Genomic DNA, 144,179 nt, shown 5'->3' with positions numbered 1-144,179 from the left:
ATGCATCACTTTAATTTATGAAATTCTATCTTCAAATAATATTCCACTTCTCAAATAGTACATAAAAACTTATATACTTTATTTCCCTTCTCTTAGCCTTTGTGAGACTGTTATCATGCATTTTATTTTCCCATGTGTTATAATTCCACAGTGTATTATAACTAAATTAATAATCAAAACACCATGTTAATGACTGATACTAATTTTGTGGAAAAGAGATAGTAAGAGGAAATTTTGCAAAGATCACCGTTACTTAATTATTAAGGTTCAAAAGAGAAAATGTCTGATGTTTTGACAGCCAGGAAAGATCTAATTTCTCCCAAAGGAAAATCTAATTCTTTTTGAAAAGGAAATCTTCAAGAATGAAGTTTTACAAGAAAATCTTTCTTAACTGGTAAAACATGAAGGACCATTCAATTGTTAGGAGCATAATATAATTTATCAATGGATCAATAATCTCATATTTAAAAAGAAAAGAATAAAAAATGAAACTATGTATCACCGAAGGAAATGAAATGCACTTTGCCTATTCATACAATAGGAATAGTCTTGAGGGATGGTAAGCAAAGAAGACAGGGCTCATTGTAAGATTAGCCCATTTCTCCTCATGTGTCTTTATGACTTGGCTCATTTTCTTTCTTTCTTTCTTTTGTTTTGTTTTATTTTGAGACGGACTCTCGCTCTGTCGCCCAGGCTGGAGTGCAGTGGTGCCATCTCAGCTCACTGCAACCTTGGCCTCCCAGGTTCAAGCAACTCTCCTGCCTCAACTATAGGCACGGGCCACCATGCCTGGCTAATTTTGGTATTTTTAGTAGAGACAGGTTTTACTATGTTGGCCAGGCTCGTCTCCAACTCCTGACCTCAAGTTAACCACCCACCTTGGCCTCCCAAAGTGCTGGGATTACAGGCGTGAGTCACTGGGCCCGGCTGCTTTTCTTTCTGAAAAAATGAACTAAATTATTCTCTATGGTTAAAGAAAGTATAGTGCAAGATTCCATGTTATTATGTCATAAACAGAAAATGCTAGGATAATACTTTCAGCAACGTAAAACAAATTATATCATAGTGGAGGTTAAGACAAAGCATCCAATATGTGTATTGATTTGATTACCAGGCTATTGTTCAATTGTTAGCAAAATGATGTTATAATTGCAGCTTTAAGTAAATTCATTTGCAACAGAGTTACTTTGCCTCTTCTTGCATCAATAGTTTTAATTAAACTTGTTGTTATTAAGGGTAATTAAAGCCAATATATTTTCACTTTAACTTACAAATACAAGTTTAAAATGAAGGTAAATGAGGGAAGATACAGAGAAACAGAATGTATGTTTTCTTTATGAAATACTACAGCTAATTTAGTATCCTAAATTTCTCCAGCAGGCAATAAAATCCCACACTTAGCTTTGCCCCAAAGCAAAAATTGCATCATTAATCAGAAATTATTGCATCACTTACGGTTCTCAGGTATGTAACACCAATACTATTGTTTGCATTTCTGAAGTTGTTTCAAAATAAAATAATCCTTTTTCTCTGTCAAGTAAGACCTCATTAAAAAAGAATGAAATTATTTTTATTGAGGAGAAACGTGTATTTAGACCATGCTTCAGAAACAGTGGTAATGCATTTAGGATGAGGAGAAAACATACTATTACAGTAATGATCTTCTAGATCACTTAATTAGTTATTTTATAATTATTTATTTCACGAGAATTCATTTTGGTATATTGAGTGAGGCAGGGTCATAATTTTATTTTTCAATTTTATTTAATCAATTTTCCAAGAACCATTTTGTTGAATAAATATCTCCCTATGCATATGGAATGCTTAATTTATTATACCATAAGTGTTTGCATTTATCTTAGTGTGATCCTGTGTTTTATATTCTATTGACTTATTTTTTTCAGTATCAAACTGTTCAATTGAGTTTTGAGTTCTATAATTTAGTTTCATTCAGTGTTTTTGTTACAACCACTTTTTAAAATTTTCATATTCATATTTATTTTCAACTTGTATTTGAGCTTTTAGTCTGTTGAATTAATTAAAAGAGGTGATTTACTTTTAAAATCTATATTTATCTTACTACTAAAAAGTTGTATGTTTTCTCATATTTTATCGTGCACTTAGAATTTAATGATTGTGAATAGCCTATATTCATGCTGTAATATTTTTTCTGTTGGTCTTTCCTTATGTCCTTTTTTTTCTTTCTTTGTCTTTTTATGGGTAGTTAATTTAATTGAGGTATAACTTACTGTATTAGGGTTCTCCAGGTGGACAGAACCAGTATGATACATTTATATATGGAAGGGAGTTTATTAGGGAGAATTGACAAACAAGATTACAAGGCAAAGTACCAGGATAGGCCTCCCGCAAGCTGGGGAAGAGAGAAGCTGGTAGAAGTCCAAGTCCAAAAGCCTCAAAACCAGGGAAGCTGAGAGAGTGCAGCCTTCAGTCTGTGGTTGAAGGCCCAAGAGCCCCCAGCAAGCCACTGGTACAAGTCCCAGAGTCCAAAGGCCAAAGATGTCCAAGGGCAGGAGCTGGGAAAAAGAAGAAGACCCAGCAAGCAAGGTTATCCTGCTGCCTTCTTCCTGCTTTGTTCTAGTCAGCTGGCAGCCGGTTGCATGGTGCTCACCGACATGGAGGATGGGTCTTCCTCTACCAGTCCACTGACTCAAATGTCGATCTCCTCTGGCAACACCCTCACAGACACACCCAGAAATAATACTTTACCAGCCATCTAACATCCTTCAATCCAATCAAGTTAATACCTAATATTAATCATCACGCTTATCTTCACTAAAAGTTGGCCTTTTTGTGAACAGTACTATTTGTTTTGACAAATGCATGCAATCTTGTAACTACTACATAAACCAAGATATAGAACCATTGTGTCACCCTCCAAATTTCCTTTTGTACCCACTTTATAGTTTAATTTCTCCCCACCCCCATCTCAACTGCTGTCAATCACTGATCTGTTCTCTATATTTTTGTCTTTTTGAGATGAAATGTTACAGTGGTCTTTTGAATATGGCTTCCTTATCTCAGCATAATGCATTTGAAATTTATTCATGTTGTTATATGTATCTCTAAATCTTCAGCAGTACTTGTTATCATCTGTCTTTAGGTTACAGCAACCCAGGTAGGATAACATCTGGTCTTGATTTGCATTTCCCTAATGTAATAATGTTGAGTATCTTTTCATCAGCTTGTTGGCCATTTGTATATCTTTCCTTAGAGAAATGTCTATTTAAAGCCTTTGCCTATTTTTAAAATTGTTTTTATTGGCCCAGCTTAGCATCATAAATATTTATTTGTTTCTTCTAAGAGTTTTTCTAGATTTTGCTCTTTAATTTAGGTGGATGATCCATATTGAGTTAATTTCTGTGTGAGGTGTGTGTTTTGAGTCCAAATTCATCATTTTGCATATAGATAGCCAATTCTTCCAGCACCAGTTTTTTGAAAAGACTGCCCTTTTTCCGTTTAATTGCTTTGGCACCTTTGCATTACCATATGAATTTTAGAATCAACTTTGTTATAAATTTCAGCAAAAAAAAAATGCAGTTGAAATTTTTAATAGAGATATCATTAAATATGTAGATCAATTTGGGGAGTATTATAGTAACAATATTAAGCCATTTTTCTTCAGTGGGAAACATTTACTGTTTAGCACTTCTTATAGGTCAGCTTTGATGGAATAAATTTTCTTTATTTTTTGTTCAAATGTATTTATTGTCCTTTTTTTCTTGAAGGATATTTTTGAGCTGTCTTCTTTCAGCAGTTTAAAGATGTTTTTCACTCTCATGTGGCCTCCAGGGTTTCTGATTCGAAGTGAACTATTAACTGGATCACTTGTTCTCCTCTAAGTAATGTGTCATTTTTCTCTTGCTGCTTTCAGAATTTTCACCTTTTCTTTGAATTTTAACAGTTTCAACATGATGTGACTCAGTATGGTTTTCTTGAGAATTTATTTTGCTTGGTGTGCATTGAATATCTTGTAGTAAATAATTTTCTGCCTTTCATCATTATCTTTTGGAAGTTTTTAGCCACTATTTCTTCATTTTTTTTCTGATTCATTCTGTTTCTCCTCTCTTCCAGGGATTCCAATTACAAGTATGTTAGGTTGTTTTATATTATCCAACAGATCCTTCATAATCTGTTCTATTTGTGTGTGTGTGTGTGTGTGTTTCTCTGTATACCCTGTACATTGGGTAATTTCTATATATTTATTTCCAAGTTCTCTTATTATTTTTTCATATCCACTTTACTGTTAAATTCATCTAGTGACTTTTATATTTAAAATATGATATTTTCCAGTTCAAGAATTTGCATTTTTTATTGTTTCCATTTATCTCCTGAGATTTTTATAATTTCATTTATTTGAATAGACTTTGATTTACTTCATTTAGGTTCGTTAAAATGACCACTTTTAAAATATTATGAGCTATTTCTAAAATCTGTTTCATCTCAGGGTCAGACTTGATTGATTTTCCTTCTTTTGAGGTTTTCCACTGGTTCCACTGGTTATTTTAGAAGAATCATGGATATTATAAATACTAATTTGTGAATATTCTGAATTCTGTTATTAACCTAATGAGTTTCTCTATTTGTTTTTATGCTGGTAATTATCTTGACTGAACTTGCACTATAAACTTTGTTTATTGGACATCTCTGTCTCAGTTCAGATCGTTATCTTTTGATTTTGTCTTTGTTTCTGTTCTGCACATGTGTGTTTCAGAGGTCACACAGAGATGTTGGTATACATAATTTTGAGATATTTTCCTTTTGGTATTCTGTGTTGTTGTTGTATTTTTTTCAGCAGCCATGATTTCCTTAGATTCAGTTCTGTATTTTTGTTGGCCAAAAAGATTCTGTTCCTCTAGTGATGAATTTAGCCATATACACAGAGAAGAAAGATTTCTTTTTTTTTTTTCCAACTTCTGGAATTATCTGTCACTTAACATTTGACAGAATTTCTCTCTAGCTCCACCTGAATCCTTTTCACATTCCTCCATGCTTATTGACTTGTTCAGGTGTCTCATTGTTGAAGTAATTTTGGCAATATTGTCTTTATATATAATTGTCTATGTTCCCAAGATTTTCAATTTCAGTTTTTATAAAATTTTACACAAATACATCCTGATGAACAAACACCTATTTTATATATGTGCCTATTTCTTCCTCCATTCCAATTTTGTGTATCTATGTACCCTATAATGTTCTTGAACAGACTGGCTAGAGTCTATTCAAGTCTATTATAGTGGTTATAAATCAATGGTGTGAGAAACAAAAATACTATTTAATTTATAATTTCAATGATTCACTTTCAAAACACATATCTGTATGAGCAAGTTGTTAGTACTTAATACAAATTGACCATTTATAACTTCCTGGTGCAGGGTGTTTTAATATCTAGATAATTATGGGTTAGACATCCAATAAACATAAAATTCTTAGTGCCTGAAAAATAGCAAATATCCATTAGATAATATTAGATCTGTGACCACAACAATGCTACCTCAGTTAAAATTTCCAACAGCCCTAAGGTAAATTTTAACCCTATTTTATAGAAGTAAGTTTCAAAGCTCAGAAATATTAGGGAATGTTATGGAATTATTTAGTAGGCTGCAGTCCTGGATTTTGAAACTAGGTTGTTTTAGCCATTACTCTGTCCTGTTGGTGTGGTACAGTTGGTTTTATTATGCCTCATTATTATGACACTCCTTTGCCTTGTTATATGTGCTAGGTTCTCTCATGGGAAACCAAGAAGGAGACAAATTGTCAGGCTTTGGATCTTATAGGCCACAGAGGAGGTAAACACATTCACAAATTTCTAAAACACAAGTGAGAATACAGTAAGACCTGTGAGAGTCCCAGAAAAAGTGGTATGGATTTCAGAGAAGCAACAAAGTACTCCTGGTAGCCAGAATCAAGGAAGGCCTCATATAGGAGGAGTATTTCAGTCAGGGCCTAAAGGTTACTTTGAATTTAGACATTGAAAGAAGGGATACAGTTATAATTTCATGCAAATAAACAACATGAACAATGGCAGAAAAGGAGCTTCTGTCAAGAACAGTGAGTTTTGTTCCTCTATTTTGTCAGATGCACAAGCTGAAATAAGAACGGAGAAGGCTTGGAAGAGATATATAAATAAAATGCTAAAATACCTTATGTAACAGATGAATGAGTTTTGGTTTTATTTAGTAGCAAATGTGGAGACAGTTGTAGGTTTTGATCAGAAAAGTGACATGATGTGATTTATCTTTTTTATATTGTATTGGTGTAATGTATTGATTTATAAGAGCTGCTTGATTGCAAATGTGTTAATATTATTTGTATTGCAAATATTTCCACAAATATTCCTATGTCCATTTGACCTTATTTGCTTTTTAGCTTTCAATCATTTTTAAAAATAATAATTCTTAGATGATTTCTACTTTAATATTGTGTTACATAAAAACCAATACTGGCATACCTCAGGAATGTTGAGGATTTGGTTCCAGATCACTGCAGTAGGAGTGAATATCACAATAAAGAAAAATTTCTGTGATTCCCAGTGCATATAAAAGTCATGTTCACACTATACTGTAGTCTAATAAGTGTGCAAATGGATAATGTGTAAGAAAAGTGCATACCTTAATTTAAAAATACTCTATTGCTAAAAAAATATGCTAATGATCATTTGAGCCCTCAACAAGTTATAGTATTTTTGCTGGTGGAAGGTCTTTCCTCAGTGTTGATGGCGGCTGACTAATCAGGGTGGTGGTTGCTGAAGATCGGGGTGGCTGTGGAAATTTCTTAAACTATGACAACAATGAAGATTGCCACATCAATTGACCCTTTTTTAAACAAAAGATTTCTGTTGATGTTGATACTTTGACCTCCTCCCATGTATCATGAATGTTCCTGATGTCATCTAAAATAGTGAATTTTTATGAAAAGGGTTTTAATTGTTTTTGCTAAGATCCATCAAAGGAATCACTGTCTATGGCAGCTATAGCCTTCCAAAATATATTTCTTAAATAAGACAAATTGAAAGTTGAAATTACTCTTTGATCTATGGGCTGCAGAATGAATGTTGAGTTAGGAGGCATAAAAGCAGCATTCATCTCTATCAGAGTTCTTGGGTTTATTGTCAGTGGGCAGTAGTATTTTAAAATAAATCCCTTTTTAATTCTGAAATTGAAAAAAATATATAAAAATCAATAAAACAAAGAAAAATGGTGTTTGAAAATACCAACAAAATTGACCAAACTTTAGCCAGACTAAGAATAAAGAGAGAAGACCAAAATAAATAAAATCAAAGATGAAAAAGGAGACATTAGAACTGACATTATAGAAAGTCAAAAAATCATTAGAGATTACTATGAGCAACTATATGCCAATGCATTGAAAACCTAGAAGAAATTGATAAATTCCTAGACACATAAAACCTGCTAAGACTGAACCAAGAAGAAATTCAAAACCTGAATACACCAATAACAAGTAGTGAGATTGAAGCTGTAATAAAAATGTCTTTGAGCAAAGAAAAGCCTGCGACCTAATGATTTCACTGCTGAATTCTACCAAACATTTAAAGAAAATACCAATCCTACTCAAACTATTGTGAAAAATGGAGGAGGGAATACTTCCAAACTCATTCTATGAAGCTAGTAATATTCAGATACCAAACCAGACAAAGACACATTAAAAAAAAAACTACAGGCCAATATCCCTGATAAATATTTATGCAAAAATTCTCAACAAAACGCTAGCAAACCAGATTCAACAATACATTAAAAACATCATTCATCATGATCAAGTGGGATTTATCCCAGTAGTGCAAAGAGAGTCAACACACACAAAACAATCAATGTGATACATCTTAACAGAATAAAGTACAAAAGTCAAATGATCATTTCAATTGATGCTGAAAAAATGATTTGATAAAGTTTAACATCTCTTTGTGATAAAACATCCTCAAAAAAAAATAAGGTGTAGAATGAACGTACCTCAAAATAGTAAAAGCTATATATGACAGACCCACAGCTAGTATCATACTGAATTTAGAAAAACTGAAAGCCTTTCCTCTAAGATATGGAACTTAACAAGAATGCCTACTTTAACCACTGTTATTTAACATTGTATTGGAAGTCCTAGCTAGAGCAATCAGAAAAGGGAAAGAATTAATGACATCCACATTGGAAAGGAAAAAGCCAAACTATTGTTGTTTGCACATAATACGATCTTATATTAGGAAAAACCTAAAGACTCCACCAAAAAACTATTAGAAGTGCTAAACAAATTCAGTAAAGTTGCAGGATATAAATTCAACATGCTAAGATGGCTAGCATTTCTATATGCCAACAGCAAACATTCTGAAAAATCAATTAAGTAATGACATTTACAAAAGCTATAAATAAAGATAGGAATAAACTTAACCAAAAAAGTAAAAAGCGTCTACAATGAAAACTATAAAACATTGACATGTACAAAATTGAAGAGAGGACACAACTAAATAGAATGTTAATTCTATGCTTGAATTGGAAGATTCAATATTGTTAAAAATGTCCATACTACCTAAAGCAGTCTACAAATTCAATACAATTTCTGTCAATCAAAATAACAATGATATTTCTCACAGCAATAGAAAAAATAATCCTAAAATTTATATGGAACCACAAAAGACCCAAAATAGACAAAGCCACCCTAAGCAAAAAGAAAAAAACTAGGCTCATGCCTATAATCCCAGCAATATGGGAGGCCGAGGCCGGCTGGATCACCTGAGGTCGGGTGTTCGAGACCAGCCTGGCCAACATGGTGAAACCCCATCTCTGCTAAAAATACAAAAATTAGCTGGGCATGGTGGCACATGCCTGTAATCCCAGCTACTTGGGAGGCTGAGGCAAGAGAATGGCTTGAACCTGGAAGGCGGAGGTTGCAGTGAGCCAAGATTCCACCACTGCACTCCAGCCTGGGCAACAGAGTGAGACTCTGTCTCAAAAAATAAACAGAATGAAACTGGAGGAATCACATTATCTGACTTCATATTACACTGCAGAGCTACAATAACCAAACAGCATGGTACTGGCATAAAAACAGACCCATAGCCCAGTGGAACAGAAAAGAGAACCTAGAACCATATTCACACATCTACAGTAAACTCATTCTCAACAAAGATGCCAAGAACCTACATTGGGGAAAAGATACTCTCTTCAATAAATGGTGCTGGGAAAACTGGATATCCATATTCAGTAGAATGAAGCTATACCTATTTGGGGTAAGTCCATAGAGTAAAATGAAAGCAAGTTTACTTGAGAAGTAAAGAAGCAAAAGAATGGCTACTCTGTAGACAGAGCAGCAGCACGGGCTTCTTGACTGAGTATACTTATAGATATTTCTTGGTCATACGTTAAAGGGTGGATTATTCATGAGTTTTCTGGGAAAGGGGCAGGCAATTCCCAGAACTAAGGGTTCCTCCCCTTTTTAGACCATACAGAATAACTTCCTGATGTTGCTGTGGCATAGTGTGTTTTAGCATGCTAATGCATTATAGTTAGCATATAATGTGCAGTGAGGACGACCAGAGGTCACTTTCATTACTATCTTGGATTTGATGGGTTTTGGCTGGCTTCTTTACTACATCCTGTTTTATCAGCTGGGTCTTTATGACCTGTATCTTGTAATATAGTCCTGTGGACCTCCTATCTCATCCTGTGACTACGAATGCCTAACCTCCTGGGAATGTGGTCCAGAAGGTCTTAGTCTTAATTTACCCAGCCCCTTTCAAGATGTAGTCACTATGCTTCGAATGTCTCTGACACTGTGGGTGTCAAAAGAAAATCTTTAGACAAATTAAACAGAATTGAACTGCACAAAGAATGATTAGTGAGTCAGGCAGCCCTTAGACCAGAGCAGATTCAGAGAGACTCCAGAGCTGCCATGTGGCCAGAGAGGATTTAAGGAGAGAAAAAGAAAAGTACAGAAAATGGAAGCTAAGTGCAGAAACAGCTGGATTGGTTACAGTGTGGTGTTTGCCTTATTTGAACATGGTTTGAACAGTTGCCCACCTTTGATTGGCTGAAACTCAGTGATTAGCACAACAGTAGGTTACAGTCTATTTATATACCCAGTTAGGTTACAGTTTAGTATGTACAGAGAAACCTTTAGGCTGAACTTAAAACGTCGAAAAAGGCGGCTCTATGCTAAACTTAATTAGACGATGATCACATCTCAGAGCTGTTCTACTAGAGCAGGGGAGCAGGGGTACTTATATTTCTATACCATGCTGTCATTAGCCTAGGGATATATGTGAGGAATGTAAATTTCCAGGTACCTCTTGATCTTCTTGGATGTGGTCGGGGATCCCAGCCGCCTGAGGGGATTCCTCCAACAAAGAGTGCACCAACAGTAGTGCTGGCTTTTGGAAGTTAAAACACACCAGGAGCCTGTGTGCATGAGAATGGCAAAGGGATCCAAAGGAATGTGGACAGAAGACTGACAGAGTCTAGTGTAGGACTCCAAATTCCAAGTTTATTTCCTGAATTAATTTTTAGCTTGAGATGAGATAGTAGGTGAAGTTGTTACTGGTGGAACATATCCTGGTTACTGGTGGCAAATCCATACGAGTCTGCAGCAACCTCAATTCTTCCTCAATTGTTGCCTCCTTATACCCCTCAGGTGAGGGGCATAAGGCAGAAAAAGAGACTGAAGCAAGTTGCAGAGCAGAAGAAGTTTATTTAAAAAGGTTTTAGAACAGGAAAGAATGCTTAGAAGAGACCGAAGTAGGCAGGTGAAGGTCAAGTGTGGTGTTTAACCTTGATCCTAGGACTTCATGGGCTGGCCCCTCTCCCATGATTCTTTCCTTAGGATGGGCTGGCTGCATGTGTAGTGCCCCTGTTACCCTTGGGAAGGGAGCACATGCAATGTGTTTAGGAAGTTGTATGCATGCCCATTGAAATCTTTCTTCCCTTTTCCGGTAGTGTGTCCCTGGAAGGTCATATGTGGCCATTTTGTCTCTCAATCCACATGCCCAGGAATTTGCATCTCCCTGGCATCTGCATTCAGTTAAGACTTTAGTGCAACAGGTGTGGACCATCAGGAAATGGCCTCTCCCTCACACTGGCTGATAATTTATCACTTTCAGGGAGGCAATGTGATAATTGTGGAACCATCATCACACAACATTCCTTGTGAGTGGGGGAAGAGCCCTCTCTTGCAGTGCTCATGGCTGTGTAACTACCTGTAACAGAGTCATTATCTGTGAATCAAAATATTTTAAGACCTTAACAAATATTTATTGAATACCTTCCATGTCGAGCATAGCTATTCATGCAAGGGATAAAACACCACCAAGACAAAAATCTCTGCTCTGATAAGATACAGTCACATGATAACAACTCTAAATAAAAGAAGCACTTAGGATGAATGCCAATGATTAGCTTGCACTACTACCCAATATATTTGGTCTTCAAACCTTTCCATTTTTTTTGGTTTGTTTTATTTGTTTGTATGTTTTGGAAATGGTAGCACTTTCCTTGGTGAGAGGTGTTGAGGTTATTCCCGGCTGACCTCCTTTTCTCAAGAGTGATTAACCCTAGGTAATAGAAAAGTGTGCAGCAGTCTCCCCAGCTTCTACCCTAGCTTGTGGTAGCTCCCAGCTGTGAGTCAGCCTTAACTCCCATCACTGTTCTTGGTAGTGGAGCTCATGAGCACCAGTGCACCGCTGTCCTTTTCTCTCAGCTGTAATTCTCACCTACTTAAGGATGTCACTCCTGCTGTTATATCCTTTTTCTTCTCATGCATCAATGTAACAATTTGTACTGGATCATTTCCATCATGCCCACATGAGGGCTTTTGAATTTATTATTCCTTCTGCTTGTTATACTCTTCCCCTGTTTTTATATATATATATATATACACACACATATATATGTATATATATATGTGTGTGTGTATGTGTATGTATATATGTGTCTATATATGTGTATGTATATATGTGTATATATGTGTATGTGTATATGTGTATATATATGTGTATATATGTGTGTATATATATAATTTCTATAGCTTTTGGGTACAGGTGGTTTTGGTTACATGGATGAGTTCTTTAGTGGTAAATTGTGAGATTTGAGTGCACCCATCACCCAAGCAGTGTACACTGTACCCAACATGTCATCTTTTGTCTCTCACCCCTCTCCTAAACTTCCCCACTGAGTCTCCAAAGTCCATCATATTACTCTCTAGGTCTTTCTGTCCTCATAGCCTAGCTCCCACTTATGAGATCATACAGTATTTGGCTTTCCATTCCGAGATACTTCTTTTAGCATAATGGCCTCCAGTGTTCTCCTGTTTTTTGCACTATAGCATAGCGGTGTTACTAGAAAGGGGTCCCGATACAGACCCCAGGAGAGGGTTCTTAGATCTCACGCAAGAAAGAATTTGAGGTGAATCTATAGAGTAAAGTGAAAGCAAGTTTATTAAGAAAGTAAAGGAGTGAAAGAATGTCTACTTCATTGGCAGCAGCATGGGCTGCTCAGCTGCTTATACTTATTGTTACTTCTTGATTATATGCTAAACAAGGGGTGGATTATTCATGAGTTTTTTGGGAAAGGGGTGGGCAATTCCCAGAACTGAGAGTTCCTCCCCTTTGTAGACCATATAGAATAACTTCCTGATGTTGCCATGGCATTTGTAAACTGTCATGGCACTGGCGGGAGTGTCTTTTAGCATGCTAATGCATTATAATTAGCACATAATGAGCAGTGAGGACAAGCAGAGGTCACTCTCATTGCTGTCTTGGTTTTGGTGGGTTTTGGCTGGCAACGTGTTTGTGACCTGTATCTTGTGCAGACCTCCTATCTCATTCGGTGACTAAGAATGTCTTACCTTCCTGGGAATGCAGCCCAGTAGGTCTCAGCCTTATTTTACCCAGCCCCTATTCAAAATGAAGTCATTCTGGTTCAAATGCCTCTGACAGTGGTGGAGAACACCAGGTTTTGAAATAAAAATACCTGCATTTGAATCCTGTCTCTGCCTCCTAACTTTGTCAGGTTACTTAATTTCTTGGTGCCTCAATTTCCTCATATGTAATATGTGGATAATGATAACACTTTGTAGGGATGTTATAAGGTTAAATAAGTTAATGCATGTGAAGTGCTTAAAAATATGCCTAACACTAGTAGGTACTCAAAAGTTAGGTATAATTAACTCAGATATCATCTCCATAACCCTGGTACTTTCCTTAAATAACCATCCAATCATTGTAAATCACATTATCCTGCATATTTCAATCAAAGTATTACGTATCATAATCTGTAATTGACTTGCTTGTTGATCTCTTCACCATCACATACCCTCCAAAAACATATACAAAAAAATCACCTTCAAGAGCTCAAATACTTTGTCTAGTTTAACCAGTGCTGTATCCCTCAGATCTAGAATAGCACCTGGCACATAGCAGGTGTTAAATAAACATTTGCTTAGCCAGTAAATGTTAAATAAATCACTGATTTTTTTTTAAAGATAGCTGGGGCCAGACGTGGTGGCTCATGCCTGTAATCCCAACACTTTGGGAGGCCGAGTTGGGTGGATCACCCGAGGTCAGGAGTTCGAGACCAGCCTGACCAATATGGTGACTCCCCATCTCCACTAAAAAATACAGAAATTAACTGGGGCGTGGTGGTGTGTACCTGTAACCCGAGCTACTCGGAAGGCTGAGACAGGAGAATTGCTTGAACTCAGGAGGCGGGGAGGTTGCAGTGAGCCAAGACCATGCCACTGCACTCTAGGCTGGGCGACAGAGCGAGACTCCATCTCAAAAAAAAAAAAAAAAAAAAAAAAAGCTGAGTCCTCTAGCGGTGGCAACAATGATGCACAGCCCTTTCTTTAAACAAATTTTATTGCATATATTTAAGGTATGTATACAACATGATAATACAAGATATATATATATCTTGTATTCCCACAATGATAGCAGCTAAATTCAAGGTGTAAACATCTTAAATACAATACACTGTTATTAACTATAATCCTCATGTTGTATATTAGATCTTTGGACTTGCTCATACATATTTGCTACTTTGTACCCTTTGACCTACATCTCCCTATTTCTTCTCCTTACTCCTGACTCTGATAATCACTGTTTTATTTTTTATCTCTATATTTGACCTTTTTAATTTTGCATATAAGTGAGATAATTTTCTTTCTCTGTCTGGCTTATTCTACTTAGCATAATGTCTTTTAGGTCTATCCATGTTGTGACAAATGGCAGGATTTCCTCCTTTTTTAAGGCTGAATAATATTCCATTGTGTGTATGTGTGTATATATGTGTGTGTGTGTATATACATATATCTATGTCTATAGAGACAACACCGTTTCTTTATTCATCCATTGATGGACACCTACATTGTTTTCTATATTTTGGCTATTGTGGATAATGCTGCAATGAACATAGAAGGATGCATAGCCCTTCTGAAATATAGCTTCTTCAATAAACTTGTCAGTTAATTTATCTGGGTTGTTTGCATTTACCTACTTTCCAAAAGAATTTAGCCTTACAGAGAAAAACTCAGATAAATTTAAAACAAGGGAAAAATAAAGAATCAAAACGAACACAAATCACATATAACTGAAGATTACATTTAGCTGTTAATGCACAAAAGTGGTGGTGACAGGAAAGGGCACCATATAGGTGTTTTGTAAACGTTATACCATGTTATTGCTACAATAAACTTCTTAAATAGATTATTATCCCTGCTTTACAGTGAGGATATTGACAGCTAGACAAAAAGAAGTGTTTTTATAACCACAAGTGATTAAAATGAACCATCCCAACTGGTTATAAAAGGTGGATTTTCTTTGGTTTCTGTAAGAGACATTGGAGAGATGAATACTTATATAGAAGGCAGTGAACAGCACATTACATACTGGTCATTGATGAAAAAAAATTAGGGCAAAACAGTTATAAATAATGAAAATGTTTCTAAAAGGAAGTAAAATACAATAATCAAGATACAGAGCTCTTGATTACATGATTTCGCATAAGAATAGAGATTGCTGAATCTCAACTCATGGAAGATTAGCTTATTTCTTAGATTGATTTCCTCAAATATCAATCATCTCAGCTTTTTTCTCTTATACAAAAGTAATACAACTTACTGTAAAGCATTTGGATATATAGAGAATTTTTTAAAGAAAAAACACATCACGCATATTCCTGTTTCCTATAAATTATGACTCTTAACATTTTGTTTCTTGCCAGACTTTTAAAAATTGCATTTCTCTTTATGTGTGTTTGCATGTTTATACACATTAAAAGATAGCAATCAGGATCTCTATTTATGGCAGAGTGGGAAACTAGATACCCTGAGCTATCCTCTTGTGTAAAACAACTAAAAATGCTTGATAAACTATTTAAAAAAAACATTTTAAATTACATCACTGAACTCACTAGAAAATTAAGGGGCATGTTTAGAAGAGGGAAAGGGAGTGAAACTGGGAATACGGAAAGATAAATGAACACTAAAACTGATTTTTGCCTGAGGGCATGTTTCAAACTCTGATTTTGAGCTTCTCTTTGATAGCTACTTGAGACATGGGTGGGATGACCAATACATCCCAGTTTGCCTGGGGTAACCCTCCTTTATTCCTATTGTTACTGCATAATTATTAATAGTACTCTTTTCCATTCAAAAGTATCCTCATTAGGCCAGTCATTTATATCATCACCCTAGGCGTGAACAGCTTGATTTCACTGAGACAAAAGCCTAAAGAACTACCTCAGTGCAAGTCAAAGTAGAAAAGGGCAAAAAAGGTATCCTCAAAGTGTATTTATGAACACTGGGGAAACAGACGGACATCTCTAAACACACAGCATTCAGAGGCCATTTTAGATAAGACTGAACAGCTGTACACTGCTCGATAATCTCTCAGTGCATCATCTCACAGAGTAGATGTTTATGGTATTGAAACTAATTAGGTTTTTTAAAAAAACTGAATTAGGTGTAGTATTAGCACTTTAAGAGTACAACGATGAGTGTATACCTATGTAACAAACCTGCATGTTCTGTGCATGTATCCCAGAACTTAAAGTACAATAAAAAAGAGCACAATGATGTGCAATAAAATAAGACTGTCCTTAAAATTGATTTGATGTTGAAAACGTTAATGCTGCATGGAATATATATATATGTTATATATGTTATATATAGGTATCTATGTTATATATAATCTATGTAGTTATATATATAATTAGGTATATAAAACACCTAAATCTTCAATATTGCTAGCTAGCTATTTAACCTTTACTATGCAATATAAATAAACATAATATATTCCACAAGTGCCATCTATTCTGATGTTCAGAACTCCACGCGAAGGTCAGCTCTCTGCTCTTCTGTTTTCTTGGTTTTCCCCAGGAAAGGCTTTGTAGGTTAGTGGAAATCATAAAATACATATCTCTGACAGTAACAAATGAAAAGTAGAGTGCCTGCTCATGCTGTTTTTTTCTTGTTTCTTTTTATTCTGCCATGTGTGAAAAAGTCTAATAGAATCATAGAAATGTAGATTTAGAAGGAACTTTCCTTTATACAATTTTCTTGAGGTTTTTTTTTAAAGAGGCATAATACTTGATACAGCTTTGATACAGTGTTGTTTTTTTTTTTTTTAATTTCAGAGAGTGAAAGAGGAACTGGGAAGATTTCAAGCCAACTATAGAGCTACCAACAATTTCTGTAGAAGCAATAATTTCATTTCCATAATTAGTTAAAATTAACACCAGTAACTCTAAAGAACCAGATTATCATGATTAGAAGTCTAACACTTATGTCCAGATCACAGTAACAAAATATTTAATAAGTAAATATAATTAGGAAAAAAAGATTATTTAAAATTACAGCATCTACTTTTTGAGAATGCCAATTATTTTAAGCCATTTTAAAACATTATTAAAACATTGCATTGTAATTTAACAATTATAATTTAGGTGTGTGCTACTAGGTAGTAAACTTGCATGTAAATTTACTTTCCTAAGAATAAATAAAAAATAGATATTTTATCCTAATTTTCTTGTATCCTGATTTTTAAAGTTTCACATATTTTAAAGATTTTACCATTTCGTTGTCCTTCAAAATTATTATTTCTAATGGCTATATTATATCCCACATTTAACTTGTCTCCTACTTTTAGAGTACTTAATTTTTCAGATTTCTAATTTAAGATTTTGTGATTAACATTGAAGTGAATAACCCTATATATAAATCTTCAAATATACCTGATGATTTCTTTAAGCTGTCTTAGGGATGCAATGTAGCATTTGGGGCTGTATTTGACAGGATTTGTAAAGGAAAAATGTAGATGAGAGGGAGTGAGGAAAGATTACAAAATGGCCAGCTACCTAGTCACAGGAATCCAAAGAATGAAAGAGTGAGAGAGTGAGACACATCCAGAAAGAGAGAACGAACCAACCAAAAAATATGGAAATATGGGGGTAGCCTTATATAACAGTTTTCCTGCCTGAAGGTAAATTTAGCCTGATATTTCCTGCTCTTGTGGGGAAGAGGGAGAAAGGAATAGTAATAGAACAGAGATTTCCCTACTATAGCACCGAGAAACTCAAAAGGACTATCTTGCTACCTGTTTCCAGATTGCTCTTCAAAGAGATGCTACTAATTTATAGAACCATACGGTAGTACATTAGAGTACCTAACTCACTCCAGCACAACTAGTTTCAAGTATTTTAATTTTAAAAAGTGGCAATTAGATAAAAATGTGTGCTGTTTTTTAATTTGCAGTTTTCATTACCACTGAAGGTGAAATTTATTTTCATATATTTATGGTCATCTATTTTTAAGCTTTCTATTTTGAATTATAGATTCACAGGAAGTTGCAAAGAAACGTACAAGGAGGTCCTGTGCTCCCTTCTTCACCCAGCTTTTCCCAATGTTGACACGGTACATAATTATAGTACAGTATCAACACTAGGAAATCGACATTGGTACAATTCACAGACCTAATTCAGATTTCATCAGTTTTACGCGTATTCATGTACATTTATGTATGTCTATGTGTGTGTAGTTTTATCTATTTCATCACTTGTTTAGCTTCATGTAACTTTCAGCACAATCAAGGTACAGGACTTGCTCTACACATTGAGAGCCATTTGCATTAATCTCCCCCCATCTCTCACCTCTAGCAACCACTAATCTGATCACCATTTTTATATTTTTGTCAATCTTAGAAACTTATATATATGGAATAATATAGTTTTTAATCTTTTAACATTGCCTTTTTTCAGTTAGCATAAACCCTTTTAAATTCATCTAAGTTTTTGAATGCATCAATAATTTTGGCTATTGGAAATAAAGCTGCTATGAATATTCCTATATATCTTTTCATATGGGCATGACTTGATTTTTCTGGGGTAAATGCCTAAGAGTGTAATTGCTGGGTCATATGGTTAGCTCATGTTTAGTTTTGCAAGAAGGTGTCAAACTGTTTCCAGAGTGACAATAACATTTTGCATATCATCAGTGTTCCAGTATCTCTGCATCCTCACCAGCATTTGGTGTTGCCCCTATTTTAATTTACTTTAGGCATTCTAAGTGTGTTTGGGGTTATTTATTTTGAATGTGTGAATTCCCTCCATTTTGTTCCTGTTTTTCTATTAGGTCGTGGATATATTTTGTTTTAAGTTATTAGGAGCATTTTCTTTATTAAATATATCGACATCATTGCCATTTGGGGAAGATTTTTTGGTTGTTGTTTGTTTTGTTTTGTTTTTACCAGTCTGTTATTTCCTTAAAGCTTTTTTTGGCATATAAAAGTATTATATGTTTAGGTAATCAAATCTTTCTTTTCCTTTGCAAATTCTTTTTCTACTTTTATATTTTAAAAGTTGCTCTTTGCAAAGAGATTAATTATTCATCTGTATATTCATTTCTATGTTTGGGTTTTTTGTTTGTTTATCTTGAATGTATTTGGGTATATAATTTGAATGTCTATCTTGAGTCTTTTGCCATGTAGACAATTATCTCAAAGTTATTTGAGGCCAGGCGCGGTGGCCCATGCCTGTAATCCCAGCACTTTCGGAGGCCGAAGCGGGCAGATCACGAGGTCAGGAGATCAAGAACATCCTGGCTAACATGGTGAAACCACGTCTGTATTAAAAATACAAAAACTAGCCGGGCGTGGTGGTGGATGCCTGTAGTCCCAGCTATTTGGGAGGCTGAGGCAGGAGAATGGCATGAACCCAGGAGGCGGAGCTTGCACTGAGCCGAGATCGCACCATTGCACTCCACCCTAGGCAACAGAGCGAGACTCCATCTCAAAAAAAAAAAAAAATTACTTGAATAGTTCCTCCATTTTTTTCTCATTACATTATGCGCCTATCTTTATCACCCACTCAGTTTTTATTGATATTTAATTATGTGTCTGTGAAATGTATGCAGTTCTATCAATGTCTGTCAATTCTTGTGCCAGTACCACTTAGCTGGGATTCTGGCAAGAACTAGACAGCAGTCAAATCAAGACTGGGTTCCTGGAGTTTAGATATTTCATGTAAATCAGTGAAAGCTGGGATCCTATGTTTTAGTCATCAAATGTCAGCCTGAAAAAGGTATTTTTTCTTAAGAAAAGGCAGAGACCTGATTTATGTATTGTTATATAGGAGGCTCTGATTACACTTCTAAAGAGGGTCTGCTCTCATGGGATTGTATACCTTAAATTAGGTATCCAGGATGCTTGACAGTAATCCCCATTTCTTCTTCAGACTAACTCCAAATAGCCCATGGTCATACATGCCTCTTAGAACAGGATTGTGTTCAGTAATTCTTCTCAGTAGATCTCTATCTTTATTACTGATCCAAATTTATACTTCCACAGTGTTGTAACATTTGTATAGGAGTCTTTTAAGGAAGCTAGTGATGTGAATGGAGTACATTAAGGTCCAAAGAACATTCAGGTCCATTTCCACAAGAAATGGAATCCGTATTAGGCTTCTGAAATTGCACTCTGTGAAGCAGTTATGATCTATCACTAACCAACAGTTGAAGGAATAACTCACCCAAGGGGAGAAGAAAGGACTTCAGTTTGTTCTGGTGGTATAATAAGATTACAGAGACTGTCCTATGGATTTGCAAGTACTTATGAAAAATCTTTATTTATTTCTTTTATAGAAGACACTATAGTATTCCATGGTGTATATGTGCCACATTTTCTTAATCCAGTCTACACCATGGAATACTATGCAGCCATAAAAAATGATGAGTTCACGTCCTTTGTAGGGACATGGATGAAACTGGAAATCATCATTCTCAGTAAACTATCGCAAGAACAAAAAACCAAACACCGCATATTCTCACTCATAGGTGGGAATTGAACAATGAGAACACATGGACACAGGAAGGGGAACATCACATTTCGGGGACTGTTGTGGGGTGGGGGAGGGGGGAGGGATAGCATTGGGAGATATACCTAATGCTAGATGACAAGTTGGTGGGTGCAGCGCACCAGCATGGCACATGTATACATATGTAACTTACCTGCACATTGCGCACATGTACCATAAAACCTAAAGTATAATAATGATAATAATAATAATAATAATAAAAGAAAAAAAAAAAAGACACTATAGATGTGTCCCTCAGAAAAGACATCTTCACCTCTCTAAGTACCAGTTTGAATTTTATTTCACAATTACCAGTGTATAAATGAGGATGTTTTTGGTTGCATATGACTTCCAACCTGACTCAAAATTGTTAAATTATAAAGGTAATTTATAGACTTACACAACTGAATAATCCAGAGATACTGTGAATTTTACATGGTCTGATTCACTGACCAAATAGGATCACCAAGGACCTAGTTTATTTTTGTCTTTCCTCTCTGTCTTTAATGGTGTTGACATCATCCTAGTGCCAGTTACTCCTTAGGTCACAGATGGCTGTGAACAACTTATGAATACGTCTCCTTGTTCAGGAGACAAGTGGATATGTCTTACCATTTGCAGTAATAATAATATGTTTAGGTTTTTGGAAAATGCCAATTGGCTTAAGCCACTCAGAGTTCACCTCCAGAGGTTGGTAGTAAGGTTAATCCTTTGCAAATCATCTAATAGAGAAAGTTCAGGATTCTGTTGCCATGAAGGAGAAAAAAATGGATGCTGGGCAGCAAACCAGAGGTGTCTGCTATACCCATTATTCAGCACTTTAGAGACAGTTTAGAGACAATTTCTAAAAGAGCCTCTGAAGGACGGTTTGTATTAATACAGCTGGCTGTTTTAGTTGAGCCCTGTAGAGAGTCTAAATATTCCTGAATCTCAATCAACAACTACATATTTATTGACTCTCTACTGTCATTGAACATATCCTAGGAAGAATGAAAGGGGGGGTGTTTCTCATCAGAGAATACTGAGTTCATTGGGGGTAAAATTTGCAAAACTTGTGAAAAATCTACTCCGTATATGTAAAGTCTTTGTTGGAGAGCTTGGCATTTGACCGGTGCAAAGGCAGCTGGGCTGTTTTTTTTTTTCTTTTATTATTATTATTATACTTTAGGTTTTATGGTACATGTGCACAATGTGCAGGTAAGTTACATATGTATACATGTGCCATGCTGGTGCGCTGCACCCACCAACTCGTCATCTAGCATTAGGTATATCTCCCAATACTATCCCTCCCCCCTCCCCCCACCCCACAACAGTCCCCGCAGTGTGATGTTCCCCTTCCTGTGTCCATGTGTTCTCATTGTTCAATTCCCACCTATGAGTGAGAATATGCGGTGTTTGGTTTTTTGTTCTTGCGATAGTTTACTGAGAATGATGATTTCCAATTTCATCCATGTCCCTACAAAGGACATGAACTCATCATTTTTTATGGCTGCATAGTATTCCATGGTGTATATGTGCCACATTTTCTTAATCCAGTCTATCATTGTTGGACATTTGGGTTGGTTCCAAGTCTTTGCTATTGTGAATAATGCCGCAATAAACATACGTGTGCATGTGTCTTTAGAGCAGCATGATTTATAGTCCTTTGGGTATATACCCAGTAATGGGATGGCTGGGTCGAATGGAATTTCTAGTTCTAGATCCCTGAGGAATCGCCATACTGACTTCCACAAGGGTTGAACTAGTTTACAGTCCCACCAACAGTGTAAAAGTGTTCCTATTTCTCCACATCCTCTCCTGAACCTGTTGTTTCCTGACTTTTTAATGATTGCCATTCTAACTGGTGTGAGATGGTATCTCATTGTGGTTTTGATTTGCATTTCTCTGATGGCCAGTGATGGTGAGCATTTTTTCATGTGTCTTTTGGCTGCATAAATGTCTTCTTTTGAGAAGTGTCTGTTCATGTCCTTCGCCCACTTTTTGATGGGGTTGTTTGTTTTTTTCTTGTAAATTTGTTGGAGTTCATTGTAGATTCTGGATATTAGCCCTTTGTCAGATGAGTAGGTTGCGAAAATTTTCTCCCATTTTGTAGGTTGCCTGTTCACTCTGATGGTAGTTTCTTTTGCTGTGCAGAAGCTCTTGAGTTTAATTAGATCCCATTTGTCAATTTTGGCTTTTGTTGCCATTGCTTTTGGTGTTTTAGACATGAAGTCCTTGCTGGGCTGTTTTAACTGCTCTTTCCTCTTGAGCCACAGTTGCTTTCTGAATGTAGCTGCTTCAGTGCTCCTGTCCACAGTCTCAATCTGTACCATGTTCAGAAGCACAGTGGTCATGGTTGAGATTTTGTATAAATAGGCAGTGTATCTAGAGGTAGAGTCACTTCATTTCAGCATATGTGTAGTTGGCATAAGTTTTAGATGTGTGGGAACAGCTGATATCAGTGGCCATAATGCATAAGCATGGGCTTATGCTTCATATGGCCCCCACTTTGGCACACTAAGCCTATATACATATAAGGAGGAGAACATTGCTTTTAAACAAAGGAGACAGTTTCCTTGTGTTTTGTGTGATGATGGCAAGTCAAATGAATACCATCCTCACCTCTCTTGCTGGGGTTTCTGGTAGAATGAGGTAACACTGAGAACCTAGTAGCAATTTCCTTTTAGGTTTTGAATTAGTGCATATAGTGGAAACAGAGAAATCTAGAGGAATCTAGAAGATTTTCAGATTTTTGTTGATTATTTTGTGATTTATGTCTATGGCTGAGTGCAAGAATTTACTACGTAACTGAGCATTTATTGCATGTCCAGGGATGTAATATGTGTTATATATGCTAGCAACTAACACATAAATAGCGTGTTACAGTTTGCAAAGTAACTTTGCAGTGCATTTTTATTTGATTTCATCTTCACCAGAATCTTGAGTGAAGTAGGAATATGTAGCAATTCCATGTTACATTTGCAGAGCTTCAGTTTCAGAGAGATATGTTAGTTAAGGTCATAAAATAAACAAATGGTAAATTTGGGATTGGAACCCTGATCACCTCTTTACAAATCACATAATCATTCCACTATAGAGACCTTCCTTACATTTTAATTTTATTTATTTTTACTTTTATTTTAGGTTCAGGGGATACATGTGCAGGTTTGTTACATGGGTAAGTTGTGTGTTGCTGGCGTTCGATGTTCAAATGGTCCCATCCTTCTTGTAGTGATCATAGTACCCAATAGGTAGTTCTTCCACCCACAACCCCTGACCCTCCCACTTGAAGTAGTTTCCAGTGCCAATTGTTCCCAACTTTGTGTAAATGCATACTCAATGTTTAGCTCCCACTTATAAGTGAGAACATGCAGTATTTGGTTTTCTGTTCCTGTATTTATTCTCTCAGGATAATGGCCTTCAGCTGCATCCATGTTGCTGCAAAGGACATGATTTCATTCTTTGTTATGGCTGCATAGTATTCCATTGTGGATATGGACCACATTTCCTTTATTCAGTCCACCATTGATGGGCATCTAGGTTCCTTCTATGTCTTTGCTTTTGTGAATAGCACTGTGATTGAGCATACAAGTATATGTGTCTTTTTAGTAGAACAATTTATTTTCCTTTGGGTATATATTTAGTAAATGGGTCAAATGGTAGTTCGGTTTTAAACTCTTTGAGAAATCTCCGCACTATTTTCCACAGTTGCTGAGCTAATTTACATTCATATCAGCAGTCTTTAAGTATTTTCTTGGGAGCCTCACCAATATTTGTTTTTTTTATTTTGTATTTTTTAACAATAGCCATTCTGACTGGTTTGAGATGGTATTGCATTGTGGTTTTGATTTGCATTTCTCTAATGATTAGTGGTGTTGAGCATTTTTTCATATTTTTGTTGGCCACATGTATATTTTATTTTGAGACGTGTCCGTTCACGTCCTTTGACCATTTTTTTAAAATGGAGTTGTTTGTCTTTGGCTTGTTTAATTAAGTTCCTTATAAATTCTGGATATTAGACCTTTATTGGATATATAGTTCGTATTTTCTCCCACTCTGTAGGTTGTCTATTTACTCTGTTAATCGTTCCTTTCACTGCACAGAAGCTCTTTAGTTCAATTAGATGTCACTTGTCAATTTTTGTTTTTGTTGAAATTGCTTTTGGGGATTTAGTCATAAATTCTTTGCCAAGGCTGATGTCCACAATCATATTTCCCAGGTTTTCATCGAGGGATTTTGTAGTTTTAGGTGTTACATTTAGGTATTTAATCCATCTTTTTAAAAATTTTTTTTATTTTTTTATTTTTATTATTGTTTTACTTTAAGTTTTAGGGTACATGTGCACAATGTGCAGGTTATTTACATATGTATACATGTGCCATGCTGGTGTGCTGCACCCATTAACTCGCCATTTAGCATTAGGTATATCTCCTAATGCTATCCCTCCCCCATCCCCCCACCCCACAACAGTCCCCAGAGTGTGATGTTCCCCTTCCTGTGTCCATGTGTTCTCATTGTTCAATTCCCACCTATGAGTGAGAATATGCGGTGTTTGGTTTTTTGTTCTTGCGATAGTTTACTGAGAATGATGATTCCCAATTTCATCCATGTCCCTACAAAGGACATGAACTCATCATTTTTTATGGCTTCATAGTATTCCATGGTGTATATGTGCCACATTTTCTTAATCCAGTCTATCATTGTTGGACATTTGGGTTGGGTCCAAGTCTTTGCTATTGTGAATAGTGCCGCAAAAAACATACGTGTGCATGTGTCTTTATAGCAGCATGATTTATAGTCCTTTGGGTATATACCCAGTAATGGGATGGCTGGGTCAAATGGTATTTCTAGTTCTAGATCCCTGAGGAATCACCACACTGACTTTCACAAGGGTTGAACTAGTTTACAGTCCCACCAACAGTGTAAAAGTGTTCCTATTTCTCCACATCCTCTCCAGCACCTGTTGTTTCCTGACTTTTTAATGATTGCCATTCTAACTGGTGTGAGATGGTATCTCATTGTGGTTTTGATTTGCATCTCTCTGATGGCCAGTGACGGTGAGCATTTTTTCATGTGTCTTTTGGCTGCATAAATGTCTTCTTTTGAGAAGTGTCTGTTCATATCCTTTGCCCATTTTTTGATGGGGTTGTTTGTTTTTTTCTTGTAAATTTGTTGGAGTTCATTGTAGATTCTGGATATTAGCCCTTTGTCAGATGAGTAGGTTGCGAAAATTTTCTCCCATTTTGTAGGTTGCCTGTTCACTCTGATGGTGGTTTCTTTTGCTGTGCAGAAGCTCTTGAGTTTAATTAGATCCCATTTGTCGATTTTGGCTTTTGTTGCCATTGCTTTTGGTGTTTTAGACATGAAGTCCTTGCCCATGCCTATGTCCTGAATGGTAATGCCTAGGTGTTCTTCTAGGGTTTTTATGGTTTTAGGTCTAACATTTAAGTCTTTAATCCATCTTGAATGAATTTTTGTATAAGGTGTAAGGAAGGGATCCAGTTTCAGCTTTCTACATATGGCTAGCCAGATTTCCCAGCACCATTTATTAAATAGGGAATCCTTTCCCCATTGCTTGTTTTTCTCAGGTTTGTCAAAGATCAGATAGTTGTAGATATGTGGCATTATTTCTGAGGGCTCTGTTCTGTTCCATTGATCTATATCTCTGTTTTGGTACCAGTACCATGCTGTTTTGGTTACTGTAGCCTTGTAGTATAGTTTGAAGTCAGGTAGCATGATGCCTCCAGCTTTGTTCTTTTGGCTTAGGATTGACTTGGCAATGCGGGCTCTTTTCTGTTTCCATATGAACTTTAAAGTAGTTTTTTCCAATTCTGTGAAGAAAGTCATTGGTAGCTTGATGGGGATGGCATTGAATCTATAAATTACCTTGGTCAGTATGGCCATTTTCACGATATTGATTCTTCCTATCCATGAGCATGGAATGTTCTTCCATTAGTTTGTATTCTCTTTTATTTCCTTGAGCAGTGGTTTGTAGTTCTCCTTGAAGAGGTCCTTCGCGTCCCTTGTAAGTTGGATTCCTAGGTATTTTATTCTCTTTGAAGCAATTGTGAATGGGAGTTCACTCATGATTTGGCTCTCTGTTTGTCTGTTATTGATGTATAAGAATGCTTGTGATTTTTGTACATTGATTTTGTATCCTGAGACTTTGCTGAAGTTGCTTATCAGCTTAAGGAGATTTTGGGCTGAGACAATGGGGTTTTCTAATTATACAATCATGTCATCTGCAAACAGGGACAATTTGACTTCCTCTTTTCCTAATTGAATACCCTTGATTTCCTTCTCCTGCCTAATTGCCCTGGCCAGAACTTCCAATACTATGTTGAATAGGAGTGGTGAGAGAGGGCATCCCTGTCTTGTGCCAGTTTTCAAAGGGAATGCTTCCAGTTTTTGCCCATTCAGTATGATATTGGCTGTGGGTTTGTCATAGATAGCTCTTATTATTTTGAGATACGTCCCATCAATACCTAATTTATTGAGAGTTTTTAGCATGAAGGGTTGTTGAGTTTTGTCAAAGGCCTTTTCTGCATCTATTGAGATAATCATGTGGTTTTTGTCTTTGGTTCTGTTTATATGCTGGATTACATTTATTGATTTGCGTATATTGAACCAGCCTTGCATCCCAGGGATGAAGCCCACTTGATCATGGTGGATAAGCTTTTTGATGTGCTGCTGGATTCAGTTTGCCAGTATTTTATTGAGGATTTTTGCATCAATGTTCATCAAGGATATTGGTCTAAAATTCTCTTTTTTTGTTGTGTCTCTGCCCGGCTTTGGTATCAGGATGATGCTGGCCTCATAAAATAAGTTAGGGAGGATTCCCTCTTTTTCTATTGATTGGAGTAGTTTCAGAAGGAATGGTTCCAGCTCCTCCTTGTACCTCTGGTAGAATTCGGCTGTGAATCCATCTGGTCCTGGACTCCTTTTGGTTGGTAAGCTATTGATTATTGCCACAATTTCAGCTCCTGTTATTGGTCTATTCAGAGATTCAACTTCTTCCTGGTTTAGTCTTGGGAGGGTGTATGTGTCGAGGAATTTATCCATTTCTTCTAGATTTTCTAGTTTATTTGTGTAGAGGTGTTTGTAGTATTCTCTGATGGTAGTTTGTATTTCTGTGGGATCGGTGGTGATATCCCCTTTATCATTTTTCATTGCATCTATTTGATTCTTCTCTCTTTTTTTCTTTATTAATCTTGCTAGCGGTCTATCAATTTTGTTGATCCTTTCAAAAAAACAGCTCCTGGATTCACTAATTCTTTGAAGGGTTTTTTGTGTCTCTATTTCCTTCAGTTCTGCTCTGATTTTAGTTATTTCTTGCCTTCTGCTAGCTTTTGAATGTGTTTGCTCTTGCTTTTCTAGTTCTTTTAATTGTGATGTTAGGGTGTCAATTTTGGATCTTTCCTGCTTTCTCTTGTGGGCATTTAGTGCTATAAATTTCCCTCTACACACTGCTTTGAATGCGTCCCAGAGATTCTGGTATGTTGTGTCTTTGTTCTCATTGGTTTCAAAGAATATCTTTATTTCTGCCTTCATTTTGTTATGTACCCAGTATTCATTCAGGAGCAGGTTGTTCAGTTTCCATGTAGTTGAGTGGTTTTGAGTGAGTTTCTTAATCCTGAGTTCTAGTTTGATTGCACTGTGGTCTGAGAGACAGTTTTGTTATAATTTCTGTTCTTTTCCATTTGCTGAGGAGAGCTCTACTTCCAACTATGTGGTCAATTTTGGAAGAGGTGTGGTGCGGTGCTGAAAAAAATGTATATTCTGTTGATTTGGGGTGGAGAGTTCTGTAGATGTCTATTAGGTCCGCTTGGTGCAGAGCTGAGTTCAATTCCTGGGTATCCTTGTTAACTTTCTGTCTCATTGATCTGTCTAATGTTGACAGTGGGGTGTTTCCAAGACACATAATTGTCAGATTCACCAAAGTCGAAGTGAAGGAAAAAATGTTAAGGGCAGCCAGAGAGAAAGGTCGGGTTACCCACAAAGGGAAGCCCATCAGAGTAACAGCGGTTCTCTCGGCAGAAACTCTACAAGCCAGAAGAGAATGGGGGCCAATATTCAACATTCTTAAAGAAAAGAATTTTCAACCCAGAATTTCATATCCTGCCAAACTAAGCTTCATAAGTGAAGGAGAAATAAAATACTTTACAGACAAGCAAATGCTGAGAGATTTTGTCACCACCAGGCCTGCCCTAAAAGAACTCCTGAAGGAAGCACTAAACATGGAAAGGAACAACTGGTACCAGCCACTGCAAAATCATGCCAAATTGTAAAGACCATTGAGGCTAGGAAGAAACTGCATCAACTAACGAGCAAAATAACCAATTAACATCATAATGACAGGATCAAATTCACACATAACAATATTAACTTTGAATGTAAATGGACTAAATGCTCCAATTAAAAGACACAGACTGGCAAATTGAATAAAGAGTCAAGACCCATCAGTGTGCTGTATTCAGGAAACCCATCTCATGTGCAGAGACACACATAGGCTCAAAATAAAAGGATGGAGGAAGATCTACCAAGCAAATGGAAAACAAAAAAAGGCAGGGGTTGCAATCCTAGTCTCTGATAAAACAGACTTTAAACCAACAAAGATCAAAAGAGACAAAGAAGGTCATTACATAATGGTAAAGGGATCAATTCAACAAGAAGAGCTAACTATCCTAAATATATATGCACCCAATACAGGAGCACCCAGATTCATAAAGCAGGTCCTGAGTGACCTACAAAGAGACTTAGACTCCCACACAATATTAAATCCATCTTGAGTTGATGTTATTCCTTATGTTTTTAAAAGGAGACATGGAATGAGAAGATCAAGATTAACAGTGGGCTACTGTCCTGAGTATTTCCCAAATCTGTCTTTGGAAGATTCTCTAAAGGAGGTGGGGATAGGGGCTGAATATCTCATGCTATTAGGTATGCTTCCAAAAAAAAAAATGTGAGATTACAATACATGCTTTTACAGGGCTGTTTTCAAAGGAGATATAACAATATTCCACATAATATTATAGAGTTGTTAAGTTGTCATTCCTTTCAGGGTAGGGAAAAGTGTCTTTACTGTGTGTGTTTCCTAGTCTCAGTGGTGACTTTGTTATATCCAGTCATTATCATATCTCAGTGGCTCTTCTCTACTGGTCTACTTCCAGGTTTTTATCTGTCAAAGCATCCTTACATTGCACCCAGAGTGATCTTCCTGAAATGAAAATTGGGTAATGTTCACTTCTTAAAATACTACATCATTCTGCATTATCTATGCATGAAGCACAGCTCCTCAGCATGAATAATAAGGCCCATTGCAATCTTCCTCACCTACTTTTCTAGCCTTAAGGCATCTCACTTTCTCATGGGCATCCTGTACTCCAGGCATGCTGAATGACACCTGTCCTCCCTGTTTCATACATTGTGATTTCACATGTGCTGCAATTTACATGATGTTGTCTCTGTCAATAATATACTTTCCTTCTTCCTTATTGACCTTGTTTCTTGGCAAGCTTCTTGCTAATCATCCTCAGTATTTAAGCGTTATTTCCTCAGGGAAACTGTCTCTGATTTATTCCCTTGGCAGACAGATTTAGTTCCTGCTTCATCAGATTGTAACTCCTAGAGAAGCTTCCATGTGTTTGTATTATAACACTCATCTCATCTGTTTGCTATTAATTATTTTCCTGATTGTCACCTCAGCTAATCTGTAAGCTCTTCAAGGTCAGATGTATTGACTGATTAGTTTTCACTTTGAAGTTCCAAACACAACACCTTGCATATAATAGGTGCTCAATATATTTGCTGAGTGAATGAATGCATAAATGAATACATGTTTACTATTAGGTTGGTGCAAAAGGAATTGCAATTACAACCTAACAGGTTGCCTAGGTGCATGTGTGATGAGTATTTTAAGTATGTATGAGGTCTTTGTAGGTACTACAGGAATGCTTGGTTAGACACAGGCATTGTATCATGTCTGAAGTGTTGTGTATACTGTTGATATTCAATATAATGAAATTTAATACTCCTAATGGAAATATAGGAGTGTAGTATGCAGAAAAGAGGTAGAGTCTGTTAACAAGTTTTTCAAAAGTTTTCTGGGTGAACTTGGGCAAATTCATTTCTCTCTCTGGGTTTCAACATTACCATCTTTAATAAGCATTAAAACAATATTTTTTCTGGAGCTCTCTTCAAGTAATCTGTGGGAACTCCAAACACCTCAAATTTATCGTATAATGTTTTATCCTAATGGAAGAAGGGGGCTTGTGTATACCTATTGATTACTTCATTCAAATTCTGTGTGGCATTTGTCCCTTTCTTCCTCTGCTCTGATGCTGAAGATGCAATTGTGTTGGGCATGTATTCTTTGTCTCAGAACACTGTGTGCCATGTTCCAAAGGGCTCCTGATATGGTTTGGATTTGTGTCCCCACCCAAGCATCCTGTCGAATTGTGATACTCAGTGTTAGAGGAGGGTCCTGGTGGGAGGTAATTGGATCATGGGAGTGGATTTCCCCTTTGCTGTTCTCATGATAGTGGATGAGTTCTCAAGAGATCTGGTTGTTTAAAAGTGTGTAGCACCCCCACCCCTTCACTGTCTTCCTCCTGCTCCAGCCATGTAGGATGTACCTGCTTCCTCTTTGCTTTCGTCATGATTGTAAGTTTCCTTAGGCCTCCCCAGCCATGCTTCCTGTACAGCCTGTGGAACTGTAAGTCAATTAAACCTCATTTCTTTATAAATTACCCAGTCTCAGATAGTTTTTTGTAGCAATGCAAGAACGGACTAATACAGCTCTTTACCACTTGCACTATCTCTGTTACCTAAGCTAATAATAATAAAAGGAACATCTACCATTTATTGAGTTTATGCTAATGTAGCAGTCTATACTAAGCTCTTTAAATGGATTATCTCATTTATTCATGACTATCTTATGATAAAGACACTACTCATAGCTTTATAGATAGATGAGGAAAATGAGGCATAGAGAGATTATATATATATAACTTGCCCGAATTCACACGGCTTGGAAGTGACAGAGCCAGAATATGAATCCATATATGTCTCTCTCCAGAGCTCAAAATCAACCCATAATAGGTACCATTATAAAATAGTACTAACTTATGTTCCCACTGTGATATGATATAGGACCTGAGGGACATAGTGCTCAGACTTGTTCCTTCAGTGATTGGACCATTGACTTTCAGCTAGATGTATGTCTCTTGCCCCTGTCCTCCCCTATAGTGTGTTCTTTTCTAAGATGTGTCCCTTTCCTCCATTTGAAAAAGGCTCATTGTCCAGACAAGTTTGATCCTAAGCTGGTTTCTGTGTATTTTTAAATTTTGTGGTTTTGTCAGAATTTTATAAGCTATTTCATTTTACCAGGTAATCTCTTTAGTATATCCTTTTTGCTAATGGTACATTTTACTTAACTGGCTTGTCATTTAACTTTCTAGGTTCTATTGCTTTTTTTCTGTATTGTAGTGTTTATAGAATGTTTTATCATTTTTATTCAAGTATTTAATTATCTTAGTTAATTTCTCTTCTTTAATTTTTTGTGTTTTTTTTTTCTTCTTTAAGTTAATATATTGGTAGACCCTATAAGAATAAGGTAAGTTTAAAACTATCATTTCCACTTAGTGTATCATGTCTGAGTATTGGTTTTAGATAATTTTACTACTTTTAGATTTTATCTTATTTCCTTTGTTGTTTTATTTTATAGAAGCCTATTTTGTCTCATTTATAGTACAACCTCTCTATCTTTTATGCTTCAGGGGATGGGGGAGAGAACAGAGATTGATGGGGGGTGAGAGTAAGTACGATGGAGATCTATGTGTGTGTTTGTGCCCAACCCAGTCTATCCCCCAAGAAGGAGAGATAGAACCTCTTAGTGAATCTACTTTGTATGCTGGCTTTGTCAGAGTTCTCCCTTTGGAAAAGGACTTTTGGGCTCAAGATTAGTACTGGTGGTCCAGTAGTAGTATTAATAGTAATAGTAGCAGCAACTACCATTTGATAGATCAAGCATGGAACTAGGTGTTTATAGCATATTTTATTGTATCTTCTCAGTATCCTACAAGTAGGCATTGGTAGTTTCATTTTATTGACAAGGTTTATAAGGAGGCTGGAACTCTGAGAGATTAAATCATTTGTTAAGCCTGGATTTGAATCCATGTCTGTCTCAATTGTAAAACTCTTGTGTTTTTATATTTTTTATATTTTTTTATGCAGAGGACTCCTGAACACACATACCCATGGAAAAACATTATTCCCTTAAGAGAAAGAGAGAGGACAGATTTTCCAAGGGTTTTCTCCTTCCACCTGAATTCATCTAGTTCTTATTGCAAAGGGAACCCTCCCCACTCCAACCAGGCATCTAGATCCATTGACTTTGCAAAACCAAAGTTTTTTCTCAGCTTAGCTGACACCGAGATCCAGTGTTCATGGGGATGTAACAGCCTCAGCATGAAATTCTGTCACCGTGCCTCACTTTCCTACTTCCAATTTGGCTCAAATAAGCTGCTTTTGGTATTTAAAAACCCCTGTAAGCAGGCTTGCATCCCAGCTGTTTTATCAACGCAATGTATCACTTTTGCCTCTCTGTTAATGAGCAGTGGAAGTAGCTTTCCTCAGCAAATTCTGTTTCTTTTTGTAGACAGTCCTGCTGATGTACTGAATATTTTCCTCTTTCCTTCTATTTTTTTTTCCTCCTGGTTATTTAAACAGTTAAAAACCCACACAAGAATAACATGACGGCAAGCATCTGACAACAACACCTATTTACCAACTAAGATATAGTTTACTTATGCAACCATAGTAACTACTGCTACCTGCTATGTAACTTACTCTTGAAGTTCATTGCATATTGAAAATAATTTACATGAAACCACTTAAGGTTACCTCTTAAGTGGCTAGTAACCCTAATCTGCCACGAAGTCTCTCTTTACAGAAACTTTATTTTTTTCCTTCTGAAGTTTATTTATGTATTTACTTACATATTTATTTGTTTTGAGACAGTCTGACTCTGTCACCCAGACGAGCGCAGTGGTGCAATCTCGGCTCACTGCAATCTCTGTCTCCCGGGTTCAAGTGATTCTCCTGCCTCAGCCTCCGGAATAGCTGGGATTACAGGCGCCCACCACCATGCCTGACTAATTTTTGTATTTTTAGTAGAGACAGGGTTTCGCCATGTTGGCCAGGCTGGTCTCGAACTTCTGAGCTCAGGTGATCCACCTGCCTCGGCCTCCCAAAGTGGGGGGAATACAGGCATGAGCCACCATGCCCAGTCCCTTCTGAAGTTTAAAAGCATGTTTGGATGTAACATAATGATAGCTTTTCCTTGCAGCTATTGGAAAGTTCCCAAAAAGATGTATGAGTGTTTTGCACCACCTTGTTTGTAAAAGTTCAATTTATTGTCCTAAGAAGGTGACTGAAAGAACTACTAAATATTAATAAAGAGCATAAACCTAGTATGTGCTAGTTTTATAATATTGACTTACTAGGGGATCTCTGGAAAGACCACAGTGCTGAGGATCAGAAAGGGTGCTGTACTAACAATCAACATGAGATATTGGACATGTCACTTTACCTAAATCTCAGTTTTCCATATATTTAAATGTGTGTGGGAGGGGAAAAGAGTGAGATCAGATGGTCCTTTCATCTCTAATAGAATCTTTTGTATATATGTCATCTGGCAGGGGACAACCCCATCTCCAGCTCTCAAATGAGAAAGAACAGTATAGAATTATGGATTTGGAGCTGAGAGAAAGTAGCTTTATGTAATAATTATGAATTCATTTTCTCTTGTCTCTGACTCCACATTTTGCCCTCCTTTTTTACTGAATCGGGACTGTGAGATGTTTCTCCTTTGCCAGCTGGCTTGTTGTTAGGTTTTACCAATAGAAGATGCTGGGGGGGACATTGCAAGGCAAGGCAAGGAAGAAGTTTGCCTTATTTCTGTGTTTTGTCTTACACTGGGATCAGTGTCCCAAGTTAAAGTCGCTTTAAGCTTAGTAGCTTTCTCTGATCAGCAGTACTCCACATCTTCTGGCATGATTTTTGCCACCACAGCAGTCGTCTTTATAGTTCAGCTGTGGCCTGTGCTCTCCAGCAAGTTTCCCGGCCCCCCGGTGATGGATTGCTTCTGAGATTCAGCGGTAGCTTTAAACTTCTGACAAGTCTCTTCCCCACTTGCGTGCTGTGTGTTTCTCTGGTAGTCGTATCACCTCACTCAGGACTGAATCTCAGCCTTGGGGAGGGCTTCTTCGAAGTTTCCATGTACCTTGCAGCTCCCTCAGCCCTAGAATCCTTCTTTACCCCTTTTAGTAGTTAACTAGTATTAGTTAACGATGTGACAATTATTAAATTATACTTTTTATTTTTCAAAGTACAAATGTGGTTTCTGTATGTCTCCTGAATAGCTCCAGACTGATAAATTTTTAATAATTGTATATATATATATGTGTATGTGTGTGTGTATTTGTGCGTGTATATATACATATGTGTGTGTGTATTTTTTAATGGCATATAGTAGAGGTCTAATTGAACTAATCACAAGCAAGATTTTTGAAGGTGAGGTTAGAAAAGAACACTTAAATGTCTGAAAAATACATGAGCAATGTTTATCCTCATATATAGAATCTGTCCCATTTATATTTGGGCCAGCTTTGTTAGCAAAGGGGGCCTGAATGTGGAGGAAAGCTTAGGGAAATGAAAATAATAAAAACACTTTTATTGAGTTCCAAAACACTGACTTCAGAACAATGAAATTAATAAAGTAGTTTCACTATTTTTTTGAACCGAATGAAAGTCTTTAAAAATTAAATTGTTTTTAACTCATGATTTGTTAACTCAATAAATGTGGTTTCAATTTAACTGCTTTTGAAGTTACTGTTTTTGAATGTAATAAAAGTTTTTAATTTTTTTCCTTTTATTACCTTACTTGTTTTAAAGGCTCTCAATCAAGCTTTTCCCTCTACTTATATCAGCCCCAAGGACCAATATACAGAGTATCAGTGCCCTGCAGGGAAGCAGGTAGACACTGCCTATGAGTTAGCTGACACTGTGGTGAAATAGAAGTGAGGACAGTAAATTCCATATGTAGACAAGTATTTCAAGCTTCCAGGTACTCTGTTTACCCCTCAAGTCTCACCTATACATTCCCCTGCCCCTCACTCTTGGCTGATGCCTTTGTTTCAAACTGAAATAATCAGAGGCATTGCTCATTTCCCTACCACCAAGCCTACAAAAATATAATCTGTAGTCATATCCTTTTTTTCTCCTCCATCTAATTACAACAGAAAGAAATGAGTTTCTCTTATCAAAAGCCAACTCCTCTACTTGCACTCTGGATCCCACCCTCTCTTGCTTTCACAAGGCTAATTAAGTCTATTATCAACACTTCCTCTTAAAATTTATTATTTTTGTTATCATAAAAATGAGTATAATACTTTCTTTTTCTTTGTCTCTCACTTTTTTTTCTTTTTCTTTTTTCTTTTACTTTAACTTCTGGGATACGTGTGCAGAACACGCAAGTTTGTTGCATACGTATACATGTGTCATGGTGGTTTGCTGCACCCGTCAACCCGTCATCTAGGTTTTAAGTCCCACATGCATTAGGTATTTGTCCTAATGCTCTCCCTCCCGTTGCCCTCCACCCACCCCAACAGGCCCCGGTGTGCGATATTCCCCTCCCTGTGTTCATGTGTTCTCAAGTTCAGCTCCTACTTATGAGCAAGAACATACGGTGTTTGGTTTTCTGTTCTTGTGTTAGTTTGCTGAGGATGATGGCTTCCAACTTCATCCATGTCCTTGCAAAGGACATGAACTCCTTCTTTTTTATGGCTGCATAGTATTCCATGGTGTATATGTGCCACATTTTCTATATCCAGTCTATCATTGATGGGCATTTGGGTTGGTTCCATGTCTTTGCTATTATAAATAGTACTGCAATAAACATGCGTGTGCCTGTGTCAGGATATGAACAGACACTTCTCAAAAGAAGACATTTATGTGGCCAAAAAACATATGAAAAAAAGTTCACCATCACTGCTCATTAGAGAAATGCAAATCAAAACCACACTGAGATACCATCTCATGCCAATTAGAATGGTGATTGTTAAAAACTCAGGAAACAACATTTACTGGCGAGGCTTTGGAGAAATAGGAACGCTTTTACACCGTTGGTGGGAGTGTAAATCAGTTCAGCCATTGTGGAAGACAGTGTGGTGATTCCTCAAGGATCTAGAACCAGAAATGCCATTTGACTGAGCTATAATATTTTCAAACCTCTTGTCTCCATTTTCATCTCACATTTTCTATTGAATCCAATGCAGCCGTCCTCTTGCTCATACCACTCCACTGAAGCAGGTTTAGCCAAAATCACAAACTCCTTCCTTGTAACCAAACTTAAAACACGTGTCCCAATCCTCATTTTACTCAATCTTTGTGCGAGTGTTGACCACTCCCTACTTGAAACAGTTCCCTCTCTTGGCTTCTATAACACTATAGTCCCCTGATTGTCTTATTTGATATTTAATTTGAGTTGCTTTGATGGCACTGTTTCTTCTAAATATTGCAGTTCTTCATGATTTCGTTCATCTCTTTTTTTTCTTTACATTCTTTCCTGAAAGGATTTTCTCGATTCCAGTGGATGTAATGACCATTGGTATGGGCTGAATTGTGACCTCAATAACAAGGGTGGTACCAGTCTGAAGTTAGGCAGTTGCTGAGCAGATGTCCTCACAGAAGTGTTTGTGTCTGTGCGTAAGGTTGTAATGGCCTGATTCAGTTCTTTCTGTCGGACATTTGCATTATCTGTATTTACTTACAAAATCATTCCCCATCTAATTTATACTTTTTGTTACATGATCTACTTAGAGGTTAGCATGAGAGTTGACAGGGTCAAAAGAATACTTGTTTTACCTTTTTGCCAATTTGCCATCTTAGAAATATTTACTAGTTCATTAATGATAAAGTATTTCCAATATAAATAACTAAGAGTATCTAATTTGTCCATTACGTAAATGTTTCTTGAATACCAATCATACATCAGATAATGGGGATATAACAGTGAACACTGAGAAGAACAACACTATTCCTGCCCTCAGATAATCTAGAAACCTGAGAGACACAGGTAGGTACAACCACATATTGAGTAAATTACAAAAAATAAAAATAAAAATAACACTCACAAGTTTCTGTAATAGTCTTATAATAAATCAAGTATACAGGACTTACTGGCAGTTTGGAAGTTGTTACAATTTTCCCAGTTTGTAATATGGAATTCAAAGAGAATAGATAATTATAGATATACTTTGACCCAGGAATCCCGTTTTTGGAAACAGATCAACAAAGTGACTAAAAAGGAAAAGAAAATCCTCTTTTGTGCAATGATATTTATATCTGCACAATCTATAATAACAATTTGGAAACAAAAATTCGTATGTTTGAGGAATTGTTAAAATGATGATAGTATAGTATCTTAGGTTCAGTTTTCATAGGGAGTAGATCCAGAGGCTAGGATTCAAGTAAAATTAGTTTATTTGGGAGGGAAATGATCATCAGTAGGAAAGTATGGACGTGAAACAGGGAAGGCAAAAGATGCATTATCAAGCAGCTACTACTGAGGGTGACTAAAGCTGTTCCATGGAAAACTATGACAATATGTCATGATTCACCTCAGAATGATGCTGTCTGTGTGATGATATATGAAGAGTCTAATTGCTAGGAGTCATAGGTTGAGATCTGTTCCATGAGGTTGCTACTTCTTCAGCATTTCGTACTAGCCATGGGCATAGCCAAAACGGCTTTTAGCGGTTGGGGATAGGATGGAGACTATCTCTTATTTACAGATACCAAAACTGACAGTTTTACATAGTCTGGAGCATATCAAAAGGTCAGCTAATGTAACAGTACAATGATACATTTCCATTAAATGTAAAAAATTTGTAAACCCTGTAGATATTTGTAAACAAGTAGAAGAAAAAATTTGTCAAAGAGCACAATACTATTCATACAGTGTGTATAAGCGTAGAAATAGTAGTTATGTCATTAGAAAACATAGAATCTTACAAAGTATTGAACAGATGCTTTTTTAATGTTATAAAGGTATATAATTAATGAAAATGTTCCAGCAATGTTGACTGAAAGACTCTTCAATTAGACATCAATAAACTGATACCTTTTAAATGCTAATAGTGCTGATATTACAGAGGTAGAGTCAATGGAAGTTAGTGAAATCTTGGGTTTGGTAGGGGAAGGAATAAAAGTCATCAGGATGCACTGAATATTTGTGACTAATCAAATGGATGGATGGCAGCCTTTTCAACAGTGCTAGAGAATTCAGGAAGATGATCTTGTGTTAATGCAGCAGATTACTAGGTAAAGATGAAGGACTGTGATGTTGTTAGGAGTGTTTCTAAATGTGATATTAAGGCCTTGAGATAGTTACTGAGGATACCAATCTCTGAAATGTAGAGAAATGATATGGGAGAAAGTTTACAAATAATGATGAAAATAATGTCACACATGTAGGTTAACACCCCAAAGCACCGAAAAGGTACATAAGGAGGATAAATGATCCCTCTTAAAGGGAATGGTTTTCTTCTTAATCATTCTAATAATTTTTCTTAACTTTCCTTTTCCCAGTAGAGATTAGGAAGACAATCTTTGCTAATTAATTTCTACAATGCAAGTTTTAATGAAAGGAGGTAAAACACTTGAGGAGGCAAAATAATTGTAGATACTGTTAGTTTATACATTTTATTCTTATCAGAACATGGACATTTGTTGCTTAGCGCCTTGGCTGACATTAATCTCATCTTGTTTCACTGGACTGTTGCCATGGCTTGGTTTCAACAGAGTCAAGATATCTGCTTGTTTTATTCCCAGATTGTCTCTGATAAAAGGATGAAAGCAGTTAAAATTATACAAGAAACTACTTTGTCGCTACTTTCACGATTTGACTTAAGATGCTCTAGACATTGACGTAAGTAGGCCACAGTGTTTTATTAACCTCAATTAACAAGAAAGCAACATTTATTTGTGCCATTAATATGGGCAAGGAATAAAGAAAGTGCAATAAATTTCTAATTTAAATTTGGAACCCAGTAAAGGGAGAAAGTTTGAGTTGTGCATGTTTGCAGTTCTGAGTCATGGCCAACTTTTTTTTTTAACATAAGCCATCTGCCAGTATAATACTTTTAATGATACATTTGCTTGAAATTCTTTTCACATGTTCCCCTGAGTTCCTGTACTCAAACAGATCAGAAAGAATATTTGGCTTAGGCATTTGAGGCTTCTGTGATCTACCGTCTCCGTTGATTTTAGTTGACAATAACCTTCATCATTCAATGTGTCTCCTCAGGGGCTAATATTCCATTTATCTAATCTTTTTATTCCTAAAGATCTTTGATATGGTTTAACAGCAGTACACAAGCTTTGTAAGATGATGTGTTTGAATTTTGCTGAAAAGTTGGTGTTTCATAGGAACTAGTAAGTGGCCAGCTGATGTTTTAAATCTTATCAACATTACTTTGGGGGGTAGTCTAAATAGAGTCAAAACTTGATTTTCACAGAAGGATTTTCAGAGCTTCACCGACTAGGCTATTTAAAGGAGTAACCTAGTGATTTCCTTTTGTTCTTACTTTTGTTTATCTGTCTTTCTGAATTTATTATTGATTACTTTTAGAATCAGAACATCTACAGTATGTTTCACTTCTTAGTTATATTTTTACTAGTTCTTTATTTATAAATCTCACGTTGTCTCCAATATTTGCAGAAATATTTTTATACCAATTTCATTTTTTTTAAAATTTTCAGTGTATTCAATACTTAACATCAGACCTACTCATTACTTATTTCCCAAATCCTTTCAAAGTTTCAGAAGACTATTTCAATACAGGTGTATTTATTTGTTGAACACATAGTTACTAAGGACTTACTCTTTACTAGGTTCAACACTAGGCACTGGAGATATGGAGATGACTGAGGCACACCTTGTCCTCATGAGAGCAGCATAATATACTGGTAAAGGGTAGAGATTTCTGAGTCAAACCTGGATTTGAGTCCCAAGTGTGATGGAGAACTTTATGTGTCAACTTGGCTAGGCTACGGTGCCTAGTTGTTTGGTCAAACGCCAACCTAGATTTTGCTGTGAAGTTTTTTTTTAGATGCAATTAACCTTTAAATCAGTTGACTTTAGACCCTAAGAGCAAAGACTGAAATTTCCCAAAGAAGAAGAAATTCAGCCTCAATAATACAACATAGAAGCCCTGCCTGCATTTTCAGCCTGATTCCCTGTGGAATTCAGACTAAAACTGCAACATAAACTCTTACTTGAATTTCCAGCCTCTGGCTTGCCATATGGAATTTTAACTTGCCAACATCTATCTGTCTATCTATCTATCTCTCTCTCTCTCTCTCTCCCTCCCTCTCTCCCCCATCTCTCTCTCATATATATACATATATATGTAATTAGATAGATATAGATATGAAGCTATAGAATATAATTACATATATCTATATATTACATATATCTATATATTATATAGATATAGCTACACATCTACATGCATATATGTGTGTGTACACATAGAGATATCTAAATATATATGTATGTGTATATATGTATATATGTGTGTGTATATACATAGAGATATCTATAAAAACATCTATACCTATATCTACATTATAGACTATTGATTATATTTCTCTAAAGAACACTGACTAACACACCAGCTCTTTTACACACCGGTTAGACTGGTTAATTTGCCTCTCTGAGCCTCAATTTCTTCTTGGCAAATGAATCTTACTGAGGATCAAATGAGCCAATGTATGTGAAAGAAGAAACACTATACCTGACACACATATTAAGTACTCAACAAATAGTAACTCTAGCTTCATTAAGTTGTTCAGTAACTAAAGGGTTAGATGTGATATAGGCAGTGTTAGAGATAAAAATTTCTAGAAGGGAACAGAAGAGAGGAATTATCTAAGTCTTGGGGCAGGGTGGTCAGGAAAGGCTTTCTGGAGAAATGGATACTAAAACCGAGACTTAAAGGTTGAGTAGAAAGATTCATTCATATAACTGAATTTGTTCACAAAAGGTATTGTGCACTTATTCTATGCTGGAACAGCTGATGTGCATTGGGACAATAAAAGTAAGATATAGACAATTTATTAGATCTAGAATGGCAAAAAAGAAGAAGCTCAGAGAAAATGGATATTCAGGTACCCAAGTAGAACCATGGCTTGTAGAGACTAATTCAGATGTTGAAGCTGACTCTGGAGAGGACATATGGCTTTTCAGCTGCCATGTTTTAGTAGCATCCCTGTCTTAGTTGTGCCTGAGTCGTAGGACCAGACTTTAAAGGAATGATTTAATTCTAATTCCAGAAAAAGGTAGAGGTAACAGAGTGTTGAATTCCGTTTCTGCCCACACTCCTGCCCCACTATTAAGGCAATTCTAACTGAAGCAGAGTAGTTGAGAGAAATAAAAACTGGATTGAGAGGTTTTCACTCAGATATAATAGGTCTTCTAGAATAAAGTAAAAGAAAGAATAATGGTTAAAAATATTTAAAGATATAGCTAAAAAAAGCCACAACTAAAGAAAGATTTGAGTCTATTACTGAACCACAAAAATATTGCGCAAAATATATTAATGTGTATACATATAATTATGTGTGTATATATATACACACACACACACACACACACACACACACCATTGCATTGAACAGGATCTACTTACGGTATGAAATAACGAAACAACTTGACTTTTTTTTGCCTTTTACTGATTTTTTAAATTTAATGGGTGTGTTATTTCTCTTCAACTAGAAAAGAACTGTAGATAGTCCCACTACTTTTCTGATTATCCTTAGGTAAATAAAAACTGATTATCACTTTTGTCATCAAGCACTATATAAATTCAGAAATTATGTTAATTTTCATAGAATAATTGGCATATCAATGTTCAAATTTAGAACTTTCCCATCTCCTTTTTCTAGGACTTTGTAGTGGGAAGCCTACAGTCATGGATAGAGAGTGGGTATAGGAAGCTTCATTTCTCATTCTTTTTCATATCCTTCCTCAAGGTTGGAATACACTGAGGAGAGCTTTAAGAGGAGAAAACATGTTCTTACTTGACAGGCTGCATAGATAATTGGCCTGGAAATGTTTTTAGAGCTAACTCTTTTTTCCATGGCACACTTTTCTGAGTTCTTCAGACCTTGTTCCACCTCACCCCCATCATTAAGGGTGTATCATCTGACATTCTCTTGGTACAACTAAATGAATTTCTATTTCTATTGGCCACTTACTACTAAACCTCCTAGGAATCCGCAGGTCTATCTCCAACTTTTTCCTGCTGAGGTTAATGTCAATTATAGTAAAATATAATTTATCATATACTGTATTTTCAAATATTTTTAGTTTTGAAAAATTTTTACCTAGGAAAAATATATGGGCATGTGAATGCTTTGGATTATTGTTTAATGATATATTTCCATGTGTTAATATTGATTGTATATAAATGGCTTTTGAGTCAAATAAGTTTGGGCAAAATAGAGCAGGCTTATTTTCTGTACAGCTTCCCAGAGCTTTTAACGCACTTTGCTGAGCATTAGCTATGTGACTTTAGGTAAATCACTTAATCTCTCTGTGCTGTTTCATTATTTGAAATAGGGATAATACTTCCCTGATAGCATTGCTGCATAAATTAGATTACGTGATGCATATGAAGTACTCAGCATAATGCCTGGCCGATAGTAAGCCCTTAAAATTGGTAGTTATTGATACTTGTTATCATGATCATGCCTCCTGCTGCTGCGGCTAAAGTATTCCAGAAACTTGATCATAGAAAACTTCCCCCAGAGAATGTCCCTGGACTCATGTTCTGCAGAACATACTTTGGGAAATACTGCACTCTCTCTCTTTCCTTTTTTTCAACTCTGCTTTCTGTGCTTTGCATCTTCAAAAACTGAAATAGCACACAGAAAACTTCTTCTTTAACTTGGAAATTGAGCATTTTCAGTTATTTCCATTTGGCTTTTATTTGATGAAATATATGATTATGGAAAATTACCTTTATCTGTTTACGATGTCATATTGAGCCCCTCCATAATCTTCACACAGCAACTGGCTATGCCCATTGTGAATTCTGCAGTAGTCTATGAAAAAATTTACTTGCTGATGGCCACTTTGGAGCTTCTAAGGCAGTTCCACAACATGCAATTGGTTTGCAAAGCATAGCGGCTTGTGTATATTTCACTCCCCCTGGAAATTACAAGAGATTTTCCATAAATTGTCTCTTCAGATCTGGGAATGTCTAAGGATTAACAATCCTTCTCAGGCAAAGGATAAACAATTTTTGTATCCCTCAACAGTCACCCCCTTTCCTAGATTCTTTTCTCCAGCTAAAGTTATAACTGGTGTAAGAGGAGAATTGCTTTCCCAGTGTTTGATTTTGAAGCCTACTTGGAGAAAATCACTGAAAAATTAAGAAACAAATTCATGAGTTTTAAAAGAAAGGAGCAACATTAGAAGCTGCTGTGCAACTGAAAGCATCCTGCACCTAACTCTTCTCTTGGTGCCCTGTGCCTCTGCAGATGATGGTGTCTGTGGGTATGCTGAGGAGGAGAAAGAAAGAAAGAAAAGAAAGAAAGAAAGAAAGAAAGAAAAAGAAAAGAGGCTGCGCTCTTAGTATCTTTTCACTAGTTAAAAACTCTGGCTTCTAGGAAGCCAAAATGTGATGTAACAGAAGTGCAGGGGTCAGGAGATCTGGGTTTGATGCCTGGTTCAATCCTGTCATTGAACGTCTTGTGACTTCCTCTACGTTTATAAAGGAAGATTATTAGGACTTGAATTTCATATATTTTAGCCACTGAATCAACAAAGTGAATTGCTTTTGAGATGTAAGCAATATTTTAAAGTTAGCTTTCTTCTATAAAATGTATGCACTAAAATTTTTGCAGGGGAGAAAAAAAGGCAAATTAAACCAAACAATAAAAATATATATTTGGTGTCCTTTAAGTCATAAGTTTGATAGTGACACACTAGCCATAATTTACCCTGAAAATTCTGTAATTATTGGAGGAAATTGGCCGTTTGTACATGACGTATATGCCGGCGCTTTTCTCTTCTGCCCACCGGTTTCCTTACCTAGAAAATGTTAAAGAGATATACTAAGAAATTTTCCAGCTCTAATATTCTTTAAATCTTGACTTTTTCAGTCCATTGTGTGAATACTATGTCCAGGTTTTTTTTTTTTTTTTCTGACCAATGAAAAACTGTATAAACAAAAAAATTAAGTGATTATCTCGAACACACCTCCAATTTAACTACCTCTGTATTCCTTACCTCAATTAATAGCATTTCCTTCTCCCACATAAGCCAGCGGCATATAGTCATTCACTCTTCCTTCTCTCTCTTACCCTAAATTCCAGTAGCTATCAAGTTCAGTAAAATCAACCACAGTAATGTTTGTCTGCACTCTCATGACCCTGATATTTTATATATTTAATAACTTTTTGAAAATATCTATTTGATCATGCCTTTCCTTTGCTTAAAACTCATTACTAAGTCCTCCTTGTTTGAGGGATAAATCTTAAATCCAGTAACACCTCCTACAAGGCCCCTAGAAATCTGCCTCTCCATGCCTATCTCCATATCTTGCGTCAGGTCCCTACCCTAAAGTTATATAGTAGGCTGAGTAGTTCCCTGCAGAGCCATTCATGCCCCCATCCCTGAAATCTGTGAATATGTTCCCTAATATGGCAAAAATGATTTTGCAGATGTGATGAGGAAGTTTTAGATGAGGAGATTATCCTGGATTTTCTGGGTTGTTCTATTATAATCCCAAGGGTTCTCATAAGAGGAAAGGAGGAGGGTCAGCTAGAAACAGAGTTGTGATGACAGAAGCTGAAATTGGAGTGATGCAGGGCACGTAGCCAAGGAATGCCGACAACCTTTAGAAGTTGGGAAAGGCAAGAAATAAATTCTTCCCTAGAGCTTCCAGAAAAAAATGCAGCCTTTCTGGGACTTTGATTTTTATCTCTTTGAGACTCATTTTGGATTTCTGGCCTACAGAGCTGTAAGACAGGAAACTCACATTGTTCAAACGAAAGCTGTTATCCTTGTGGTAATTTGTTACAGAAGCAGTAAGAAACTAATACAAGATACCTGAAGTAGTTCACTTTGTATAGCATTTTTCCTGAATTTTACCGATAGCATTAAGAATAATTACATTAATAGTTTATCTTTGAAACTAAAGTTCAAAAACTCTTAAATGTGCGTTGGACTATGCCTAAGAAGAAACATTTTTATATTAGTATTCCATGGCAGAAACCGGATTGGATTGGAAGAAAGAGAAAACAAAACTGAGTATTATTAAACTGTTATCACAGAAATCCTCTGTAAGCATAAACAAATCTCTTAAAATTATTTCAGACTCTTCTGAATCTAATATATTTATAGTCTATACCTGCATAGTACTTAGATAAGTCATTTTAAAAGTCCTAGCTGTGAGAATTAATCACTATATTTATCCTTGACTTTGACATTTTTAGTTTCTCTCTCTCTCTCTATCTCTCTGTCTCTCTATATGTATATATATCTCTCTTTCTCTGTCTCTCTTTGCTTTAAAGCATATAAATGAAATTGAAATACAGATTTAGGAATTGAATAGAGGAAAGGCATTTGGAATAAGGAAAGACAGAAATCTACTTCTCCCACTTTATTTCTCTAGTTTGCACAGGCAAAATAAATTTGCCAAGTCACCAGTTCTGAAAAGTAGATGGGCTATCACATTAATCTCAGAAGGAATATATGCCACAGACCTAGTTACTCAAACTTTATATACAGGAATAAATTAGCAATGTGATCTCTAATGAAGCCTGTAGAATAGATAATTTCAGTAGCATAGTTTTGTTCTTAAATCCTAGAGCTAGTCATGGAATTAAAAGTGTTTATCTGAAGTTACCTTGAGCCACATAAATACACACAATTATCTATTTAAAAAAAAAATCCATACCTATGGCAAGTTGGATAACATTAAAGGAGCTTTCATCTTTTATCATCTTGATTTTATCCTGAAGTATTAAATCATCTGGCATTCATTTGGATTTTAAAGGGCTTGAAATATTGTGACCAGCAGAATCTACTGCAATTTATATTTTAATTCTGGATATGTGCTATTATATTTGAAAAGAATCAATAAAAGTGTACTTTTTAAAACTGAAATTGTCACTACAGGGTATATACATAAGATATATGCATTTTAGTAGGACCTCTCTCTAAAATTCTAATCAATCAACATGTAAATCGTGACCTCCTGGAAAGCACATTTTAGACATCTTTGCACCTTCAGCAAAGTGTGGGAATTCAGTAAATGTATGCTGTGTTACACTGAATCTTTTCCATAGGTACAGCATTATGCTGTCTGCTCTCTAAACTACCTAGTTGCAACACCCAATGATAACTATTTTTAAGAACCACACAATATAGTTGTGGATAAAATAGGTTTTAGGCTTTACTTTATCAAATGCTTAATATGTCCTAGTCATACTCTCGCGATGATAAGCATGTGTGAAATATGGGGTGGATAATAGGACAAGAATAGACCAGAACGTATCCACAGATGGATGAATTAACAAAAAGTAGACACGAATTTGTGTCACATAAAATTACTTTATATCATAATGTTTATATAGCACATTGATAGTTGGCCTTATAAGCATTAAGCATCTTTTATTTAACTATTATATTCAACTTAATTTTAATGTCAAGTATATATCGATGTTTGGAATATGCCATTTTAATGCTTGAAAAAAGTCACACATGATATATATAGAATTTCGTATTTGGAATATCCGAAATACTAAATATTCCAAATATTCAAATAGTCAATTTCATGTAGACGCAGTCATAAATTTTTCAAAATATATTTTATTTATTTTTATTTATTCAAGAAATATTTATTGAAATCCTTTCCATAAATTTTATTTTGTTTTAGTATACTAACTGTCAGCAACAGCTATTTTATTTTATTTTATTTTATTTCATTTTAAGTTCCAGGATACACATACAGAACATGCAGGTTTGTTACATAGGAATACATGTGCCATGGTGGTTTATTGCACCTATCAACCTGTCATCTAGGTTTTAAGCCCCACATTCATTAGGTATTTGTCCTAATGCTCACCCTCCCTTTGCCCTCCACCCCGACGGGCCCCAGTGTGTGCTGTTCCCCTTCCTGTGTCCAAGTGTTCTCACTGTTCAACATCCACTTATGAGTGAGAACATCTGGTGTTTGGTTTTCTTCCTGTGTTAGTTTGCTGAGGATGATGGCTTCCAGCTTTATCCATGTCTCTGCAAAGGACATGATCTCATTCTTTTTATGGCTGCATAGTATTCCATGGTGTATATGTCCCACATTTTCTTTATCCAGCCTATCATTGATGGGAATTTGGGTTGGTTCCATGTCTTTGCTATTGTAAATAGTGCTGCAATAAACATACATGTGCATGTGTCTTTATAGTAGAATGATTTATAATCCTTTGGGTGTTTACCCGGTAATGGGATTGCTGGGTCAAATGGTATTTCTAGTTCTAGATCCTCGAGGAATCGCCACACTGTCTTCCACAATGGTTGAACTAATTTACATTCCCACCAACAGTGTAAAAACATTCCTATTTCTCCACAGCCTCGCCAGCATCTATTGTTTCTTGACTTTTTAATAACCGTCATTCTGACTGGTGTGAGATGGTGTCTTATTGTGGTTTTGATTTGCATTTCTCTAATGACCAGTGATGATGAGCTTTTTTTCATGTGTTTGTTGGCCATATAAATGTCTTCTTTTGAGAAGTGTCTGTTCATATCCTTTGCTCACTTTTTGATGGGCTTGTGTTGTTTTTTTTTTTTTTTTTTTTGTAAATTTGTTTAAGTTCCTTGTAGATTCTGGATATAAGACCTTTGTCAGATGAGTAGATTGCAAAAATTTTCTCCCATTCTGTAGGTTGCCTGTTCACTCTGATGCTAGTTTCTTTTGCTATGCAGAAGCTCTTTACTTTAATTAGATCCCACTTGTCAATTTTGGCTTTTGTTGCAATTGCTTTTGGTTTTTTCATTACGAGGTCTTTGTCCATGCCTATGTCCTGAATTGTATTGCCTAGGTTTTCTTGCAAGGTTTTTATGGTTTGGGGTTTTACATTTAAGTCTTTAATCCATCTTGAGTTAACTTTTGTATAAAGTATGAGGAAGGGGTCCAGTTTCAGTTTTCTGCATATGGCTAGCCAGTTTTCCCAGCACTATTTATTAGAGAAGTCTTTCCCCATTGCTTGTTTTTCTCAGGTTTGTCAAAGATCAGATGGTTGTAGATGTGTGGCATTATTTCTGAGGTCTCTGTTCTGTTTCATTGGTCTATATGTCTGTTTTGGCACCAGTACCGTGCTGTTTGGGTTATTGTAGCCTTGTAGTATAGTTTGAAGTCAGACAGTGTGATGCCTCCAGCTTTGTTCTTTATGCTTAGGATTGTCTTGACTATACAGGCTTTTTTGAAAGAAAAAAATTCATGAAATATAAAGTAGTTTTTTCTAATTCTGTGAAGAATGTCAGTGATAGTTTGATGGGAATAGCATTGAGTCTATAAACTACTTTGGGCAGTATGGCCATTTTCACAATATTGATTCTTCTTGTCTATGAGGATGGAATGTTCTTCCATTTGTTCATGTCTTCTCTTATTTCCTTGAGCAATTGTCTGTAGTTCTCCTTGAAGAGGTCCTTCACATCTGTTGTAAGCCATATTCCTAGGTATTTTATTCTCTTTGTAGCAACTGTAAATGGGAGTTCATTTATGATTTGGCTCTCTGCTTGTCTATTGTTAGTGTATAAGAATGCTTGTGCTGTTTGCACATTTATTTTGTATCCTGAGACTTTGCTGAAGTTGCTTATCAGCTTAAGGAGTTTGGGGGCTGAGACTATAGGGTTTTCTAAATATAGAATCATGTCACCTGCAAACAGAGACAATTTGACTTCCTCTTTTCCTATTTGAATATCCTTTATTTCTTTCCCTTGCCTGATTGCCCTGGCCAGAACTTCCAATACTATGTTGAATAGGAGTGGTGAGAGAGGGCATCCTTGTCTTGTGCCGGTTTTCAAAAGGTATACTTTCAGCTTTTGCCCATTCAGTATGATATTGGCTATGGGTTTGTCATAAATACTATTTTGAGATATGTTCCATCAATATCTGGTTAATTGAGGGTTTTTAACATGAAGGGATCTTGAATTTTATTCAATGCCTTTTCTGCATCTACTGAGATAATCATGTGGTTTTTGTCATTGGTTCTGTTTATATGATGGATTACATTTATTGATTTGCATTTGTTGAACTAGCCTTGCATCCCAGGGATGAAGCCGACATGATTGTGGTGGATAAGCTTTTGGATGTGCTGCTGGATTTGGTTTGCCAATATTTTATTGAAGATTTTCACATCAATGTTCATCAGGGATATTGGCCTGAAGTTTTATTTTTTTGTTGTTTCTCTGACAGGTTTTGGTATCAGGATGATGCTGGCCTCATAAAATGAGTTAGGGAGGAGTCTCTCCTTTTCAATTCTTTGGAATCATTTTAGAAGGAATGGTACCACCTCCTCTCTGTAACTCTGGTAGAATTCGGCTGTGACTCCATCTGCTCCTGGGCTTTTTTTGGTTTGTAGGCTATGAATTATTGCCTCAATTTCAGAACTTGTTATTGGTCTATTCAGAGATTCAACTTCTTCCTGGTTTAGTCTTGGAAGTGTGTATGTGTCTAGGAATTTATCCACTTCTTAGATTTTCTAGTTTACTTGCACAGAGGTGTTTATAGTATTCTCTGATGGTAGTTTGTATTTCAGCGGGGTCAGTGGTGATATCCCCTTTGTAACCTTTGTTGTGTCTACTTGATTCTTCTCTCTTTTCTTCTTTATTAGTCTAGCTAGTGGTCTATCTAATTTGTTAATTTTTTCAAAAGACCAGATTCTCGATTTATGATGTTTGGAGGGTTTTTGTGTGTCTGTCTCCTTCAATTCTGCTCTGATCTTAGTTATTTCTTGTCCTCTGCTAGCTTTTGGTTAGAATATGCTCCTTTAGCTCAGCAGAATTTGTTGTTACCCACTTTCTGAAGCCTACTTCTGTCAATTCATCCATCTCATTCTCCGTCCAGTTTTGTGCCCTTGCTGGAGACGTGTTGTGATCATTTGAAGGAGAAGAGACATTCTGGCTTTTGGAATCTTCAGCGTTTTTGTGCGGGTTTTTCCTCATCTTCACAGATTTATCTGCCTTTCACCTTTGAGGCTGATGACCTTTGGATGAGGTTTTTGTCGGGGGGTGTTTTTTGTTGATGTTGTTGTTGCTTTCTGTCTGTTAGTTTTTCTTCTAACGGTCAGGCTCCTCTTGTGCAGGTCTGCTGCAGTTTGCTGGAGGTCCACTCCAGACCCTGTTTTCCTGGGTATCACCAGTGGAGGCTGCAGAACAGCAAAGATTGCTGCCTGCTTCTTCCTCTGGAAGCTTCATCCCAGAGAGGCACTGGCCTGATGCCAGCCAGAGCTCTCCTGTATGAGGTGTCTGTCGACCCCTGTTGGGAGGTCTCTCCCAGTCAGGAGGCATGGGGGTCAGGGACTCCTTGAGGACATAGTCTGTCCCTTAGCAGAGCTGGTGCACTGTGCTGGGAGCATCCCCCTTGTAAGGATCAGCTACTCTCTTCAGAGCCGGCAGACAGGAAAGATTAAGTCTGCTCAACATGCAACCCTACAGCCGCCCCTAACCCCAGGTGCTATGTCCCAGGGAGATGAGACTTTTGTCTGTAAGCCCCTGACTGGAACTTCTGGATTTCCTGCAGAGGTGCCCTGCACAGTGAAGAGGAATCTGGAGAAGCAGTCTGGCCACAGCTACTTTCCTGTGCTGTGGTGAATTCTGCCCAGTCCAAACCTCCCAGCCGTATTATTATTATTATTATTATTATTATTATTATTATTATTATACTTTAAGTTTTAGGGTACATGTTCACAATGTGCAGGTTAGTTACATATGTATACATGTGCCATGCTGGTGTGCTGCACCCATTAACTCGCCATTTAGCATTAGTTATATCTCCTAATGCTATCCCTCCCCCATTCCCCCACCCCACAACAGTCCCCAGAGTGTGATGTTCCCCTTCCTGTGTCCATGTGTTCTCATTGTTCAATTCCCATCTATGAGTGAGAACATGCAGTGTTTGGTTTTTTGTCCTTGTGATAGTTTACTGAGAATGATGATTTCCAATTTCATCCATGTCCCTACAAAGGACATGAACTCATCATTTTTTATGGCTGCATAGTATTCCATGGTGTATATGTGCCACATTTTCTTAATCCAGTCTATCATTGTTGGACGTTTGGGTTGGGTCCAAGTCTTTGCTATTGTGAATAGTGCCACAATAAACATACGTGTGCATGTGTCTTTATAGCAGCATGATTTATAGTCCTTTGGGTATATACCCAGTAATGGGATGGCTGGGTCAAATGGTATTTCTAGTTCTAGGTCCTTGAGGAATCGCCACACTGACTTCCACAAGGGTTGAACTAGTTTACAGTCCCACCAACAGTGTAAAAGTGCTCCTATTTCTCCACATCCTCTCCAGCACCTCTTGTTTCCTGACTTTTTAATGATTGCCATTCTAACTGGCTTGAGATGGTATCTCATTGTGGTTTTGATTTGCATTTCTCTGATGGCCAGTGATGATGAGCATTTCTTCATGTATCTTTTGGCTGCATAAATGTCTTCTTTTGAGAAGTGTCTGTTCATATCCTTTGCCCACTTTTTGATGGGGTTGTTTGTTTTTTTCTTGTAAATTTGTTGGAGTTCATTTGCTGGGACAACTGGCTAGCCATATGTAGAAAGCTGAAACTGGATCCCTTCCTTACACCTTATACAAAAATCAATTCAAGATGGATTAAAGACTTAAATGTTAGACCTAAAACCATAAAAACCTTAGAAGAAAACCTAGGCAATACCATTCAGGACATAGGCATGGGCAAGGACTTCATGTCTAAAACACCAAAAGCAATGGCAACAAAAGCGAAAATTGACAAATGGGATCTAATTAAACTAAAGAGCTTCAGCACAGCAAACGAAACTACCATCAGAGTGAACAGGCAACCTACAAAATGGGAGAAAATTTTCGCAACCTACTCATCTGACAAAGGGCTAATATCCAGAATCTACAATGAACTCCAACAAATTTACAAGAAAAAAACAAACAACCCCATCAAATAGTGGGCAAAGGACATGAACAGACACTTCTCAAAAGAAGACATTTATGCAGCCAAAAAACACATGAAAAAATGCTCACCATCACTGGCCATCAGAGAGATCCAAATCAAAACCACAATGAGATACCATCTCACACCAGTTAGAATGGCGATCATTAAAAAGTCAGGAAACAACAGGTGCTGGAGAGGATGTGGAGAAATAGGAACGCTTTTACACTGTTGGTGGGACTGTAAACTAGTTCAACCCTTGTGGAAGTCAGTGTGGCGATTCCTCAGGGATCTAGAACTAGAAATTCCATTTGACCCAGCCATCCCATTACTGGGTATATACCCAAAGGACTATAAATCATGCTGCTATAAAGACACATGCACACGTATGTTTATTGTGGCATTATTCATGATAGCAAAGACTTGGAACCAACCCAAATGTCCAACAATGATAGACTGGATTAAGAAAATGTGGCACATATACACCGTGGAATACTATGCAGCCATGAAAAATGATGAGTCTTAGTGCTAAGATATTGCTATGACTGCTACTTCTGCTGTAAGTACGAAATGGCGTTTGTCTCTGATCCAGTGGTCTAGTGTCAAATATATAGGCAACTTATTAGTTTTGCAGGTAAAATCTTAGAGCCTTTAGTTTCTAACTTAACAGGCAGATGGAGCTGAATTGTTGCCATAATATTCAAATTAGCTTCTACTAGTAATGAAATACACTATAAATACCCAGGAGAATGCAGGTGTCTCTAAGTTGCAGAACTGTTAGTTTTTTCCCCATCAATCACTTACAGAAATATTTTCAATTACATCACATAGTTGTCTGTATCTAATTGTACAGCTCAGATGATCAAAGTGTTCCTTGGGGATAAATGAAACGAAGTGGTATTCTTTGAAGTTATGCCCCCGACATTAAATAACTGCAATCATTTATACCAGTGGCAAAATTGCTTTCTATAAAAACCTTAGAGATCACTAGCCAAACCTATTTTGAAATTTGTAGTTGGTGAAGGTCTACATTTTCCAACTTTTATAAGGACCAAATGGTTGGAATGAAAGTGATTTAGAGTAAGGCTGATGTACAAACACATTAAAAATGTTTAAAGTACTTCTAGAGACACTGTTGTAGTTTGAGTTAGTACTTACCCACAATTGCATCAGCATGACACTGCCAAAGTCCTTGTAAAAGATAATCTATACATGTGCAGATGTATCAGAGTATAGAATCTCCAACAAGGAAGGTGATCTTCCTGCCCTTTTTTTTTTTTTTTTTTTTCTTTGCTGGCAAAATTACATCTGGAGTTTTTAGCTCAGTTCTAGCATGACATCTTAAAAACGACACTGATACAGGAAGTGTGCCTACAGCATGGGTAGCAAACAGTCAGCCAGGATGAACCACTATCAACTCTCAAAACCACCCTGTGGTGTAAATGGCATTATTACCATATGAGAATGAGAATATCAGGGCTTAGAGTGCTTACCAAGAACGCAAAAGTTAGTGAATGAAAAAGTTGGACTGAAGCACAAATATTCTGAGTCTAAGTCATCTTAGGTTGCTTTCATTATTTTTGGTCTGAACACTATCGTAAATATATAAATAAAAAATTAACCTGTATAGGCATTATGATATAATGGAAATAATTATTATTTGCAGTCTGAATACTTGTTTTTGAGTGTTGGTTATTCTGCACATACATATATATTTTTAATCTGTGGAAGTTATTTGAAAAACGTGGCATTTAAAGCGTTTGCTGCACTGGTGGTAAGCGATAGCAATGAAAACAGAATCCAGGTCCTGACTCTTAGTCCATGTTTCTTGCTATTACACCATGCTGATTCTGTTTAAATTATTTCAGTCACAGTATATTCTGTTTTACATCTTCAAGCTCCATGTGCTTATATTTTCATGAATACACAAGGTAGAAGAAAAATTCCAACCCAAGAATGAAATTCTCCTAATAGGGTTGATAAAACACCTAAAATTTTAGTCAAAAAAGGCCTGAAGTTTATTATTTGCAGATACAAGTGATTTTTGATTTTTTTTTCTCTTTTGAGACAGAGTCTTGCTCTGTTGCCCAGGCTTGAGTGCAATGGCATGATCTTGGCTCACTGCAACCTCCGCCTCCCAGGTTCAAGTGATTCTCCTGCCTCAGCATTCCCAGTGGCTGTGATTACAGGCGCCTGTCACCACGCCCGGCTAATTTTTGTATATTTAGTAGAGACGGGGTTTCACCATGCTGGCCAGGCTGGTCTCGAACTCCCGACCTCAGGCGATTTGCTTGCCTCGGGCTCCCAAAGTGCTAGGATTACAAGCGTGAGCCACCATGCCCGGCCGTGATTTGTGATTTTTGATTTTTGTTTTTTGATTTTTAAGAATGATCTATGCATGTGGGAACTTATCATTTGGCTTGGGGAGTACTGGCTAAATTATATTACTTAGCTATAATTGGCTAATTTTTCAAATTCATTCATGATTGTTTTTTATACCGTTTGTAGATAATTTAATTTACAGATAATTTCTTTCCTGAGATATTTTCCAATAGCATAATTTAAATATAATTGCTTTTCATTAAGGACAAATGCACTTTGATCTCAGGAGAAAATGATATTGTTTTCATATAATTTGTTCCATTTGAGTTTGAAATGCAGCCATTGCTAAAATAATAAATATTCAGATATGAGTTGAAAAACACTCCTTATTTAAAACTCCACATATAACAAAATGTAGTCACGCATAGTATGTTTAGTTCCTTTCCATGGAGATTTGCATTGCAAATAATAATAGATTTTATATACATAAGATACAGTTCTGGGTAGGTACAAATAGGTGGTTTAGGAACGAAGGGAATTTAGATTAAATTGGAAATAACATCCATTTGTTGTCCTCACAGATAAGACAGATAGTCAGGGAGACAGGCCTGTAAACAATTTAAATGCAAATGTTAAAGTATAAAGAGCCCTGAATAGCAAGCCAAAGAGCAATTTTAAAATATAAAGAGCCTTGAATGGCAAACCAACGAGCAATCCAAGATTTGCAAACAGCAGAATAATGTGAACACAGTTTATTTTTGAAAAAAAAATTATCTGGTGGCTGATTATGAGGTAGACATCAGAAAATTGCATTAGCATGACACTGTCAAAGTCCAGGTAAGAGATAATCTATACATGTGCAGATGTACCAGAGCGTAGACTCTCCAACAAGGAAGGTGATCTTCCTGCCTTTTTTTTTTTCTTTTTTGCCTGGCCAAATTACATCTGGAGTTTTTAGCTCAGTTCTGGCATGACATCTTAAAAACGACGCTGATACAGGAAGTGTGTCTACAGCATGGGTAGCCAACTCATATGCTTTCAGGAGCCAAGCAAGTAACAGATGAGAGGAGCATTTCAGATATAAAAGCACATGTGCACACTCGGGGAGTTGGGAATTGATGGACTGGGGTCACAGGGATACAGGCTCAATTGTCTACCTTTTTATAGAAAGATGACAAATTCAGTTTGCGTATGTGATCTACTGATTTTTAAATGCTGGGTCACTTTATTTTTTTATTTTTTTTAACACGGTACAGGTAAAACAAATTTTTCTGTAGGCCCCACTTTGCGACATCTGCTTTAAAGATTCTGGAACCTGTCATGAAGAATGTTTAGAAGAATTAAAACTTCTACAGTATGGAAAAGAAACCTGATTTGGGACAGTGCTAAAAGGGTGGCAGAATTTGAGATCTACCTTCAAACAGCCAAGGGCTATCATGGGTGAAGGAGTGAGCAGTTCTGTGTGGCTTCTTAAGGCACACAGGTGGCTATTTCATGAAGACAGATTTCAATTACAAAGAGAAAATGCTTTTGAATGTCCAGAGTTCTGTAAAATTGAAAACAGTCTGCCTTGGAAAGTAGTATGCTCACTCTTACTGGAGGTGCTTAAGCAGAGAAAAGATGGCCGTTTGATGAGTATGCCGTTGTGAGAGTTTATTCTATAAGAATTTATTTCTGTTTCTATGGTAACTTTCAACTCAGAATGTTTATGATTTGTTGGTAAATTTCTAGCTCAACATGAAGAAGCAGCTCAAAAAGACCATCAAAAATATTAGAGGAAATATGGACTCCATTAATAGAGATCAGTAACCAAAATAATGTGAGCAAGGCAGCGTGGTGTTATTCAGCATAACCATAATGTAGGAAATAGGAGACCTGGGTATGAGCCACGGTTCTGCTACTTGCTTATTGTGTAACCTTAGGTAAGTCACTGAAATTTTCTATATCTTAAGTTTTTTATTAGTAGAATGGACAATTTAAACTAAGCAGTTCTCATATTTTAGTGTGCCTAAGAATCACCTGAGGTGTTTGTTGAAAATGCAGATTCACCGACCCCAATCCCAGAGATTTTCATTTAGTGAAGTTACGGCAGATTGTCAAAGCTCTATGGATTTATGAACTTCATTGCATTTGGATGGCTGAGTTTTATTTAGTTACTTTGATTCTTCAAACAGTAGATGTTTTAACTTCCAACAGTATCACTCTTTGTCTCTATACACTGTTTTAAATGATCTGTTTCTAGCTTCTCATCTTTGCTCTTTTGTTCTTTTACTTCATCTTGGAAATGATGGAATGAGAAGACTTTTCGAGTAAAAATAAAAGGAAAAATGCAATTGTCTTATAGGCTCTGACTACATTGCTCTACCTTCCCCCAATGTAGAATTTTAGAAAATTAAACTGCGAGAAGAACTTTCTTATCCAAATTACTCAGCTGGATTGGTCTACTCTCCATAAACTCAATTATTGACATAGATCTTATCACCCAAATAAAGAAAAGCCAATCAGCTTGCTCATCAATACCAAGGGCAAAGCAATGAGGATCAGAGCAACAGAAAATTTTGGGGTCTTCCAGGAACTGCCTATGAACTTGTTTATTTAGTAGCAAGAAATCATCTGTTTGTTCAAGTACGAAGTATTGGTCAGCGGTAATCCAATTCAAGTTAAGGGACAAATATGTTTTGGTGTAGATAATTACGTCGATTTAGCCACGATTGTATTAACACTAGTATTGGCAGCTTTATTTTCTACACACCTTTATGATGTGATAAAAGCACATGAAAACAAAGTATTTAGATAATTCCATCAACAATTATTGCTATATAATATATAAAATATTTCTGGCTCCTCATGCATCATTTTATTGAGCTAAAACACTATTTCTTTCTATTATCAAGCACTGTCCATTAGAAATATAATCTGAACAACATGCAAACTGCACATCGAATCTTAAATTTTCTGGTAGCCACATTAAACAAGTAAAAAGAAATGGCCAAAATTCTTTTAAAAAATAACACTGTATTTACCATGGTGTACTTAAAACATTTTAAGTGCTCAGTAGCCACATATGGTGGGCAGCTGCAGTATTGGACAGCGCAATTTGAATCAGTTACCCATCAGCTTTTAATAATTTTCCCCTGTTCATTGAAAGCTTGTCGCCAGCTAAGAGTCCCTAGTTTAATCCTAGCCCTAGATTACTTCATTGTTCATATGCCCCTTGGTCTATCTCTTCATCCTCACTAATCTGTGGTCCTTCCCCTCCATCTTAATCCCCCACGCCTATTGCCTCACTCTGATTTTTTTTCACCCATAACTTGTCAACCTCTGATATAAATTCTGTCATTTCATTCTCTGACTAAAACATCTTATTCTTCCATTCTCTCACTCAACTGCTCTTACTATACTTGCCCTTTGTCTTGATTTGAGCATGTAATAAAATTTTACCTGGTTTCAGCCCGCTGGGTGATCTGTATTCAACTCAAATTCTATGGAAAGTCTATGGATTCTCAGTTCAACTACTTTCTCACCAGGATCTTCATATCCTCTCCACAGCTTCGTCTATTTCTTCAATTATTTTAAAATTCTGTTTGTATCAAACTTTGTTTAGTTCCTTAAATGCACCAGGTCCTCTGGCCTTGCAGCCTTTGCACACATATTTTCCTACACCTAGACTGTTTCTCTAACTCTTCTCCAACTGGTTATGGTTAAATATCATTGTGAGAAGATTTCCTGCCTGATCTCCAACCTTTCTACAGCTTAGGGAAGTTTCTGCTGTCCTCTGCCGAGAGCATTTTATCCATCTCCTATCATAGCACTTATGACAAGGTATTAAAACTGCTTTTTAAATTTATGTATTCTCACTAGACCATTGTCTCTATGAAGGAAAAAACTGTCTATAATATTATCTATTATATCCATGCAATTTTACTTTATGTTAATACTTTCCACTATTATTATAAATTTTTCAGAGTTTACTCATTTGGGGTCTAGTTGTTTAGTTCTTCTAGCAGATTTTAAGTTCTTGCAGGCAGGAACATGGTCTATTTATTTACTGCTGCATTCACAATGCACAGGATACCACCTGGTACATAATGGATGCCTTGTGAATATCTTTTAAAGGGATCGATAAATGGATGGATGGATGGATGGATGGAAGGATGGATGAATAGATGGATGGACAGATGGATGGATGGATGCATGGATGGACAATATACATAACCCAATAGGGTGACTATAGTCAATAAAAACTTAATTGTTCATTTTGAAATAACTTAGAGTGTAATTGGATTATTTGTAACTCAAAGGATAAATGCTTGAGGGGATGGATATCCCATTCTCCATGATGTGCTTATTTCACATTTCATGCCTTTATCAAAACATTTTATGTACTCCCAAAATATATACACCTACTATGTATGCAGAAAAATAAATAAAAACAAAAAATAAAGTAAAATGTAGATTAAGAAAAGAGAAACCTGTCTGCTTTCGTTCATTTGCAGATGTACTACCATGTCCTTGAAATACTTTTTTTGCCAGTTAATATAGGGAATTTAGACTAAGGGTCTGAATGCTTTATGTGGAATTTTCAACATATGAAGACTAAAAAGATTAACTGTAGCATTTCTTTTTTGAGTATTCATTATATGTCTAACATTACTAGGCTATTTTTATTTTTTATTTTTTGAGATGGAGTCTCGCTCTTGCCCAAGCTGGAGTGCAGTGGTGTGATCTTGGCTCACTGCAACCTCTGCCTCCTGGGTTCAAGCATGTCGGCCAGGCTGTTCTCGAACTCCTAACCTCAAGTGGTCCACCTGCCTCGGCCTCTCAAAGTGCTGGGATTACAGGCGTGAACCACTGCACCCAGCTACTAGGCTCTTTTTATACATTATTTCAATCCTTCCAACAAACTCAGAAATAAATTTTATATACTGCTTTGTGTAGATGGGGACACAGTCTTAGAGAACTACAGATGTTCATACTTTCCCCACTTTATAGCTCAGAGATGTTAAGCACCCTAAGAAGGTCACCTGGTTTAGTAAGGGCTAGAGCTGGGACTGGAAATTGAGTCAGGTTACCTCTAAAGCCTGGATGTTCACAATGCAGTCCTCAGTGCCAACCCTCAGTGAGGTCTGCAGTGGTCCTTATAGCTATGGCTTATTTGACTATGTATTAACCTCTCTGACTAAGATAGAAGAAACAGTACTTCACGGTATTAAAGTTTCTTGGAGCTTCTTTCTGGACTAAAGTTCAATTTCAAGGACCTCCCCTTTCTTATAACATGGAGCCATGTAGTAATTCTTGATTCTTGTGTCACCATTACTTATTATCTTAGACTTAAAAGTATGGATTATTAAATCAAATGGACTATGTAACATTTCTTATCCTCTGAAATACTCAGTTTTTTTATATGTTAAATGGGTAAAATTAATAGTAATAATTTTAGGGATTTTGCTGAATTTTAAGTAGAGTAATGTATTTTTAATCCACCTGGCAAAGTCCTGACAACAAATAGGAGAATTCACTGCATGTTCTCACTTATAAGTGGGAGATAAATAACTTGTACACATGGTCATAGAGGATGCAATAATAGAACTTGGAGACTCAGAAGGGTGAGAGAATGAGACGGTATGAAGTTTGGAGTGGGTCATGGGATAAAAAATTAGTTAATGGGTACAATGTAAACAATTCAGGTGATAGTTACACTAAAAGCACAGACTTCACCACTACACACTATATGCATGTGTATTAGTCCGTTCTCACACTGCTAAGAAAGACATACTAGAGACTGAATAATTTATAAAGGAAAGAGGTTTAATTGAGTCACAGTTCAGCATGGCTGGCCAGGCCTCAGGAAACTTACAATCTTGGCAGAAGGGGAAGTAAACATGTCCTCCTTCACATGGCAGCAGCAAGAAGCGCCAAGCAAATGGGGGAAAAGCCCCTTATAAAACCATCAGATCTTGAGAGGACTCACTCACTATCACAAGAAAAGCAGCATAGGGGTAATTGCTCTCATGATTCAATTACCTCCCACTGGTTCCCTCCCATGACATGTGGGGATTATGAGAACTACAATTCAACGTGAGATTTGGGCGAGGACACAGTCAAACCATATAATTTCCCCCCCGGCCCCTCCCAAATCTCATGTCCTCACATTTTAAAACACAATCATGACTTCCCAACAGTCCCCTAAAGTTTTAACTCATTCCAGCCATAACCCAAAAGTCTAAGTCCAAAGTCTCATCTGAGACAAGGCAAGTCGCTTCCACCTAGGAGCCTATACAATCAATAGCAAGTTAGTTGCTCCCTAGATACAATGAGGTAGAGGCATTGGGTAAATACCCTCGTTCCAATTGGGGTAAATTGGCCAAAACAAAGGGGCTACAGATCTCATGCAAGTCTGAAATCTAATAGGGCAATCATTAAACCTTGAAGTTCCAAAATGATCTCCTTTCACTCCATGTCTCACATCCAGGTCATGCTGATGCAAGAGGTGGGTTTCCACAGCCTTGGGAAGTTCCACCACTGTGTGTTTGCAGGGTGTATCATCCCTACAGGCTGCCTTCACAATTGGTGTTGAGTGTCTGCAGATTTTCTAGGTGCACAGTGCAAGCTGTTAGTGGATCTGCCATTCTGGGATCTGGATGGTGGTGGCCCTCTTCTCACAGCTCCAATAGACAGTACCTCAGGGAGGACTCTGTGTGGAGGCTCTGACCCCACATTTCCCTTCTACACTGCCCTAGCAGAGGTTCTCCATGAGGGCTCTACCCTGGAGCAGACTTCTGCCTGAAAATCCAGGCATATCCATACATTCTCTGAAATCTAGGTGGAGGTTCCCAAACCTCAAGTCTTGACTTCTGTGCACCTGCAGACCCAATATTACATGTAAGCTGCCAAGACTTGTGGCTTGCACCTTCCAAAGCAATGGCCTGAGGTATACTTTGGCCCCTTTTAGCCATGGCTGGGATGCACAGCACCAAGTCCTAAGACTATACAAAGCAGCAAGGCCCTGGGCCCAGGCCAGGAAACCATTTTTTTCTCCTAGACCTTCAGGCCTATGATGGGAGGGGCTGATGGAGATCTGTGACATGCCCTGGAGACATTTTCCCCATTGTCTTGGCAATTAACATTGGCCTTCTTGTTACTTATGCAAATTTCTGCAGCCTGCTTGAATTGTCCTTAGAAAATGGGTTTTTCTTTTCTATTGCATCATCAGCCTGCAAATTTTCCAAACTTTTATGCCCTGCTTCCCTTTTAAACATAAGTTCCAATTCCAAACCATCTCTCTCAAGTTCAAAGTCCTTCAGATCTCTAGGGCAGGGACAAAATGCTGCCAGTCTCTTTGCTAAAGCATAGCAAAAGTGACCTTTGCTCCAGTTCTCAAGAAGCTCCTCATCTCCATCTGAGACCACCTCAGCCTGGACCTTATTGTTCATATCACTATTAGCTTTTTTGTCAAAGCCATTCAACAAGTCTCTAGGAAGTTCCAAACTTTCCCACATTTTCCTGTCTTCTTCTGAGTCCTTCAAACTGTTCAAACCCCTGCCTGTTACTCAATTCAAAAGTCCCTTCCACATTTTTGGGTACCTTTTCAGCAATGCTCCACTCTACCAGTACCAATTTACTGCATTCGTCTATTTTCACACTGCTGATAAAGACATACCCGAGACTGGGAAGAAAAAGAGATTTAATGGACTTACAGTGCCACACAGTCATGGCAGGAGGCAAGGAGGAGCAAGTCACATCTTACATGGATAGCAGCAGGCAGAGAGAGAACTTGTGCAGGGCAACTCCAGCTTTTAAAATCATCAATCCTTGTGAGACTCATTCCCTATCATGAGAACAGCACGGGAAGACCTGACCCCATAATTCAGTCACTTCCCACTGGGTTCCTTCCACAACACGTGGGAATTGTGGGAGTTACAATTCAAGATAAGATTTGGGTTGGGATACAGCCAAACCATATCAGGTAGGATGGACATTTTAACAATATTGTGTCTCCCTATTTATGAACATGGAATTTTTCCCCATTTCTTTGTGTCATCTCTGATTTCTTCAAACAATGTTTTGTAATTCTCGTTGTACAGATCTTTCACCTCCCTGGTTAGCTGTATTCCTAGGTATTTTATTCTTTTTGTGGCTACTATGAATGGGATTGTATTCCTGATTTGACTTTCAGCTTGAATTTTGTTGGTGTATAGGAAAGCTACTGATTTTTGGTACATTTATTTTGTATCCTGAAACATTGTTGAAGTTGTTTATTATATCACAAAGCTTTTGGGCAGAGACCACCAGGTTTTCTAGGTATAGAAACATATCACCTGCAAACATGAATAGTTTTATTTACCGTCTTCCTGTTTGGATGCTTTTTCTTTCTTTCTCTTGCCTTATTGCTCTAAGAGTTCCATTACTAGGTTGAATAGCAATGATGAGAAAGGTCATTCATGTCTTACGCCAGTTTTCAAGGGGAATGCTTCCAGCATATTAAATTTGCCGATTCAATATTATGTTGGCTGTGTGTTTGTCATAGATGGCTCTTATTATTTTGAAATATGTTCCTTCAATGTCTATTTTGTTGAGAAATTTTAACATGAAGGAATGCTGAATTTTATTGAAAGCCATTTCTCCATCCATTGAGATAATCATATGGTTTTAAATTTTTATTTTTGTTTATGTGATGAACCATATTTATTGATTTCCATATGTTGAACCAACCTCACATCCCAGGAACAAAGCCTACTTGATCATGGTAGATTAGGCTTTTTAGGTGCTACTGGATTCAGTTTGCTGGTATTTTGTAGATGATTTTTACATCAATGTTCATCATGGATATTGGCCTGAAGACTTCTTTTTCTATTGTGTGTCTACCAGGTTTTGGTATCAGGATGATGCTGGACTCATAAAATGAGTTAGGGAGGAGTACCTTCTCAATTTTTTGGAATAGTTTTAGTAGGAAGAGTGCCAACTCTTCCTAATACATCTCATAGCCTTTGGCTGTGAGACCAGGCATGGTGGCTCAGACCTGTAATCCCAGCACTGTGGGAGGCAGAGGCAGGTGGATCACTTGAGCATAGGAGTTCGATACCAGCCTGACCAACATAGCGAAACTCTGCCTCTACTGAAAATACAAAAACTTAACTGGGCTTGGTAGCACGTGCTTGTAATCCCAGCTACTCAGGAGGCTGAATCATGAGAATTGCTTAAACCCTGGAGGTAGAAGTTGCAGTGAGCCGAGATCACACCACTGCTCTCCAGCCTGTTTGACAGAATGCGACTCTGTTTCAAAAAAGAATTTGATTGTGAATCCATCTGGTCTTGGGCTTTTTCTGGTTGGAAAGCTTTTCATTACTGATTCAGTTTCAAAATGAATTTTGGGTCTGTTAAGCAATTCAATTTTTTCCTGGTTCAATCTTGGGAGGTGGTATATCTCCAGAAATTTATCCATTTTGTCTAGATTTTCTAGCTTGTGTGCACAGGGGTGTTCATGGTAGCCTCTGATGTTTATTTGCATTTCTGTGGGGTCAGTGATAACGTGTTCTTTGTCATTTCTCATTGTGTTTATTTGGCTCTTCTGTCTCTTTCTTGATTTAGCTAGCAGTCTATCTTATTATTATTTTTTTTTTTCAGAAAATCAACTTCTAAATTTTTCTCATTTTTTATGGTTTTGTCCATCTCAATTCCTTTCAGTTCACATTTGATTTTGGTTATATCTTGTCTTCTGCTAGCTTTGGGTATGGCTTGCTTTTGTTTCTCTAGTTCTTCTAGTTATGATGTTAATTTGCTACTTTGAGATCTTTCTAACTTTTTGACTTGGGCATTTAGTGCTATACATTTCCCTCTTAACACTGCTTTAACTGTGTCCCAGAGATTCTGGTATGTTGTATCTTTGTTCTCATTAGTTTCAAATAATTTCTTGATTTTTGCTGTAATTTCATTATTTATCCAGAAGATCATTCAGGAACATTTATTTCCATGTAATGCTATGATTTTGAGTTATTTTCCTAGTATTTATTTCTATTTTTATTATGCTGTGGTCCAAGAGCGTGGTTGGTATTATTATTTTTTTCACATTTGCTGAGGATTGCTTTATGTCCAATTGTGTTGTCGATTTTAGAGTATGTGCCATGTGGTGATGAGGAGAATGTACATTCTGTTGTTTTAGGGTGGAGTGTTCTCTACATGTCTATCAGGTCCATTTGGTTAAGTTTCCAGTTCAGATCCTGAATATCTTTGTTAGTTTTCTGTTTTGATAGTCTGTCTAATACTGTCAGTGTGATGTTGAAGTCTCCCACTGTTACTGTGTGGTTATCTAAGTTATTTCACAGGTGTCTAAGAACTTACTTTATGCATATGGGTGTCCCTGTGTTGGGTGTGTATATATTTAGGATACATATGTCTTCTTGTTGAATTGATCCCTTTACCATTATGTGACACTCTTTGTCTTTTTTTACCTTTTTTGGTTTACAGTCTGTTTTGTTAGAAACTAGGATTGCAACCCCTGCTTTTTTCTGTTTTCAATTTGCTTGGTAGATTTTTCTCCATTCCTTTGCTTTGAGCCAGTGTGTGTCACTGCATGTGAGATAGGTCTCCTGAAGTGGCAAAAATTGGGTCTTGCTCCTTTATCCAACTTGCCACTCTGTACCTTCTAATTGGTGCATATGGGCCATTTACATTCAAGGTTAAGTTTGATATGGCAGATTTGTTCATGTCATCGTGTTGTTAGCTGGTTATCAGGTAGACTTGTTTCTGTGGTTGCTTTATAGTGTTGCTGGTCTATGTACTTATTTGGGTTTTTGTAGTGGCCAGTAATGGTCTTTTCTTTCCATGTTCAGCATTCCCTTCAGGACCTCTTATAAGGCGGGTCTGGTAATGAGTTCCCTCAGTGTTTGCATTTCTGAAAACAATCTTATTTCTCTTTTGCTTATGAAGGTTAGTTTGGCTAGATATGAAATTCTTGACTGGAAATTCTTTACTTTAAAAATGCTAAATATTGACCCCCATTCTTTTCTTGCTTGTAGGGTTTCTGTTGAAAAGTCTACTGTTATCCTGATAAGGTTCCCTTTGTAGGTGAGCTACCACTTTTCTCTAGTTGCCTTTAACATTTTTTCTTTCATTTTTACCTTGACGTATTTGATGATTATGTGTCTTGGGTATGGTATTCTTGTGTAGTGTTTTGCGGGATTTTGCTGAATTTCTTGAATATGAATGTTGTCCTCTCTAGTGAGGTTTGGAAAATTTTCATGGATGAAGTCCTGAAATATATTTTCCAAGTTGCTCTTCCAATCTTTCAGGGACACCAATGAGTCAGATATTTTGTGTTTTTACATAATACTATATTTCCCAGATGTTTTGTTCATTCTTTTCTGTTTGTTTTTCTTCATTTTTGTCTGAGTTATTTTGGAAAGCTGGTCTTCGAGCTCTGAGATTCTTTCCTCGGCTTGGTTGATTCTGGTATGAATACTTATAAATGTATTCTGAAATTATTGAAGTGAGCTTTTCAGCTCTATTAGCTCAGTTTGGTTCTTTTTAAAAATGGCCATTTTGCATTTCATCTCCTTTATCATTTTATTGTATTCCTTAGAATCTATGGATTGGCTTTCAACTTTTTCCTGAATGTTGATTATCTTTGTTCCTATCCATATTTTGAATTCTGTCATTTCAACCATTTCAGCCTCATTAAGAAACATTGGTGGGGAACTTGTGTGGTGGTTTGGAGGACAGAAGACACTCTGGGTTTTTGAGTTGCCAGAGTTGTGGCACTGTTTTTTTTCTCATCTGTGTGGGCTGATGTTCCTTCAGTCATTGAAGTTGCTTTTTCTTTTGTTTGTTGTTGTTGTTGTTTGTTTGTTTGCTTTGCTTTTAATCTCTTGTTTGATGTCCTTGGGAGTTTGACTGTGGTATAAGATGGGGTCAGTTGATTGGCTTCATTTCCATTAGATTTCCGGGGGTACCAAGGCTCAGCTCAACACTCCTGGGCTCTGTGCTCTAACACTATGGGGCTGATATTGGCCCTGGCTTTGTTCTCTGGCCTCTTGAGGTCGGGAACCTGTTGTGCTGGAAGGGACAATGTGTTCTAGACTACTGGCCACAACACTCTGAAGAGTGGTGCCAAAGTGCTTCATTGGGCAGTGGCAGCAGGATCCGTGCCCATTCACATGTGGCAGCAGAAGCAGCAGCACAGCAGGGTGCACACTCGTTAGCTGGGGCAAGGTGCTGGCAAGCTTGGGGCTATTGGCCTCCATTTGGGCATTGGAAACAGTAGACTCAGTGCCGGGCTGGAAGGGTATTGGGGCACAAGTCCACTTGTATTCATGTGTCCTTTCACACCCACAGCAATGTTGGGGGGGTGTGTCCTTTCATACCCACAGCAGTGTTGGGGCACAAGTTCACTTGTATTCATGTGTCCTTTCACACCCACAGCAGTGTTGGGATGGGGGCAAAGTGCTGGCAGGCACAGGGCTGGTGACTTCTGTGTGTGTGTTCATGCTGGCAGTGGTGGTGGCATGGGATGGGTGGCAGGATTACTGGGTCCCTGTTTGGATTCACACTGGCAGCAGTGGTGGTGTCGTGAAGGGGATGGGGCTGCTGGTGTCCCCAAGCATGTTTCTGCCCTCAATGGTAGCACAGCCATAGGGCATCAGGTGGGGCAGTTGATGCATTCATGCTAGTAACAATGGCATGGTGGGATGCACGTATAGCCATTCACCAGTAGAGAAGGGGAGTCGAGGTCTGTCTGAACACATGCATGCTGGCAAAGTAATGGGGGGATGGCCATGGGTGAGTGCATGCCAGCCAGGTGGCACGGGGAAGGCTGTGTTAGGGGGAGTTTTCGGGTGGGCTGATGCATGTCAGTGGGAACTGCTCTCATGGAGTTCTTCGATGACAGTCAGGTGCAGTCTGACAGTGCAGAAGCTATGATTTGAGCCCCCAGGAGGCACCCAGGTTGTGCATCCAAGACTGTACTGCAAGCAGGCAAAGCGAAGCTAGGACCCCAGAAGAGGCCAGCAGACAAGAGTGCACTCAGATCAGACTGGACCTATCTCATGGGCAAGACTGGCCCCGCTTTGTTCAGTTCTGACAGTTGCCCTAAGGCTGGCATCTCCTCAGGCAGCATGGTGAACCTTAGGGAATGGGCATCTCTGGCCATGCTCCCCTGTAGACATTCCTGTACCAAACCCTCTGGGCTCCACACCAGCTGGAATCCTGTCCCTACCACCTCTCTGAGCAGCTCTCCCTGACAGTTAAAGTGTCCGTGGGAGTTGTGGTGTATCCTGCTGCCAGAATGATTGAAATACATGGCAAGAGTGAGTTGTTCCTCGCCTGCTCAACTCACCCCTTCACCGGGAGTCATGGGGCCTGGAATGATTCCCCAATTTTATCTTTATCTTTTTTTTTTTTTTAATCAGGCTGACTTTCATCCGTAAGATTGCAAACCACTTGACATTGGTCTCCATAACGGTCTGTATTTTACCTATATTTTTTCCCTAGATCCATTTTTTCTTCTATGGCTACTTCTTGTTCCAAATTGTATTTGAGGATAGGTATTATTCTTGTATGTTTTCTTTCTATTGTAGAGTGCCCAGCTTGCTTTGTTTCATCCATAGTCAGTGCCCATTAAGGTAGGAACATGTGCGAAGCATACAGTATCCATCGTAGAGTTTCTGTCTCCATGCAACTTATATATGGGGAGGGGGCACTCTGTGTGTGTCTTTTCTGTACTTACTACTCCCTGAACACCATATTAATGTATATTTGTCCTTTAATTTGAGCTATATTGCTAGCTTTCTTCTCAACACTAGCAGTTGACACAGTGTCAGCCATTTTTCTATATATACTAAATATATTTATGTGTATATATATATACTATATACTAAATATATTTATGAGGGAAAGTATTAAGATGAAATATACTGCCTTAAAGGCCAGGCTATTCAGTTAATAAAATGAAGTTCTATCTTCCAATGTTATGTTGGCTTTGAAAATCATAGGTACTCAATTTTTTAAATTAAATCTATATTTAATTATAGGTTTTAGTTTTTTAAAAAAGAAGAAAAGTCACAGATTTTACAAGTGTTACCTGTTACTGGAACTTTTTAGTGTCTCTGTCAAATTTGCTTTCATAGGTAATATTCAGTGCTGTCCTAATGTATAATGGTCTTGCTTTGGAGAAAATGAGCTCTTCATCTTTGCGATATTTAAACTTATATTTGATTGACCACCTGGTAAAGATTTTGCAGAAAATCCAAGGGTGATGCCCGAGACTCAGGGTCAGTAAACTGTGATCCATGGGCCAAATCTGACCCACCACTTGCTTTTGTAAATAAAATTGTATTAAAATACAACCATGCTCATTTGTTTAGGAATTATTTATGGCTACTTTCATGCTACAATGGTAAGTAGTAGCAGCAAAGACTAAAATATATACTATTTAGCCCTTTATAGAAAGAGTTTTCTGACCTTTGGTCTGGCATGTGATATCTAGATGTCCTTTAAAACCCCTCAGAACCCAGACATTTTATAATTGTTGGTAATGTCATTTTTCTCATGTTGTCTATATAAAGTAAGTGATTGATGTAAGACAATGTCCTAAGAAGGTAAGTCCCTTAACATAAACCTTCACTGATCATAGCAAATGTCTGTTTTATAAAGTGCTTTGGTATATGGTCTAAAGCAGTAGTTCTTAATTGAAGGTATAGTTGGCCTTCAGTATCTATCGATTCCACTTCTGCTGATTCAACCAACTGCAGTTAGAAAATATTCTTAAAACAATACAAAATAATACAAATAAAATATAGTATAAACTATTTATATGATATTTACACTGTATTAAGTATTATAAGTAATGTATAAATGATTTAAAGTATACCAGAGAATGTGCATAGGTTGTATGCAAATATTCTGCCATTTTATATCAGGGACTTGGGCATCCACAGATTTTGGTATCTATGAGCCAGTCCCTCATGGAACCAAAGTATGATTGTAGGCTAATCTCTTAAAATTGTATTGATAATTATTTTGTTTGTATATGTATATATGCATTTGGGGGAAGAGGTTCTACAGTTATCAAATTTTGCGTGCAATCTGTGTGTGACTAAAAAAATGCTGCTCTGTATGTTTCTTTTGACAATGGCAAAAACAAAAACTCTTAGTACAATTTCAATAAAATCAATGTTGATTTTTTTTTTCATTTGGTACCTCTGACTTTGGCCTTGTTTATCCTAAATGCTTGATTCTACCTGGTTATCTAACAGCCAAGTGAAAATCTACACACAGCATGGCATTGTCAGTTTCTAAAGGGAGGAATTAATATTGTTAAAATGTCCATATTATCTAAACCATCTACAGAGTCCAGACAATCCTTATCAAAATTCCAATGGGATTTTCTACAGAAATAAAAAAAAAACTATCTTAAAATTCATATGGAGCAACAAAAGACTCCAAATAGCCAGAGAAATCTTGAGAAAGAAGAACAAAGCTAGAAGCACCACACTTTCCAATTTAAAAATGTATCATACAACTACAGTAATTAAAATAGTGTACAGTATTGGTATACAAACAGTAATATAGACCAAGTGGGACAAACTAAAGAGCCCAGAACTAAACCTACATATATACAGTCAAATGATTTTCAACAAGGATGCAGATGATACATGGGGAAAGGACAATCTCTTCAATAAATGGTGCTGGTAAAAGTGAATATTCATATACAAAAGAATGAAATTGAACTCTTACACCATACACAAACAAGTCAAAATGCATTAAAGATTTACATGTAAGACCTGAAACTGTAAAACTCTTAAAACATAAAAGAAAAGCTTATTGACATTGAGCATGGCAATGATTTCTTAGATATGACACCAAAAGCACAGTCAATAAAAGCAAAATTAGACAAGTGGGGCTACATCAAACTAATAAGCTTCTGTGCAGCAAAGGAAACAACAGAGTGAAAAGGCAATCTACAGAATGGGATAAAATATTTGTAAACCATGTATCTGATAAGGGGTTAATGTCCTTAATATATCCAAAATATATAAGGAACTCCTATAACTCAATATTTAAAAACCCAAATCTGATTAAATATTTTTCAGAGTTTACATAGATATTTCTCCAAAGAAGACATATGAATTAACAGTTATATGAAAAGATGTTAAATATCACTAATAATCATGGAAATACAAATAAAAACCACAATGAGATTTCACTTCACACCTATTCAGATGAATATTGTCAACAAGACAAGAAAAAAGCGTTAGAGATGATGGAGATTAATTAGAACCGTTGTACATTATTGATAAGAATGTAAAAGATTATACCCGCTGTAAAAAACAGTGTGAAGGTTTCTCAAAAAGTTAAACCTAGAACTACCATCTGATCCAGCAAACCCATCTCTTGATAGATACCCAAAAGAATTGAAATTGCTATCTTGAAGTGATAACTATACTGTCATATTCATTGAAGCATAATTCACCAGAACCAAGAGGTAGAAACCACCCATATAGCCATTGACAGATGAATTAATAAAGAAAATGTGATATTTGCATATGATGGAATATTGTTCAGACTTAGAAGGAACTCCTGCCATTTGTGACAACATGGATGAACCTGGAGGATATTATGCTAAGTGAAACAAGTCAGGCACAGAAGAACATATAAGTGATTCTACTTATATATGAGGTATGCATATAATAGTCAAAATCACAGAAGCAGAGAATAGAATGGTAGTTACCAAGTGCTGGAGGGAGCAGAAAATGGGGAGTTATTGTTCAATTGACATAAAGTTTGGGTTATACAAGATAAGTTATAACTGGAGATTGACTGTACCACATAGCACCCATAGTTAGTACTGCATTGTGTACTTAAAAATTTGTTAATAGAATAGACTTCATGTTAAGTCTTGTTACCACACACAAAAAAGGACACAAAGAAATTTGGAGGTGATGGATGTGTCTATTACCTTGATTGTGGTGATGATCTCATGGATGTACACATTTGTTCAAACTCATCAAATTTCATACATCAAATATGTGCAATTTTTTATATCAATTATACCTTAAAGCTGTTAAAAACAATGAAATGTATCACTTGAAAGTATAAATGAGTTAAAATTAGGGTGGCTATATCTGCTCACCATTTAGTGCTTAAATTTTCTATTAAGTGAATGTATTACTTTTGTAACAAAACAATAATATATGATGCTGGCAAGAATAGAAATAGGCACTTTTATACATAATTCTTTTTTTGAGATTATTAAATATTGGTATGTTTCTATAATAAAAAAGTGAATTTTTTTTTTTTTTACTTTTTTTTTTATTATTCTACTTTAGGTTTTATGGTACATGTGCACAATGTGCAGGTTAGTTACATATGTATACATGTGCCATGCTGGTGCACTGCACCCACCAACTCCTCATCCAGCATTAGGCATATCTCCCAATGCTATCCCTCCCCCCTCCCCCCACCCCACAACAGTCCCCGAAGTGTGATGTTCCCCTTCCTGTGTTCATGTGTTCCCATTGTTCAATTCCCACCTATGAGTGAGAATATGTGGTGTTTGGTTTTTTGTCCTTGCGATAGTTTACTGAGAATGATGATTTCCAATTTCATCCATGTCCCTACAAAGGACATGAACTCATCATTTTTTATGGCTGCATAGTATTCCATGGTGTATATGTGCCATATTTTCTTAATCCAGTCTACCATTGTTGGACATTTGGGTTGGTTCCAAGTCTTTGCTATTGTGAATAATGCTGCAATAAACATACGTGTGCATGTGTCTTTATAGCAGCATGATTTATAGTCCTTTGGGTATATACCCAGTAATGGGATGGCTGGGTCAAATGGAATTTCTAGTTCTAGATCCCTGAGGAATCGCCACACTGACTTCCACAAGGGTTGAACTAGTTTACAGTCCCACCAACAGTGTAAAAGTGTTCCTATTTCTCCACATCCTCTCCAGCACCTGTTGTTTCCTGACTTTTGAATGATTGCCATTCTAACTGGTGTGAGATGGTATCTCATTGTGGTTTTGATTTGCATTTCTCTGATGGCCAGTGATGGTGAGCATTTTTTCATGTGTTTTTTGGCTGCATAAATGTCTTCTTTTGAGAAGTGTCTGTTCATGTCCTTCGCCCACTTTTTGATGGGGTTGTTTGTTTTTTTCTTGTAAATTTGTTGGAGTTCATTGTAGATTCTGGATATTAGCCCTTTGTCAGATGAGTAGGTTGCCATCAAGCTACCAATGACTTTCTTCACAGAATTGGAAAAAACTACTTTAAAGTTCATATGGAACCAAAAAAGAGCCCGCATCGCCAAGTCAATCCTAAGCCAAAAGAACAAAGCTGGAGGCATCACACTACCTGATTTCAAACTATACTACAAGGCTACAGTAACCAAAACAGCATGGTACTGGTACCAAAACAGAGATATAGATCAATGGAACAGAACAGAGCCATCAGAAATAACGCCACATATCTACAACTATCTGATCTTTGACAAACCTGAGAAAAACAAGAAATGGGGAAAGGATTCCCTATTTAATAAATGGTGCTGGGAAAACTGGCTAGCCATATGGAGAAAGCTGAAACTTACACCTTATACAAAAATCAATTCAAGATGGATTAAAGACTTAAACGTTAGACCTAAAACCATCAAAACCCTAGAAGAAAACCTAGGCATTACCATTCAGGACATAGGCATGGGCAAGGACTTCATGTCTAAAACACCAAAAGCAACGGCAACAAAAGCCAAAATTGACAAATTGGATCTAATTAAACTAAAGAGCTTCTGCACAGCAAAAGAAACTACCATCAGAGTGAACAGGCAACCTACAAAATGGGAGAAAATTTAAAAAAGTGAATTTTATGTTGTTAGAATACCCAAAAGAGTTGAGTAAAAATTTTACTTTAGTGTCTGATAATCTGCCCCCAAAGCAAAGCAACTACTAGATTAGTAAGGGAAAATAATATGTGTTTATCAAACTCTGTTTCCTTTTCCTTATGGGCACACAGCTAGACTATATTTCCCATCATCCCCACAATCAGTAGGAGGCATTTGGTTGAATTGTGGAAAATGAATTGTGGAGTCAAGTGATGCATCTAACCTTCAGGCCTGGCACCGAAAACATCTCGTGTGATTTTCTACATACTTTTCTATTTTGAAACTGATAAAGTGGGTTTATTTTAGGACTTAATGCACAGTTGAGTCATTCAGTAGAAGTCCCGATTCTTTATTGACTGCATAAAGCATACCATAATATGTTATTAAGTTGCTCTTATTTTAAAATTGCTCATTACAACAGCCAAACTATACCGACTACTTCAGGGATGGACCAATATACCAATCAAACTGTGCTTCATTATGTAATCGCAATAGAAAAAAAAAAAAACAAAGATTAAGGGGCCTTGAAGGGCCTAGTAAGGCACTCACCTGTTAAAAGTACTGAGTCACTTTTTTCTATTCAGTTGATGATGGAATTGCCAGAATTTAAAATGGTCTTTACAAGTACAGTTATTAGCATATATTTTTTTCTAAGCCAGAGTTCATCTTTTCTTTAGGATACGTTAAGCTTGTCCTATTTACTCTGGCTAACCTCGTGGTCATGTAAAGATATAAATTTTGTTTGTAAACAGGTGAGGGTAAATCCACACCCATGAAAACACACACCTATGAGCCTTTGTAGGCCAATTTGAATAACAAAATATAAATAAATTTAAATTTAAAACTAAAAATAGAAAATGCTACACCTCAGCTCATAGTCCCATAGACACACCGGAGTTCATTTTCTCCAAGGAAGAATTCTTGTTGACCATGCTTAACTACGTGAGAGCAGATGTAAACATTTTCCCTGTTATAGAATCATAGCAGTTCCTTCACTAGGCTGAAAGAGAAGTATGCAAGGCCAGATTAGAGATCTCTTATGCACGTGGCAATCTTTTCACTTTTCTTTAGAGGAGGAAATAAACTAGAAATGTTGGGGTCAGTTTCAGTGTGCCCTTCTTTTCCGAAGAACATGTGTGTGCATGCCCACTCACACCTGTGAGCATGCATGTGTATTTTGTGTCTAAATGTGTAAAATAAAGACTTGTATTTTGTGTTTAAATCATGAACAGAAAAAGAAAATTCTGAAGAGTTTGGAGCTAACGATTGCAAGACTTTAACTTGCTATCCTGAATGGATGGATTATTATATAAACTATAAACATAACAAGCATTCTTTCAGCCTGCAAAATAGTAACTTACTTTGAAAGCCATAGAGCTTTTTCTTATCTCTCCCTGTAAGTGCTCTCTTCTGTGCAGTACAGGCTGCTGCTGCTGATTCTCTGTTCATATAAGTAGTAAATGCTGAGGTGTCACCTTGGTGTTGGCAGTGTGATCAATCACACTGCCTCACCTTGGAAGAGGGTCTTTCCCTGCTTGGTGAAAGGACACATACTGTTGAATGCATATTACTTTGAAAACCTTAGAGGATGACCTCTAGAATACCATAAACATGATAATGGTGATCCTTACATTTTGCTCTATTTATTTCACTTCTGCTCCCCCAAAGAAAACACATGGAGTTGACAAAGCAAAAGCAGCCTTAATGCTCAGTTTTGAAGGCAGGAAAAAATCATTACTGACTTTCTAGTCAAGTTACAGACAGCACACTTTCTTTATCTCAAGAAATGTTCATTGCATTGTGTACCTTTCCCAAATTTCTAGGCTTACCTTCAAATATTAAGCTTTTGGTGATTAAATCTCAATTATTTTGGATTCCTTGAACAAAAGAAATATTTTTACATTTAGTGTATGCTCTGCCTAAAGTGTACCCACCCTGCCACCATTCCTTCAGTATTCTGTTATCCTCTAGTTGTTGAACACATATTCTTTCTTCAAGTCAATGTTCACATGTCACTCACCTATGTGAGGTCTTTCTCCAGCCGCCAAGCACAGTTAGTTGTTTTCATGTTGTTATTTCCACAGTATATACCCTTTTCCTATTATGGTTATCTCACTTTATAGTCATTAGTTAATATATTAGTCTCTTGCATAGGATCTTGAACTCCTCAAGGGCACAGAACAAATACTATCAGTTTCTGTAACACTCAGTCCAGTGCCTGGTATGTAATAGCAGTCACCAAATAGACATTGAACAAATTTGGATACACCCCATTTCTTCAATTAGTCAATCTGGCATAGTAGTTTAGAGAATGGGCTCAAATTTTGACTGTCCTAGATTCAAGTCCTAGCCCTTCCAATTATCAGCCTTGTAATCTCGGGCAAGTTATCTCTGTATTCCTGCTTACTCACTGGAAAACATGAATAACAATAATACCTGCCTACTGGAATTGTTAAGAGGATCTAATGGGAAAATAGATGTAAGCTGTACCATAAAGTGCCTGAGATACACTAAATGTTCATCAAATGGCCCTTTTCTTTTCTCTACCCACCCTTGACCAGCTCTCTTTTAACAGACCGGAACTGCTAGGTAAATGATATTCGTAGGGAAGGACGTTTTTCGTTAAGCTAAAAGCCCCAGTGTAAAATTGGAAACAAATTTACATTGAGTGAGTATTCACTGGTACATATATTCTTCTTGATCAATGAAAAGACATAGTATTGAAAATATGTTCAAGTATAAATAAAACTGAAATTCATCAGATTTGCCCTTTCTCTATAATTACAGAGCAAAGGGAGGTGTGAGTTACATTTTAAAATTTCACATAACATCTTTAACTCTATTTCTTGGTCAATTTCAAGATAAATTGCTGTACATTATGCATGGGAGTGTTTCATTCTCAATAATTATTTTGCTGTATTTTTCTTTAGATATGCATATACCCATAGACAATTGCAGGTTAATAGCTTGTATTGGAGAGCATTATGAATCAAAAAGCCAAGTAAAATCCTGTTGTTACCTTGAAAAATTATTTGAAAACGAACTTGCCTTGCTGATAAAATTATAATTACATTTTACATTCTTCACAATATTACTCAGTGAATTGTATTTTTTTTTGTACAAACTCTTTGTCCTTGAAAATAGGTTATTACAGCAAAGCAGCTTTCCAAGACAGATAACTTTCCTGAGATAAACCTTTAGATCTTCACAAGCTGTCTTTGTTCTGTTCTTGTCTATACTTTTCAAAGAGTTAGAAATATCTGCAGTGTATTTGACACAGCTACAGCTGCCTTTAAAAAATGTTGCCTATCTGGTTGATGTAAAACAATATTACAAAACCTTGGATGAGCTGTGGGTAGGGATCAGACTGTATACTTAACATTTAAGAATCCCCAGAATATTTATCTGTTAATGTAGTCTAATATATACTTCATTCTTCCCATCATAATGCAAACTATAATTTCAATCAATAGAAGTTCAAATTAAAGTTCGTATGTATATATATTTTTTAAAGTTCAACTTAACCAAGGATATAATACAATTTGAATGAACTTAAATAGGGCTTCTGCAAATAAATATTATAATTTTATTTTTATTTATGTATATACTTATTTATTTTATTTTAATCATTTTGTTGTAAAAGATTTTATAACATTTTGGGATGAATTTTGGTTTTCATCTATCAATCTTACTAATAACTCAGTTAAGATTCATGCACATACATAAACCTCTTACAAGCAAGCCAAACCAAAGAAATAATTTGAAGACATTTGCTTTCTCCAGAAAGCAGAAATAAAATAATGTGGTAAATCATGAACTCTAATATGATTTGTACGATAGCTGGGACCTTTTTCACTTTTTCCCAGTTATATATTTAAAGTCTCGGACAGTGCTTGCTACATAGTAGGTGTCCAATGAATACTTGTTGAACGAATGAACAGTTATTTAATTTGAGGAGCCTTACAGGGTCATTGCATAAAATTTGGAAAATGTAGAAATTGTATTGAAGACGATAAAAATCACCCATAATTCAGCAACTCAAAAGTGCTAACGTATTTCTTTAATTTCCTTTGCTTTAGTTACATTTTTTGGCTTCAAGAAAAATAAACTCATCTAGCACATATAAAGTAAAAGTTTTGAAAGAATTTTCCCCTGATATCTCTGGGTGGGGCTTTGGAGTCTTTTGTTTATTCCTTTTTTTCATTCTCTTGATTCTTTCTATAGACTCATTTTCTGTGTTTCTTCATCATCATATTTATTGCCAAAATACTCCCCACCCCTAATTCAGATACTTTAAGCTGCCACCATCATTTGACACTGGGAGACTTGTCAGAGAGTAACTTTGTTACTTGGCCAATTACCTCTGTTTGAGTCAGGGAAACATACGTTCTTTCCAACTTATATCAACTGGAGGATTATGGGTGTTTTGTGGTGTTGTGGGAAACCTAGTCTTACCTACTCAGAACAGGTTATAGGGATGTTTTAATGGGACACCTCCCATAAATGCAGTAAGATCTGTGCCATTAAGGACCATGTCTTTTACCATTTCTGATACATCGTAGTTACTCAATAAATGAGTGATTAATGAACAAGCCAAATAAAGGGCATATAGATGGGAATCTTTGAAAACCACTTTTTGCAGTACGAACAAGTTTGATGCTTCTATATATGTATGTGTTGGGGAGGTGAGGGAGTGTGGTACAGAAATACGTGTCTAAGTATTTGTGTGTATATATGAAAATGTTACATTTGTTGGGCTGCTTTTTCTACACCAAGGGTGATAGATCACTACCTAGTGCAGCTGATGGTGCATGCAGCCTGGCACTTATGGAGTACTGGCATGAATTTGGTGCTCTCTCTTAAAGCTACAGTAACCATACTTCAAAGAACTGCAGGTGGCATCCACACAGACTGCTAGATTTTTTAAGTGAGAAAGGATGAGTCAGGAATTTGTTTATTTGAATTTAATAACTTTGTTTTCAATTAAAATAAAGGACTTACAGAGAACTCGAGGAGCACAGAATTGACCTTCAATACAATTGTTCTACTTTTGTCACTATTAAATATTTTGTGACGTTCTATTTTCTATTGCTTTATGAAATTTGAATAAAAATGGACTTAATGATCTGTAGGGCCTTGTCTAATTATGGTACTTGGTGACTATTAGATAATTAAATCTATAATTATTAGTATAATCATTAGCATTATCAATATTATAAATAGCAACCCCATTCAGACACATATACACACAAAATTAATGGATTTGAATTACCCAGATTACACTCTTACCTCATCCTGGAAATGTGGAGATAGTTTTTGTATTTCAAATGGGTAAACAAGATCCTAGATATTATATTTTGAGTGACTATAATGGACAGTAGAGAGTAGGAATTAAGACTGAAAATGACATTTACTACATAGTGAAAATTATTGGTACACAATATTTCAATCATTTTATGTCAGCATTTTCAAATCAATTTTCTCTGTAATAATCTAGATAGCATTTTAAAAAGAAATCCTTCTCTGTGACTTTGCAGTAGATAATTCTCTTTTATTTTCTCCATAAACAGTGTCAGTTCAAGAAAAGGCCACTCTTCACTTAGGCTTTATAATAATAATCCAGGTTGAAATATTAGTTAACTGCTCCTCTATCTTTTCTAATTCTGTATAGTTTTCCATGTGTGTGTGAATGATTAAAATTCTCCATTCAGTATCCACTGTTTGTCTTTCTTAAATCCTATTTTGCGTAATCCTTTCTATAGGCAAAACTACTTTATTCCTTGGGTAAAGTTTACCATTTAAAATTTTCATTGACATGACATTTTCCCCAGTTTAGATTTTGCTCGTCTATTACACAGAGGAAACTCTTTCTAATTTCAAAATAATCTACTCTTGTGATTCTTCTTCTTTAGTACAAAGCTTTAATAACTGCTAGTACTTTTTTGCATTTTCAGACTAGTGAATCTTTCAAATCGTGTAAAAAGTTTGAGCTGCATTTATATTTAAACTTTGGCGGGAGGCATGGGCAATCAAGTATATGTCATAGAGGCTTTACAACTAGACTTTGCATGTAGAAAACAGAAAAGGAAAAAGTCCATATAGTTTTCAAATAAGTTATAGAACTTTAAGAGTTAACTATGTACAAATACCTTTATAATGCAAAAGGCATGCTCACACACGAGTGCAAATATTAGAATAAACATTTTCATCTGTTTGAAGACATATCCTTTCTACAAATGATCATGTGACAGTAAAAGTTAAGTGATAATATCTGGGGAATAATCGGCAAGGCAAATGTTATTTTTTCTCTAAAGTGTTAGACATTGGATTAGGTAGAGAACTATGCGGATGACTAATGACGTTTTTTAAAAGTTGTATGCACATGTTTTGATCATGTAGGCATTATTTCAGCAAATGCTCTACTTTTAAAGAAGGCAACATTTCTACTTTAAAATCGATAACAAACTTAGTCTATTCAAATAAAAGGCTGAGGTATCAGTATATGAACTGAAGTCAATTTTCCACACTCAGCAGGAGACGATGATATAAAAATGAAATAAACAAGAACTAAAAAAAAATTGTCATGCCCTTTATTGTTCACTGTCAACTTAAGATCATTTTTAAACTTCCAGTTAAGAAACTTGCTTGGAATATATTGAATCACTAGGAAGAGTAACATGGAAAATACCAACCTCAGATGTTTTCTTGGGTTGATTTTAGGCCTCTTCCATTAACATGGAGATATACTAAATTGCTGAAATTCACTTTAACTGGATGCTTATTGATCGACTAACACAACTACAATTTTAAAAGGATCTGTTTAGGTTCCTACAAAACATTGATAATATTGTTTTAATTTGTTAAGTATTTGTTAAGTTTGGTGTAGTCACATACTGCCCAGTAAGGGAAACTCAGACCAGAAAGGCAAAAGATAAGTTTATTACTCACAAACTCCAGAGAGAAGAGGGCAGCATGCTTTGCAGGGCCAATGGGAATGAGTAGGGGGCATTCAGGACGTGTACTCAGCCAGCAGGCAGAGAGTAAGAGTGAGAGGGAGGGACCTGTGGGCCCATGCCTTTTTTGAGGTCTGGGTCCTTATCTATGTAGATTTTTCTGTGACAGGTTGTATTGATTAATTTGAAAGGAGCAAGGGGCTAAGCATGGGAATTTGGGCTTAAATTGTCAATTTCACCAGTCTTGCTTACAAGCAGAAATAAGATGGTCAAGCACTTCAGTGTATGGAGCCTTATCTACCTGGAACACAAAAACAGGAACTGAGAGGACTGTCTCAAAATATGTAGGTCAAGGGTGACAAGCTAGGGACAAGACAATAAGATGGATGCCAAGGCAGCATTCATATTAATGAGATTTTTGACAATCACTATTTGTCATCAAACGTGTAGTATCACACTAATGAATTGGTTCATTTTGTTTTTATTTTCTATTTTAATTTTTTAAATATTATAATGTCTTGGTTTTTGGTTTTGATTGATAACATATATTTGAATTAAATATTCTGTTGTTTCCTAGCTTCTCTACTTTTTGTCTGAAGAGAATTTTATGGTCAGGAAAAAATGCTTAACTTAAAAATCCTTGCTAATGATTTTAATGTCTTTACCTTTTGCTGAAAGAGAACTTGATGTTTAACAAAATGTTTAATTTTTAGAAACTCACATATGAGACAGATTCAAGATGACTGACTAGAAGCAGCTAGTGTGTACCACTCTCTCAGAGGAGACAGAGTGGTGAATACACACTAGCTCTTAAAGTGGATTGCCCAGGAGACCACACTGGGATTCATTAAGGAAACAATGACAACCCATGGAGAGCAGAGAAGAGCAAGGCACCTACCCAGGATTGGCATGGAGCCAGGAGAGGCTTCCTGTCCCTATAAAATGGTGAGTGAGTGACAGTCCCTGGGGACCTACACTGCTGCCATGGACCTTTGCAAGCTGAGCATGGGAGAGCCCACCTGACCACTGTGGGCGTCCAGAGTGACACAGAAAGCTGCCTGGAGTCTGAGCAGAGCCAGCACTCAAGCCCACATTGAGTCCCATGGGCCTTGGATCCCTGAGCACCTTGGCACCAGCTTCTGTAGCCCTGACAACAAGGGAAGTCTGACCCTTTCACATGCCCCTAGGATAGGGGCTGCGTCCACAGTGCTAAGGAGTGGACAGACTTTAGGCCCCACATCTGCTGTACATTGCCAGGCAAGGGCCACTGGCCTGGACCCCAGCACAGCCACCCTACCACAGCTGAGGACTCCAGATGGTCACAACTCTCCGTTTCTCTGAGCCAGAACTCCCACTGTGATTGCCACTGTCAAGGCCCCTGCCTCTGCTTATCTCAGGCTGAGGAGGGAGCAAACAGCCTGAAAACTGTCACAAGGCCTCCAGTACACTGCAGCTGCTGTATTGAAGGGAAGCCAAACTGTTTTCCATGTGCGTCCTTGCCCCTGCTGTTCCTCACTGGGCAAGGCCTCCCAGCCTGGGACCCCAGCACAGCTACCCTACCTCCACCTAATCACTTTAATCAGCATCCCTGCTTTCTCTGGGGTGGAGCTCCCAAAGACAACAGAAAGGCCTTAGCAGGTACCTGCACTTGCTGCCCTGCAGCTAAGGAGGAAACAAGTAGGCTCATTTCTTTGCTCACACCTCTAGCATGCCACAGCTGCACTGTGGAAACGAGGACAGACTGTCTTCTCTGTGTGACCGCACCCCTGCTCTTCTTCCAATAGGGTCCCCCGGCTTGGGCCTGCAGCACAGCCACCCTACTCCTGTCTGATCATTCTAATTGTCAGTGGCTCTGTGTTTCTCCTGGAACATCTAACAAAAGAAATAATGCAGGCATAGTGCCAGCGATCAGAGGGTGCTTCCCCAAAACCCAGGAGTGGACCTGATGAGGGAGTGACCTCTTTGCCCATCACATCACAGAGCATGGCTGCAGACGTAAGGAAATACAAAGGAGCCACACAGCTGAGTAAGAGCCTACCTACTGGTCATTACTCTTAAGCACAATCTACTGTATCGCGGCCCAAACTACAAAACCAAAAATGCTTTGAAAGTATATACCCCTCTGAAAGCAAGGGCAATAATTCAGCCACAAATAAAGACCCTGCACAGAGCTTTGGACCTCTGAAAACATCCAGAAATGAAGTGAACTGACTATAATCAACTTACACCACAATTAAAGGAACACCAACACTCCCAGATAAGAAAGAATCAACACAAGAACTCTGGCAATTAAAAAACCCAGAGTGTCCCCATACCTCCAGATGAGTCCATTAGCTCCCCGACAATGGTTCTTATCCAATCAGAAATGACTGAAATGACAGGCAGAATTCAGAATCTGAATGGCAAGGAAGATCATTGAGATTTAGGAGAAAGTTGAATCTTAGTCCAAGGAATCCAGTAAAATGATCCAAAAGCTGAAAGACAAAATAGCCGTTTTAATGAAGAACCAAAATAAACTTCTAGAGCTAAAAAATTAACTACAATAATTTCATAATAAAAATAGAAGTACTAACAGCAGAATAGACCAAGCTGAGGAAAGAATCTCTGAGCTCAAAGATGTGTTATTTGAATCAATTACATCAGATAAAAACAAAGATAAGATTTTTTTTAAATGAACAAAACTCTGAGAAATACAGGATTATTTACAGAGAGCAAATCTATGACCCATTGGCATTCTGAGAGAGAAAGAGGGAGAATAAACAACTTGGAAGAGGTATTTGAGGACATAGTCCATGATAGTTTTCATAAACTTGCTATAGAGGTTGGCATGCAGAACCAAGAAATACAGAGAACCCTGACTATATACTATACAATACAACTATCCCCAATGCACACAGTTGTCAGAGTCACCAAGGTCAATGCAAAAAAAAAATAATAATAAATAAACTTAATGGCAGCTAGAGAGAAGGGACAGGTCACATACTGAATGATCCCCATCAGGCTAGCACCAGACCTTCCGGCAGAAACCTTACAAGCCAGAAGAAATTGAAGGCCTATTTTCAGCATTTGTAAAGAAAAAACATTTTATATTTTTAGGATTTTGTATCCTGCCAAACTAAACTTCATAAGTGAAAGAGAAAAAAATCTTTCTCAAAAAAGCAAATGCTGGCCAGGCACATTGGCTCACGCCTGTAACCCCAGCACTTTGGGAGGCCGAGGTGGGCGGATCATCTGAGGTCAAGAGTTTGAGACCAGCCTGACCAACATGGTGAAACCCCGTCTCTACTAAAAATACAAAATTAGCCAGGCATGGTGGTGCACGCCTGTAATCCCAGCTACCCGGGAGGCTGAGGCAGGAGAATTGCTTGAACCCAGGAGGCAGAGGTTGCAGTGAGCCAAGATTGCACCATTGCACTCCAACCTGGGTGACAGAACGAAACTCCATCTCAAAACAAAACAAACAAAAAACAAAAAATGCTGAGGGAATTAATTTCAGCTAGACCAACCTTACAAGAGGTCCTTAGTGCTAGACACAGAATCGAAAGAATGGCACTGCTCTCACAAAAACACACTTAAGCACATAGCCCCCAGGCACTATAAAGACTATCAAACAATCAAGTCTACATAACAACCAGCTAGCAACATGATGACAGGATCAAAATCTCACATAACACTAGCCCTGAATGTAAATGAGCTAAACTTCCACTTAAAAGGCATAAAGTGGCAAGCTGGATAAAAAGCCAAGACTCAACCATCTTCTGTCTTCAGGTGATCCATCTCACATGTAATGACACACGAGCTCAAAGTAAAGGGATGGAGTAAGATCTACAATGCAAACAGAAAACACAAAAGAGCAGGAGTTGCTATTGTTTTATCAGCTAAAACGGATTTTAAACCAATAATAATTAAATAGGAAAAAGAAGGGCATTACATAATGATAAAGGGTTCGATACAAAAAGACGATGTAATTATTCAAAATATATATGCACCCAACGACGGAGCACCCAGATTCATAAAAACAAGTTCTTCTTGGCCTATGAAAAGACTTAGACAACCGCACAATAAAAGTGAGTAGAATACTTCAACACCCCACTGACAGTATTAGATCATCAGGGAAGAAAACTAACAACGGAACTCTGGACTTAAACTTGACACTTGACCCATTTGACCTAATAGACATCTCCAGAGCACTCAACAACCACAGAAATACAGTCTTCTCATGTGCACATGGAACATAGTCTAAGATCAACCCCATTCTCAGTCAAAAAAAGTCTCAGTAAATTTTAAAAACCTGAAATTATACCAAGCATACTCTCAGACAACAGGGTAATATAGAAATTAACATCAACAAAACTGCTTAAAACCATACAAATACATGGAAAGTAAACATGTATTTGTTTACTCCTAAATAAATCCTGGATGGACATCAAAATTAAGGCAGACATTTTGAAGAATGTCTTCTAAATTAATGACAATAGAAATACATCTTACCAAAATCTCTGGGATGCAGCTAAAATAATGTTAACAGGAAAGTTTATAGTCCTAAACACCTTCATAGAGAAGGTAGAAAAACGTCAAATTAACAATCTAACTTTGAACCTGAAGGAACTGGAAAATAAATAACAAACCAATCTCAAAGCTAGCAGAGGGAAAAGAAAGTAGAGAAGAACTGAATGAAATTGAGATCCAAAAATCCGTACAAAAGATAAATGAAACCAAAAGTTGGTTATTTGAAAAAGTAAACAAGATTGATAGACCAGCAGCTAGATTCACAAAGTAAAAATTGTGAAGATATAAATAAGTAAAATCAGAAATGACACAGATGATATTACAATTGACCTCTCAGAAATACAAAAGATGCTCAGAGAATATTAAGAACTCTATGCATATGAATTGGAAATTCTAGAGCAATGGATAAATTCCTGGAAAGACACAGTCTCCCAGAATTGAATCATGAAGAGATTGAAATCCTGAGTAGACTAATATTGAGCTCTGAAATTGAATCAGTAATAAAAATCCCACCAACCAGAAAAAAAAAGCACGGACCAGATGGATTCACAACTGAATTCTATCAAACATACAAATAAGATTTGGTAGCAATCCTATGGACACTATTCCAAAAACTTGAATAGAAGGGGCTCCTCCCTAATTCACTCTATAAAGCCAGCATCAGCCTAATACCAAAATCTGGCACAGACACAATGAAAAAAGAAAACTTTAGGCCAATATCCCTAATGAATATAGACACACAAATCCTCAACAAAATACTAGCAAACCAAGTACTACACTACATCAAAAATTAATACAGCACAATCAAGTCGGCTATAATCCTGGAATGCAAGGTTCAAAATACACAAATTAGTAAATTTAGTTCATCCCATAAACAGAATTAAAAGCAAAAATCACATGATCCTCTCAATAGATGCAGAAAAAGCTGTTGATAAAATCCAACAATCCTTCATGATAATAACTCTCAATAGACTAGGCATCAAAAGAACATACCGAAAATAATAAGAGCCATCTATGAAAAACCCACAGCCAACATCATACTGAATGGCAAAAAGCTAGAACCTTTTTCCTTGTAAACTGGAACAAGACAAGGATGCCCTCTCTCACCACTCCTATTCAACGTAGTACTGGAAGACCTAGCAGGAACGATCAGGCAAGAGGAAGAAATAAAAGGCATCCAAATAGGAAATGAAGAAGCCAAAATATGTCTCTTCACTGATTATATGATTCTATACCTAGAAAATGCTTGACTCTGCCAAAAGTCTCCTAGAGCTGATAAACTATTTTAGTAAGGTTTCAGAATACAAAATTCAACATACAAAAATCAGTGGCATTTCTGTACACCAATATCCAGGCTGAGAATCAAATCAAGAACATAATCCCATTTACAACAGTGACAAAGCAAATGAAATTCTAGAATTATATTTCACCAAGGAGGTGAAAGATCTCTATAAGAAGAACTATAAAACACTGCTAAAAGAAATCAGAGATGGCATAAATAAATGAAAAAACATTCCGTGCTCATGGAATAAATATATAGAATAAATATCATTAAAATGGCCTTACCGCCCAAAGCAATCTATGGATTCAAAGGCATTCCTATCAAACTACGAACATCAATTTTCACAGAAGTAGAAAAAAAAACTATTTCAAAATTCATGTGGAATCAAAAAAGACCCCAAATAGCAAAAGCAACCCTAAGCAAAAAGAGAAAAAGCCGGAGGCATCACGCCACCCGATTTCAAACTATACCGTAAGATTATAGTAACCAAAATAGCATGGGACTGTGTGCAAAAACAGACACATATGCCAGTAGAACAAAATAGAAAACTCAGACATAAACCCATGCATCTATAACCATCTGATCTTTGAAAAGGCCAACAAAAACAATGCAGAAATGGTGCCCTATTCAATAAATGGTGCTGGGATAACTGGCTAACCATATTCAGAAAAATAAAACTAGACCTTTGCCTTTGGCCGTATACAAAAATTAACTCAAAGTGAATTAAAAGTTTAAATATATAAGACCTCAAAGTATAAAAGCCCTAGAACGAAACCTAGGAAATACCCTTCTAGACATTGGCTGTGGCAAAAAATTTTTGGCTGAGTCCCCAAAAGCAATTACAACCAAAACTAAAATTGGCAAGTGGTACCTAATTAAACTAGAATGGTTCGGCAAAGCAAAATAATCTAGCAACAGAGTAAGGGGACAGATAGCCTATTCAACGGGAGAAAATTTTCCCAAACTCTGTATCCGACAAAGGGCTAATATCCAGAATCTGTAAGGAACTTAAACAAATTAAGAAGCAAAAAATAAAAACCCATTAAAAATAGGCAAAAGACATGAACAGATACTTCTCAAGAGAAGACACACAAGTGTCCAACAAACATATGAAAAAAATGGCCCACATCAATAATCATTGGAGAAATGCAAATCAAAACCACAATGAGATAGTATCTCATACCAGTTAGAAGGGCTATTATTAAAAAGTTAAAAAACAACAGATGCTAACATGGCTGTGGAGAAAAAGGAATGCTTATACACTTTTGGTGGGAATGTAAATGAGTTCAGTGATTGTGGGAAGCAATTTGGATATTTCTCAAAGAAATTAAATCAGTGCTACCATTTAACACAGCGATCCCATTACTGAGTATATACCCAAAGGAAAATAGATCATTATACTAAAAGGACACATGCACTCGTATATTCATTGCCACACTATTCACAATGGAAAGACATGGAGCCTACCTAGGTGCCCATAATGGTAGATTGCATAAAGAAAATGTGGCACATATACATACACCAGGGAATACTACACAGCCATAAAAAAAATGAAATCATGTCCTTTGCAGAAGCATAGATGGGGCTGAAGGCCATAATTCTAAGTGAATTAAAGCGTGAGCAGAAAACCAAATACTACATGTTCTTACTTATAAGTGGGAGGTAAACACTGAGCACACATGGACATAAACATAGGAACAATAGACATTGCAGACTACTAAAGGAGGGATGGAGATGGGGAGATGTGTGCAAAAACTACCTGTTGGGTACTATACTCATTACCTGGGTGCCAAATACCCATTTAACAAACCTGCACATGTAGCCTCTGTATCTAAAATAAAAGTTGAAATTAAAACTTATAAAAATTTTAAAAACACAAAAACAACGTCACATATAATTTCTTTTCAGTCAAGTTCCACATTTGTTAATGTCTGTTTTTCTTTCAATGCCTCTCAAATTCATCCCATGATCTGTATTCAGTAGATCCCCGTCCACTGACTTTATGCAGATAATTTTACCTCGAAAGTATGGCTTTTGTTCTTTCTCTGGATACAGTTTTCACTATCTTCTATTACTTAAAAAAATGTGGACAATGTCTTTCTTTTCTTGTTTCTTTTTACTTTGTATCTTTTTTATGGAACTAAGATTCACAGAATTGACTACATCATAATCATTTGTTCCTGATACACGGTTATTTTTCTATAAGTGTTTATATTTTCTTCAACATTTTATTGTATTCATTTATATGTTTATGTAAAAATTTGGTTACTCAATGTCTGCTGTGTGTCAGTCTGTGAAGCTCATTATTAACAAGGACTAATATTGCATCTTCAAGGTTAATAATCCTTGAGCCTGGGATGTTAGACCAGTAATTCCCATTGAGAGAAACCTGGTTGGGGGTGGGGGAGAAGTATGCTGAGTCAAGAAACTAGAGTCAGGAAAGGAGGCATGGCATGTACATAGAAAATGGGTAGTTTGTTTTGACTAAAGCATAAAATGGGTTAAGGGAAGTAGGAAGAGGTCAGACTGTTAATGGCTTTGAATTCCAATCCAAAGAGTTCGTAGTTTATTACATGGGAAGAACTTGCGTGCAGATAAATAAATTTTGTCACTTTTGAAATTTAGAAGAGTCTCATATCTGAAGCCACACTATGGTAGATGTATATGTGAGAGAGAAAAAAATAGGGATAGAGAGCCTGAAAGTGGTAAGATCTTAGCTGTTCAGAATTTTGAACACGCATCTTTTTATGTTAGCTTATGTTAAGGTTTATCCCATTGCCTATAGAATACTTTTTTATCACAGTTATCCCAACACCTTCTTTTTTGATCTTTGTAAGTTCACAGATATTTACTTAGGTAAGAATAAACTTATTCCCCAGTGTTTGCTGATTATAAACATGTATCCAGAAGGGCGAGAACACACTGCATCTACATAAATCTGCTGCAGCATCAACAAGCTATTGATATTCAGAATACTCACTTTGCTAGAACATTTAAAATGAAGTTATTTGTCTGTTGCTGCTTTTAAATGCTTTAATTGTCTTAAAATGGTTAATAGTTTGAATATGAAAACGTCTGGAGAGCACTGGCAAGGATTGGTAAATATAACATACTTCCCTACCATGATTTATGGGAGTCAGGGCAAGTTTTTTTTTTATTATCAGAAAAAAATGGATGTTATCCAAAAATGGATGATATCAAGTAGCATCTGAAGACTATTATTTTGGCAAATCCAGCATGGAAAGGTAGTTATCAATCTTTTTATTAATACAATTCTTTTTTGTAAAACAGAAATATATTTATATAGGAACATCACAATTGTACATCAAAATATATACAATTATTATTTGTCCATTAAAAATAGATACATACTTTTTTGAACGTTTAATGTTGGATGCTGTCAACTTAAGAAGCTTTCATATTTCTCACTCTCAAATGTTCATTTCTTTCTTGTATTCTCGTCATTACTTAGAGAATATAACTAAGGAAGAAGAATGTTATATTAGTCATAATGGGGTAGGTCATGCTGTGGTAAGAAACAACTCAAAGGTCTCGGTGACTTAAACAAAAGTTTATTTATTGCTTCTGATACACAGATATCTTGACTTTATTGTGTGTTCAGCTTCCCGTCATCCTCACTTGGGAATCCTGGTTGATGGACTCTTCTTTCTTTGAAACATGGCTTCTTATTCTGGCCAGCAGGAAGGGAACACGGCGATTTGTTCGTGATATCTTTAAGCAGGTGTTGGCACCTATGGCCTGTTGACCAAATCGAGTTCACCATCTGCTTTGTTAAAACACAGCCACATTCATTCACTTATGTCTTGTCTGTGGCTGTATTTTAACTGGAAGGGCGGAATGGAATTTTTGTGAGAGAGACTATATGTGGCTTAGAAAGCCCTTAAATACTTATTGTCTGGCCTGTCATGGGAAAATAAGTTTGCTAATCCCTTTCTTAAACGGTTCTTTCTAGAAGTAAACACACCATATTTAATCACATTTCCACATTCCACTGGCCAAATTAAGTCATGTGGCCAGGGCTCACTTCAATGAGGAAAGGAAGAACAATCATATTATATGTCCTGCACAATGTGGACAGAACTTCTGACTACCATACGTACTTGCTTTCTGTATTTCATTTTCTCATTTTCTACCCTTCACACACTCTCTCACCTTATTTAGCTGACAGTTAATTCTTGTGTTCCCCTACTTTAGAATTTATTATACAGCATTGCAGTGATCTATTTGCTTTCCTGTATTCCTTCACTGTATCACACTATAAACTCCATGAAGGCAGTACTCCTGTTTGCCTCATTTACCACCTGCCTTATTTCTCAGCACCTATAGAAGAGCATAGCATTAGGCCCTCTATCAGAGCACCTTATTCCATTTCTTCAGTTTTACTACAATTATTATCAATGTAATAGTTTTGTGTTTAGTATGTGAGAGGAAAATAAATTTTGGGATCCCCAAATCGCTAAGCCAAAGGGAAAGTCAAGCTGGGAACTGGGTCAGGCAAACCTGCCTCCCACCTTATTCCTAAATAAGATAGCTACAAAGATGAAAAAGCTACGTATCTTCCTCACAATTTGCCCACAAGGAAATTCCTTGTGGTCCTCAAGACCTTTACACTAAAACAGTTCTGTTTAATTTCGCATTGGCAATGTAAATTAATAGCCTATCTTTACAGGTGTGGGACGAAGGACAGAACTCAAAACCATCCGTCTGCTCACCTGAGACAAATGCATATCTGAATACTTCCTCTGCCCTATTGTTTATATAAAATTGCAGATTCATTGAGCCAGACTAAGGTGTGAGTGACTATTCCTCTATCCCTGACTCACATGCAAATTGTGTATTTAGTGCAAAGCTGATCAGAGACCCAAAAGAATGCCACCTTTTGTCTCTTATCTACCTATGACCTGGAACTCCTCCCCCTACTTCCTGGATAGGATGTCCTGCCTATCCAGACCGAACCAATGTACACATTCCACATGTTGAGGGATGTCTCATGTCTCCCTAAAGTGTATAAAGCCAAGCTGTACCCCAACCACCTTGGGCACATGTCATCAGGACCTCCTGAGGCTGTGTCATGACATGTCCTTGACCTTGGCAAAATAAACATTCTGAATTGATTGAGACCTGTCTCAGATACTTCTGCGTTCATGAGTAATTGATATTTGTACCCCCCACTAAACTCTAAGCTTTCTGTGGACAGGAACCATATTTATCTTGCTTGCTATGCATACCCAGTACCCTGCATAGTGCCTGCATATAATAGGCACTAGACATTTTTTAAATGAATGAGTGAATCACACTATAAATGAATGTCCTATGCTGCTTTTGATTTGAAGACATGATCTTTTAATGAACTATTGAGGCAGGAGAATAGGGTCTGGAGGCAGGGAACCTAAAGACTTCCTAGAACTCAATCAAATGGAAAAACCCTAACTTTCTAAGACCCAGTAAATAACTTTGTAACTCTACTTCAGGTATGTTAGGAAACATCCCCTTCATTTGCGTGGGGTGTACACCAAGTAAATAACTTTGAACTTTACTTTATCCTTGATATAGTTTGGCTCTGTGTTCCCACCCAAATCTCATCTTGTAGCTCCCGTAATTTCCACATGTTGTCAGAGGGACCTGGTGGTGGGTCTTTCCCATGCTGTTCTCATGATAGCGAATGGGTCTCACGAGATCTGATGGTTTCAAAAACAGGAGTTTCTCTGCACAAGCTCTCTCTTTGCCTGCCACTATCCACGTAAGATGTGACTTGCTCCTCTTTGTCTTCCACCATGATTGTGAGACCTCCTCAGCCATGTGGAACTAAATCCAAGAAACTCTTTCTTTTGTAAATTGCCCAGTCTTGGGTATATTTTTATCAGCTGCATGAAAATTGTCTAATACAGTCCTCTTCATTTGCATAGGGTGTACAACAAGTAAATAACTTTGTAACTTCACTTCAGCCCCTTCCTTTACATAGGACATCTGCCGTGTAAACAAATGGGAAACATCTAGAGGATGTTTAAACCCTAGAAAATTCTGTAACTGGGCCCTTGAGCTGCCTGCTTGGGCCCTCTCCCACCCTGTGGAGTGTGCTTCCGTTTTCAATAAATCTCTGCTTTTGTTGCTTCATGCTTTCCTTGCTTTGTGTGTTTTGTCCAATTCTTTCTTCAAAATGCCAAGGACCTGGACACCCTCCACCAGTAACACTATGAGGCCCTGTGTCATGTTGTCCCTACCTACTTCTCAAGATCTATTCAGCACCATAGCCTCCATTTCCAGCCTACTTTTACTTTCCTGCCAAATGGTCTTTACAAATGATTTCCCTTTTGCTTAGAATGCCACCACTTCAGATAGATAACTTCTACCTATCCTTCTTTTCTCAGTTCCTGTATCATTTCCTCATGGAACGCAGTCATTGCTAATTAGGCCAAGTGTCCCTAAGGGCTTCCACAACATGATATATTTCTTCTATATGAGGACTTATCACAGTTGCATATTTTTTCACATATTTTTTCCCATATTTTTTCACATAATTATTCCTTTTTTGGTTAATGCATGTGTTCCTCTACTAAAGTGTACTATGCCTCATTTTGCTAATCATTGCATCTATAGTGTCTAGCGTAGAATTTTGCACATAGCACTTTTTCAATACCTTTTCTTAAATAAGCACATGTATGCAAATTTATAAAAGAGCCTTACATGATTTGAAAAACAGGAAGTTTTCACATTTCCCTCAGTGGAATAGTTGTGAGGATTATGAACAATCTATGTTAGATGCCTGGCACGTATTATGCATTCAGTTAATGATAGCTGCTTTACTATTATTGTTTTTCATTGTCCCTTTTACATATTTGTTCAATAATATTCGTTGGATATGAAACTCTGTAGAGTACAAATGAAGAGGAGGAAGAGGAGGAGGGGGAGGAGGAACAGAAGAGGGGAGAGGAGGAAGAAGAAACAGTAAAATTTTCTGCAAAATAAAGTAAAGAAAGCCTGGTCCTGATCACTCACAGAACACATCAGAACCTTCCAGTTCAGCTGAAGGGCATAGTTAGCTGTATTTTGCTTTCTTCAGACTTAGGATAAACCTAAGAGACTTACCTGTAGAATGAGGTATATTTATAATAAAATCTATTCTATTCATTGGGTGCCATTGATGGAAGAAATTAAAAAATTTCTTGTAAATAGGCACGTGGGGAAAATGTGTCATATTTGGGAGCAGTGGGTTTAAATCGCAAATGTATGAGTTTCTGTTCTTGCTTTAACTCCAGTACTGATTAAGCTGTGTGACAGACTGTTGATTGCCAACTCATGACCATTTCCCCTACTCCCTTGCTAGTAGAAGTCTGGCTTTGTTAGGACAGCACCTTTTCTCTTTCCCTGTACTATCATTGCCTTACTGGTTTGATCATTTTCCTGTGATGATGTGATATTTGGAGATAAAACAGCTATGTTGTGACCATTAGGTGACAAGCTTGAGGACAAAAAGTGTGTGAGGAACATGACAGAATCATGGAAATAATACGGGTTCCTAATGACATGATTGAACTGCCAAACTAACCCTGGAATCATCAACCCTCAGACCTCTTGGTGAGAAAATTAAATGCTTCCCATGTATATGCTTTCTTAAATTCAGTGTTTTGTTCATTGTAGCCCCTCAAATATAAATTTACAAATCCTTCTCTTGGCACATATAAGTATTAATCATTTTCTCTTTCAGGTCTTCTGTTGGTAACAAAGACATAATAATAGTATCTTCTTCTGAAGATTAATTTGTGTAATGTCTTTGTAGAGGAATGGCTCCACCATAGCATGCTAGTGACCTTGCATTCTTCTACATAGCTCACGTAGGCAAAGCCAACTGCAGTTTAACCTGAGCCTCGGCAGAACACTCTGTAATCCTCCCAGGAACATGGAGAGATGGGCAGTCTTGTGAACGCGTCCTAAGTTCATTTCTCATCCTCCTCATTTCTTGTGGGAGTCTGCAATAAGATAGCTTGTCATCTATCTCTCTGGTTCCAATGAGGCATGGGACTTTCCACCTTGCCCTGCCGTCTTAGGGCACAGCTGCAAACTTCTGTGTAAGTTTAGAGAACTGTTTGCTTCCTTAGTGATAGAGTGAACCACCCCTTGGGTCCTCTGGCCCTTCAGGTTCAGTGTCATCTCCTGGGTACAGGAATGTAATGCACTGAATCTATTTAGGCTTGTTGTCTTCTTACTGTTCAGATCTATGGAAGTGTGTCAAGCCAACTAGCATTAGCATGATGCTGCTGTTTATGGATGTTTGCCTGGCGCAGAGTGAGAACTCAGTAAGTGTTAGCTAGGTGTAGAGCAGTACTACTAGTATTATTACAGCTATGTTACTGAAACTGTTTCTCACCTGTAAATGAGGATCACATGGAAAGTGTTTTAAGCTCTTAAGTGCCATCTACATATAAGATAGTAGTATTTAATTAACTCTTTTCTTAGGTCACTAGAGGCATAGTTTTTTTTTTTTTTAGTTTGATTTGTGACTTAAGGAAATGCTATCTAATTTAAATATTAAACACTTTCTGATTTTATCGCTGTGGAGAACTTCATACCATTCCATAAAGCCCCACGTCATGTGTTTTATGATTGTAGTCACATTGAAAGCTTTTATCATAGCTATTGACCTTTCTTCTGACATCAGCAATACATGGGTGTTCTGGTTTGTTGAAATTGACTCAAGTTAAAAAAAGATCCTATATGAGAAAGCAGTTGATCCTTCTAACTTGCGTTTCTAGTTCTAACACTGAATGCAAGTTTCAGGAAAAAAAAAATATTGTAGACTGTCTGCACCAAGGCTATGTACAGAGCAGAGATTGAAAAATTCTTTCAAAGTAAGTGATTACTATGACAAAACTACCATGGAACATCTTTTAGATGAAAGTTGAGTGTCCTTTGAAACAAAACCTTCATTTGAAAGATGATATTACCTATCAGAATATTGGGTTAAAAGCCTTTCCTTTTTTCTTATTTGAATGAAGAATCTATAATTCTACTGTAAAGAACATATCTATTTTTCTAATATTCAGAATGATACCTTTTATTTATATTTTTTGCATATTTATAATTTTATTTAAAGTGGAAAGCTAACCTTGTAGGCAAGAATGAAGAGAGCAATGGATAAAAATAGAATAACAGGTGGCTGCTTTTTTGTACACTGCTCTGTGTTTTCTGGGAAATTTGTGTTATTCAGTTATTTCAGCAATGTTTTATCTTTATCAAATGTATTTTGCTTGGAGACAAATGTTTATATCTTTAAGGATGTTTCTTTTCTTTGATTAAAAAGTCGCTTTGAGTCCAAGAATGAAAAAAAAAATATTCTTATCACTAGGAATTTGATGTTCTGCAAAGAATACGGTTTTGTCAGCAATAAAATGGTGCATTTCATGTAAGTGTATGCTTTTGCAGCTCACAAAGCAAGCACAATGGTTTTTGTCAGTGAGACCAAGGTGAGTGCTGTTCATAAACTTTTAGTTCACTAATTCATTCACTATTATTTTTACACCACTAAGTGACTAACATTAGCAATTAGTCCAAATTTAATATTAACGGTGGGGAGAGGTATGAATACAGACAATAAAGCACCTGCTATGAAGTTAGAATCATATCTTTTTATATTTGTGTGATTATTATTTGAGTTTTCTCTATTTCTTCGTTAATGTGGAGTATAATACTAGCAGATTTTCTAATGTTACAACTATCCCTGTACTCTCTGGATATGTACAGCATGTGTGTGTGTGTATATATAATTCATTTAGAATTTTAAAGTTAATTTTCATTTAATATGTTTAATACGTTATGTTTAGGTGAGAATTTTGCTTCTATGTTTGAAATATTGACCTGGGATCCTGTGATTTTTCTTCTGCTGTCTTGTTAGGTTTTGGTATTAAGTTGATGTTACCCTCATTAAATTGTTCCCCGTTTTTGAATTCTCTATAAAAGAAGTTATATAATATGGGAATCAAATTTCTTTGAATATATGTAGTTTACACCTGTATAACTATCCAAGTCTGTGTGAGTGTATATGTGAAAGAAACACAAATAAAAAAAGAGAATATAATTTTTCAGGACTGATTCAATTTAATGCTTATAGGTATATTTAAGTTTCTGTCTTCTCTTGTCAATGTTGAATTATATTGTTCAAAGAGACGGCCTATTTATATAAGGTTTAGACAATTATAGGCCTACAGTTGATTATAATATCTGATCATTGTTTTTGCAATAACTGCTGTATTTGTAGTCACGTCTCCTTTACAAGTTTAATACTGTTTTGTTATTGATGGCAGAGATTTTTCTATTTCATTAGTCTTTCCAAAATTTTGTTGTTCACTTTGTTGATCCTATTTTATCATTTTTTTCTATTTCATTATTTCAGTCCTCTTTGTTTCACTCCATTCTTTTGGGGATTATTTGATTGATATTTAATAAATCTTAAGTTAGAGAAAAGTCTTGTGAGTCTTCAGCATTTCTTTCCTTACACATAATTAGTTAAGTTAATGTTTTCTCCTGGATATTTGCTTTAGCTTCATTGCATTCCACAAGTTTTGAAATGTAATATTTTCATTTGATGTGTAATATTTTTATTAAGCTCTAATGATTATCTGATTTCCATTTTAATTTTTTTTGCACAGGAGGCATTTAGAAGCATATTTAAAAATTACCTAATGTCTTGAGTGTTTTATTAAGCCTTTTTTGTTGATCTTTAACCCGATTGCCTTTTAATAAAGGAATGTGGTCTGTATAATGATCCTTGAAAATTTGTTGGGACTTACTTTATTCCCTCTTGCCTGGTCAATTATTATATATGCTCCATATGTACAAGAGAACAAGGTATTTTGTCTAATATAATTGGGGCACAGTTTTACATATGTTCCTTAGTTTAACCTTTTCAACTCTTACTTCAAAACTGCACTCTTAATAACTACCAGACAATATCTAGTGTTGGTGCAAATTTGCACTGATGGGGATTCTCATATATGGCCCATGTGATTGTATAAACTGGTAAATCCATCTTGAAAAACAGTTATGCCATTTGACCCAGCCATCCCATTACTGGGTATATACCCAAAGGATTATAAATCATGCTGCTATAAAGACACATGAACACGTATGTTTATAGCGGCACTATTCACAATAGCAAAGACTTGGAACCAACCTAAATGTCCAACAACGATAGAATGGATTAAGAAAATGTGGCACATATACAGCATGGAATACTATGCAGCCATAAAAAATGATGAGTTCATGTCCTTTGTGGGGACATGGATGAAACTGGAAACCATCATTCTCAGCAAACTATCGCAAGGACAAAAAAACCAAACACCGCATGTTCTCACTCATAGGTGGGAATTGAACAATGAGAACACATGGACACAGGAAGGGGAACATCACACACCGGGGACTGTTGTGGGGTGGTGGGAGGGGGAAGGGATAGCATTAGGAGATATACCTAATGCTAAATCACGAGTTAATGGGTGCAGCACACCAACATGGCACATGTATACATATGTAACAAACCTGCACGTTGTGCACATGTACCCTAAAACTTAAAGTATAATAATAATAAAATTAAAAAAAAAAGAAAAACAGTTTATGTATTATTGAGTAAAGTTGAAAAGATACATATATATATAGTTTAGAAATTTCACTCTCGAGAAATTTCACTATACATAAATATGTAATATGTGCATTTATGGGTACATGTGAGTTTTGTTGCATGCATGGAATGTGTAATGATCAAGCCAGGGCATTTAGGGCATCCATCACCTTGCGTGTTTATCATTTTTATGTGTTGGTATCATTTTAAGTTCTTCCTCCTAGTTACTTTGAAATATACATAATATTGTGGATCAGGCAGTGCACGGTATGCAGTGTGAGCTCTCTTCTCGGAGAAATGCCTTTTTGTGGTCTCCAGACAGCTGCTTATGTTAGTCTTGGGACCCCTATGGGTCTAGGACCTTTCCTGTGGCTAGAATGCAGGAGTCTGCAGTGGGAATGTAGGCCACTGGAAGTCACACACTTACCTTTTCCTCGCCGTGAGGAGCCTCTCCAGGCTCCCAGCTGATTCCAGCCAAAAAGGCTATCTCACTTCCCCACTTCCCTTTTCTTCCTTGTTTTAGGAATTCAACACTGTTGAATTCCAGTGTTCACTCTTAGATGATCTATTTAAAGTGTGATTATCTACTCACTATTTTGGTTCTTCTTTGTGGAGGAGGGAAGCACCCGATGCCTCTATTCAGCCATCTTGAAGCACCTCCAATTTGGATAATTCTTAAAAAAAAAAATATTGAAAGAGAGAAACAAGATATAATACAAACATGGAATGTGATTAGGTTTATAAAAGATAGTACATGCCAAACTAAACTATTGTTTATAGAAGTATATTTATGTTAAAAAGCTAAATAAAGGTAACAAATAGGTTTTGATAAGCATTAACATAGTTGTTAGTAAAGAGAAATTTGGAGAAATTTGAAAGGATTGTGATTTTTAAGAAATACATGGAGTCTTCTGGGATACTGGTAAGATTCTATGTATTGATTTGGGTGGTGATTACATTGATGTTTATACCATTTGCTTAATATTACATAGTATGCATCACAGTATTTTGTTATATGTCACAGTAAAATAAAGTTAAATATATAATGAGACAGAGAATGAGATGTATGACAAAATTAAAGCAGTATGTGAGTAACATGGACTGTGGATGTACATGTATACTGTGTGACACAGAGTGGTCAACCCAAGTGTCTATTGATTGGTGAATAGAAAAACAAAATGCAGTATACACCTACAATGGGATATTATTGAGCATTAAAAAGGAAGGAAATTTTTACACATGCCACAACAAGCATTAATCTTGAATATATTAGCCAGTCACAGGAGCAAAAACATTATATGATTCTACTACGAAGTACCTACAGTAGTCAAATTCATAGAGTAAGAAAGTAGAAGAATGGGGGCCAGGGACTAGAGGGAGGAGGCTATAGTGGATTTAGTGTTTAATGGGTACAGAATTTTCTTTGGAAGATAAAAATGTTCTGGAGATGGATGGTGGCAACAGTTGCCCAGTAATGTGTATGTATTTAATGCCAAGAAAATGTAGACTTAAAGTATTCTTTTCTTTTCTTTCTTTCTTTTTTTTTTTTTTTTTTTTTTTTTTGTTGTTGTTGTTTTGAGACAGAGTCTCGCTCTGTCACCCAGGCTGGAGAACAGTGGCGCGATCTCAGCTCACTGCAACCTCTGCCTCCCAGGTGCAAGCAATTCTCGTGCCTCAGCCTCCCGAGTAGCCAGGACTACAGGCGTGTGCCACCATGGCCAGCTAATTTTTGTATTTTCAGTATTTTTAGTGAGTCACCATGCCTGGCTCACCTAAAATGTTTTAAATCATATATTTTATGTTAGGTATATTTTACCACAATAAAAATAAGCAAATAAACAAAAAAGGTGAGTGTTTATCAGAGACCTGTAGAAAGTGAAGGATGGAACCAAGTGGATAGGTATGGAAAGAACATTTCAGGAAGAGAGAACTGTGAAGATAAATCCTGAGGAGAAGATGAGAGTGTGTCTGGCATATCCAAGAATAGATAGCAAAGATACCACTAGAGCTGGAAAAGAGTAAGGAAAGGATAAAATGATATGAGATTAGGTCAGAGGGGTAACAAGGTGCAAGGACAAGTAGGGCCTTGATGGTCCTTGTAGACGGGAAGACATTGAAGGGTATCAAGTAAGGAATTGGTGTGACTTGACTTACTTTTTAGAAAGATTACCCTGGATGCATGTTGAGGAAATATTATAGCAGGAAAGGCAGAAGCAGAAAGACCAGTGGTGATGGTCATTTTTTTTTGTTGGTGGTGGTAGGTTGTTTCTTGTTTTGTATTGTAGAAGATTATTATAGTGTCTTTATGTTGGTGAGGGTGAGTGACATTCTGTGTACTTTATAATTCATCTTCAGAAATCTTCAATTTTAGTTCACCGGTCCGTTGAAACTTGGCCCTTTATTTTCAAAGATGTATAAGATGTTTTTTCCTTCCTGTGCTATTCCTTTTTAATTTCTTCAAATAATTTAATTATACTACTTTTTTGTTTGTTTTCTGACTCTTGTTCACAGTGGCTTTGTTATAAATATGCTTTGTAAATATGAGTTGTGATCTTATATTTAGCAGGGAGTTATAGCAACACCAAGAGCACTGGCTTGAAGATGTTTTCATTCATGGAGAATTTGCATTTGCTTCTACTCACTACTCTAGGATCAAAAACAATCAATCTAGACTCCTTAAGTTGACTATTAGCTTGGAGTCCCCAAAACTGCAAGAATTTCCCATTTAAGTATCCTAAACAAATATAAAAGTTTCCCTTATTATATGTTTGCCTGCATATTTTGTTTGCCATATTGATTTTTATATAAATTTAAAGGAGGTACAACTGCAGTTTTGTTACATGGATATACTGCATAGTCCTAAAGACTGGGCAATTAGTGTAACCATCACCCAAATAGTACACATTGTACCCATTAAGTAATATCTCGTGTGTCACTCCCTCCTACCCTCCTACTTTTCTGAGTCTCCAATGACTATTATTCAACTCTGTACGCCCATGTGTACACATTATTTAGCCCACAATTATAAGTGAGAACATATGGTAACTGACTTTCTGAGTTGTTTCACTTCAGATAATGGCCTCCACTTCCATTCATGTTGCTGCAAACGACAGCATTTCCTTCATTTTTATGGCTGAATAGGACTCAATTGTGTATATATACCATATTTTCTTTATCCAATTATCTGTTGATGGATACTTAAGTTGATTCCATATCTTTGCTATTATGAATACTACTACTAAAAACATATGAGAGCAGATATCTTTTTGATATATTAATTTGTATTCCTTTGGGTACATATCCAATAGTGGGATTGCTAGATCAAATGGTAGTGCTATTTTTAGTTCTTTGAGACATCTTTATGCTGTTTTCCATAGAAGTTGTACTAATTTACATTCCCAGTAACAGTTTGTATTTGTTTTCACACTGCTAATAAAGACATATCCGAGACTGGGTCATTTGTAAAGAATGAAAGGTTTAATGGACTCACAGTTCCACATGGCTGGGGAGGCCTCACAATCATGGCAGAAGGCAAAGGAGAAGCAAAGGCACATCTTACATGGTAGCAGAGAAGAGAGGAAATGAGAGCCAAGTGAAAAGGGAAACCCCTTATAAAATCATCAGATCTTGTGAGACTTATTCACTACCATGAGAACAGTATGGGGAAAACCACCCCTATGATTCAATTATCTCCCCCCCAGTCCCTCCTACAGCATGTGAGAATTATGGGATCTACAATTCAAGATGAGATTTGGGTGGGGGCACAACCAGACTATATCATGGTGTATAATCATTCCCTTTTTCTCTGCATCCTCACCAACATCTGTTATTTTTTGTCTTTTTATTATTATCTATTCTGACTGGTATAAGGTGCTATCTCATTGTGACTTTAATTTGTGTTTCACTAATCATCACTGGTGTGCATTTTCTCACATGATTTTTGGGTGTTTGTATATCTTCTTTTGAAAAAATGTCTATTCATATCCCTTTACCCGCTTTTTAATGGAACTATTGAGTTTTTCTGTTGAGTTGTTTGATTTCCTTGTAAATTGTGTATATCAATATCCAGTCAGATGCATAGTTTGCAGATATTTTTCTCATTCTGCCAGCTGTCTGTTTACTCTGTTGATTTTTTTTTGCTTTGCAGAAAATTTTTAGTTTAAGTACTATTTGTCCATTGTTATTTTTGTTCCTTGTGCTTTTGAGGTCTTAATTATGAATTATTTACCCATACCAATGTCCAGAAGAGCTTTCTCTACATTTTCTTCTAGTATTTTTATAGTTTCTTATCTTACCTTTAAGTCTTTGATACATCTCAAGTAGATTTTTGTATACAGTGGGAGAGAGGAGTCCAGCTCCATTCCTCTACATATGGCTATCCAATTTTCCTAGAACCTTTTATTCAAAAGGGTATCCTTTCCCTAGTGTATGTTTTTGTCAACTTTGGCAAAGATCATGTGATTGTAGATATGTGGCTTTGTTTTTTCTCTACTCTCGTCCATTGATCTATATGCCTGTTTTTATACAAGTACCATGTTCTTTTGGTTACCATAGCTTTGTAATATAATTTGAAATCAGGTAATGTGATGCCACCAGCTTTGTTCTTCATGCTTAGAATCACTTTGGCTGTTCAGGCTCTTTTACACAATTTCATACTAATTTTAGGATTTTTTTTTCTAATCTTGTGAAAAATAATGTTGGTATATTAACAGGGATTACAAAGAGTCTCTTTGTTGCTTTAGACAATATGATCATTTTACCAGTATTAATTCTTCCAATCCATACATATGAAACATTTTTTCATTTGTTTTATCTATAAATTTTTTCATCAATTTTGTGTAGTTTTCTTGTAGAGATCTTTCATTATCTTGATTAAATATATTTCTAGGTATTTTTCATTGCTATTATAAATGACATTACCTTCTTGATTTGCTTCTAAGTTTGATAGCTATTAGTGTATAGAAATGCCAAAGATTTTTGTACATTAATTTTGTATTCTGAAAGTTGACTGAATTCAATTTTTAAAATTTTATTTTAAGTTCCGGAGTACATATGCAGGATGTGCCAGTTTGTTACGTAGGTACACGTGTGTCATGGTGGTTTGCTGCACCTATCAACCCATCACCTAGGTGTTAAGCCCGGCATGCATTAGCTAGTGTTCCTGAGGCTCTCCCCCACCTCACCCTCCCCCCCGACCAGCCCCAGTGTGTGTGGTTCCCCTCCCTGTGTCCATATGTTCTCATTGTTGAGCTCCCATTTGTAAGTGAGAACATGTGGTGTTTGATTTTCTGTTCCTGCATTAGTTTGCTGAGGATAATGGCTTCCAGCTCCATCCATGTCCCTTCAAAGGACATAATCTCATTCCTTTTTATGGCTGCATAGTATTCCATGATGTATATGTAACACATTTTCTTTATCCAGTCTACCATTGATGAACATTTGGATTGATTCCATGTCTTTGCTATTGTGAATAGTGCTGCGATGAACATACCCATGCATGCATCTTTATAATAGAATGATTTATACTCCTTTGGGTATATACCCAGTCATAGGATTGCTGGGTCAAATGGTATTTCCAGTTCTAAGTCTTTGAGGAATCACTACACTGTTTCCACAGTGGTTGAATTAATTTACATTCCACCAACAGTGTAAAGACACTCCTATTTCTCTAAAACCTGTCTAGCATCTGTTGTATCTTGACTTTTTAATCATCACTATTCTGACTGGTGTGAGATGGTATCTCATTGTGGTTTTGATGTGCATTTCTTTGATGAACAGTAATGTTGAGTTTTTCTCATGTTTGTTGGCTGCATGTATGTCTTCTTTTAAAAAGTGTCTGTTCACATTCTTTGCCCACTTTTTGATGGGGGTGTTTTTTTCTTGTAAATTTGCTTAAGCTCCTTGTAGATTCTGGATATTATACCTTTGTCAGATGGATAGATTGCAAACATTTTCTCCCATTCTGTAGGTTGCATGTTCACTCTCATGATGGTTTCTTTTGCTGTACAGAAGATCTTTAGTTTAATTAGATCCCATTTATCAATTTTTGCTTTTGTTACAATTGCTTTTGGTGATTTCATCATAAAATCTTTGGTATTGCCTAGATGTTCTTCTAGGGTTTTTGTAGCTTTGGGTTTTACACTTAAGTCCTTAATCCATCTTGAGTTAATTTTTGTAAAACAAAGGGGTCTAGTTTTAATTTTCTGCATATGGCTAGCCAGTTCTCCCAGCACCATTTGTTAAATAGGGAATCCTTTCCAGATTGCTTGTTTTTGTCAGGTTTGTCGAAGTTCAGATGGTTGTAGATGTGCGGTTTTATTTCTGAGTTCTCTATTCTGTTCCATTGATCTATGTGCCTGTTTTCGTACCAGTACCATGCCGTTTTAGTCACTGTAGACTTGTAGTATAGTTTGAAGTTGGGTAGTGTGATGCCTCCAGCTTTGTCCTTTTTGCTTAGGATTGTCCTGGATATACAAGCTCTTTTTTTGTTCCGTATGTATTTTAAAACAGTTATTTTCTAATTCTGTGAAGAATGTCAGTGGTAGTTTAATGGGAATAGCATTGAATCTATACATAGCTTTGGGCAGTACTGGCAATTTTTACAATATTTATTCTTCCTATCTATGAGCATGGAATTTTTTTTCATCTGTCCGTCCTGTCTGATTTCCTTGAGCAGTGGTTTGTAGCTCTCTTTGAACAGATCCTTCACTTCCCTAATGAGCTGTATTCCTAGGTATTTTATTCTGTTTGTAGCAATTGTGAATGAGAGTTAATTCATGATTTGGCTCTCTGCTTGTCTGTTGTTGGTGTATAGGAATGCTTGTAATTTTTGCACATTGATTTTGGATCCTTAGACTTTGCTGAAGTTGTTTATCAGCTTAAAAGGCTTTTGGGCTGAGTCGATGGGGATTTCTAGATATAGGATCATGTTATCTGCAAACAAAAACAATTTGACTTCCTCTCTTCATATTTGAATACACTTTATTTCTTTCTCTTGCCTGATTGTCCTTCCTAGAACTTCCAATACATTGTTGAATAAGAGCGGTGAGAGAGGGCATGCTAGTCTTGTGCCAGTTTTCCAAGAAGAATGCTTCCAGCTTTTGCCCATTCAATATGATATTGGCTGTCAGTCTGTCATAAATGGCTTTTACTATTTTGAGCTATGTTCCTTCAATACCTAGTTTATTGAGAGTTTTTAACATGAGGAAATGTTCAATTTTATTGAAGGCCTTTTCTGCATCTTTTGAGATAATCATGTGGCTTTTGTCTTTAGTTCAGTTTAGGTGATGATTTATGTTTATTGATTTGCATATGTTGAACCAGCCTTGCATCTCCAGGATGAAGCTGACTTGATCATGGTGGATAAGTTTTTTGATGTGCTACTGAATTCGGTTTGCCAGTTTTTTATTGAGGATTTTTGCATCGATGTTCATCAGGGATATTGACCTCAAGTTTTCTTTTTTTGTTGCATCTCCGCCAGATTTTGGTATGAGGATGATACTGGCCTTATAATATGAGTTAGCGAGGAGTCCCTCCTTTTCAATTGTTGGAATAGTTTCAGAAGAAATGGTACCAGCTCCTCTTTGTACCTCTGGTAGAATTCAGCTGTAAATGCATCTGGTCCTGGGCTTTTCTTGGTTGGTAGGCTATTTATTATTGCCTCAATTTCAGAACTTTTTATTGTTTTATTCAGGAATTCAACTTCTTTCTGGCTCGGTCTTGGGAGGGTGTATGTGTCCAGGAATTTATCAATTTTTTTCTGTATTTTCTTGTTTATGTGCATAGAGGTGTTTATAATATTCTCTGATAGTTGCTTGTATTTCTGTGAGGTCAGTGGTGGTATCCCCCTTATTCATTTCTTATTGTGGTTTTTTTTTAACCTTCTCTCTTTTCTTCTTTATTAGTCTAGCTAGTAGTCTGTCTATCTTATTGATTTTTTCCAAAAAAAACAGCTCCTAGATTTGTTGTTTTTTTGAAGGGTTTTTCATGTCTCTATATTCTTCAGTTCCACTCTGAGCTTGGTTATTTCTTGTCTTCTGATAGCTCTGCAGTTTGTTTGCTTTTAGTTCTCTAGTTCTTTTAGTTGTGATGTTAAGATGTCAATTTGAGATCTTTCTAGCTTTCTGATGTGGGCATTTAGTGGTATAAATTTTCCTCTTAACACTGTTTTAGCTGCATCCCAGAAATTCTGATATGTTGTCACTTTGTTCTCATTAGTTTCAAAGAACTTCTTGATTTCTGCCTTAATTTCATTATTCACCCAGAAGTCATTCAGGAGCAGGATGTTCAATTTCCATGTAGTTGTGTGGTTTTGAGAGAGTTTCTTAATATTGAGTTCTAATTTCATTGTGCTGTGGTCTGAGAGACTGTTTATTATAATTTCAGTTCTTTTTGCATTTGTTGAGGCATGTTTTAAGACAAGTGATGATTATGCCTGCAGAGTTAGTGAAGGCAATACTGGGCAGAACTCTGAAACAGGCTCAACATTACAGCAACAGGGCGTGGATGGGAGAGAAGAATGTTGGATAGTTTGTGGGATCCAGATCCCAGTCTGTTAGTGCCCTAGTGTGAACACTCAAAATGGGTTTCCAACACTACCTTTAACATTTTCTTGACCTAGACAACAGTTGATGCTGTCCTCATTGGTTTTTATCATAGGCAGTCATTCTCAGTTAGAAAATGGAAACACCATCCCAACTAACTAAAAGCTTCCAAAGCAATGAAGAAATCACACATTTTATTCACTTTGAGGTCATAGCCTAGACATCACTTCTGTGGAGTGGACTCTTTGACCTTTTGACTAACTATCAAGAGTCAGTGAAGAGGGTTAGATAAAAATATCAAGAACCCTAGTTCAGACCGGAAAACTGTGAGGTTTCACTTTTGCCTATCATATGCCATATATCACAGCATCATATGCCACTACTCTTCCACTTGTACTTGTTCATTGTGATGAGCCTTTCTGACTCCTTTCAGTTTCTTAAGTGTACCAAGTTGTTTCCCAGCTCAGGACTTTCCCATGCTATTCTATCTGACTGAAGCACTCTTTCTTTCATTTTTGTTTTCCAAACTCTTAATCATCATGTAAGTCTCAACCTCAATGTCATTTATTCACTAAGGAATAACCTGACTACCTAATTTCAAGTGTGCTCCCCAATTCCATGATTCTCTGTCAGAGCACCCTGTCTCATTCATTCACAACATGTCTAGCAATTCATCATGATCTGTTTGTGTAGATATGTATTAAATGACTATCTCCTCTACTAGACTCTAAGCTTCATGAGGGCAGTGGTAATAACTATTTTATAATTCTGTTTCTAACACACACAGTACCTGGTAGGTGCTGAATAAATATTTGTTGTTTTTTTTTTGTTTTGTTTTTTTTGAGATGGAGTTTCACTCTTGTTACCCAGGCTGGAGTGCAGTGGCACGATCTTGGCTCACAGCAACCTCTGCCTCCTAGATTCAAGCAATTCTCCTGCCTCAGCCTACCAAGTAGCTGGGATTACAGGTGCCCGCCACCATGTCTGGCTAACTTTTTGTATTTTTAGTAGAGATGGGGTTTCACCATGTTGGCCAGGCTGGTCTCGAGCTCCTGACCTCAGGTGATCCACCCACCTCGGCCTCCCAAAGTGCTGGGATTACATGTGTGAGCCACTGTGCCCAGCAAATATTTGTTAAATGAGGGAACTTTAAATTCAGTTCAGTGATAAAGCTCATTGATGTTTATTTGACTCCAACTGTTGCCCCTCTCCTACTTCCAAAAGAAAAGAGGCCCTCAGATTTGGAAAAATAAAATTATAATATAATAAATTAAAATGTATCCTTTTCCTTTCACCTAGATCCAATATATTGGCGAAAGTGCTCATAAAATCTGATACAGAATCTATCTCAAGAAATATTTCCCACCCCTTAAATTTGTCCCCTTAATTGAGGGGTTGACTTCATGGTGAATTACTCCAAATAGGTAAGTGTCTAAAAGTTCTAATACTATTTAAACTGTCCTAAAGCATTAAAAGTGGAAGGAGAGCTGCCAGTTTCTTTAGTAATTGTCAAAATGCTGAGAATCTCCCCAAAAAACGCTAACAAAAAGAAAATCCCAGAAGATATTAATGTATAAATCCTAAATAAAGTATTAGTAGCACAATCCAGTGTCGTTAAAAGATTAATATACCACAACTAGGATTACTCAATTCTGAGAAAGCATTAACATATTTATATAATTTATACTAATAGGTCAGTTCACATTTTTTTCATTGGTGGTGACATAGAAATAGATGGACACTTCCTAATATGCTGAATTGTGCAATGTGAAATACTGGAAATGTTCTCACTAAAATCAGAAATGAGACAATAATGACAGCTATCATGTTTTTGAAATAGCAGATAAGAGAATAAAATAAATAGACATATTAAAAGAGAGAGTAGAAAATAATCATCATATACACATGATAGAAATATATACCATGTAGGCTGGGTATGGTGGCTCATGCCTGTAATCCCAGCACTTTGGGAGGTCAAGGCGGGAGGATCACCTGAGGTCGGGAGTTTGAGACCAGCCTGACCAATGTGGAGAAACCCTGTCTCTACTAAAAATACAAAATTAGCCAGGCATGGTGGCGCATGCCTGTAATCCCAGCTACTCAGGAGGCTGAGGCAGAAGAATCACTTGAACCTGGGTGGCGAAGGTTGCAGTGAGCTGAGATTGTGCCATTGCACTCCAGCCTGGGCAACAAGAGCAAAAACTCCATCTCAAAAAAAAAAAAAAAAAAAGAAAAAAGAAATATATATCATGTATATATAAAAATCCAAAATAGAAACCAACTGGAAAACGGCCAGAGAAAGAGAATTTTGTATGTTGATTGATTACAAAGTTAATATATAAAAATCTATGGTTTTCCTACCTATAAATGGTAAGTATTTAGAAAATACAACGGATCAAAAAATGCTCTTTCCCATAGCAGCAAAATGATAAAAAGGAATAAGCCCGCAAATAAACACAGTGTACAGAAACTATACAGAAAATGCAAGTAGCAACATATTTTCTAATAAGAAATTGGCAAAAATTAAACAGTATCATTTGGAAATTTTGAAATGCTTTTTACGTAATTCCTGGAATAAAGGAGTAACCCAAACTTTATTCTTTGACTTCATAAGATACCACAAGAATTAATTACACTGCAGTTTAAAACATAAACCATTTGATATATTCTGTAGTTAGAGAAAAATCAATAGATTTAAATATTCTTATTTTAATACAAGAAGACTTGAAAATAAACATCCAATTCAGGAAGCTAGGAAAAAACAAATTTAAGGATAGCAGGAAGTAAGATTTGAAAAAAGATACCAGAGCAATACATTAAATTGAATGATCAATAGAATAAAACTGTGGGATCAGTAAACGGTAGGATCTGAGTTTTGCTAGGAGCAATAAAAACAAGTTCATGAATAAGTTTAAGCACTAACAGTGAAAGAAAAGAGATATATAAGATTAAATATTTTTAAAGTTTGATTTTGTAGCCATAAATAAAATATAATAATAATTATACATTAATTATTCATCACTTTTTAAAGTGACACAATGGAAATTGGACATACAGAATGTAACTGGTATTTGCTTACATGAAAATATCTTGATTTAAGAATACAGAAAAAGTAGTGTTTGCCTTTCTGTGACTGGCTTATTTCACGTCACATTATATATATATATATCCCATTTTCTTTATTCATGTATTCTGTTTACATATTTTGGCTCTTTTGAATAATGCTGCAAAGAATGCAAGAGAGCAGGTATCTCAAATATTTTGGGTATATACTCATAAATGAAATTGCTGTGTCATATGTGATATGGTTTGGCTGTGTCCTCACCCAAATCTCATCTTGAATTCCCACGTGTTGTGGGAGGGACCCAGTGGGAGCTAATTGAATCATGGGGGCAGGTGTTTCCCCTGCTGTTCTCATGATAGTAAATAAGTCTCACAAGATCTGATGGTTTTGAAAATGGGAGTCTCCCTGCACAAGCTCTCTTCTCTTGTCTACCACCATGTGAGCCATGCCTTTCACCTTTCACCTTCTACCATGATAGTGAAGGCGTCCCAGCCACGGTGGAACTGTAAGTCCATTAAATCTCTTTCTTTTATAAATTGCCCAGTCTCAGGTATGTCTTTATCAGCAGCATGAAAATGGACTAATATAATATGATAATTCTATTTTAATTTTTTGAGGAACCTCCACACTGTGTTCTATAGAGGACTGATAATTCATTGTGCTCTGGCTCACCCCTGAATTCTTTCTTTTCTCAAACTCCCCCTCTTCCTCCACACAGACATAAAGGCCATTTGTGGTCCTAATAAATGAAAGAATTGAACTGTTTGTTGTCACAGTCATCCATACCATATTGACATATCCATTCAAATATATAGATAATCTTACTTTAAATAATGTCTCATTTGTTGGAAAAATTCATAAACATATGATACAGAGACTATGTGGTAGCCAGAATAATGGCTTCCCAAAGATGTCTACACCGTAATACCTAGAACCTATAAATATGTTAATCTATGTAGCAAAAGGGACTTCATAGATGTAATTAAGTTTACAAACATTAAAAGAGAAAGGTTAGATAATCCTATTGGGTCTACGAACTTTCTCCCACTGGTGGCAGAAGAGATGAGGCTAGCGAAGTCACAGAGATTCTAAGCATGAGAAGGACTTAATCCACTTTGAAGATACTGGAAGGGGGCCACAGCCAAGATGTATGATTGACCTTTTGAAGCTGAAAGCCACTCCCAGCCCAGGAAACAGCACTGAATTGGGGATTCAGTTCTATAAGCACAAATAACTAAATTCTGCCAACAGCCTCAAGGAATTTGGAAGCAGAATTTTCCCCATAGCCTCAAGTAATGAACAGGGTTCTGTTGACATCTTAATTTTTTTTTTTTTTTTAAGACAGAGTCTCACTCTGTCCCCCAGGCTGGAGTGCAGTGGTGCCATCCTGGCTTACTGCAACCTCTGCCTTCTCAGTTCAGTTGATTCTCATGCCTCAGCCTCCTGAGTAGCTGGGATTACAGGTGCGTGCCACCACACTCAGCTAATTTTTTGTATTTTAGTAGAGACGGGGTTTCACCATGTTGGCCAGGCTGGTCTCAAACTCCTGACCTCAAGTGATCTGCTCACCTCGGCCTCCCAAAGCGCTGGGATTGCAGGTGTGAGCCACCATGTCTGGCTGACATTTTGATTTTAGCACAGTGAGATTCCTGTCAAACTTCTGTCCTACAGAATTGTGAATGTAATAGCTGGATGTTGTTTCTCTTTTTTATTATTATACTTTAAGTTTTAGGGTACATGTGCACAACGTGCAGGTTTGTTACATATGTATACATGTGCCATGTTGGTGTGCTGCATCCATTAACTCGTCATTTAACATTAGGTATCTCTCCTAATGCTATCCCTCCCCCCTCCTCCCACCCCACAACAGTCCCCGGTGTGTGATGTTCCCCTTCCTGTGTCCATGTGTTCTCATTGTTCAATTCCCACCTATGAGTGAGAACATGCGGTGTTTGGTTTTTTGTCCTTGTGATAGTTTGCTGAGAATGATGGTTTCCAGCTTCATCCATTTGTTATAGCAATAGAAAACTAATCTACACTGCATCCTATTACACTTCTATGAATAACAACCACAAAAAAATTGAACCTATTTCTGCACTGAATAAGGAATGCAGAACTTTGCTCTTTCTTCTTTTCCCAGAGTGGTTTGTGATGTTCATATGCTCGCAATTGCACCAGTAGAAAAGACAGGAAGTGGGAGCAGGCTCTCAGCACAAGGGTAGAGGTGGTAGAGGCATTTTAGAGTTTACTAACACCTCATTTATAAAATGTACTCAGAATAATAGTATATCTAGTGATGTTCTTGCCCCGAGCCAGATATTTAGAACATCTAATGTTAGTTCTGTAATTAAGAGGCCCCCCCCTTTTTTTTTTTTTTTGAGATGGAGTTTCACTCTTGTTGCCCAGGCTGGAGTGCAATGGCATGATCTCAGCTCACTGCAACCTCCACCTCCCGGGCTCAAGCAATTCTCCTGCCTCAGCCTCCCAAGCAGCTGGGATTATAGGCACACACCACCAGACCCAGCTATTTTTTTGTATATTTAGTAGAGATGGAGTTTCACCATGTTGACCAGGCTGGTCTCAAAGTCCTGACCTCAGGTGATCCACCCACCTCGGCCTCCCAACGTGCTGGGATTACAGGCATGAGCCACTGCACCCAGCCAAAATGCCCTTCTCTTGAGTCATTGGATTAATTGACAATTTGCTACAATTTACTGTTAGTAACAAGTTTATATTTGATATCCTTTTTGGTTCTCATAATAACTTTGGGAGATAGGTCAGACACACAGTAACCCCCTTTTAGAGATAAAGTAATATGCAGATAGTTTAAAAGTTTTAATTTTTATCCTTATTCATTTTTATTTATTTATTTATTTATTATTATTATTTTTTGAGACGGAGTCTCTCAGTCTGTCACCCAGGCTGGAGTGCAGTGGCACCCTGTCGGCTCATTGCAACCTCTGTCTCCTGGATCCAAGCAATTCTCCTGCCTCAGCCTCCCAAGTAGTTGGGATTACAGGCAGCCACCACCATTCCTGGCTACTTTTTATATTTTTAGTAGAGATGGGGTTTCACCATGTTGGCCAGGCTGGTCTCCAACTCCTGACCTCAGGTGATCCGCCTGCCTTGGCCTCCCAAAGTGCTGGGATTACAGGCGTGAGCCACCATTCCCGGCCAATTTTTATTTATTTTATTATTTTTATTTTCATTTTATTTTTTCTATATATATACACACATATACATATACATGTGTGTATATATACACACATGTATATGTATATGTGTGTATATATACACACATGTATATGTATATGTGTGTATATATACACACGTATATGTATATGTGTGTATATATACACACATGTATATGTATATGTGTGTGTACATATATATATATATTTTTTTTTTTTTTTTTTTTTTTGAGACGGAGTCTCGCTCTGTCACCCAGGCTGGAGTGCAGTGGTGTGATCTCGGCTCACTGCAACCTCTGCCTTCTGGGTTCAAGCGATTCTCCTGCCTCAGCCTCCTGAGTAACTGGGATTACAGGCATGCACCACCATGCCCAGCTAATTTTGTATTTTCTTTTTTTTATTATTTAAGTTTTAGGGTACATGTGCACAATGAGCAGGTTTGTTACGTATGTACACATGTGTCATGTTGGTGTGCTGTACTCATTATATTTTTATTTTTTATGACACAATAGTTGTACACATTTATGGGGCACATGTGTTTTTTTGATATATGCATGCAATCTGTAATGTTTTGTAGCTGGTCACATAAATAGTGTCAGAGCAAGGATTTAAGCTGCCTTCTGACTCTATTCAATAAGCCTTTATTTCCCTTAGAAAAGATTTGACAAGCACTAAAAAAGGCTGCTTGAATTTCTCAGTAATCTAGCTTGAAGCTATTCTCTTTTTCCCCTCCTTTTCATTTTTGTACTTTATCCATTATTCTTTTATCAATCCATTTAATGGCAAGTTTAATCCCTTCCCAAATGCATAGCTCCACATTTTCTGAAGGAGAAACAATTGAAATTCCAGAGGAATTAAAGTATTATTTTCCAAATTTTCTAAAAATAAAAATAAAAATGTATTAAATTTTTTGTCACTCAGGCCGGGCATGGTGGCTCATGCCTGTAATCCCAGCGTTTTGGGAGCCAAGGCAGGCAGATCACTTGAAGTTGGGAGTTCAAGACCAGCCTGACTAACATGGTGAAATCCCGTCTCAACTAAAAATACAAAAATTAGCTGGGCATGGTGGCGGGTGCCTGTAATCCCAGCTACTTGGGAGGCTGAGGCTGGGGAATCACTTGAACACAGGAGGCCGATGCGGCAGTGAGCTGAGATCATGCCACTGCACTCCTGCCTGGGCAACAGAGCAAGACTACGTCTGAAAAATAAAACACTGTTAAATAGTTTTTGCAAAGTGATTTTGATCAGCAACGTGTAAGAGTTCCTGTTTCTCCACTTTCAGCAAAGCTTGCTATTGTCAGGTTTTTCAATTGTAGCCATTGTGAAGTGATATATTACTGTGGTTTACTTTGTATTTCCCTGAAAACTAATAATGTTTAGCATCTTTTCATGTGTTTATTGGCCATTTGTACATCTTCTTTTGTGAAGAATCTGTTGAAATCTTTTGCCTGTTTTTATTCAGTTGCTTGTTTTTCCTTTACTGAGTCGTAAAAATCTGTATTATATTTCTGATGTTTGCTTCAGGATTTAGGCTGAGACTTTTATGGGTGGTTCTGGTATAATTTCAGTTCTCTTTGCTTTTGCTTCATTGCTTTGGATTTCTATTACATGTACATAATTTAGGGTTAATCATGACACTTACGTGATTTCATGCACACAATAAGGGTTCCCATTATTCTGGCTCTCTCTCCTGTATGTCTCCTTTATGGCCCCACTGTGTTGGGGCTCCTGTTCCTGGTTTCTCTAAAAGGTTCTTTTAGTTTGGAGTATCAGTTCCCAGCCCTGAATTACCCCATGAATGAGGTCCACATTTGACACAATTTCCAGATAAAGAGAGATGTAAATAATATTTAGGAAATAAAATCAAATGTTGAATGCCTGTTTCTAAAGTCGTGTATCTTATTGGTAAACTTTGCTGAAATAGAAAACACTGGAAGATTTCCAGTTTTAAGGGAGGCAGATCAAGAGTTCTATTTTCCGTATTTTAAATATAGAATGTATATGAGACATGTGGCCGGGCGTGGTGGCTCACGCTTGTAATCCTAGCATTTTGGGAGGCTGAGGCAGGTGGATCACTTGAGGTCAGGAGTTCGAGACCAGCCTGACCAACATGGTAAAACCCCATCTGTACTAAGAATGCAAAACATTAGCCGGGTATGGTGGTGCACGCCTGTAGTCCCAGCTACTCAGGAGGCTGAGGCATGAGAATCACTTGAACCTGGGAAGTGGAGGTTGCAGGGAACTGAGATCACACCACTGCACAATGTAACTGGCAATGTGCCAAGTGCCGAGTGTCTCAAAAACAAAAAAAAAGAATGTTTATGAGACATTTATGGTGGAAAAACATTTTGAAGCCTCACCACAAGTTTTCCTTTTTTAACATTTATTTTAAGTTCAGGGGTACATGGGAAGGTTAGTTCCATAGGTAAACTTGTGTCATAAGGGTTCTCCTGCCCCAAGGGTTACAAATATCCATGGGAGAAGCGTGAGTTCCCAGGGTCGCACATTCATTCACCACTTCCCTGGGTGGGGGAAGTTCCTAGGCTCCATGTGATTCCTGGGTGGACCATCGTCCTGTCTTACTTTTCTCTGTTCTCTGTGGGTCAAGTTGATTTTTGATTAGTCCCAATGCGAGTACCTGGATGTTTCAGTTGAAGGTGCTGTATTTAATTGCGCCTTCTGTTCCTCTCTTTTTGAGCCACAGACACTAGCTACTATCTTGGCCGCTTCCCTCCAGAAGTTTTCTTTACCTATTGTCCACCTACAACCCCGTAACCTCATAATTCTGGTTTCCTGCACTCATTCATAATGCGGGTGGAGCTGAAGAAATAACGTTTTATTATGTGCACACTAAAGTCTGAGGGTAAGATTATGTTTTGTTGTGAAAATAAATGAGCTTGGATTGTATTTTTATATTGCATGAGATCTACTCTAAATTTTTGCAATATTGAGCAAGATTTTTACTTTAATAATTACCTTGTAGACTTCTGTGGCAAGTTGTGAATTATGAGACTGCTCAGGATATTAGACCCACCTGCCAGTTATGTGAGGCAGTGGTTTATTCAATGATTTACCTGTCTATTTGGATACTAATGTGTTTTAATCTGTAAGACTATACCAGCTGGTTCTGACTAGGAATTATTACATCAAACTCTTTGTGTATAATTGTTATTATATTAATTTTAGTTGTGTTTATTAGCATTTCATATTTTGTTTGTGAATATGTTCTGCAGGATCATTGATATTTCAAACATTTCAAATATAAATTGAACAACTTATTAATTTAAAATATGACACTTTGGGGAAATTTGCTTCTTTTTATCTCTGAGGACTGAGGCAAATAGTGACTTTTATGTTGAACTATTAATCATTCATTCCATGAAATTTTACTGAGCAAATATTAGAGTCGTGTGTTTAAAAAATTAGAACAGATATGGATTATATCCTCAAGGAAATTATTGTCCATCCCCCACCACACACCAGCTTTTAAGCTCCAGGAGGACAGGAACTGTGTTGTGTTCACCATCTCCAGCACTTGGCACTTTGCCAGGTACATTGTGAATGATAAATCAATGTTGCATAAATATATGAACAGTAGTGAAAATAATATGGAGGTATGTAGACTAGTGATTATTTGTTGAATAATGTGGTCTGTGTCTTAACATAGGCACATATAATTACCAATGAAGGCTTAGAGAGGCTAAAAATTATTTTACAATAGTAGAGTCAAAACATATTTCCTGAAGAGATAACATACAACCTTGAACTTGAAGGAAAAGGGACATATTCTCATCCATTTATTCACTCTTCCTTAAGGAAGGTGGGTGACTTATTAATGGGGTTTGGAATAAGAACAGGGTGTGTATAGATTTTTCCCTCTCTTCTTACCCTTCTTCGGAGCCAGGATGATTATAGAGAAGGCGGTTTGTCCCATTTTCTTCCATGACATACGTTTTTCATTATACCTCTTATAGGAAGAAGCCTATAGTTGTCAGTGCTACCTGGGACTAGTTAAATAAGTCTGCCTAATTCCAGAGTAGAGTATTAGAAAGCTCATTGTTGTCAAACATTTCAGCCACATTCTCCAATATTATTATTATCAGTAATAAGGGTTTTTTGTTGCCCATCTTTTGACTCCTTAGTTTGTTTCAATTATTGGTTGAGTAATTGCATGTGAAAAGAAGTAGTGCTATATCCTGGTACCCTATGACACCAACCATTACTATTTATTAGACATCTATTATATGTGAGATATTGTGCTACATGATTAATTTATAGTCTTGCTCAGTCTTCACACCAATGCTAGAGAGGGGTACCAATAATAATTTTCATTTTACATGTGAAGATATCAAAGCCAGGCGTGGTGTCTTATGCCCATAATCCCAGCAGTCTGAGAAGCCAAGGCAAGAAGACTGCATGAGGTCAGGAGTTCAAGGCCAACCTGAGCAACAGGTTGACAGAGAGACTTTGTCTCTACAAAAAATAAAAGAAAATTTAAAACAATTAACCAGGCATAGCAGCTTGAATCTGTAGTCCCATCTACTTGGGGGGTTGAGGCAAGAGAATTGCCTTAGCTCAGGAGGTCAAGGCTGCAATGAGCCATGATTGCACATGCTTCTGCACTCCAGCCTGAGCAACAGAGTGAGACCATGTCTCAAACAGAAGAGAAAAGGAAAGAAGGAAAGAAAGAGAGAGAGAAAGAAAGAGAAAGGGAGGGAGGGAGGAAAGGAAGAAGGGAGGGAAGGAGGAAGGAAGGAAGGAAGAAAAGAAAGGAAATAAAGTGAATGAGAGAAGGAGAGAAAAAGAAAAAGAAAAAAAGGGGGAAGGAAATGAGGGAGGGAGGAAGGAAAGGGAAGGAAGGAGAAAAAGAGAAAGAGATGAACGAAAAGGAAAGAAAGAAAAAGGAAAGAACGAAAAGGAAAGAAAAAGAGAAAAAGATGAACGAAAAGGAAAGAAAGAGAGAGTAATAGAGTTTATGGGAGAAAGGCCACTTGTGCAAGTTTACACATCTATGTAAGTAATAAAGCTGGGTCTCAAACCTAAATCTGTCCAGCTCCATTATATTATTCAGAACAGGAGTAGAGGTGAATGGCACAGGTAGTCACAAGCAAAGAGTCAGGAAAATGGACAGGGGATAGAATGGACAGTAAGCCCTTCAATTTTGTTGGTGCACAGTATTGGAAAAGGTAGTCTGTGGACATATGGTTGAGTTCTCAGTGTAATGTACATATATAGTTCACCATAAAAGGATAAAATTACAAAACAAAAAATGAAAATGATTGGTGCTATACATAGAACGGTTTGAGAGAGTTACTACTATTTGGTGAGGGGCGGGTTAAATGTCATAGGGAGTAATCACAGTGTAAGTTATTTCAGGATAGAGACTGATTATTCAATTTATCATTACAGTTGGAAAATGTTAAATGTTATCTTTGCTGATAAAGGAACAGAGGTCTGTGGAATCTCTTCCACTGCAGCAGTACAAAAGAGAAGGTGATATATATAAGGCATCTCTGGACAATTAGAGGTAAGCTTCTGCAAATATTTTACAGAATTGGAAAATAATTCATTTGTTCATTGGGATGATAGTGAGGAATTGTCTATAATTTTGAAATAAATTTTCCTCTAGGAGTTAAACTAGTCAAATTTCATGTGATAGGAAAATGAAAATTTGTTTTTTTGGGTTACTCAGTGAGAGTGACATATCAAAAGACAATAAACTTAAATATGATAAAATGCAGAGGAATTAAACCAAGACGAGCAAGGAAACATTTTCCTATGCCTGTTCTGGCTAAGGATTTTGTCCACACTGAGGAATGGAGAGCTTGGTGTTGAAAAACAGAAATTATACCTTCATCCTGATCACCTTTATTCTCGTGATTGGGTGTGGATTCAGTTATTTTCAATTAATCTTTGATGTCTTAATGAATACAACAATATAAAACAAATAACAAGAATAATAAACTGCTAATACTACTCGAGGAGGGAAAACTGAATTGGATGAGTCTAGAAAACACTTGGATTTATTATCTCTCTACCAACCATGGACAAGCCAGGTGAGCTGAACTACTCCAGAGGGGCAACATAATAGGACTTCTTCATGTCAACTTAGCACAAAACGTTTTGATTTTACAGAAATCATCGTCATTATAATGATAACTTACTAAGTAAAACTTGAGTATTTTTAAATCATTATCATATGCATTATCTCATTTTATAATGAAGATTGCTTGTTCTTAAATATTTTAATTTGGTAAATAACATGGACAGTAATGCAATTTATACAGAACAGTTTCAATTTTAGTAAAATAATACTTGATGTTAGTGAAAATTCAGGTTATTTCCACCCTAAAAGTGGGTCAAAAAGAGACATTGTGCCCTTTTAGAGGAATGTGAACACATTTAATCCTCTTTTTTTATTCATTCTTTGAATAAAATAAATACAAAATACATCCAATTACAGTACAATGGGATTAAATCCAGAAAGTTGCTATGGTGCAGGATTTCAAATATCAGTCCTTTTAACTTTCAGTTTTCAAAACCATAATTCACATTACCTGAAAGAACTGTGAGCAGTATTATTTGGTCAAATGTATTATGAAGGGATTGAGTTTTTATGAGTATATTATATTCATAAAATTCTTACGTTTAAATCCAGTACTGAAAAAAATGTTACATCATTCTTAAGAAAAAAACATATTTACTAAAATAATAATTGGAAATGTGTAAAATGACAAATGAAAATGCAGCTGAGAGGTCGAGACCCTATTACATTTCTACAGTTTCCATTGACTTTAACATGGAGGCAACCGGTAAATTTAGCAAGAGCTGTTTTAGTGGAGTGATTGGGCGGAAACCATACTGAGTGGGTTTAGGAATGAAGGAAAAGTCAAGAAGCAGCAGCAGCCATTGTAAACAGATTTTGAAAAGTTGTCAACAAAAGAGAAGAGAGAGAGGATACTAGCTAGACACAGCAAGGCAGTAAGGGAAGTTTATCTTAATTTTTATTTTTAATTCATCAAAGACTGAAGTACGTTTCAGTGTGTATGAGAAGATGAAGGTAAAGAGGGAAGGGATGATTTTGCAGGGTGTTTTGGAAGGAAGTTACATTGAATGGGGTACAGAGAGTAAGCATGGGAGTGAATCTTGGGCAAGAAAACTGACAGTTTGGGTGCAGTCAGTTAGCATGTGGAGGGGCAAAAGTTGAAAGTGCTTCACTGGATGACTTCTGTTTTTTCAGGTGGGATGGGAGGTGTAAAGATATGTTAAAGTTCTAATATTCAGAATTGAAAAAGATCAAGAGCTTAGTTGAGGTAACATAGGAAACACCAGTAGAGATCACCAAAGGTCAAGTTTTTGATAGAGAACATGTATTTGTAGCAGGAACAATTTGTGAGGTTGTGTGATTTCCTTCAGCCTTGGCACAAAAAGTTTTGACGGTTGAATTAATAAAAGGTTGTAATATTGCTATAAGGGTGAAAAAAAGAATAGGACAAAGGAGTTAAAGGATAATATTAATATTAAAACTGTGTTTTATGAGACTTTTTTCAATAGATTTTATATTTAGATTACAATTTGAGTATAAAATTCTTGAATCACTTTTTCATTCCCTAGAACTTCATAGCTATTGCTTATGTTCTGTCATTGTGTGATGTAGTGGAAAATTTTGGAAACTGCGTGCTTTCTGTGTTTTGTAACTTTTTAGTGGTTGCTATAAGATTTTAAAATATGCATCTTTACAGACTACCTTAAATAATATTATACCGTTTCACATATAATGTAAGACCCTTACAATTCTATCCTCCTATGTTCTGATTCTGTTTCTTTGTGTGACTCTTTTCATCTGGTTTACTTCAATATGTTTTGTAAACCTCAATATAAACATTTTTATTTATACTGTGAATTATTACTTTTCGCTTGTGATCAGGTTTATGAAGGTAAAATTTGCATCCAGTAAAATTCACCTTTTTAAAGTATGTGGTTCAATAAATCTTCAAAATTAATACAGTCATTTAAGCATCACCAAAATCAAAATACAGGACATTTCCATTACACCAAAAACTTTCCATTTTTCCTTTACAGCGAATTCCCTCCTTCCATGTCCAGACACAAATCTAATTTCCATCCCTATTAATATTCATTATCCAGAATGTCATATAAATGGAATAATAGTGTCTGGCATCTACCTTCTTTAGTAATATTCCATTATAAAGATAAATCACAATGTGTTTTTCCATTCACCACTTGATAAACATTTTTTACAGTTTGTGGTGATTACAAATAACTGTAATAACATGCACATATATGACTTTATGTGAACATATGTTTTAATTTCAATTGAGTAAATACCTACAATTATAATTGGGAGATCATGTGGTGAATGTATTTTTAGCTTTATAAAAATATACCAAACCATTTTCCAAAAATGCTGTGCCATGTTTGCATTCCTGCATTCTGCTTGCTATGCATTCTCACCAAAACTTGACACTGGCAGTCTTTTCAATTTATTAATTTCCATAGGTGTGTAGGGATATCTCACTGTGATTTTAATTTGCTTTTTCCTAAAAATAAACTATTCTGAGAAGTGGTTCACATGCTTATTTGTCACCTCTAGACCTTCTTTGGTAAAGTGTTCAAATCTATTGTCCACTTCCGTTTATTGCTTTTAAAAATAACAGCCTTATTGAGATGTAATTTACATGACAAAGAAGTAACTAGCTTAAAGTTGATTGTTAATATGTTCACAAAGGTATGCAAACATCACCACTAATTTCAGAACATTTTCATCACGTCAAAAAGAAACCCCCCCAAAAGAAACTTCATACCCATTATTAATCACTCCCCATTCTAACCTCCTCCAGCCTCCATTATTTACTAATCTACTTTCTGTCTATATGTATTTATCTATCTTGAATATATCATATAAATAAAATAAAAAAACATTTCTTTTTTGTGACTAGCTTTTTTCACTTGGCATGGGGTTCATTCATGTTGTGATATGAATCTGTACTTCATTCCTTTTGATGGCTGCATAATATTCCATTGTATGAATATACCACATCTCACTAATACATTCATTGGTTGATGGAAATTTGAATTCTTTCCACTTTTTGGCTAATATCGTTAGTACTTTTATGAACATTCAGATAAAACTTTTTGTTAGACACATTTTCAAATATCTTGGTTATATGCCTCGGAGTAGAATTGCTGGGCCATGTAGCACAAGATTTTGGCAAAAGTAATTGTAGTTTTTGCCATTAAAAGTAATGGCAAAAGTGGTTGTTAATATGTTAACACAGAGGTATACAACCTTTAAGCCTTTTTGCCATTATAAGCAATGGCAAAAACTGCAATCACTTTTCCACCAGCCTAATACTTCTATATACAACATTTTGAAGAACCGCAAAACTGCGTTCCATACTGATCACGGCTCAATCTTGGCTTACTGCCACCTCCGCCTCCCAGGTTCAAGAGATACTTTTTTTTTTCAAATGAAGTCTCGCTCTTGTCCCCCAGGCTGGAGTGCAATGGCGTAACCTTGGCTCACTGCAACCTCCGCCTCCTGAGTTCAAGCTATTCCCTTGCCTCAGCCTCCCCAGTAGCTGGGATTACAGGCGTTTGCCACCATGCCCGGCTAATGTTTGTATTTTTAGTAGAGATGGGGTTTTACCATGTTGGCCAGGCTGATCTCAAACTCCTGATCTCAGGTGATTCGCCCGCCTCGGCCTCTCAAAGTGCTCGGATTACAGGCACGAGCGACTGTGCCTGGCCAGGATCAAGAGATTCTTGTGCCTTAGCCTCCTGAGTAGCTGGGATTATGGGCACATGCCACCATGCCCAGCAAATTTTTGTATTTTTTTAGTAGAGACAGGTTTTCACCATGTTGGCCAGGCTGGTCTCAAACTCCTGGCCTCAAGTGATCCACCCACTCTGGCCTCCCAAAGTGCTGGGATTACAGGTGTGAGCCACTGCGCCTGGCCTGTTATTGGTTTATATCAGTTTGACTGGGATGTGCCTAGTTGTGGATTTCTTTGAATTTATTCTACTTAGACATATTTTAGCTTCTTTAATGTGCAGATGCTTCCTATATTATTTATTAATTTTCTCTCTTTCTCATCTCCTCTTCTGACACTCCCAGTACACATATATGTGTATCATTGATGGTGTCTCAGAAAGCTTTGAGACTATGTTATGCTTTCACCAGATTTTTTTCTGTTTCTCAGACTGGCTAATTGCAATTGATCCATCTTCAAGGTCACCGATTTATTATTTTGCCAGTTCAAATTTACTGTTGTGCCCATCTAGTATATTTTTATTTTAGCTATTGTAGTTATCAAGCCCGTAATTTCTATATTTGTAAAAATAATTTGTATCTTTTTATAGTCTCCCTTTGGTGACACATTGATTGTATACTTCAATTATTTATCCCTGGTTTTATTTAATTATATTATATAATAGGTGATTTTAAGTCTGTCTAGTAGGTTTAATGTCTTGGCTTTCTCTGGGAAAGTTTCTATTCACTGATTTTGTTTTCATATATATGGGCTGTGTTTTCTTTTTTTCTTTTTCTTTCTTTTTTTTTTTTTTTTTTTGAGACGGAGTCTTGCTCTGTCGCCCCAGGCTGGAGTGCAGTGGCGCGATCTCGGTTCACTGCAAGCTCCGCCTCCCGTGTTTGCGCCATTCTCCGGCCTCAGCCTCCTGAGTAGCTGGGGCTACAGGCGCCCGCCACCGTGCCTGGCTAATTTTTTTTTTTCTTGTATTTTTAGTAGAGACGGGGTTTCACCGTGGTCTCGATCTCCTGACCTCGTGATCCGCCCACCTCAGCCTCCCAAAGTGCTGGGATTACAGACGTTAGCCACTGCGCCTGGCTGCCTGTATTTTCTTTTTCTTTGTGGGTCTCATAATTTTTGGTTAAAACACAGACATTTAAATATTATAATATGTGAAAATGAAATCATATTTTCCCTCTTTTGTTTTTGTTATTTGTTGTTTTTGTTGTTGCTGTTTGTTTAGTGACTGCCCTTGATAATTTTATAAAATCAGTATGCTTTGTCATATTCAGGCACTGAAGTCTCTGCTTGAATTGTTAGTGGTCAGCTAATGATTGTGCAGAAAATTTATTCATTTATTTATTTATTTTGAGACAGGGTCTCCCTCTGTTGCCCAGGCTACAGTACAGTGGTGTGATCTTGGATCACTGCCACCTCCGCCTCCTGGGCTGAAGCGATCCTCTCACCTCAGCCTCCCAAGTACCTGGGACTACAGGTACAAGCCACCATGCCTGGCTAATTTTTTATTTTTTTTTCTCATAGAGATGGGGTTTTGCCATGCTGCCCAGCCTGATCTCGAACTCCTGAGCTCAAGCAATCCGCCCACCTCATCCTCCAAAAGTGCTAGGATTACAGGCATGAGCTAATGATTGGGCAAAAATTTTAAATGGCATGAACCAATAATTCTCACTGCCCCTTCCTTAGGGGTCACTATGGGTACTGGAGCGTGTGTTCAATGCTATCTGGTGTTTACAGTTCTCCCTATGCAAACCCTCAGTGTCAGCCACAGGTAAAAGACTAAGCCTTTCTCATGTCTTATCTGGGGATTTACATGGCTCTGCACATGTACATGGCTTTTGAAATTCCCAGTAAGATACGAGAGCTTTTCAGTGACCCCATATGGAACCTCATTGTGCAATTTTTACTTTTATTTGTTTTTGTCAGTCTTTTGTTAGCTCTAACTTGAATAGACATCCCAGCCCCTTGCAATGCCAAACAATTAATATAGATTTTTTTAACACCTTAAGGTTACTAGTATTTGCACTGAGTGAGCTCTAAAACAGGCCAAATAAGAATATATCCTGAAAATCGAGTTATTCAGGGAGCTGACAGACATGTCAAATAGTAAAAATTATCTGAGAACAGGGCGTTCTTACAGCTCCAAGTGCATTCAGTTCCTTCTTGCGGCCTCAAGACTGCTGGTTCCCACAAAGACTGTTAGTTCTCATAGAGATCTTTTCAAGGCTACCCTACAGTTGAGATAAGTGCTGTGGGAATAGAGCAAGTATAAATGCTAAAGATTGCTTATCTTACCAATATTATACTATGTTTTTTGAAGAATGTTCCTCAGATTTTTGCAAGCCTTTGGTTAATTTCCAGAGTTATTCACAATTGAATTTGTCCGCTTTTTTGTCAATTTTTTTGGCCAGTGTCTGTATTGTTTTTATGAAGGAGTAGTCTTACAGAGTTTCGGAAATATTTCTTTAATGAATGCTCCCTGGATTGCTGGAAGGTTTTTATTAGTTTCCAGAGTTTGGGAAATGTTTATTCTGACATTATTTTTTTGGAACTTTTCTTACTCATTTTATGGAAAAGAACATTTTGCTAGGTTCTGATTCTACTATTTTTGCTAACATCCTAGCCTTGACTTCTTTACATAAATTTTCTGCCTCTAACCCATCTTGATCTACAATTATGCATATGTTAGAAATGCATATTTTTCTATATATTGTTGATATTTTCATAGTATTAACATTTTTTTCAATCTGTAGTTTAGATTCAATAGTTTTTATTGCCACCATATTGTTACTTTGTTTTTTTTTTTTTTGCAGTGTGTTTTAAGTCCATTCTGCGAGATTTTCATTTCAAGAATTGTATTTATTGGGCTCTAGAAATTCAATTTTGTTTATATTAATATCTTATATTTCTTGACTTCTTATATTTGTGCTTTTCCCTAAATACTTATAGTTTCTTGTAAATGTTTTAATCAATTTTTCTGGTGTTTTCATTATGTTTTTCATTTCTGTGTGGATTGTCTTATTTTTATTCTGATCATGGTTTTTTTTTTTTTTTTTTTTTGCTTCTTAGCATGTGTAGAAATTTGTTCTTGTATACTAGACTTTGCCATTTTGCATTGTTGTGTGTCTGGGTTTTGATGTCTTCCTAAAGGAGTGTTGATGTTAATGTGTTTATTTAAGACAGTAATTTATACTTGAAAACTTCCTTGATGTGTCAGAGATTGCTGTTTGGGTTTTCTTACACTATACTTGGAGTTAACTTTACTCTAGGGCTATTCTATACCTATTCAAAGCACAATCCTTCTGGGGTTTCTACTTAATGCTGTGAGGGTTTATCATAATCTCTCCATTCTGGCAGGTTGAAATTCAAAAATGTTCATGTCTTTTGTAAACTCTAGAAGTTGTTAAATTTATCAGTCTCCAGAATTTGTTATCTATTATCTTAAAGTTTCATGCAACACAGGTACAGTGTAGTATTCAACCAAAAACTCAAGGGGATTCCTATGAGGAAATCTGCAGTTCTTCTTCTGCATATCTCCAGTCTCTGTAGTTGTCTGCTTTATTATTTCTAGATGCTTCATCTTTCCCAAACTCTGATACTTGCTTTCTTAGCAAGACCACTGTACAAGTTTCTTTACTCCGTCACTGTTCTGTGGTCCAGAAATGCCTCCAGGTATACTATAGTGGTCTTAGTGCTCCACTTAATTTTCTTTATTTTGTGGATCACAGTACTGAACTGTTTGTTGCCCATTGTCTGAAAACAATTATTTCTTATATTTTGTACAGTTTTCTAGTTTTCTGTTTTTGTTTCTATTTTGTTTCTTTTTTGGAACAGGAGACGAAGCTTAGTGTCAATTAATCTGTCCTGGCAAGTAGAGAATAGAACCCTCTTTGTAAATGACTTGTTCTTTCTTCCCGACTCCCCACATGTATCTTTATTTATCCTTGAAGTTCAGCAACTTTTTCCAGATACGTCCACATGCTGAATGTTCTGTACCATTTTTTTTTTCTGAGATACAATATATCTTTTTTTCCCTATATTAAAGACTTAACCTTCATGTATTTTGCTTCATTCTTCTGGAACAGCAGTTCTGTGTGAGTCGAACATCTTTTGTCGAGGTTTCAGGTATTGCTTTTAATATTTTAATATCTTTTCCTTCTTTTGCTTTCATTTTGTGTAATTTCTTCATGCCTTTCCATCAAGCCTTACTGTTCTCAGTAATGCTTATATATAATTTTGTTGCTTCTAATATGATCTTATATCTCTACTGCTTAATTTTCTCTTTTCCACTTATTTTCTGAATTCTGTTAGCTTTTATCTCCCTCTATCACCGTGTAATCTAAGTTTTGAACCTCTGTTTTATTGTAGCTCTTCTTCATGCCATCTAACTCATGCCATTTGTAATTTTTTGAGACTATGGAGAAAGAATTATCTGTTTTTTAACTCCTTGGAGAATTCTTGTGATACGTGCTATTAATTGACCTTTTGCTCCTTTATTTTTTTAATTAAAAGTAATGTTTTAAATTTATTTTGATAATTTAATATTTTCTGTTTTGAGATAATTACTCATCTTTTAATGACGCCAGCCATATTTGGGGGTTGGGAAAAGATAATGATATGAGGATGTCAGTATCTTTAATTTGCGTTTCTTTTCCGGGGCAACTTTTCAAAACAAATGTCTGTCCTTTTCACCTGGTAGCATGTCTTCTCTCAGTTATTGGCATTCAAGTTGTTGATCATTCATAGTAAATCCATTAAGCTCCAGGGTCTCTGTTTTGTGATGTAGCGATTAGTGTTTCCCCCTCTGTCATTTATTACATTTGACCTCTGATAGTTCCAGCTGGATATAAGGTTAGATAATAGATAAACAAGTTATATTAGTATGGTTTCTTCTTCAATGCCATCTCTCAGACCACTCTGTAGTGCCAAGCTGGGTTTCTGCACAAGTATTCTCTCCTTCTCTGGTTGTCTGCCTACTCCTCTGAATCTAATTACTCAAAAGTATTGTTGAATTCAACACAAACATAGTAATCGTGATTTTGAAGAAACTGAATGCTTCTTGAGGTATAAAGTGTGTACTTTGAGTCTTCTGCCTTATTTTGTTTTATGTTTCATCGTGTTTTGTAGACATGTCTCACAAATTTTGTATTGTGGTTGTGGTCATTTTATTGTGTTTTTGAAGACACATCCACTTCCCACCCCCACAACAAAACACACTACACACTCTGCTTTGCTTGTTCTATAATACTGGTGAGTTTTGAGAGTGGGTAGTGTAAGGTGAGCGAAGAGAAAGGATGAGCAGACCCAAAGTCAGGCAAGCAAGCTTTATTGAGCTGCTTGGCTGCTCCACCACAGTTAGAGGAGGCGACCCCGCTTACAGACAATAGCAGGGTTTTATAGGGCCAGAACTGGATCGGGGCGGGGGAGCTAAGTCGGGGGTGCAGGAGGACTGGGTCGGGGTTGGGGAGCTGAGTCGGGGGTGCAGGTGTCTTGACCGCCTCCTGGAGATGTTTTTTGCCAGCTTTGTTATGTGAGGTTAGCAGACATGTCAACCGCATCCCATAACTGTCTGGACAAACAGTTACTGGAGGGGTCAGTGGAAGGGGGGTGGGGTTGTCTTTTGCCCTGGGGTAGCTGTGCGGAGAGCGCAAGGGACTGTACTGTAAGGCCTGTGGGAGGGGAAGGGAATGGTTTGGTCAGGGTGACCTTAACAGGCAGTAGAACAGTAGTATAAAATTTCTCTTTAATTTTTAGTAGAATAATAAGCTTATTACTTAGGGAGAATAAATTGTTGCCTATTTTGTTGAAGAAATAGAATATGCTTTGGTACTATTCTGCTCCTAAACAATGACTACAAATCATTTATGTTGAGGTTTTCAAGAGCTTGGTTTCACCACCAATAACTAAAGAATTTTGATAGTAAAAAAAGCAGCCGCCCCCCCTTGCCCCCGTCCCAAGAGGCCCTTGTTCCGCTGATGGAAATTAATTAGATGTACTATAGCTTCTTGCTACTCACGTGGTACTTAGGCCAGCATAGGTGTCACTGGGGACAGTATAAAAATCAAATAATCCCAGGTCCCAATCTAGATTTATTGAATCAGGAATTTCATTGCAATGAATCCTCTGGTTATTTTTAGGCACATTAAAGAAAGCTTTGCCTACTGTCCCATTAAGGATGTGTATCTCCACATTTATTCTTCCTATAGCTGTAGTGTAAGAAACTGCGGTCAAGAACCAATGATGTGCTGATGTCTCCCTGGAAATAAAAATCCTGATTTCTATAATTTTCCCATTTCCTTGGTGTGAATACTTCACCATGAATAATTTCAAGCTAACTGCATGATGTCACTGAATGTGGAATTGGGAAAAGATTTGCACAGTCTGTTCTCGCATGACTATGCAAGCTGGCTCCAGTACATCACTGCTCACAATCTACCTATTGTTGCCATTGTATAAACACCAGTTATCTTACCAACTTCCATGATATTTTGGGGTTTTCTGGAAACGATTTTTTTTATTAACAAGAACATTTGTAAAATGAAATAAAATGCAATGTAAACAGAAACTTGAAACTTATCAAACTCTTCTTTATCTCCTCTTACCCTTTAACATATACTAGTTATAATTTCTTAAAATTTTGTTTTGTAAACCAAACTCTTCATATATCTAGATTTTTGCGTCAGTTGCATAATATATCTTATTTTGGTCTTCAAAATTTTTTTCACAATGCATTTTATTCTTTTATGTAATAGTTTGAATACACGTGTTACAGTGTGGTCATTTTATGAAGAAAGTGGTTGACTTAGACAAGGTCAGAAAACAAATACAGAGATAAAACAAAATGAGACACCAGTTTTCCTGCATCCCACTCTCAGTGTTTGTGTGAAGTATATTTTACGGGGAGAATGGAATAAGGGGATTCCCAGAAACTGTACCCGTCCTTCTCCTGGGTCTAAAATTTCTGGGCACGTTGAAAGAGAACGAATGGCAAGTAAGGCTATGCAATATTGGACTTGATTGAGAAAGATTTGGATGACCAAGCTTATCACTGACTTATCTGCCTTACTTATTAGACTAATTGATTCATGAAGATCACTTTGGTTATTTTCTCTTTTACAGTCATCAGCAACTTCATTCATTATGCAGATGATGAAAGAGACATTCAGAGAGGTTAAATCATTTGCTCATGTATACACAACCAGTAAATTGCAGAGCCAGGTAAAATCTAGTTCCATGTGAATTTCCAAATCCTTGTTTTTCTTTATTCCATTACACTTGATATATTTAATTGATCTTTGTTTCTTGTATTATATTGAGTCTGAATTTGTTATTCTGGTAACATGATAGTATTAATATCCACATTCAGTTGAAAGTGTTGGGCGAATAGCAACCGTGTGTAATTAGTATTCAGAGCTGTATCAAGAAGTCTGTTTCAATCTTTATCTGTAAAAAAATCCTCAGATAACTATGACTGCAAAAACATTTCACACATAGAATAGACACATTCACAGAAATGAAGTAGATTAGTGGTTATCAGAGGCTGGAGGAAGGGAGAAATGTTAAGTTATTGCTTCATTATTACATAGTTTGTTTAGGGTGATGAAAAAGTTTTGGAAATAAATAATGGTAGTGATTGTATATCATTGTGCATATAGTTAAAATGCCACTCAATTGTACACTAAAAATTGTTAAAATGGAAAATCTTAAGTTCTGTTTATTTGACCAAAATCTACTAAAAACAGACATGAGGCCTCAAGAAACAAAACTTCACATGATGGCCGTAGGTTTTTCAGTTGTAGAAAGTAATATTTTGGGGAAAAGCTCCAAATGACTTGTTCATAGCCTAGAGACTCTAAGAGAAAGTTTTTCACAAACACAGCCAATCATACTTAAAATTTCTATGTTTGAATGAACTTTTTTAACCATAGAAAAATTATATGAATTTACAATGGGAGTTTTAACCAGATAGGGAGCCTTTTGACTAACATCAGTCAATGTATTCTTTTTCTGTGAGAAGCCAGAATGACTATTGTCAAAAACACAAAAAGTAACAGATGCTGGCAAGGATGCGGAGAAAAGGGAACTTTTATACACTGTTGGTGGGAATGTAAATTGGCACAACCTCTATGGAGAAGAGTATGGAGGTTTCTCCAAAAACTTAAAATACGACTACCATATGATTCAGCAGTCTCACTACTGGGTATATATCAAAAAGAAAGGAAATCAGTATGTCAAAGAGATATCGGTACTTGCATGTTTATTGCAGCACTATTCACAACAGCCGAGATACGAAGTCCACCTAAGAGTTCATTAGTGAATGAATGAATAAAGAAAATGTGGTGTACATACACAGGAGAATGTTATACAGCACCTAGCCTAGAACTAAGCACACAGTTGACATAATAAACCTATATTGCCTGTTTGTCTAGTTAGGATAATTTTTTAGAAGAAAATGTGGATATAAGTCTTAAATAAAAGTGAAAACATAATATAGAAAGTCCATTTGCATAATGATGATGATGTATATATGTGCGTGTGTATATATATATTTATATATATATTTCTTTGTCTGAATGGCATTCTGTAAACCTAGGCTAATAATAATTCCTATTTAAGTTTAAAATGAACTACAGCACATGGTCAAAAAAATGGTTCTCTAATGAGAAAATTTACTCTATGCACCTTCCTACAATAGTGTTTTAAAAGTGTTAAAATATAGATATCAACATCATATTGCATTTTCTAAAGACCAAGGACTCGTGAAGGTTTGAGAGCAACAAATGGATACTCCTCTATTAGTCAATAAAATATTCTGGGTATATGCATACGCATTAATTAATATTTTTTCTTTCTTATTGCTTTACATGTTCAGAGCCAATATGTTTTGCTCAAAATATTGATTTTTGATTATGTATATATTGCAAAAGGTTTACTTCTGATGTTAAGGTTTTCTACGTAAACCATTCATCCACATCTCTAAGAGCCAAATAATACTTTGGAGTTTTTCCTGTAAGTGGCAATAAAACACACTTACTAAATGGAATCTTTTGTCTCCATGGAGTAGAGATTAAGTTTCAGGAAGCAGAGACACAGCTGCAGTGTGCTAAGCTCAGAGGTCATTTTTCTAAGTCTTTGTCTTATAAATTTGGTTTGATCTGAGTAAACTGAAAATGAAAAAAAAGATATATAAATGCATTTAGAGATTTGTTTTTCTGTAACAGTCCCCTGCAGTTTCTAGGAAAGATATATCATTATCTTAGAATCCTTAAAAGTTTAATATAATATGAATGGGAACAGAATAATTTTCTCTGAGGTGCTGTAAATGGAAGAGGTCCAACACAATGAAATGATAAATGTTTGAAGTGATGAATATCCAATTACCCAGATTTGATCATTACACGTTTATGCTTATATCAAAATATCACATGTACCCCATAAATATGCACAACTACTTTGTATTCATAAAAATGTTTTTAAAAGATGTTCAAATATACCCATAATAGTATTTAGAACTTAAAAAATTCACAGAGCTCAATTCGTAAAACCCTTCAGCATACACAGAGGGGCAGGTAATTGCCTAAATCATAGTGAGGGAACCAGCAGAGTCAGCCCTTGAATCCAGTAAACCCGATCTCCTCTATAGGCTCTCCCATTAAACATTCACATGTAGGAAAAGTCCTCATTACGGTTGTTCTATTTGAAACGGTAATATGTAATAATAGGCCTGGGTAAAACATTTACAATTAAATTGGATGCTTTGAGCAAATAGAATCAACAGCTGAGGTCCCAAGGTCATTTTAATCTTGAATATATTTTTCTTTAATTATCTATTCTTTGATAATTAAAATGTTCCAAAATAATGATAAGAACAAACATGCATACTTCCTTTATCACATATTGAATACATGTTATTACGAGTTTTAAAAAACTTAAAAATATTTCCACATGCTATAGATAATAGGTTGCTCATGTTCCCATGCTTTTTTAGGTTTACAAAGTGCTTTCATGTTCATCATCTCTATGCTGTCTGCAAGATAAATAACATCTATCTTCTTTTAGACATGATGGACTTGAAATTCCGTAAGGATGTGATTTGCGTGAATTACTCAGCTTGGTGATGACAGAGGCAGGATTAAAACCTTTGTTCTCAAACTTTAATATACAACAGAATCCCCTGTTTAAAGCACCCTCTTCTGTGCCAGAATTTCCGATTTAGTATGTCTAGGTTAGAATTTGCATTTCTAACAAGTTCTCCCGTGATACTGACTTTGCCAGTCCAAAGACCCAAACACTGATGTAGTTAATCCTGGGGCAGCCTAGCCGTTTTCTCATGTAGTCTCTTATACAACTGGAAACATTTCAAAAACAAGTGGTTTGCCTAACCTCTTTTCTCAAATGTATTAGTAAGTCCTCTTTATATTTAGCAAGTTATTAAAGTAGTATCTTATATTTTTGATTTGCCCATATCAATGACATTTTAAAATAAGAACTGTATTTCAACATATATGTATGAAGTACATTGAAAGAAGTGTGAATCTATTACTAATTTTTTGTGGTTACAGTTATTCTTAATATTTTTAAGATTTTTATGTTAGGGTTACTGATAATTTGCATACCACTATTGTAATGTTATATTGTTCTGTATTATTTGATAATATATTTACCTTTGCCTGTGAGACTTATACTTCCATATGCTTTCATATTGCTCTTTAGTGTGTTTTTTGAATGTCGAACCTTTGTGTCCTAAACTAGAAGCTTTGTGCTCGATGTGATTATACAATCATTAGACATTGAATTTAAAGTATCAGTCCATAAATAAAATTCTTATTTTTATTATAGACTTCAAGATGAATGTTAAAAGATAACATCTAAGGATATAAGAGAAAAAGAAAAAAATAGAACATCTAATCGGTATTGTAACCATTTTTTAATGTTTATCATTATTTTTACTTTTTTGCTTTTTAGTTTAAAGATACTTGCATGGGCAACAGTTTCAAGTTGCAGGATTAAAATATAGTATGTCCAGTTACATTTGAATTTCAAAGAAACAATAGCTGGTTTTGTTTTAGTTTTCATTTTGTGTTTTTTGAGTATAAATATGCCCCAAATATTTCACAGAGCATGCTTTTACTACTAATAATTATTTGTTGTTCATTTGGAATTAAAATATAATTGAGAGTCTTTTCTTTTTCTTTTGCTGCTAAATCTGACAATTCTAGACTAATGACAAAAGTAGAGGATCACTGACTGCTGGGTGAAAATATAGAAGGTAAATATGAGCACCCCCACTTAATCCTTAGCAGTATGAAAAGTAAAATTTAGAGTTTCAGAATAAATGCATTACGTTAACATCATAAACTTGTAACTAATTTTATTAGTATCTACCAATACATATTGTATACATGATATGTAAAAACATATGTATATACATAATATATGATATTTTATCAGTCATGATTTCAGGATCGTATATTTATATAGTAAACTTACTGTACCCTCAATATGGTAAGATCTTCAAATACAGTCATGCATTAAATACTTTTTGAGCACTACATGTGAATCAGAATTCACTGTGTTCAGTCAAGAATGAGTTAACTAGGTCAACAAATGGTTGTCCTCTATAATCCTCTAATCTTAAGTGCAAAGAAAATGGCATGAAAAGGCACTAAAGCCAAAACAGTGATTCTCAACCCTAGCTTCCCATCAGAATTACCTAGAAAGCTTTAAATTCTATGCTTGGGTCCCACCCTCAGATATTTTTAATTAATTGGTTTGAAACCTATCTTGGGCACTGAGGAGTTTTTAAAAGCTTTCTCAATTATTTCCAATTTGCAGCCAAGATTTCTTAAATTAATGGTTCTCAAACTTGTTTGCATGTTTTAATGACACAGGGAGCATTTACGTAAATATGTTCATGACCAGACTACATCCCACGTAAAAGGGGTCTGGTGGAGGGGGTGAGGTTGAGCAGTCTTAAAGCTCCCCAGCTGTTACTGGAAAGGGGTCCCAATCCAGACCCTAAGAGAGAGGGTTCTTGGGCCTCACAAAGAATTCACCGTGAGTCCATAGAGTAAAGCTGAAAGCAAGTTTCTTAAGAAAGTAAAGGAATAGAGTGGATATTCCACAGGCAGGCCCGCAGCATGGGCTGCTTGACTGAGTATACTTATAGTTATTTCTTGATTATGTGCTAAACAGGGGGTGAATTATTCATGAGTTTTCTGGGAAAGGGGCAGGCAATTCCCTGAACTGAGGGTTCCTCCCCTTTTTAGACCATATAGGGTAACTTCTGAACGTTGCCATGGCGTTTGTAAACTATCATGGCACTGGTCGGGAGTGTCTTTTATCATATGCTAATGATTGTAATTAACATATAATGAGCAGTGAGGACAACTAAAGGTCACTTTCATCAGCATGTTGATTTTGCTGGGTTTTGGCCAGCTTCTTTACTGAATCCTGTTTTATCAGCAGGGTCTTTGTGACCTGTATTTTGTGCCAACCTCCTATCTTGTCCTGTGACTAAGAATGTGTAGGCATGGGTGTGGTGGCTCACACCTGTAATCCTAGCACTTTGGGAGGCCAAGGTGGGTGGATCGACTGAGGTCAGGAGTTCAAGATCAGCCTGGCCAACATAGTGAAACCTCATTTCTACTAAAAATACAAAAAATTAGCTGGGCGTGGTGGCAGGTGCCTGTAATCCCAGCTACTCGGGAGGCTGAGGCAGGAGAGTCACTTGAACCCGGGAGGTGGAGGTTGCAGTGAGCCGAGATCATGCCATTGCACTCCAGCCTAGGCAACAAAAGTGAAACTCCATCTCAAAGAAAGAAAAACAGAAGAATGTGTGACCTACTGGGAATGCAGCCCAGCAGGTCTCAGCCTTATTTCACTCAGCCCCTACTCAAGATGGAGTTGCTCTGGTTTAAATGCCTCTGACACAACTTATTTCAATATGCAGGTAAGTTAGAAAATCATTATTCTGTAGGATTTGTATGCTCTTTACACAGCTCTCCATTCAGATATGAACTAGACTTTGAGTATTTGCCTTATTAGAACTTAAGAGAAATTAAAGAAAAAAATAGAGCTTTAGGAGGTATTGACAATATTGGCTCTCCTAAGGCGTGAGGAGGCATCTTTCATGAGATCATTGTATGAATATCACATGTACTCCATAAGTATGTATAATTATTATTTATTCATAATAATTAAAATTTTAAAGAAAAACAAAAAGTACTAAAGACAATGACAATAAATCAAGCATGTACTTGAGACTTCCCTGTGGAACACTCCACCATAGCTTGAAATCCATAGGGCTTTTTAGTTTCTTTTTTTCGTGTACAAGGGTAACTAAAAATTCCAAACTGAGTAAACAACAACCAAAAAAGCTTTGGCAGCACAAATATAACAACTTTTTACTCTGCTGAGTACTGAAAACCCTGCTGTTAGTTGTTTTTTCTTCTGCATGCATGGATGAACTTCCCATATGAACAAGTCGGGTATGCTTAATGAGTCATGGAAAAGCTCGGATGCCCTCAACTGGAGCTTGGAATCTTCAGGATGCAGCAACTAGAATGGATGACTTTGTTTTACCTCCAGCCATTATATCAGGTGTCATCAATTTCTTGATTCAATTAGTTTTCACTTAGACATAGTAATGCCTATTGACTTCTTAATTCACTTCTACCAGTGTGACCAGATAACTCCTTTTTTTCCTCTTCCTTCTGTTGGTGGCTGTGATCAGGGTATCAGGGGTTGGGGTGGCAACGTGTGTAGAAGGGAATGAGGCCTGGGTAAAGATTCAAGAAAAAGCATTTAGTTCTTGCTCAGCCCCATATTGCCTACGTCACTTAATTTTCAGAGTTTTAGCTTCTTTATGGTTTCAATCAGCATAGTGTAACACCTGCCTGAAGGGCTCAAAATATGGCTGTGAGGAACAAAATTAGTTTAGCATGTCATCATATGTGAGGCAGCTGAAAATGAAAGATTCACGGTAGCAGTAGGGGCAAATGAAGGACTCTGGAAATGAGACATGCCTATTGAGGTGGCATAAGTGCTGTGGGTACTGACCTAGGCTAAGGAACATTTTTTTCCATGAAGTAGGAGAAGAGATTGTTCACTTTCAAGAGTTAGGGGCCGCGAGTTGCAGAAGGGTCTAAAGGTTTAAGGAAAGTGGAAATATTGAGTCATTTCCAGGAATGTAAGTTTCTTGGATAGAGTTACCAGATAAATCACAGGATATAGGGTTAAATTTGAATTTGAGGTAAACTGTGAATAAAATGTTCGTTATATGTATATCCCAACTATTGCATGTGAAATACACTAAAAATTATTTGTGGTTCATCTGAAATTCGTGTTTGTGCATTCTGTATTTTCATTTGCCGAATCTGCCAACACTAATCTAGGGAGAGTTAGGGATGTCAGCTTTGCTCCTTTCAGTTAGTTTCATGGAGGAGAAAGTTTCAGGTATTAGTAAGTTGCTATGTGCCTTAATACATTGTTGATTAACACATGATACTTACATATTGATAGCATTTTATAGTTTATGAAGCAGATTTATATATATTGTTTAGGAAGTGGATTTATATATATTATTTACAAAAATCTTATAAGTTAAGCGTTATCATTCCCACTTTACAGATAAGAAAACTGAAAATAAGAGTTTTCAGGTTACGATGCTTGTTCAAGTTTATGTGGCTATTTAATGAAATATTTAGCAATTAGAAACAGTTCTTTGATTATATGTGCAATGTTATTTCAACTCTGTCCAAGCTGTATCTTAGACTGATTAGATCTCAGCGTTTTATGTTTTACCAGAAGCAGATTTTCTGTTTGTTTTCCATTACCTAAAACTAGTCCCAGCAGGCATTACTTCTAATCCAGTTGTTTTGCTTGTATGATTCCATTGAAGATTTAGTATTAATGAGATCGCTGTGAGTAAAATATACAGCACATTGAATTTGTCACTGTAGCTTCTCTTAACAAATGAATTGAACAAATGTAGTGTTACAGGAATTTACATTTTCTGCCCTGTTGGAAACCCAACGATTTATTTGCTCCACAATTTTAAATAGCTACTTTTTACAACCAGTGTCCCAAATTGACTTCAAATAACGTAATTATAGTACAATACGTTCTTCTAAAATCTTCTCTAGATTTGTATGAATGGTCATTGCATGGCGAATTGTAACTAAATTTCTCCAGTGCAGCACATTTTCAAAGAGAACATCAGCAAGGAGGTGTTCAATAGCAATAACACACATGTAGTGACACTACGGAGTAGTGGTTCTCAGAGTGTGGTCTCCTCAACTAGCAGCACCAACATCCCCTGGGGACTTGTTATTGAGATGAAAACTCCTAGATCTCAACTTAGACCTACAGAACCAGAAACTCTGAGGCAGGATTCAGCAATTTGTGTTTAACAAGCCCTTCAGGAGATTCTGATAGATGCAAATGTGTGAGAACCATTACAGGACTAGCATCCTGCTGTACCTCCTGAGGGTGAAGAGTCAATCCTGGCTTGGAAAAGCTAATTGAGACACATTTCTGTTCCAAGAATACTTCTGTGGACAGCATTTGATGGTAAGTCCACCCCTTGGTTGCCTAAAATCGTTACATATCAGAACTTTCTCAGCAGGTGGGGGAGTGGACACGGTCAAAAGAATGGAGAGATAGTCACAAAATTCAGTGAACAGAATTAATTGTTAAACGCAACTGTAAGCATTCATCCATTGTTAGGGGAAAACAGACATTTACCAAACTGTTGTTATGTGTAAGGTACCATCATCAGCATTTTGCACACGTCTCATTTATTTCTCATAACCATCCTATCACAGAGGCATTATTATGACCATTTAATAGATGACAGAAATATCAAGTACTTTGCTCAAAGATACACTGCTGGTGAGCGACCTTCGTTTGGTTTATAATTTAATTATAGTTCATCTCTTTAATGAGTGTCCCTGGCCTCTCCACAGTATATGAGGGGCGTCTCTTATTGCCACCTCCCTTGAAATTGGTTCTCATCATCTTACAATGCCGTTTTCTGTTAACTTGACAGATATCTTGAAACCAGAGGGTGAATATCAAAAGGCAAACCTGGAGGATTGTATGGAAGTGTTTCAATTTCTCACTCTTGGCCCACACAGACCTTTTAAGAGCTCCCTATAATAAAGCAGATCAATATGTTAATGTCGCAGTTTTATACTTTACAAATAAAATTCATCAGTAACACATATAAGGAAACTTGGTGTGTATCAGAGTTAGTATTAGAGATTAGTCGGGAAAAAAATGACTATTTAACATGTGGTGTTTTTGGACAATTGGTTACCAGAGAAGTGAAATACAAAACCCTAAATTCCTACTTCAAACCCACCATATATATTTTTTAAAATTCCAAAGGCATTAAAATCTAAATGTGAACCACAAAAGATTAAATATGTTTAAAATATCTATATGAAAGAATTATGATCTTGTGGGTAAAGAGTGTTTATTTTAAAATATTTCTTTGAAAAAATACTACATCAAAATTTAAAACATTCATATGACAAAAAGAAGATATCATGAAAAAGTTGAAAGACACATGACAGATTAGAAGATATTTCCAATATATGCAATGAAGACAGGACTAGAAATGAAAATATATGAAAACATTCTACAAGTGAATAAGAAGAGTATGAACAATTCAAGACAAAAATAGACACTAAAACACAAATAGGTAATTTACAATAGAGAAAACTGAATGTGGAATAAATATGTGAAAAGATGCTATACCTGTATGTTAATCAGGGAAATGAAAATATAAACATCAGTGAAATACCATTTTATAGTTTTCATGTTGGCAAAACTATAAAATCTGTCAAAAACCGGTGTATACTTCTGATAAGTGCATAAATTAGGCTAATTGTTTTGCAGAGGACAATTTGGAAATAGCTAGAAAATCTAAATATGTGCATACACTAAAACCCAGCAATTCTACTTCTAGATATGATTTCTATGAAAGTTTTCCTATTTGAGTGCAAAGAGGTACACATCATAAGTTCACTGCAGTGCAGTATGTAATAGTTAAAGATGGGATATGATTTAAATGTCCATCAATAGGAAAATGGACAGAGAAAGTTTGGTATATTTATGAGGTATGATGTTATGTAGCAGTTAAAAATAATCAATTAGATCTATGCATCAATAATGATAGATTTCTAAAATCTAATTTTGAGGATAATAAGTAATTTGTAGGAAGATATACATAGTATGGATACATTTGGGTGACTTAAAAATATGTGTGATAGTAATATATACATGTGTGTGCGTATATATGGATTGGTAGGATAAACATAAAATTCAGTTGTTTCCTCCAGGGAGAAGCTAAGGTAGGAGAATGGGATTGAGGAAGGAATTACAGAGACAAATTTTGTCAGAAATATTTAGTGGCTTATATTTTTTAAATATGACATAAGTATGTAAGTATGGAAAAATATTAACCTAAGTCTTTGCTGTTATAGTCTCTGCATTTTTTGTATTATTAATCTTATTTTTACCAAAGTAGAAAAAACTACCCTGAAGCTCAGAGAGGTATGTAAATTGCATGAGACAGCCAAGGTAAAAAAAAAAAATATATCACTGTGTAAAGGCCAATTCAAATGTAATAGAAAGGCTAATTACATCAACAGAATAGTGAAGTATTTCAAATGGGTCCAGAGATTTTCAAGTCTTTTTTAGTAAAACATTACTGACTAATTCCAGCCCTGCTGGGAAGGGTTTCAATAGATGCAATTGTTTTCACTAACTTTGTTATTTTTCTTTTTTTTCTTTTTTTTTTTTTTTGAGACGTAGTCTTGCTCTGTCACCCAGGCTGGAGTGCAGTGGTGCAATCTTGGCTCACTGCAACCTCCACCTCCCGGGTTCAAGTGGTTCTCCTGCCTCAGCCTCCCCAGTAGCTGAGATTACAGGCATGCACCACCATGCGCTGCTAATTTTAGTATTTTTAGTAGAGATGGAGTTTCACCATGTTGACCAGGCTGGTCTCGAACTCCTGACCTCAAGTGATCTGCTCATCTTGGCCTCCCAAAGTGCTGGGATTACAGGCGTGAGCCACTGTGCCAGGCCAACTTTATTATTTTTCATGTTAGAATTACAAAATCTATGTTGGAGCACTATCCCCTTGGTGTCTATAGGTTGATAAGTATGTTAGAGCTGACACTAACACCTACTTTCACCGTCTTGACGGTATCACCAGATGATACTCCCTGCTCAAAAAAAAAAAAAAAAGATGTAACGTGTTTAATTCATGTTTTATCTTCTTATTTTTAGAATTGCTTATTGTAATCCACTGTACCCTGGTCTTCTGGCTATCTGGTGTTATGAGATTTCAGATGATCTGGTAAGTATCTTTCTACTTCTTAAGGAGGGCTTTTTATGAAAGCCCCTCTCTAGATTTAAATTAACCGTGTTAAAAGTAGACATAATCATTCATATTGACTAAAGATTTTATAGTTTTGGATATATCAACTTGTTAATATAATTCAAAACTTCTTAGGATGGAAAGCTGGTGGATTGAATACTGAAGATTAGTGAGAAACAACAGCAGCATGAGATTGGGGTTAAGGTGACACGAGTGCTAACACTAGGCCTGCCTTTAGCTCTGAGATGTTGAAACAATTCCTCGCATTCTCTGGGGTTCAGTTTCTCCATCTGTACCTTGGTGAGACGGACTAGTACATTTTATTTGATGTAGGTATCAGTAGCATTTGTCATAGGTGGTGATTACTTCCTCCTCCTGGAAACATTTTCTTCCATTAACTTCTAAGGCATTCTAAGGCATCTTACTCTTAATTTTCCCTTGTTTCACTAGCCCTCCTTCTTAGTTTTCTTCATCTGGAGAGACTCAAGATTACTCCTTAGATCTCTTATTAGCATACGTTCCTTTTATCCCCTTGGTGATTTCATCTAGTATCATAATTTTAAAGCCATATATTTATATACATTGTCTAAATATAGGTATATCTTCAGCCTTGATAGCTTCTCTGAATTTCATCAGTTTTTAACTTGATATCTCCACTTTTATGTCTAATGTATTGCTCAAAATTTACATGCCTAAATTTTCACATTCAATCCCTGCGCCTCCTCTACTCTAACTTGCTCTTCAATTCATCTCCCTCACACTCGTTAAAGGAAACAGTCTTTCCACTGCTCAGGACAAATCCCTTGGCATCATCATTAATCCTCTCTTTCTTTTATACCCTATACCTAATGATTAGCAAGTTTTTTTAAAAAGTTCCCAAATGCGGTGTTTGGTTTTTTGTTCTTGCGATAGTTTACTGAGAATGATGATTTCCAATTTCATCCATGTCCCTACAAAGGACGTGAACTCATCATTTTTTATGGCTGCATAGTATTCCATGGTGTATATGTGCCACATTTTCTTAATCCAGTCTATCATTGTTGGACATTTGGGTTGGTTCCAAGTCTTTGCTATTGTGAATAATGCCGCAATAAACATACGTGTGCATGTGTCTTTATAGCAGCATGATTTATAGTCCTTTGGGTATATACCCAGTAATGGGATGGCTGGGTCGAATGGAATTTCTAGTTCTAGATCCCTGAGGAATCGCCACACTGACTTCCACAAGGGTTGAACTAGTTTACAGTCCCACCAACAGTGTAAAAGTGTTCCTATTTCTCCACATCCTCTCCAGCACCTGTTGTTTCCTGACTTTTGAATGATTGCCATTCTAACTGGTGTGAGATGGTATCTCATTGTGGTTTTGATTTGCATTTCTCTGATGGCCAGTGATGGTGAGCATTTTTTCATGTGTTTTTTGGCTGCGCAAATGTCTTCTCACTCATAGGTGAGAATTGAACAATGAGAACACATGGACACAGGAAGGGGAACATCACACTTCGGGGACTGTTGTGGGGTCGGGGGAGGGGGGAGGGGGGAGGGATAGCATTGGGAGGTATACCTAATGCTAGATGACGAGTTGGTGGGTGCAGCACACCAGCATGGCACATGTATACATATGTAACTTACCTGCACGTTGCGCACATGTACCATAGAGCCTAAAGTATAATAATAATACTACTGCTAATAATAATAATAATAAATAAAATAAAATAAAATAAAAAAGTTCCCAAATGGTATTGTTTTATTTTTAATTATAATCTGTTTTTCCATTTTGCTCAAATAATTATTTCTGTATATTCCTACATTTGTAATTTAAGATTTCTCTTCTGTTAATTATTAGCAAATCTTGCTGGATATAACTTAAAAATACATCCGTAATGTATCAATCAGTCCAAAACCCTAGACTGAAGAGCAATCCCTGGGAGTAGTATCCCAGTCCAGAAAAACAGGGACACCAGAGACAAAGGGAGCAGGTAGTTAATATAGCAGTGAGGGAAGAGAGCCCGGAGATCACAGCCAGTATATGGTCATTTTTTTTGGAATAGATTGCAAAAATCAAAGAAAGGGAACTTTATAGCCATGAAGCAAGAAAATCTAATCTACGCCACCTTCCTAAAAGTTTAAGAAAATGAATTCTATGTAAAAACAAACAGCAGATTATCATGAGAGAATATTATAGAAATGTATTATTTAAAAATAGAGGCTGGGTGCAGTGGCTCACGCCTGTAATCCTAGCACTTGGGGAGGCCGAGGTGAGTGGATCGCCTGAGGTCAGGAGATTGAGACCAGCCTGGCCAATACGGCAAAACCCCATCTCTACTAAAAATACTAAAATTAGCTGGGCGTGGTAGCACATGCCTGTAATCCCAGCTACTTGGGAGGCTGAGGCAGGAGAATTCGCTTGAACCCAGGAGGCGGAGGTTGCAATGAGCGGAGATGGTGCCACTGCACTCCAGCCTGGGTGACAGAGCGAGACTCTGTCTCAAAAACAAACAAAAAAATAAGAATAGAATAATACATTTATGTGTAATACATAAACAGAATAATATCAGTATAGGCAATAAAAGCTTTCATAGAAAGGCATATCCACAAAACAAATATGTTACCTAAGATTTCAAAACAAGGTAAATGGAATTAACAAAATAATATAAGATATGTAATGTAAATGTGAATTGCACAAATTTAGAATGATGTGATTATACCATGAAAATAATTATTAAGTAATTTTAGAAATAAAGATTATATTAAAAGGATTACAAGATTAATTAAACATGGAATAATGCTTCTTAAGGAAAATAAAATTTGAAAAGAATAAACTTTAAAAAGAAGCAAAGAAAAAGATAAAAAAAGATTCAGAAGAAAGTTCAGCTGGTTAGTTTGGAGAGTTAATAGGACCCTGACTGCTTTATTCATTTCTGACCTTAAAACAAGCTCCTTCAACTTACCCACAAAGTGGATTGTGCAAAAATCCCTTCTAGTTTCAGCTGCTGTTTGCAAATAGACTCTGCATATTTCCCA

The sequence above is a fragment of the Pongo abelii genome, chromosome X (assembly GCF_028885655.2).
Source record: "Pongo abelii isolate AG06213 chromosome X, NHGRI_mPonAbe1-v2.0_pri, whole genome shotgun sequence".
Classification (NCBI taxonomy): Eukaryota; Metazoa; Chordata; class Mammalia; order Primates; family Hominidae; genus Pongo; species Pongo abelii.
The sequence above is the reverse complement of the archived record's forward strand: the minus strand, read 5'-3'. Positions refer to the sequence as shown.